This window comes from Eumetopias jubatus, unplaced genomic scaffold, assembly GCF_037043125.1.
Source record: "Eumetopias jubatus isolate StellerSeaLion01/CBP00866 unplaced genomic scaffold, mEumJub1_p1.0 scaffold_17, whole genome shotgun sequence".
Taxonomy (NCBI): domain Eukaryota; kingdom Metazoa; phylum Chordata; class Mammalia; order Carnivora; family Otariidae; genus Eumetopias; species Eumetopias jubatus.
The window spans coordinates 63931978-64076156 of NW_028274823.1; the positions used below are offsets into that span (position 1 = coordinate 63931978).

The 144179-nt window shown below is 39.0% G+C and overlaps 1 protein-coding gene and 1 pseudogene across 2 annotated transcripts; one reads left to right on the top strand and one right to left on the bottom strand.

Annotated features, from left to right (window-relative positions):
* Positions 1-9447: 9447 nt before the first annotated feature.
* REEP3 (receptor accessory protein 3) lies at positions 9448-114506 on the bottom strand. Of its 2 annotated transcripts, none has more exons than XM_028123981.2 (8): positions 114333-114506; positions 61723-61795; positions 37553-37629; positions 34649-34769; positions 34381-34494; positions 22031-22178; positions 13510-13664; positions 9448-12823 (listed from the first exon to the last, which is right to left on the bottom strand). In XM_028123981.2, the coding sequence occupies exons 1-8, from the start codon at positions 114362-114364 to the stop codon at positions 12767-12769; spliced, it is 777 nt and encodes a 258-aa protein (XP_027979782.1). In that variant the 5' UTR covers positions 114365-114506; the 3' UTR covers positions 9448-12766. The 2 variants fall into 2 exon arrangements, with proteins under 2 accessions (XP_027979782.1, XP_027979783.1); XM_028123982.2 differs by having other exon boundaries at positions 13519-13664; positions 114333-114504.
* On the top strand, positions 23139-23753 carry LOC114224737 (coiled-coil-helix-coiled-coil-helix domain-containing protein 2 pseudogene; annotated as a pseudogene).
* Positions 114507-144179: the final 29673 nt, after the last annotated feature.

A 144179-nucleotide genomic window follows, 5' to 3' on the forward strand; every position in this document is an offset into this window, starting at 1 on the left:
CAGGAATGGTTGATAGATTGGATGTGGAGTGTGAGGGAGAAGAATCTAGGGTGATGGGAAGAGGGAGGAGCTGCATTATTATGTGGAAAATATCTCAGGGAAGATGATGACAGAAAATTGTATGGGAGACATTTTGAGGTAAAATGGGATTAGAGCTGTGAACATAAGGGCTATTGTCCTCCTTTCTTGGGGGACTTTCTTGTTAACATGACAGGAGGCCCACAGAAGGGCACACTTTCCTCATCCAGTCAGAATCATGAATGCCCTCTGTTCCAGCCCATTCTGCCGGAAAGTCAGAGGAGTCATGGCCAAAGGAAGAAAATTCTATCTTTTTTGCAGGTGGTGGAAAAACTTACTAAAGGATGGATCTGTGTATATAGAATCTATGCTGTGGATATACTATAAATACATGTATTTGCTATGGATATACTATAAATACATATGTATGTACCTCCTATATTTAAAATAGATATACCAGGGGTGCCTGGCTGGCTCAGTTGGCAGAACATGCATGCCACTCTTGATCTCGGGGTTGTGAATTCAAGCTCCATGTTGGGTGTAGAGGTGACTTAAAAATAAAATCGTTTTTTTTAATAAAATCTTTAAACAAATAAAATAGATATACAAATGTATATGATATAAATATATCCATCGTATGCATAAAAATGTTTGCAATTACCTGTTTATAAGTACTTTACCTTGCTTTACATACTGACCTGAGTCCCTACATCACTCTCCCTCATCACCCAGTGACGAACATTCTCAAGCCCAAAGCCTCTCAAAATCCCTTCCTTCCCCCTGTGAGGGCCCTGGCATACACAGGAAATATCACCTGGACACAGTCACCTTTAGAAATTAAAGAATGTTAGTGCAGGAAGGAAAGGGAAATCTAACCCTTTTACTTTACAGTGGAGGAAACTGAGCCTGAAGAATTTAAGACTCAAATAAATTCCAACAGCTGCCTGTGTTCACAATAGCCTTGACTTTTTCACACTTATGCGTTATGTGAATCTAAAATATTTCTAAGACCCACATTTTCATTGGATATGGAGGGTGCCCTAATCAGATTCCAGATTAGCAAAGGGAGAAGAAGATGTGAAGAAAAGGAAAAGGAGGTAAAGAAAGCACACACTTACATCACCCTAGTGAAATTTTCTCAAAGAAGAGTGATCTTCTTGGGGCGCCTGCGTGGCTCAGTCGTTAAGCGTCTGCCTTCGGCTCAGGTCATTATTCCAGGGTCCTGCGATGGAGCCCCGCATCGGGCTCCCCGCTCCCCCTCTCCGCGGGAAGCCTGCTTCTCCCTCTCCCACTCCCCTGCTTGTGTTCCCTCTCTCACTGTCTGTCAAATAAATAAAATCTTTAAAAAAAAAAAGAGGGGGCGCCTGGGTGGCTCAGTCGTTGGGCGTCTGCCTTCGGCTCAGGTCATGATCCCAGGGTCCTGGAATCGAGCCCCGCATCGGGCTCCCCGCTCCGCGGGAGGCCTGCTTCTCCCTCTCCCACTCCCCCTGCTTGTGTTCCCTCTCTCACTGTGTCTCTCACTGTCGGATAAATAAAATCTTAAAAAAAAAAAAAGAGTTATCTTCTCTGGGAAGCGGTTTTAATGGGAAACCCAGAAATCAAATTCATGTTATAAAAAAGTCACATTATAAAGAAAGCTTATGGATCATTGCCATCATTTCATCTAATTTCCTCCTGGAGCTGTGACCAGAGGGTTGCAGGTTTTACTCGTTCAGCAGGGGTAAAGACTCATACTCTTAAAGGAGGCTACCTTTTCCAACTGCATTGCCCGCAACTTTTAGTGATGCACGGAGGCTGCTCTCATCGATAGCGATAATAATACTGAATTCTCCTTATGCATTGGGTTTTGTGTTAAGCATTTGATTGCACTATCTCATTAATCCTCAATCCTTACACCATCCCTGTGCAAATGTACAGTTACATTTTAGAAGGGGAGACTGAGGCAGCAGGCACTAAGAGGGAGAGTAACCTGCCACAGGCCACGGAGATAAGCAATGGAAAAGTTATTACTTGGATACCGTACTCTGAGCACCTAAAAGACTGTATTCTTTTGACTGTTCTCAATGAAGCCTGGCAATCTTCGGGAAGAGGTAACTCTCTAAATCTTGTCCGGTTTCAGCTGGTGACTAAAGTGGGACCAGAGCCCATGCATGCACTTTGCCCCTAACGGGAGAGAGTTGCCATACTTTGGAAGGCTGCGAATAGAGTTACTTATTTTGGTGGAGAATATGCGATGACTGGGCTGTCAGATGAAACAGGTTCAACATCTTTTAACATTTTCCTGTCGGTTGTGAGTTTAGTTTAGGGTATTTTTCTCCTGTTTCCCCAAATTGTCACAAAACATTTGCGCCATGACCTGGGGGCATTGTGACACCCTTATATGAAAATCTAAGGACAACTTAGATGAAGGAAAACTTTTAAGTAAGAACACGGTCTGCCTTCACCTTGGTTAAACAAATCGAATGGAAACGATCTGTTCAGATCTGAGCACCTTCGAAACAGCCCTGACTCCCTGGCAAACACCGTTGCTTAGACGTCAAAACTGCAGCGCGCATACAGACATTCGAAGGGCGCTCCTGCCCGCTCCACGCAGCACAGGCAGTCTGGAGGCTTGTGTAGCTCCCTCCTCCCCTGGTTGGGGACAGGGAGAAGGGAGAGGGTTAGAGGCGCACGGCTCGCCGGCTCGCCTCGTCTGGGATGACGCTCCTTGCGGTCCCGGGAGGGTGCAGGGAAGCGGGGGCGAGTTGCTGCTGAGGAGGAAACGCCTGCGTCTTCGCGCCAGAGCAGAGGGCGAGAAGGAGGGAGGAGGGAACCCCGCCCTCAGTGCCCGCCGGATCAGCGTGCCCCCCCCACACACCCCCGGGAAACGTGCCTATCTGCCCCTCCCCCATCACCACCTCTCGGGGCCTTGGGTTGTAAAATCCCACGCAGTGCGGCGGACTCGGGAGCCCCGCGGGCCCTTGACTCAACCCCAGCACTCCCAGCGCCCCAAACCCCGTCCCCCGCACGTCCCTAGCCTTCATCCACCCGTCTCAGCGCCCCTCCCCTTATCCCCCACTGTAGCTCCAGCACTCCCAACCGTCCCCTACCGCGGCCCCAGCACCCATCCCCCCCCTCAAAATCCCCAACAGCCCGGCCGGCCCTTCCCGCAACCCCGGGGGCATCCCCCGAGTCCGCACCCCTGCTGCTTCGGCGGGGTGGGGGCGGGGAGGAGTCGCAGCCGCGGAAGCCCGGCCCTTCGCGTTCTTGGACTTCCCGGCCCCTTGAACATCTGGGTGCGGGAGTTAGCGTTCCAGATGTCGCTCCTGGGCGGCCAGATGTGCGCGCTCCTTCGCCCCGGGCCGGGCGGCCTGCGAGTCTGGACGGATGCGTGGGAGGGGCTGGGAGTTTTCCCTCGGAGCTGACTTAGCCGGCGGAACCTCAGTCCCCTGGGCCGCCCGCCTTGGCCTCCAAGCCTTCCCCGATGCACTGCCAAACGGAACAAGTTTCCAACCCATCCCCGGTGCCTAGCAGCCCTCGGAGCTTCTCAAACCAGCAGGGGAAAATAGAGCAGCTTTTGAGGATTCCCCAAAGAACAGCCCTGTGTTTTGACCAAGCGGGCGCAGCTCTGGCCGTGGGACTCCAGGTGCGCAGCCAGCAGCCGCAGGTGTGGGAGCGAAGTTGCAGTAGGATTGCATCTGGGGCTTGCCCTAAAGCGCTCTCTGACCGGTTATGGATTCCGTTTTTTGAAGTTGGAGGTCGTCTTCCACCTGGTACAAGCAGTTCTGGACGGGAGAAAAGCCAAGTGAACCCTGTGACTCAAACCCCTTGGAATGTGCCTGGAATAATAATGGGGACTTGAAAGGTTTTTATGGCCGAGGTAGCTGGTGGAGCCGAGGTTCCTGCTCCCGCAGTTGGCGGCCGGCCGAGGGGGGCAGTATTGCATTTTGCAGGGCTGCTGCATCTGCTAACTGGACAAAAATAGAGCATCTGGTTTAAATCAACCAAAAAGCATTTCCATCAGCTTAACCCACCGTTTTATGGAACCGACAGAGCAGGACAAGCCAAGTATCTTCCCGGTGCTCTTTTAACACTCCACTAATAGCTAAACCCAATCACGTTTTTACCGCTGGTATTTCTACGTGTCCTAACGCACAATTGTCGTGCTTTTAATGTTGCAAATTAAACTTCCTTTTCTGAGGTTGTGTGTGGGCATGTGCTCAAGTATTTACATTTGCAAGTAACGTTCGGAATATGTTGCCTTTTATTTCTCTCTCTCTCAATTTATGTTGTTGATGGGTGAGGCCCTAGAATAGTAAAAAGTATCCCAGGCCAACATATGGGTTGTTTACACTACTAAATATATGGCCGCATTTCCCTCCCTTAACGCCCTACTCAGAATTCCAAAGGCAAGTTGGAACAAAAGGAAAATGTGTCTGAGCATAAAGAGAGAATTTGTGCCAAGAATTACAGTCACAGGGTAAATAACCTTGTTTTCTCCTTCATCAGTGGCCGCTACCAAATCCCGTTCTTGGAAGGGGGCCAACAGTCTGTCTGGTGGAGGGTGCTGCTAATTAGAGAGAGCCCATAAACCTCCCAGTCAAAGAGGGCATATGACCTTCCCTTCAAGTCTAAACAATAAAGCTGGCGAAGTGCAGCCTGCGCTTAGCGCTGGCTGCCCTGCGGATTCCCTAAATAGGAACAGGATGAAGGCCAGGCTTAAGAGGTTACCATAGCTCTGCTCTCACACTTTGAGGAATCGGTCACTCTACTTCCCAGTATAACTTGTTTCAATTACTCTCTACAATCTATTTAGAGGAGAGCAGCTTGCAGAGAGAGCTCATTGTCTAATCTAAATGAGGAAGCAATTATTACTTGCTGCAGTCTAATGGGCTTTGAGACTCTCGGGTCAAATATCAACCAGATCTCATGTAACTGTACTTTGCTCTTTGGAAGATATATCCTTTTAATGACAATTACTTATCCTTGCTTTTCTGAACCCCCTTTTTCCTATTGTTACAATATTAAGGGTTTTCCCCCTCCCTTCATGCTCCAGTGTCTCTTCTAATTTTAGAATGTAAGTTATGGTAAGGTAAAGACCACAACCTCTCCTATACATCGGTTAAATATTTTAAAAAATTATTTTTTTCTTTTTAAATAGAGCACCCAAGTCTTCCCTCCTTTGTCTCATTTACCTCCCGGGGAGCCCCCTGCAAGCTTTCCTTTTATACAACATGTTGTGAACTATAAATAATACAGTTCCACTTTCCTAGAACATATGGAAACTGTCCCCTGCTATATATTCTAACTGTACTTGCTTTCAACTTAAAAGATTGAATACAGTTCATCTCCTATGTAAAAAGGCATTTGGCCTTCTTTGTGTGTGTTTTATTGGTTCCAACCCAGTATGGAACAATGCATGAGAATTCTTGTGAACAGAGCACATAAAAGGGTTTACAAGGTGTGGTGTGAAGGGAGGAAGCCACAGAGCAAGTGCAGGTGGGAAAGGAGAGGAAGGAAGGAGGGAAAGCACTTCCTGACAGGATACTCCTCCCATTTAAGCTACATCCTCTCTTCAAATCTCTTCCTGTTTGTCTTAGCCAATAATTGATAGTAAATTGTCTTTATTTTTCCTCTCCATTTGAAAAGCATCCTTCTCTCCTTACTGAAGCCACGCTAAGAGTGAAATCTCTTAACATCAAATCACTCAAAAACTTCACTCCATTTAATCTTCTGAGAAATAATCTGAAATTTTTGGATAATACATACATGCTAAGAATCATTTCTATGTGAGCTGTTTAAATATTCTGTGATTGCCAAGATAACCGAGGGTAATGGAATTAACAAGAGTCTGAAGTCAGGAATATTGTGGTTGGGTCCTAGGCTTGTCAATAGTGAGTCCTGGAGGGCACTTGGGTGGCTTAGTCGGTTGAGCATCTGACTCTTGATTTCAGCTCAGGTCATGATCTCAGGGTTGTGAGATTGAGTCCTGCCTCGGGCTCCCCGCTCAGTGCACGGAGCCTGCTCGAGATTCTCCTGCTCCCGCTCCCCTGCTAACATGTGCTCTTTCTCCCTCTCTAAAAAAAATAAATAAAATCTTAAGAAACATATATATATATATAAAGTCCTGGTTTCTGTATCTGTAAAACAGGGTGATACCTCTTCCCAAAGTGTGAAAACAAACATATACAAACATTAGTTATCATGACTGACTACAAGAGGCATTATAAGCCATACAAAGTAGTTTTCCTCTTCCAAATAAACCCCATGCTGCAACACTCCCTTTCTTTTTTTTTTTAAAGATTTTATTTTATTTGAGAGAGAGAATGAGAGAGAGAGAGCATGAGAGGGGGGAAGGTCAGAGGGAGAAGCAGACTCCCTGCTGAGCAGGGAGCTCGATGCGGGACTCGATCCCAGGACTCCAGGATCATGACCTGAGCCGAAGGCAGTTACTTAACCAGCTGAGCCACCCAGGCACCCTGCAACACTCCCTTTCTTTGTAAGATGAACTCATCAAACCCAAGACTTGTAATTTTTACATTTAATTTTATATTTCAAGGTAAATATTTTCTTTTGGAACTTAATAAGAATACTGTGGTGGTTAATTTTATGTGTCAACTAAGTAGGCCATGGCATTCAGACATTTGGTCAATGGTTAGTCTAGATGTTACTGTGAAGGTATTTGTTTAGAGGAGATTAACATTTAGTTAATCAGTAGACTTTGAATAAAGTGTATTACCCTTCATAATGTGGGTGGCCCTCATCCACTTAGTTGAAGGCCTTAAGAGGGACTACCTTGGAACAGAAACATCAACTCTTCCCTGGGTCTGCATATTTGGGACTTGACAACCTCCACAACTGCATGAGCCAATTCCCTAAAGTAAGTCTCTCTCTCTCCCTCCCTATCTTTCTCTACACACGCGCGTGCGTGCGCACGTGCACACACAATCTATTGGTTCCATTTCTCTGGAGAACTCTAATACAGATAATACTGTTGATTCTTGCCACTACCATGATCTGTTGTTAACACTCAAACTAGAGTAACTTAAAAATTCTGAAGGGGAAAAAAAATCTCTGCCTATTATCCCCAATTCTTTCTCAACACTTTGAGATAGTGTCATGTCAAAACACATTATAATTCAGCCAGATACTCTAACCTGGCTCCATCAACTATTCTCACTCACTTTCTTCCCAAATTTAGCATTAAACAATGCTGGGAAGAGAAAAATTTCTCTCCCAAGGCTGATGTGCAAGACCATCTGCCCCTTTTCTTCTCCCTGCTGTCTTCACAACCTTCTCTTTTTGTATTTCCTGAAGACACCGGTTGAAAAGAGAAGAAGCTGTGACAGTTCTATGGGACTCAAGGTTGAGTCACCTTGAAACATTTGTAAGGCTACAAAAAATGTTGTAAGGTCTCAAGAACTTCTGCCTTAAATAAAGGTTATGCTCTGAGTATTCCAGGTGAAAGTTGGAGGGGAAGCGAGTTTAATAGTCAAATTCAGGATTTGGGCATACCTCATTTTATTGTGCTTCACTTAATATTGAGCTTTGCAGATACTACATTTTTTACAAATTAGTTGTGGTAATCCTGCATTGAGTAAGTGTATATGCACCATTTTTCCAACAGCATTTGCTCAACTTTGTGTTTTTGTGTTAGATTTTGGTGATTCTTGCGATATTTCAAACTCTTCCACCATTACTATATTTGTTATGGAGATCTGTGATCAGTGATTAATGACTAGCATTTTTAAGCAATGTTTTTTAATTAAAGCATGTACATTTTTTTTTTTAGACATAATGCTGTTGCACATTTAATGGACTACAGTAGAAGGTAAATATAGTCTAACACATTCATCTGCTTTGCTTTATTGCAATACTTGCTTCATTGCAGTGGTCTGGAACCTAACCGGCAATTTCTCCACAGTCTGCCTGTATGTTTTGGACAGAGTCAAAAGCGCTTAGGACTGTATTGGATGTAAGAAGTAAGGAAGAGAAGGAACCAAGGATGAAAACCCAAACAAATAAGCAAACAAAAAACCTGCTCTGAGACAGACCAAATAAATTATTCAATAACCTAGAAGAAATCCCAGCATAAATCCACCTCAAATAATCCATTTTTTTTTTTAAAAAGCAAGAATTATTGCTTTTTGTTATGCTATCCCACTTGGATCCAGGCATTGTTGCTCTATACAGCAGGCACTCAAGGAGTACTTCTACGTGAAAATAATTGATGCTACTCTGATTTGCACACAATGCCAAAATACCGTATTTTCTTTCCCTTTTGCCTTTAATCTGGGTTTGCCAGATGAACTAAGGCTAAGCTTGGCGATTTTCCTGCTTCTGCCCAGCAGTCTTTTAGTATCCTACACACATAGACAGTTATCAATCTTGTGCTTTAAAATTTCAGTTCAGGGTGCCTGGGTGGCTCAGTTGGTTAAGCGACTGCCTTGGGCTCAGGTCATGATCCTGGAGTCCCAGGATCGAGTCCCGCATTGGCTCCCTGCTCAGCAGGGAGTCTGCCTCTCCCTCTGACCTCCTTCCCTCTCATGCTCTCTACCATTCTCTAATAAATAAATAAAAAATCTTAAAAAAAATAAAATTTCAGTTCAAAGCATTATCTTATAAAAAGCAATTTAAAAAACACTACCAAAACCAGACCCTAAGGAGAGTGTTTCAAGGCTAGAATACTGATGGAGAGGTAAAAGGGAGGGAATGTTTTCCATGGAACAATGGATCGGTCTATGACAAGATTTTTGTTCCATGAATCTATTTCTTAAGAACGGTGAACCACTTAAAGGGAGAATAAAACACTGGGGAAAATGCTGCAATTCATATATCCATTGTGTGCTTTTGAATTTTTATTTAGGTTTCTAACTTCTTTGGATCATCACAAGGATATACCTCCTAATAAAGATGAAAACATAACTCCATTTGGAAATACTTTTAACACATTATATAGCATAATGAAGTAACACAAAAAAACTTTTTTAAACATAGGATTTCTCTCTAAAACTTAAATGTGAGGCAGACAGACGTCTGACTTTAAAACAGATGGGACCCCAGAACATTCCCAGGATACATAAAACTGAATTCTGTGTTATATTTTATGTCTGAGACAGCTAACCAATACAAATTGATGGCTAGGGTTTCTGTACTAATTTTTTTTGTATCTTCCCATTCCAACATCCAAATTTGACAATTCAGTGTTTCTTTTGTAATTCTATGACCATTCCAGAATGTATATGATTTTTTAATAATTTGCTCTGTGATTTGGAATCTTAAGTGTGTGGATATGTTATCTATTATGTAATATGTACATAATACTATATACATACTCCATAATAAATAATATAAATTTATAGAACCCAACATAGGTACTCTGACCTCTGACACACAAAAATACAAGTTGTCACTAATAAAATGAGTTTATTTTATATTAAAGTTTTCAAAAAACACATTTGTAAAATTACCCCCATACTAGGCCTCAAGAGAGCCTTTACAAAGAGTTTAAAAAATTACAAAACAGCTTTCTCTGAACTATGAAAGTACACAGATTTAAGAGGTGTTAGAGGAGAAAATGTTAATTCATGGTCAATTTTTAAAAAGTTAATATACAACAAATCTGTAGGATACTACTAGAAGATTAAATCTTTAACCATTTAGAGGAAAAAGCTGTATTTTTCTTTTGGAAAGTTTTACTCTTAAATGATGTTTACTAAGAAATATACACTGCATACCACAGTAACAATGATCTCAAAATTGCCTAATTGCTTTGCAAATGAATCGGCCTATAGGAACACGTAGGAAACTGCTTGTCGATACATATTAACTCTTTAATTTTCCTGATAAAAGAAAACCGAAATAAAAATTTAGTCCATTCCAATTAAACATACAAATTACTCATATTTAATAGGAAATAGCATTGGATTATTTTTAACACAAAAGTTCAAGTATTACAGAAGCTCAAACTGTTATTTCAAAAAAGGAAACGAAAGAAGACATATTTATCTAACCAGTGTTTTACAGAAATTTGGAATATTTACATATTTTATAACACTGTAGGAATCTTTGGTGGTGACATATGGATTCAATTCCCTGAAAACACGTTAATAATTTTGTTCCATCAATCTGTGTAGTCAAGTATTTATAATCAGTAATGCTGGCAGTTACCATTTTCTAGCCAAATCCACATACATAGAGTGAACTGTGTGGAGGGAATCTTGTGCGGGACCTATGTGGGTTTACATAATTAACTACTTAGCAATAAGAGTTACTTCTGGTTCGTTTTTTTATCCCAGAAAAAACATGGTAAACTAAAGAATAGATCAACTGTCACTTCCAAACAAACTCGGGAAACAGTTAATATTAATGCACAAGCTGAATGAATATATAATAAAACAAAATACCGGCTACAATTTCTGCATAAACTTTAACAGCTACCATTATATCGCCTTAAATAGGCTTGTGCAGCATCTGATGCCCCTTCACCAAATGGTGGCGTTGGGAAAACAAGGCACTGTGGTCGAGAGAGAAATTTACCTCTTTTAAAAGCAGTGGACTCAAAAGCAGAGAAACAAAAACTGACCTGTTCCACCTTAAAAGAGACAAAGATTTATAAGCTTATCACACAAAGTTCCAAGGAAAGGGCATGCTAAAACACACACAAGAGAAAAGCAGCAAAATGTCAGAAATGTAAGGAAAGGAGAGAAAGGAATGATGGAACAGCAAAGTGACATCCACTGCGTATAAGGATATAACAGTAGAAACAGATCAGAGGAAGCACCGTGTGCGTGTGGAGAGATGCAATGAAAAAGAAGGACATGCATTACCCCTTTGCGACCTGTGGTGTCTTATTTGTGGAGAGGGATAGATAATGCCTCCAATTTAGAACAGTATTTATGAATTTACTATAATTAAGGAATAGGTTTAATACTCAGATCAGACTTAGAAAAGATAAAATGGAGCAGAACAGCCTGCACAGGTAATGTTTTTAGATAGAGTCACATGACTTTGCCAGGCTACTTGAGATGACACTGCCTTTGGGCAGGAAAGACACATACGGTGTAGCATTTGTATTAATAAGTCTGGTACGAGGCAATATAAATAAAACTCCCTTCCAAGCATTTATAATCAGAATCCCTAGGAATTTTGAACACAAAAGAGTTTTTCTTGAAACTCAAAGGCTACAAATTAGTCAACGTAAAGTAGATGAAGATATTCATAGAATTAAACTTTTGGAGTTTATTTGATGTTATGTATTAAGAATGTGAGATAGTCCAGAAAATGTTTTGAGACTTGTATCAAGAGCAATGTATTAATTAAACTAAGGTACTCTTAAATAAACATTCTGTTCTCTGCCAACACTCTGAGGAGGTCCTGAATATACATTGCCAGCTGGTTTCGTTTCTTAAAAAGGTAGAGAAGTCAAAGATCTCACAAATCTCGCTCACTGCTTTTTCTTTTTGACAAACAGAACAGTCAAAGTAAATTATCTGAATTAACTGTACAAATTTGACTACGGATCATTAAAACCACCACCAGAAATAGAGACTTCAGAATGCATAGTTATCAATGCCACCTAAAAAAGCCTCCGTGTTCCGTAATTCAAAATATCTTGGATTAAAAAAATATTTTTCTAATATCTATTCTAGTAGCTTCTAGTACATAAGATTAACATCTGTATTTTGCATTGGGACCTATCTTCAGGGGACGAACTCAGCCAGAAGACGGGAAATTTAAATGATTCTAGTCAATATAGATTTATAAATCAGCAGCACATATCAGTGCTAGGCTTGTGAATGGACCAACTGTTGGGTAACTTCATGACCCTGTTTCACAAAAACTGCTCTTTTTAAATGCTGAAAACGTAACCAGTGTTAACAGAACATGCTAAGTTCAACTATGATGTATGGAAAACTGGTTGATGTTCAAAACAGCTTCTCATCCACAGAGGAGAGAGTTAAAAATAGTTAAAGTTGAACAATGAGCTGTATTTTCATATTATTAGAATCTAATGAATTTAACAAATGAAACCCACAGGAAAAGAGATGACGAAATTCAAGGCATAAATGTGACATGTCGGGATGTGACAAATTAACAATAAAGATAGTGTTAATAAAACTTAAATGTACAGTCGCAAATAAGTAAACAATTTTCAAGTGTGCAAAACTAGTCAGGAATAAAAAGTGCTACGTGGAGACCTGGCTTTGAAATACTTGTTTCGAAAACCTTCAGTTGATGGTGGAAAAACCAGAAAGTATTAAAAAAGTAAAAATTTAAAGAATATATAAAACATGCTGTATCTTACATTATGCCCCTGTCCTATCACTGCTGGATCAGAGGCCTATTTAATTACTATCCTCATGTGATAGACAGAATATAAACGGAGGTAAACACAAATACAATAGCGCAAAGGCTGATGTATCTTAAACTGTAAAGACTCTTTTCAAGTATACTGTGGGTTTGTGTTTCATCTTAATATCCCAGGCACTCAATGTTGTTGAGCAATTTGAAAACAGATAACACAATTTTCTATTATTTCTGAGATATATATACATATACATAAATAAGCTTTGTATAACTACCTTTAGTAGTCAGGACATGGAAGTAATGGTGAAAGAAATAAAAGCTATTTAAATTGATGAAAATAAGCCCTATCACCGCCACAATTTAAAGTATTATTTTAATGTGTAAATCCTGAATGAATAATGTTAGCAAAAAAGTCAACATATTAGTGTAATTTGTCTTGGGATTCTTGAAGTGCAGATGACTAAAAATACACCTGTGGTCTCTTCTTCACTTTGTATTTTAGTGATCCGTATCGTACCTGAAGAGAGAAATGTGTCATTACTACAAATCAGATGATTACTTTTGGACTTAGATAGAACTGAATAGTTCATAATCATAGTAATAATTTTTTGACTTTTCTAATATAAAGAATCAGTTATCCTAGAAATGTGCTTCCAAACTCAGAAGACATCGCTGCTGACGTACTCAAAAACGGAGCTGGCACTGTGTTGGATATATGCTGCAAGTCATTATCACTAATAAATAAAAACATTAACTGTTGTTAGTTCTGCTCTGCCTGGTATGCCAATGGTGCCCAATGATCGGAGGCCAGAGGCAGACTGGATTCCTCCACTGCTTTCTGGACACAAAGACAATATATTATTATGGATAAACTTCTATTTAATCCTCATACAGGGTTGGTTCAAAGCAGAACTACGTAGTTATTTTTGTTAGTTGCTCTCTTTGCTTACGTGTAGGGCTGACACTGGGTGCTCGTGACTACCGTATGACTTGCTCTAGGAGAATACCATTTTCTACTCACAGGGGAAGCAGGGATTTACCATTTTGTAAATGTCCAGAGATCCTAATGTATCCAATCTGAATAAAGAATTTTAAATGTAACTGCTGATCTCCCCCTCTGTTCTTCCCTTATGGATCATTAGTATCCTGAGTGATAATGCAGCAAGGAAAGGAAGAGGAATCATCAGGAAGACAACTCTGTACCTGACTAACCTCTCTGCGGCCTTTCACGGTTTTCACAGATTTCATGCTTTGCGATCTTCGAAGCCCTTTGTGTGTTAACATCTCATCATCTGAATACGGCCCCTCCGCTTCTTCATCAGTTTTCTCATCTCCGTCTTTCAGTGGAATTCCATAACCTAAACGAGTCATCAAAACCAGCATGTTTTGGTGAAAGGACAGTGCTCCGTCTGAGTGCACTTCTCTGCATGGTTTGCATTCGCCTCCTCACTCCTCTCCCTTCCTCATCTGGAATGTGCTCCCTGCCCTTTGTCATCAATCTCTGCCCCGCACACTATTCTAGATGAAGCTCATCATTCATTGCTTCCAGGAAGTTGCCCCGGACCACTCCTATTTTTACTATGCGTTTTTCAGAATAATTCAAAATAACTTATTTTTGAGTAGGTAACATCTTGTTCGAAACTCAAAGAATATAAGCAGGTATATATTGAGACAGATCTCTTCATGAACTCTAAACAATCTAAGCAATTTTGTGTTTTATTGTGTTTGTCATTTGTGCCTTTGACTTTAATGAGAAATGAAGGGTTTCTGCCCACCATGCGTCAAAACTTTTGTCGAGATTGGGAACGGGAGGGTGAAATTAAGGAGTCAAATAATACCCGAAGGGGCTGGCACTTTGGATGAGATAAGTTCACCGGGGGCAGGTGATGGAGATGTTAAGCCAACACTGTTGCAGCTGCTGAGATACAGCCCAGCTGGACGGCCTGCAGTAATTAGAAACACCACGGGCTGCGATGACAGATGTTAGTCAAAGGAAAGAGCCAGCCTCAGGAAGGCAGCACGAGACCATGTGGGTGTGCTAACAGGCTGCTCTGTGTAGCTCCAGAAGACTTAACATTGGCCAATCTGCAAACATCCAGGTAGTCAGGCTGGTTACTGTCAGGGAGTCTGACAGCATTCCAACGCCGGGATTCACAGATGAGAACACTCCCATACCTAAAGCCGTGGTTCTCAAGCTTGGTAGAGTTTATTAGTAAAGACTGATTAGCACACATTAAGAGTCACCTACTGAACTTGCTAATACAAAGACTGCTGGGCCGAGGGTGGAGCTGAGAATCTACATCTCTAACAAGTCCCTAGGTGATGCTGATGCCCTGGTGCAGGGCCTGCATTTTTGAGAGCCCCCATCTGGATGGAGCAACACAGGGGCCCAAGTCTATAGCAAACCAGAGTGCTAGAAAGATAAGCAGTCAGTTATAAAGACGAGGGTGAGGTTAGGTCACACGGCCCCATTAGGTTTCAAATTTTCCTTTCATAAGGATAAGGAGCATAAATATCTAAATCCTCAGGTGAGGAAAAAAGGAGTTTTCCCACGTTCAGGAGAGGGCAAGGGATGGACTCCTTGCACGTGAAGAAAGACATACTGACTAAATGTTTATTAATCTGCTCTCCCAGGCCATGAATAACTTGAGGCTCACGAAACAAACCATGAAGAGTTATTAATAAGCTTCTCGGTCTCATAATAAGATACACACCTTTAATTATATATTACGCAAGTACAATTTTATGCTGCCAGACTTCCAGGCTAAAAATTGGAAGCCTTTGGGAGTAGAATCTGTCATAACTTAGGCCATGATGCTTTGTTCTCCTGCCTCAGTCCAAGGAATTGTGTTCTAGGTAGGAGAGAGCCCCTGCCGGGACCTAGGGCAGGGGGGAGCGGCACTGTTTGCTGCAAGAAGGCGAGCGTGGCCCAGAGAGGGGCTGGGTCAGTGGTCCTGGCAGGAAGCTCCTGATACAGTATTAAGTGGAAAAAAAATGTACATACAGAAACAGAGGAAAAACGACAATGAAACCATAAGACCTCTTGAAAGTGGGCTTTTAGGTGATTTTAAATTTATTTTTTTAAAAAATTTGCCCAGTTTTATTAGTTAAAAATTGTATTATTTTTATAATTGGGGAAAATAAGCCAGAAAAAAATTGTTTTTAGGTTGTCACTTCTAGATTTTTCTCTATCGCTGTTGCTTCCACAATATTCCCGACCCCAATAAAACTAAGGTAAAACACAGAAGGAGGACTCAAGGAAAGAGTCAGAAAGGAAGCAACTGTGACCAGAAAGTTGTCTAAGGTCAAAGATGAAGCATAAGACTACAGGTCAACAAACATGGCCTTGCTATTTTAATCGCCCCTCACTTTATGAATATGATTAGGAATTGGAAATTCATTCAAAAGAGGATTATATATATATTTTATTCTTTGTTTCCTAATTTCAGGTAATAAATCTTTTTAGCTTTCTAATTATGGTTTCAGAGAAAGTGATGGATTGATTCATTATTCTACAAATATTCGAAAGATTCTATGTGTTTGGCAGTGTGCTAAATTATGGGGGATACAATGATGAAAAAGACACAACTGTCATTTTTTTACATAAAGAAACTTACAGTCCAATAGGAGAACCAGACTTGAATGGGCATTACTGCAACAGATGCTATAAATCGAAGATAAGGATGAGGTACTATGGGAGCCCCCAGTGAGAGAATTAACTCAGCCTGGGGGTGGGGGAAAGTAGGCTGTGAGAGAGGACTTCTTGTAGGAGGTGGTGGCTAACCTCTGAAGGCTCATGATTCTCTATAGCTAGCACATGATGCAGTGGGAGAACAAGGCAGGGGAGCTAATACACCACATGCTACTGAGGTTGAACTCCATCAGAGAGCAATGTGGGGGGCCACTGAAGCATTTCAAGCAGAAGGGTGACATGATTACATGTGGGGTCTTTCAAAGATTCTTTTTGGATCTTTTTTGGAATGCACTTTGGGGAATGAATCAAGTGGATGAAGGCTGGAAGCAGGGAGGTTAACTGCAGTATGGCAGGTCAGAAATGATGGGGTCCAGGGAGCAAAGACAGAGACAGTAGCCAAATCGGGGATCTATTAGAAGATGAAACTGACAAGTTTAACTTAGCAATTTATTCAACCAAACTGTGCATCAAAAAGAGAGGAGTCAAGTCAAATACCTTCACTAAAACATGCATCTTCTATTCCACTTCAGAACCGGGAAATGAGTACCTATGAACATTCTGCTGTGAGTGGTGGAAATGTTAAACCAAGTTGTCCAAGGACTCAGAAGTGTTGGGGGCAGGAAGGAGAGCCGAGACGACGAGGGAAGCCCAGATTTCGGTGCCATCCCGGAGCAGGCCCTCGGCGAGTGGGCTGAGGGCTCCACGGGACTGCCAGTCCCGGGCAAAGTGCAGCCGCTGCCGCCATTCAAAGTGGTGCTCAGGTCGACTGCTTTACATCACTGATCTACACTGGACAGAGCCCTCGCACGCAGATTCCCGAGGAGCAGTGACTGGGGACCCAAGGCTGAGGAGCCTGTATGACCCTGGGCGCTCGCTCCACTTTAGGAAACGGACCCGGGATTCACACAGCTCCTCCATCTTAGAGTTGGTATAGTTTAAGTTTCCCCCCTTATAGTGATAATAAAAGCCAACATTAATCCAGTACTTAGCAACCCACCGCTTTAAGCGGTTTCTACATATGAATCTAAGTGTGAAACCACAGGAAGTTTGACCTGGAAGAAGGCCTGGACCTATGTTAGGATAGGGGAGGACTCGACCACCTATGAGCCGTGAGACCCAGAGTGAGTCTTGCCTCTCTGCAGGCCTGTTTTCTCGTACGGTAAGGGGGTGAGACAGATGAGAGGATGAATGCCAACTCTGACCCAGTCGAGCTGTGCGGGCCATTATGTTGAGGGGGCCTGTGAGCCAGGGTGGGAAAGTGCCACAGTCCTTCAGCAATGGCTGCCACCGTGGGCACGCGAGCAGGCAGCAGGCAGGACACCCGTTCGCCATCTTTGACTAAAGCATCGCTAAGGTTGCTACCTTCTCAAATTATTGGAATTCCTAGCTCCAGCCCAACCGTACCACGAAGTGTAGCCTTTTTATAAACGAAAAAGAGAACCTTGGATACCTCGTTTCTGTCACTGATTATGTAGTTAGCCCCTGATAGGTATTTTAATCTCCTTATGCCTGTTTAATCATCTAAAAAATTAGGGATGCCTGGGTGGCTCAGTCATTAAGCGTCTGCCTTCGGCTCAAGTCATGATCTCAAGGTCCTGGAATCAAGCCTCACATCGGGCTCCCTGCTCCGCGGGAAGCCTGCTTCTCCCTTTCCCTCTGCCTGCCACTCCCCCTGCTTGTGCTGTCAAATAAATAAATAAAATCTTAAAAAAAAATAAAAATGAAATACTTAAACTGTGTAGTCATCTTAAAGATTGAATAAATATGTAAAGCACCTAAAGCAAAACAAAAAATATATGCTTTATTTCTTTACTGGTATTGAAACAGAATATTGGGCCACTTTTAACTGATATGGGAGCAGCAGTATCTTTGCAGAAAAAATATTCCCACTTATCACAATGTGGTGTTCTTTCAAGGAATGTGAACATCATGTTCAAGGCGCCTATTTTCTTATAAAGAAGGATTTGGAGGGAGCTCTTTTTGCCATAGTGACAACATGCAGACTTAAATATTTCATCAGAGTAGGACTTCTCTTGACTACTTAACCTCAAACCACTCAGAGCAGGCCATGATGAGTTTTCAAAATGGATTCAAATTTCCAGATATTTGAGTTTGCTTGTGGGAACAAGCAGAGCATCTGAGGTAAATGTATTGATCACATGAAGCAGTAAACAGTTTGCAATGTGGATGCAATTACCACACTGAAATACTTACTATTTTTTCTTGAGGAATTCTGGAAGTAAATGAAATAAAAAATAATTCATGACATAAAAAAATGAGTGCCTTATTTTTCAGAAAGAAGAGTAGTGTTCTGATTTTGAAAATAGGTTGATTAAAAAAAAATCACTGAAGTCCCATACTCAGAACTGAACACTGTTGATAATTTAGCAATACCCTTCCAGACTCTTCCCTATGTATACACATTTGAAAATTCAAATGTATTAATGCATTTCATCTATTTATTGTGTCTATACACAGCATAACACACATTGTTTTGTTATTGTTTATTTCCCCATGATGTGGATATGTTTTCATGTCAGCAAGTATGGACTGACAGTATGAATTTTCACGGTTAATAAACCACGCTTCTGCTTAACCATTTTTCTTAGGCATTTGGTTTGTCCCAGAATTTTGTTACTATAAACAATGAGATGAACGTTCTTGTACATACATCTTTGAACACTTGTCTGATTATTTCTCTATGACATAGTCCTAGAAGTTTTTTGCTGAGTTAAAGGAAATAAATTTTGATAATTATTGCCAGATTATCATAAAAAAGGATTATTCCACTTAAATCTCTTAAAAAGTGAGTGTGTGTTTCCCAACATGCTTGCTGTGGTGATTTTAGAACATGTCCACAAATTCTGACACTTTTCTCCTCCTCCCTTGTATCTTTTTTTTTACATTTTTTTTTACATCCAACATGGGGCTTGAACTCACGATCCCGAGATCAAGAGCTGCATGCTCCACCAACTGAGCCAGCCAGGCGCCCCTCCTCTTCCCTTAAATCTCGAGGTTGTGTGTAGGTACCTGTCTTAATAAACTACCCTAAGGCAGAAGTGATACTGTCTGATTCCTGCCACTTCTCTTGGAAGACTGGCTCTGGGACCTTTTAGCTTCCAGGTAAGAAGCCCCAAAGCTCTGAGACAGCACATAGAGAGACGCAGGGAAGGAGAGGCCAGAGAGGCCCCGCCTCTTTGAGCCATCCTCTGTGTGACTCTTCACAGCTAACATACCGGCCATGTGAGTGAAGAAGCCTTTGACATTATGACTCCAGCCCTAGGTGCTGTCTCCCTGTGGCTGCATTAAGACCCTGAGCAGCAACTGCCTGCCTGAGCCCAGTCGCCCCCAGATTCAGGAGCAAAATAAAATGACTGTGACTTTTTTTAAGGCCACTGTTTGTAGTTCGTTATACAGAAATAGAGTACTAGAATAGTTACCAACACAGAACAGTGCTAATTAAAAAAATCCTTTTGCCAATCTGGTGAGCAAAAATTACTATGATTACCATTTTAATTTACTGTTTCTTTGTGAGGCTGAGTGTCTTTTTCATGTATTAATTGGTCAGCTGTATTCTTTGGTAGATTTAACAATAATTGGCTTGTAAGAATTCTTTGTATGGTTAAAATCTGAGCCCTTTGCCTGTTATCAGATGAGAATATTTCTCCTAGTTTGTTTTCTTACGGCATGGAATATTTTCCCCTTATATGTTATACATTTTTTTTATATAGAAAAATCTCTCAAGGTTTTCCTTTATGTCTTCTAGTTTTGATGTCATGCTTAAGAAGTCCGGCATATCCTAAGGGTATATAGTCAGGAATGTCCCACTGTATTATGGTTCAGTGTCTTACATGTACATCTTAACCTTTTAGGTATTTTGATGAAGGGCTTGAGACAGAGGTGTAACTTCATTCCCTACCCCATCTTCTAAGTCTAGCAATTATTCTGATACCCTTATTTATCTGCCTTTCTCCCACCGACCTGAAGGGCATCATCCTCATTCGATAAACTTCCATGTATATCTGGACTTGTGTTTACATAGACCATCTATAATTATCTTCTCTTCAACTATTCCTGTCCTGGAACCTTACTACTTTTCAAAAATATTTTTGGGCGCCTGGGTGGCTCAGTTGGTTAAGTGACTGCCTTCAGCTCAGGTCATGATCCTGGAGTCCCGGGATCGAGTCCCACATCGGGCCCCCTGCTCAGCAGGGAGTCTGCTTCTCCCTCTGACCCTCCCCCCTCTCGTGCTCTCTCTCTCATTCTCTCTCTCAAATAAATAAATAAAATCTTAAAAAAAAATATTTTTGAGAGAGAATGTTTTTGTTAAATTTCTTCCTTAGGGAAGAAAAGCTCAGAATATATACCATTCTGTAGGAAACTTGGAACTTGGGCAAAGTAATGCATATTAAAATTTTAATTTCATAACTTGAACAAGTCCCTTTTTTTGTACTGCTACTACTTACTTCATAGCTCTCTAATCTTCAGTTATTTTAATTTTCATGGCTTAAAATTTAACAGAAGAACTAAATAGCACCTTACTATCTTAAAATAGTCACATCATTTTAAGTTTAATAGATGAATATCATAAAGATAGCTATGGATTTTCATATTTATAATCATCTTTTCATTTAAATATCAGAATACCATTCTTAGCCAATTCTAAAGTATAATTACTAATAAACCGCTGGTAAAGGACTCAGATAACTGGTCCAAATTCAGCAAAATATATACAGCAGACCCCATAATCAAAATCAGTATACCTAATTTTTAAACGTATATTAAGAAAATGCCTATATTGGAAACTACTTTTACACCGTTAATGTATTGAGGATAATGGTTCAAAGTTCAGTGGTTCTCATTCTTAAAGATATTACTACCTTAATCAATGGCCAATGCTTAATTACTACCTCTTATGTAGCAGCCACCCACTTTGTAAAGTTATTCATTCTAGAGAGAACTCAGAAGAAAGTTCATTATTTTTTCTATACAGGAAGGAACTATTATTTTACTTCTCAAATTGGTTTCAATATAAAGGACGATTTTTAACCTCCCTCAAAAGAAAACTACTTAAAAAAAAAATCGAATAGCCTTGTATCTTATGGACTTACCAATATATTAATAAGAAATGTTGTGAAGATCTTAATTTTTAGCTGAGCCTTGAACTAAAACTTTCTTACATGTGATAAAATGACTAAGGAGCCATGACTTTTTATTTATGTGTATATATGTATTTTTTAAGATTTTATTTATTTATTTGAGAGACAGATAGTGACAGAGATAGTGAGAGAGTGCACAAGCCGGGAGGAGAGGGAGAATCAGGCTCCTACTGAGCAGGGAGCCCAACGTGGGGCTTGATCCCAGGACCCTGGGATCATGACGTGAGTTGAAGGCAGACGCTTAACCGACTGAGCCACCCAGGCGGCCCTATGTATATTTCTAAGATCAGATAATTTGTTGAAGTTTTAGAACATATCACCTCTGCCACGCTCCTAATTTGCATTAGAAATACCTACAAGTTAGTTCTTGAATGAGAATATGTTATTCCAACATATTTCCTATTGCAGTAATCCTATTTACAAACGGAGTCATCCTTTGTCACCCACTTCAAACATTTTATCTTGAGTCAATATCCTTATTTGTTCATGGCATTTACAGTAAAGAGTGTTTAAAAAAAAAATAGTAAAGAGTGACTCCTTAGATGTCACTACACAGTTTGAGTTGAAAGAGGACTAATCACTTGTGCCAATGGTGGGGAGGTGGGCATGGCCACACCGAAGGCTTCTAAAAACTCATGATGGCACAAGAGGCTACTGTTACTTTCTTAGTTAGATGATCTCTAGTCAACAAAAGGCAAGCATTAACTTTAGAGAAAACTGAGAGAAACACAACTCCAGTTAAGTGTAAATTCACAAACATCAGTGTAAATCGTGTCTACTCAGATTCAGAGTTACCATGTATTATTTTAGTACCCACCTGGACTCAAAATTCCAACTGTGAAAGAAAAATATATCAAACAAATAAGCACACCTGCTGATTCACCGGAGACTGATTTACTTTTCTTTTTTGTTTCTTGTAGAGGTTGGAATGGTCTTTGTCCCACAGGCTCATCGCCTTGGATAGCTGTTAGATCATGCATACTAAAACTTCGTAAACGTTCGGTTATTGCTCCTTGGCTCTATTTAACAGAGAAGTGAAAGATCCGAGAAAAAAAAAAGACTTTAAAATATTTCATATGCTTACATTTAAATTTCTCCCAACATTTTATCATGTGGCTGACTGATTTTCTTATGAAATTTTCAGAAAAGTTGGAAGAATAGCACAGTGAACAGCCCTAGATTGTTTATAGTTTGCTTTATTTTATCACACATCTACCATCTAACCATCCATCAACCCACTTTTAAAATGCATTTCAAAGTAAGTTCTAGACATCAGTACATTGCACTCCCAACATTTCAGCTTTGTAATTTGTTTTAAATGTAAAAAAAAAAAAAAATGTATGACGAGTGTACCCTCTGAGTAGACAGCATCCGTGTTTTGTTCTCTCCTAAAACTGGCACTTTGGGGCTTACGATTTAGACGTTTTTAATTTAAAAATTTTTTAAAGATTTTATTTATTTATTTATTTGACAGAGAGAGAGAGAGAGAGAGAGAGAGCACAAGCAGGGGGAGAAGCAGGCTCCCCATAGAGCAGGGGGAGCCCGATGTGGAACTCGATCCCAGGACCCCAGGATCATGACCTGAACTGAAGGCAGTTACTTAATTGAGCAACCATGTGCCCGATTTAGAAGTTTTTAAGGTAAAAGACATACTGTTTTAATTTTTTTTAGATTTTATTTATTTTATTTGAGAGAGAGAGAGAGAGAAAGAGCATGTGTGGGGGCGGAGGGGCAGAAAGAGAGGGAGGGGGAAGGAATCTCAAGCAGACTCCCTGCTGAGCACAGAGCCAGATGCAGGGCTCAATCTCACAAGCCTAAGATCATGACCTGAGCCGAAACCAAGAACTGGTAGCTTAATGGACTGAACCACCCAGGCACCCCAAGGACATACTGTTTTAAGATAAGCTAAGTCGGCAGAAGGCGCTGGGGTCTCGGCCGAACCTCGGATTTCTAGACCCTGAGCTGCTCTGCAAGTCACCATGCTGCGTGGAAGTCGGAGCCGCACCTCCCAGATGGCCCCTCCGGCCAGCCGGGCACCTCAGATGAGAGCGGCACCTAGACCAGCGCCAGCAGCTCAGCCTCCGGCAGCGGCTCCACCAGCTGCTGTTGGCTCACCTGCTGCTGTGCCCTGGCAGCCAGGGCTCATGGCCCAGATGGCAACCACTGCAGCTGGCGTGGCTGTGGACTCTGCTGTCGGGCACACGATAGGTCATGCCATCACTGGGGGCTTCAGTGGAGGAGGCAATGCTGAGCCTTCAAGGCCTGACATCACTTACCAGGAGCCTCAGGGAACCCAGCCAGCATACCAGGAGCAGCAGTAGTTTGGCCCATGCCACTATGAGAAGAAACAGTTTCTGGAGTGTGCCCAGAACCAGGGTGACCTGAAGCTTTGTGAAGGTTTCAGCGAGGTGCTGAAACGGTGCAGATTTGCAAATGGATTAGCCTAATCAAGAAGTTCAAATTGAAGATAAGGAAAATCATCTCTCATAACCAAGTTAATTTAGCATAAAAATATAATTGATGGTGAATGGTGAATATATAAAGTGTAAAACCACCAGTTAAGCTTCTCCTTCACCATTAAATACAGCTTTCTTCAGAATTGGAATAAAAAAGGTGGTTCTTACTGTAAAAAAAAAAAAAATAAAGATAAGCTAAGTCAGGAGTGGTAATGACTCTACTTAGTACAAGGTACCAAAAAAAAAAAAAAAAAAGCCAAAGAATCACAAAATGATATTTAGTTAATGAATTCACTATCTGGCAAGGCATATCTACTACTATGCAATTTTGACTTTAAGTCTTTTTATTTATTTATTTTAAATATTTTATTTATTTGAGAGAGAGAGAACGAGCAGGGGAAAGGGTAGAGGAAAAGGGAGAAGCAGATTCCTGCTGACTGCGGGCCCAATGCAGGACAATCCTAGGAGATCATGACCTGAGCAGAAGTCAGATGCTTAACTGACTGAGCCACCCAGGCACCCCTGACTTTAAGTCATTTTATTTATTTATTTATTTATTTATTTATTTGTTTATTTGAGAGAGTGAGAATGAGAGAGAGAGAGAGAGAGAGAGAGAGTACACGAGAGGGGGGAGGGTTAGGGGGAGAAGCAGGCTCCCCGCTGAGCGGGGAGCCCGATGCGGGACTCGATCCTGGCACTCCAGGATCATGACCTGAGCCGAAGGCAGTCGCTTAACCAACTGAGCCACCCAGGCGCCCCGACTTTAAGTCATTTTAAAGCCTTAACAATATGACAGACACTGGGCGCATGTGGGTATTTAAATTTAAATTAACTAAAATTAACAAAAATTAACAATTTAGTTCTTCAATTGCACATTTCAATGCTCAATAGCCACATGTAGTGAGTGGCTACGGTACTGGATAGCACAGATAGAGAACATTTCCAACACTGCAGAAAATTCAATAATTTTCATCACTGCCCAGCTCCAAAAAGGACATTTCTGAACTTTATAGACCTAACTACATTTCTTTCCCAAATATAAAGGAAAAAATAATTTCTAAATTTACCGACTTAAAAAATTTGCATAGCATACAGATGACTCATTTCTTCTGTTTTAAAAATATTCTTCTAAAGGTTTTTTTACTCTTATTATTTCTTCTCACATGTGTGAATTTATGATTGCCTCTAGTTAGAATTGTACTATAGAAACTCATCCCTAATGGTGCAGATCTCAATTTCTAGATTTCAAAACCTGAGGCACTATAAACATTTGGACATTACTGTATTTTACGCTGAAAAAAGATCTTGATTCAGCTACTCTGAGTTAGTGATATCATATTATGTTAAAACCAAATGCCATTTTTATTTTTTTTTAAAGATTTTATTTATTTGACAGAGAGACATACAGCGAGAGAGGGAACACAAGCTGGGGGAGTGGGAGAGGGAGAAGCAGGCTCCCCGCCGAGCAAGGAGCCAGATGCAGGGTGCAATCCCAGGACCCGGGGACCATGACCTGAGCCAAAGGCAGACACTTAATGATTGAGCCACCCAGGCGCCCCAAAACCAAATGCCATTTCTATACCCCACTTAGGCTCTGTATTTCTACATTTTTTTAAATCGTGAGAAGAAACTGTTAAAGGGTCTATATTCTTAATAAAAATAATTGGGTTCCACATGTCTTTAAACATTTTTTATTTTTTTTTAAAGATTTTATTTATTTATTTGACAAAGAGAGACACAGCGAAAGAGGGAACACAAGCAGGGGGAGTGGGAGAGGGAGAAGCAGGCTTCCCGCCTGGCAGGGAGCCTGATGTGGGGCTCGATCCCAGGACCCCGAGATCATGACCTGAGCCGGAGGCAGATGCTTAACGACTGAGCCACCCAGGCACCCCTGTCTTTAAACATTCTTGTCATGGTTTAATCCATTATACTTTCTTCCTTTTAATCAGATACCATTTAAAAGATATAGGGGAGAGAAGACATCAGAGATGCACTAGAAGGAAGTGACCAGCGCACATCTGAAACAGACCCTTTGTTTTCTCAGAACGGTCATTCTCTTTATCCCACCTTTGTATTTCTGTGCCCTCTCCCAGTAATTCTTGACTTCTTACCTACTGCCAAACAGAAGACAACTGGCATACACATCTGTGATGCCCGCTACAAGACTCAGGTGCAATTTCCAAGGTGGGCTGTGACTGCCAAACCCTCCCACTCAAGAAGGAACATCTCAGAATGCAAATAAGTCAAACTGCCACTGAATCAATCTAGCACTGTATCATCTACAAACTTTGGTATCTTTAATGAGTACGATCCACAAATTACTTAGAGCATACCTCACAAATGAACTCACACATTCTTGTCAGTTCTACTGTTGTGCTGTGTATACCCTGTCTACAGAGAAGGCATTTCAGAAACTAAAGGAGAGTGACTAATTTTAGGCTTCTTCCATTCTCCTAGTTTACTGACTGGTATGGCCCTGATAGTGAGCATATAATAAGTAAACTAAATGTTCTTTTGATGCCTCTTCTTTTTCATTGCTCTTGACTGCTCGAAAGTTCTCCATAGACACTGGACTGCAGAAGCAGAGGCTGGGCAGGGAACTGCAGGTGTGATCATGGGTTCACACAGGTAGACCACACCATCCACCAGGGATTTGCTTCAGGTTGATTAAAGGTGAGCATTGACCAACCCTAAGGTATCTGGATTTTAACAGAGCTCTTGAATAACCAACCCTATAGCCCCAAGTATTATCAATATCCTCAAGGCTTCAAGGAAGGCCAAGTACCATAGGGAAAAGCAAAAGGGGGCTGTGTACACTCTTTGAGGACTCCCAACACTTCAACAGCCATTACTACCTCAAAAAAATGGGTTTTCCACTGTATATTTTCTTATGGGTCCAGAATAGAATGAATGTGGGAAGAGGGAGAATTAATACAGTATTGAGAACTTCAAAAACATTACATAAATTCTAAGTCTGTAACCACTTTAAAGTGACCAATGTGACCACTTTAAAGAAGTGTAATTATAAAATAATCACATTTAAAGGCAGACATATTCCCTCCAATTTTTATATCTTCAGCACAAAAAGCCCATTAACAAAGAAATTATGTTTAAAATAAAATGTTAAGTGGAAACCCCCCGCCGCCGACCTCAGAATTCTAAATCATATCCACAATATGGTTGTAAGTATGTAATATGGTTTAAGCAGACAGGGAGAATATGCAAAAATGAAAACAGTATGATGTTGAGGCAGATGGGATGGGTGATTTTATTCTTTTTCTCAACAATTTTTTCAATATTACAAAATTAGAATTACAGATAGATGGTATAGTGAAGTTTTTGTTTTTTTAGATTTGAATACTGTTTATTATAAACTGGATGAGATCCTGATTTCCTTTCATTTCTTCCAATGCCTGGCTACAACTCTCCAAGTGAACATTTTCTATTTTTACAGTGAAGTTTTAATTGTAATGTGTGCACTGTAAGAATTTCTGATCTGTTTCCTGCTCATTTCTCCTGTATCCAATTCCCTACTCCCATAATCAAAAGAAACACTGTTTCTCTATTTTGAGGGCACAAGTAGGGCATTATAGTCACTTGTCAGTAACAATGCTAAAATGTATTGAGGTTTTGTTTAAATTAATAATGCTTTATTTATTTTCTTCTATTTGGTTTATATACTACGAAGCCAAAAGTATAAGAAAAACGCAGAAAGGTTCTAGTTCGAAGAGGAAAAGATATGTGGAAACAGCACTTTTGGTCATTAGTCAATAAGGAGGAAGGGAGTTCCCATCTACAAGGTAAGTCAATATTCCAGATTTTAGATTCCATTCTCTACAGAATTGTAGGCACACTGGTTATGTTAAAATTGATCCTAAAAATCAAAGAGAAAATAACAGAAAGATTATGATAAGAACACAAAAATCAAAGTAATTAAAAACTATTTTGTAGAATATTTTACATTAAAACTGATCCTCACTAGCAGGAGTTTCCTAAACCCTTCAGGTGACTCAGTTCTTAGGGTTTGAATTTGGATAGGCCCAGACATCCATTTAAAATGGGAACACTTGGGGTGCCTGGGTGGCTCAGTCATTAAGCATCTGCCTTCGGCTCAGGTCATGATCCCAGGGTCCTGGGATCGAGCCCCGCATTGGGCTCCCTGCTCGGCAGGAAGCCTGCTTCTCCCTCTCCCACTCCCCCTGCTTGTGTTCCCTCTCTCGCTGTGTCTCTTTCTGTCAAATAAATAAATAAAATCTTTAAGAAAAAAACAAAAAAATAAAATGGGAACACTTGTAGGAGCTGACTGGGTTGGGCCCTTGGGTTCAGATCTAACACATTCATGCTCTGGGAAAGATTCTTCAGCTGAGAAAAGGGAGCTTGTATGTATGACTAATTCTAACTCTGTTACTCTCAAAGAATTCTGCCTTTGTTTAAATACTTAATTTCCTGGGTAAACGCTACGTTAAAATTATTATATTTTGTGTTAAATAAGGGGAATTTACCATGCCTATCAGCATTTTAGGATAAAACGTTCAACTGGGGCTCCTGGGTGGCTCAGTCAGTTAAGTGTCTGCCTTTGGCTCAGGTCATGATCTCTGGGTCCTGGAACTGAGCCCCAGGCTGGGCTCCATGCTCAGCGGGGAGTCTGCTTCTCCCTCTCCTCCCCTGCTTGTTCTCTCTCTCTCGCTCTTTCTCTCAAATAAATGTATAAAATCTTTAAAAACAAAAAGCTTTCAACCTATTCTCTTCATATTTTTAATTAAGAGTTTAAAAAACAGGGGTGTCTAGGTGGCTCAGTCCGTTAAGCCTCCAACTGTTGATTTTGGCTCAGGTCATGATCTCTCAGTGGGGAGTCTACTTGAGAAATCCCCCTCTCCTGGAACGCTCTTTCTTTCTCTCAAATAAAAATAAATAAATCTTAAAAAAAAAGGAACTTAAAAACATAATCAGCAGTCTTTGTAATCTTACAACCAATCTCCTACAGAAAAATTTTTACTATACTGTTCAATAATGAATAGCCATTAAGCTCTATTTCTTGTTGATCTTTGACATATTACATTAAAATGCAGAAAAGGTTAGTTCCAAGATTTTAGGGAAATCTCCTTTTCCCCTAAGGACATTTGAGAATTAATCTGATTAAGCCTAGAATGGAACTGACTGCATTTGTACTAAGTGAATAATATATTTTAGTGGTTTTAAGATTAAAGCAATATATATTTATCAAAGGACATTTGTAAACAGAGGAAAATATGAAGGAGAAAATAAAATCATTTGTAGCCCACCACACCAACACTGTCTATACATATTCATAGATCCTTTTAGCTTTTTCTGACTCATACTTTTTAGATGAAGCTTTCTCAGTCTCAGCATTATTGCTGTTTTGGGCTGGGTCATTGTGGATCGTAGGATGTTACACAGCATTCCTGACTTCTAGCCCCTAGACACAAATAGCAACGCCCCTTGTTGTCAGCTGTGATGACCCAAAATGTCTCCAGATGTTGCCAAATGTTGCCTTGGGGGCAAAAATCCCCTCCCAGTGAGGACCAACCACTGTTTCAGAGCTATAGGAGGTTTTAGAAATCAGGTGCTTACATCAATTTCTTTGATTTATAGGTGAGAAAATTAATACTTACAGATATCAATGCAGATGGTCTGCCCAAAAATCTCATGACTAATGAGGGCAGAATCGGGCTAGAAAATGCAGGTAACTAGACTATTAGTAAATTAAATATTCATTATAACAGTCTGCTTCCTTAGATTGTAGGGAAAATAGTATGACCCTTCTTTCCATTGTCTGGACAAACGCATGATACAAAGCAGCTGAATATCCTCAAATCCTTTCACAAACAGAAAGCTATTAAAGCAGACAGCAAGATGTCAGGATTTTGACCTAGTCATCGTCATTTATAGTCTATTGGATTTTAGCAATTTTACCTGTAAGGCTCTAATTTCTGTGATAATTGATTTTTTTTTTTAAACAGTATCTGCTTTCATCAAGAAAAGGCTGCCAGAGAAAATTCAGAGATGGTTAATATGACTAACAGTACTTTTCTTCCTCTGTCCTTTATCTGTGTTGCTCATCTGTAAAAAGCCACCTGCATTTCTCATGTGAAAGCTATGGAATGTTGAACATCCTCAGCAAAATCCTTGAAGGTCCTTCCTATGTTTATGCTTTGCTCAGCCAAAATAAACTTGTACACTGACCTTGCAAACAGATGCGTGGTAATGAGGTCACAGAACTGAGTAACATTTTCAGAAAATTGCTTTATGGGTGTAATAAATGTTCTGATTAGATTCCTATTTTCATCTTTAACATGCTCAGGTGGTTCAACCTGGGAATCCTAGTCAGGGGTATTACTGATCTTTAAAGGTCACAACCAAGAGTCCAGTCATTTTTAGCCTGAAAGATATTTTTAACAAACTATAGGTTGTAAAAATCTTTAATTCTCAAGCTTTACTACTGGCTTTCTTGAAGTTTCTCCTTAAAGTTGACCTATTTCCTCTATCAGTTTCAATTTACTCATTAGTGTAAGTGTCTGGTTCAGTGATTTCTTCCATCATAGTGCCTTTCTTTGACATCTCCAGAGATGAAACTAATTTCACTTACATGAAAGTAGGCACAGTACAACTTGAGGCAAATAGTGTTAACATAATGCTATGTTCAGCATATTTAATGACTATTTCTAATGAATAAAATCCAGGATGGCCAAAGCCAACATACACTGTGTTCATGCTGAGGATGGCAAGGGCTACCTCACACACACTGATCTTGATAACAAAAGGACCGCCACATCACTAACGAAAAGGGAAAGTTCCAAAATGAATTCAAATTATGGGACATGTGTCGGATTTGCAGTGGTAACTTAGATGATTCCTATGTTCTCTATTTCCTGCCTTTGAAGTGGGGAGGTGGTTTTATGATGCTAAATATACGGATAAAAACAAACAATGAATCACAAAGAAGAAATGCTTTTACAGCCTTTCTGAAGGAAAGCATTTCTATGAGCTAATGCTTATTTTAATAATGGGAGGGCAGGGGGAAAGCTCTTAGCAACCCAAGACAAGATACAATTTTCAGTTAATGAAAACAGACACTTAGCTAGAGAGCAGCCTGTGAGAGTAGGGACTGTGTCTGTCCTGCCCACGGCTGCATGCCCGGCACCTGCCATATAGTAGGCATTAAACAAACCGATGTTGAACAAAAACACAGGATGCTAAACGCTGATCACAGCAAAGGAGAAAATAAAAATAAAAGAGAGGAGAATGAGGATAAGATAATATAGTGGGGATTTCTGAGTCCCCACAAAGAGGGTTTGGAAGTAGTAACCGTATGTCCAAGTAAAAAATACCCCATGAAATGGTCATGGTATGTAGGAAGGTGTCTCACAGAGTAGCAGGACTAGAAATGACATTTTAAGTGTTAAAGTGAGGAGGAGGCTCAGTCATTAAGTATCTGCCTTCGGCTCAGGTCATGATCCCGGGGTCCTGGGATCGAGCCCCATGTTGGGCTCCCTGCTCAGCGGGAAGCCTGCTTCTCCCTCTCCCTCTCCCACTCCCCCTGCTTGTGTTTCCTCTCTCGCTGTCTCTCTGTCAAAAAAATAAAATCTTAAAAAAAAAAAAAGCGAGGAGGAAAAACAGGATTTGTATGCTTTTCTGTTTCCCAGAACAATGTTCTAAAATGTCCATATTTTCTAAGCAATGTTTCAAGCTGAAATTTAATTTTTAGTTTTTATGCCATAGAATCATATTGAATGATGCTTTTAAATATGTAAAATTCAGAAAGCATCCTCTTGGGGGGTATAAGACCTGTACCAGTTGACCCCTGAACAACGTGGGGGTTAGGGCATCAACTCACCAGGCAGTAACAATCTGTGTCTAAGTTTTGACTCCCTTGAGATTTAACTAATATGCCTACTGGTGACTGGAAGCTGCACTGATAACACTTGATTAACATGTACTTTGTATGTCATATGTACTGTATGCTGTCCTCTTATAATAAAGTAAGCTAAAGAAAATGTTACTGAGAAAATCTTAGGGAAGAGAAAATAACATATATCCAGTACTGTACTGTATTTATTGAAAGAAAATCGGTATCTAATTGGATCCAACAAGTTGAAACTCTTGATTGTTCAAGGGTCAACTGCACTTCATTTGTGAAGTCAAATAAAGTTAAATTTTATAACAAAAGAAAGCAATAAGCTTTCTTGTTCTCCTGTCCACCCTCCTGCAGGCACCATTAAACCCTCTACTTTCCTGTCTGGCAGGTGAGGATTTTCTCTCTTTCAACTCCTTCTTTCCTTCCCCCACTTTCCTGATAGAGCAAAATCACAGTTGTTCAATCTACAGTCTGTATTCTCAGGATTATGATGTACATGCTGTTTGCTGCTGGGCCAAGTCATGCTCCATTATTATATTTCCTTTCTTATATAACTTTATTTTCCAGAGCTAACAATTACCCCATTTTTAAAGTATTCATTTGATTAGTTGTCCTTTGCCTTCTGTCTCAACATTGCCTCCAGCACATTTTTCATGGTGTGTAGTGTGTCTTCTGACTGGTCAGAGCATGTACTGACTAGTTTAAGTATCATCCCTGCGTCAGATTAAACCTATTAGATAGTCTCCTCCCTGTGCTTTTCCCTGAGATCCCTGTCCTGGCACCCTGCGCCCATCACATCCCATTTTGGCCTGGTGCACTCTGGACTTGCACGTTTGCACGTTCATCCTGGGAAGAAGTCCTGTCACCTTCCTTCTGTGTTGGACCCCCTGTCTCCTAGATCCTGTGGGTTTCCTTTTTCATGGACTAGTCCCTAATTTGGCAGAGCACATCTACCCTGAAAAAGAACACAGAGGAGGTCAATTTTGTGACTTTGTATGCCTCAAAAAAAAAAAAAAAGATTTACTCTAAACTCACACATGACTGACAGCTTGACTCTTTAAAGAATCTGAGGGTGAAAATGATTATGTTTTCATGGATGGTATTATTCTTTGGTCTTCAAGCTTCCATTGTCACTATTTAGAAATTTAATTGCCATTCTGATTCTTGATCATCTGAATGTGACGTACTTTTTATCTTTGGAATCCTTAAAATTTTTTTCCTTCTTTCTCGTGTTTTGGAATATTCCAATGATCTTGCTCACAGTCGGTCTTTTTTTTTTCATTCATTGTGCTGGGTACTTAGTGGGCCTTTTCAATCTAGAGACTCATGTCCTTCAGTTTTGGGAAATATAATTGTATTATTTCTTTGATAACTGCCATCTGTGGTCTCTTGTAGAATTCCTACTTGTTGAATATTAGATCTCTTGGATGCTCTTTTATAGTACATGTGGAAATCAGGCATGTATTTTCATTAAGCAAGAAATAAAAAGCAAATCAACTTTTTTAAAAATGGAAAACAGTCCTTCAATAAGATGAAAATTTTACTATTTAGTATTTGTTTATATCTATACTAATAAAAGAAAAAGCCTTTCAAAGCCAAGTAACAGGCAAACTATACTTCACTACAGTGCTGATAGTTAATAATCATTAATAATACAGTTGTTTTACATGGCTAGGGCTGCACAGTTAGTAAGTTTCCACTTAATTCTTAATGCAACACTTCTGGGTATATAATTTGAATATAATTTTGATTTTTAATTTTGTTGATCATATTAACTGTACTTGAGCCAAAGATCACTCTGAAAAATTAAGGATCATTCTGGAAATCCCATTTAACATTTGACATCCCTTCACCATTACTATTATATAGAATCACCACTTAATTAGAATATTTATTCCCATGGCATTGGTATTTTGGTTCAAGATAACCAAGCTGAAAAAGCTTAACTCAAAAGCTGAAATGCTATTTAATCTCAATTTAACTTAATAGCAACAAACTCAAACTTTCACTTAAGAGAGAGAGGGAGAGACATGTATATTAATGTTCATTGAAGTCCTACTATATTTTGGCAACCACTGTGCTTTTGTATATCCTCTCACATACAGGAATATTCTCCCATGTTATACAAGAAGCAACTGGGGAACACAGAGGTTAAGTAAATCACCAACAGTTATTTAGAAAGTCACACTCAGCATTTTCTGGATCTGAAGCCTGTTTTCTTTCCATATACTACACACCAAAATCAATTATGCTACGGTATTTAAAATAAACCACATTAAGTACTACATGCAAAGAAATCCAAAAGCCATAATGTGAGTTTTCACAGAAGGCATACACTTCACTTGCAAAACACAACACATGACATTAGTAACTGGCTAAGTAAAATCTCAAGTTTTAAGAACAGAATTTTTTCATGCCTTATATGAATAATCAGTTACCTCAAATTGGTCGAAGTAGGGGTGCAGGAGTAAGCCAGAAATCCTACCAAGATATTGCCATCGAGAGAGAAAGAGAGAGAGAGGGAGAGAGAGAGAAACACCACAGACGGGGAAAGAAAGAATGGGTCATCTTTACTAAAGGTGATTTACTCAACCTTACTTTAAGGTTATAAAGTAGGAAAATTATGACAAAATGACATCTTCAGGTATGTCTTTCTATATTAACTAGCTCTCATTTTGTGATCAATTAAGACTTTCAAAATACTGAGTCGTTACAAAAAACATGCGTTAAAATGTTTTTTAAATTATCCCCTTGTTCTTTCCAGCATTACAAAAATAAGCCAAAAGCAAAATTCTGCCAAAATTTTATAATGATCCGGAATATAAAGCCACCTGACTTGTCCCTTGGCTTTAATGTGACACTGGGTAAAACACAGAACTGCACAGTTACCTTCACTGCTGCAGTGACTGCAGCAGTGGCTGCGAAAGCCAGCCCTTGCCGGCCGAAGCTGACCACGGTCTCGTAGCCCCGCTCCTTGGCTTGGACAATATAGTCATCAATCTCCTGGGGAGAGACAGACAGACTCACAGGTAGTGTCAAGAAACCAAAACGACGACCTTCCCCCATGAAATGATAGTTTCACTCGTTTTATAGCGCAAACCATGTGATGATGTACATTTCTAACAAGCGATTTATAGAAATAATTTATATATCTTACCCTTTCCTTGGAAGAAAGAAGTGGATGAAGGAATTTTCTATATATTAAACTTGCTCCTTTGGTATAGGGAGAGAGCAGCCACACGACAAAGGCAATCTTAAGCTCATAGTACAGGGGGAACCTAACAAGAACAAATTTGAAAAAACTGCGGGTGAAACTAAAGTACAATGAGGAAATCTCATACACATGTCTGTGTGCACACACACACTGGCATGCATGCACGCATGCACACAAGCTTTTTAAGAAAGTTCAATCACCCGAGTTTTCACATGTAAGAGTGAGTGATTAACAAAAGAACTATGTTTGAATTGACTTAATTTCATTCACTACAGATGAGTTCTAAGCAAAGAGGAACCTGATTCCTACAGAGATTCAGCAACTTCTAGTACAAGATTCTTCTGTCGAAGAGACCACAGGCAAGCTGCCAACGGACGGTAGCCGTCCGGAGAGAACATTAATAGCACGTACCCAGGGAGGTGAGGGGCACCCCCGACCCTTCCGCATGTCAGTACCTGACATCTCTCCAGGCACCAGGACTCAGCTTTACATGCTCCAAGGGCACAAAGTTACCCCATGAACACATCTCCTCTTTCTCAGAAGCCCCCCAAGAACTTCCCTTCCAATCTCATTTGGCCGGAAATGCGATGCTGGGCAGACAATGATTCACTTGTAAGGGGAATGGAATTCCCATGTGGTAGACTGGGAATGAGCGTTATCCACCCACGCACACCCCTTTCCATGTGACTCTGCAGTGCTCTCTCTCCCTGTAGGCTGAGTACACTTCCTTGAGCAATGACTGCGGGTGTAGACATGTGACTTGCTTTGGCCAACATCACGTGAGTCTGACATACCCCATGCACGTAGAAGCTTTAAATGCCCCTTGACTTCCTCACCCCGACACCCCCAACCTCTTGCTTTAAATTTTTACTTTCTGCCATGAGAACAGCTGCTTCTTCAGTCTTGGTCCTGAAATGAGAAGACACTTAAAACTGAGCTGAGCCCGGCAAAGCTGCAGCCAACCTTTCCCCTTAAATAACCTGAGCAAGAAATATGTGTTTATTTTTCTAACTCACTGTGGTTAAAAGGGTTGTCTATTGCCACAGCAAAAGTGAACTAATATACAGTAGGGGACTAGCATTCTTGAGCCAGGAATTATTAAGATACGTGATATGTGAACAAATCTGGGCTCTCCTGATGAGGCAGAGGGGTACAGGGCGATAAGGAATGACTGCTGTGGAGTCAACAAAGGGTCTTTGCCTGGTGCAATTACAGAGGAGTTTCTGGACTTCCACTGTTCCTGGTAAACTTTTTCTACATTATTTGTTTTTTAATAATGTATATATGCTACATCTGTGATCAGGAAAAAATGAGGTCTTTAAAAAGAGAACCTTGAGGGCGCCTGGGTGGCTCAGTTGTTAAGCGTCTGCCTTCGGCTCGGGTCATGATCCCGGGATCCTGGGATCGAGTTTCACATCGGGCTCCCTGCTCTGCGGGAGGCCTGCTTCTCCCTCTCCTACTCCCCCTGCTTGTGTTCCTGCTCTTGCTATGTCTCTCTCTGTCAAATAAATAAAAAAAAAAAGAGAGAACCTTGAAACTTAAAAGAGACCTAGCATAGTTTGAAATATGTACTGACCCGTAAAACCAAATAAAAAACCCTTCCCCAAAACTCTACACCAAACACTTAACAGGAAAATGAATGAGCTTTGGGATACAGCAAGGACAAGTTTTGTTTCAAATCAGAAGAGAAAGATGGGTGCAGACACAGAAGTTCATAAATGAGGGCAAGTGTTAAGAACATTTAAGTCTGATGACTTCTCTATTTTTTCTAGCAATCCAACATGACTTAATGTACTGTGAGAGTATGATGAGAAGAGCAAAGCCAGAAAGACAGTTTAAAGAGAGAACAGCAAGTGTCTGAAACAGATGCAGGAGGGCATGGAGGCAGCAAGTAAAGGGAATGGGGAGGTTCAAATTGATACCTATATGAGCAACTGACTGATGTTCTGGGGGGCTGCCTTTGGGAGCCCAGGTAAAGAAGCAAAGTATTAAGTTTAAAGATTTTATTTATTTTATTTTTTTAAAGATTTTATTTATTTATTTGAGAGAGAGAGAGAGAGAATGAGAGAGAGAACACAAGAGGTCAGAGGGAGAAGCAGACTCCCTGCTGAGCAGGGAGCCCGATGTGGGGCTCGATCCTGGGACTCCAGGATCATGACCTGAGCCGAAGGCAGTAGATTAACCAACTGAGCCACCCAGGTGCCCCAAGCTTAAAGATTTTAAAAGAAGGACTTCTCCAAGTGATGGTAAGGTCTAGATGGAAATGCACCAGTGAAATATGGCACAAGGAGATTCAAGTTGTTCCATTTGGTATTACTTCTTGGTAAAATGTTAAATCCTTGAGGATATAAACATGTTTTAATTTTGTCTCAGCTATTTGGAACAGAGCAGCCAAGGAGCTGGTGGTGAGTGGGCGTCCACGTGGATGCTGACGTCATCTGGTCTGAATGTTTGTAGTTGAGAGTTTTAAGGATGGGGAGGGAGTGCTAGAACCAGATGCTGTGGGCTTCAGAGGGGGAGTCATTTAGGAAGTGATAAAGAAAAATAGCCTGAAGTCATCGTGTGGAAAAAGGATAATGACTACCAAGTTTTTCTATTCCAAGATACTGGGACCTGTGTGGGAGGAAGGCAGGGAGCGACACCCGGGGAGAAGAATGAGCTGCCTTTATCTGAGTGGGACCTGTAAGGAAAGTAATGTTCTTACAGGGAAACCAGATGAAGAAAATGAAACACTGGAAATTAGGTAACTTGATCAAATTCACTTGGTTACCAGCAAGAGCAGGGTAAGAACTCGGGGCACCTGATAAGGAGTCTATAGTCTGGCCCTTTCTCAGTGCTAGAACTTACCAAGCGACTGTTTGATCTGTTACTGTTTCAATCACAGTATAGAGAGCAAAAACAATCCAGTACATCATCCATCGGACCTGGAAATAATAAAAATGCTTATGAAATAACAGACTAACATTATTTGCAACTCTGAATAATTACATATATATTTTTAGATATACAGCATGCTGGATCAAATGCAGAAGGTGATGGTTTAATTCTCAACAGGTTTATGTCTGCGTTCCTCCCATCACTACATCAACAGTCTTGGGATATAAGACGAGAATCTAAGAATAACAAATCTCTATCCTGACACAATATAATGTAGGAATCTGAATGAAAGAATCAGAACAATAGGATATATTTTTCTTAAGTGGAGGAAAGTTCTTTAAAAGATCTTATTCTTACCTACATGCTTCTTTATGATGACGATTAGCTATTAATTATGTAATAATGCATAATGATATGATCGCATTTAATCTTTATTAGTCTTTTAAATTTTGCATTCCTTAATTCTCAGTATATAGAAACTGTTCAGGAACCAAAGAACAACCCTGTGTATGTTATATCCGTAAGGCTGGTGCCCCAGTTTGAAAGTCGGTTAGTGTATTCTTTCCCCCTGAAGCTCCTTGTACACCTGTAACCTCTCACACATCATTTCCTTCTTCTATCAACACCACAGTGGTCACTGCAATTGAGTGAATGTTTGTGTACTCCCCCTCAAATTTGTATGTTGAAATCCTAACCCCAAATGTGTACTAGGAAGTGGGGCCTTTGGGAGGTGATGAGGTCACGAGGGTGGAGCTTTTAACTCATAAATGGGGTTAGTGTTCTTCTAAAAGGGCCTCCAAAGAGATCTCTCATCCCTTCCACCATATGGGAGCACAGAGAAAATAGCCATCTATGAACCAAGAAGTGGGTCTCACCAGACACCAGACTTGCCTTCATCTTGGACTTCTAGCCTCCAGAACAATGAGAAATAAATTTCTGTTGTTTATAAGCCACCCAGTCTACGGTACTTTTGTTACAGAAGTCTGAATGGACTGAGACAGTTCAGGACATTTTTACCTCTTGCCTGGAATATAGCATCCTAACTGGTCCCTGAGACTCCCCTGTCTCTTTGTATCAATTCTTTTCATAGAAAGCTGCCAGATTTTTTCTTGAACTCATTTCCCCAACTATACCTTTCTACTCACCTGAGCACGTAGACTCTCTTCATCACAGGTTGGGATTTTCATTAAGGATTAAAATCTCTGACCTTGCTCAATATTATAATAATGGTTAATATACAAACTATGCCAACTATAGGTTAGGGATTGTACCAAGTGCATCACCTATTAAATCATTTACTCTCCACAACAATACTACAAGGAAAGAAACATAATTATTTCTACTATAGATAAGGAAATAGTGACAGAGAGGTAAAATGACTTGCTCAAGGTCACATAGCCAGAATTTGTAATCCAGGCTGCCTGACCCTGGATTTGGTGCTATTAATCAATTATACTATGTAGAGACAGAATGTGTGAGGATTTGCTAAATGTGAGATCCAAGAATAACTGCTACTTCGCTTGTTCTCATCCCAATAAGACAAAAAAAAAAAATTAGGTCTCTATAAATAGCTAGAAAATTGACCTATTTAGTTTTAATATAGAAGCTTGTTTGGGTATTCCATAGACAATAGAAACTATAATTTAAGTGGCTTTTATGGTTTTCTCTTTACATGGACAATTCATTTCAAAATAGCCATGAATAACTTTTGAAGCAATGTATCATGAAATAGCAATACCACCAATTTACTGTAATTTATAGACTCCTGAAAGCTTAAAAAAGTTTGCCCAAAGCAAGTAATAGGGTATATTATCTATATGTGAAATACAAGGCAACTGATTTACAATGATCATCTCAAATTAAAAAAGAACAAAACAGCCCAAATGTACTCTTTAGTAAGTTTTTTTTTTTTTTAAACTTTTCATGAGTTCTCTTAAATAGCTCACTGCTGCCAATTCCAAACTTTTGTCCAAATTTGGGGATTTTCTTCTAGGGCTCACATCCTATGTATATTCCCCCCTCCCTTTTTAAGGAAAGTGATACTCTTACATGAGTTGATTCACCCAGACCTTCCCGATCCAAACATGAACTCAGCACTTTTCCCTCTCAACTGTATTCAGAGGGTTAGCTTTCACCCCGATTGACTAAAAGCCTCCCGCTCCCAGAAAAGAAATGAAGAAAAAAAGACTACAAATAGAATAATGAGCTTTTCCACAGCTAGAAGGGATCTTAGAGGTGATCACATTTTTGAAAACTATACAACCCTTTACGGAGAAAACTGAGAGACAATCACAAGACAAAAGCGCTCCCACTGGGCCTCCCATTCCACCCACGGAGGGACTCTGGAGGAGACGCCAAGAAACCCGAGTGCTCCCTGGCAGAGCTTGAAAACAAATAATACGGTAAACCTCTTGCTATCTTGAGGGCCAAAATAAATTAAGGTGCACAAGGCCAGTGAGCTAAGAGATGGCCGGAGGAGGCAGTCTTCCCTGATGCGAAGGACACAGCTTCTCAATGAACAAGGGGTGGCCTTCAGACCCCTCTTGTCAGCCCTCATCCCTCTCCTTGTTCTCAACACAGGGATTTCAGGGAGACTATCATCTTTCCCAGGAAAGCGGAGGTTTAAGTTCGGTTGTCTGTCTCATAAAAGTTTAGGAAACTTTCAGAAAGGTAAAATTATTCAAGTCAGTGCTTGTTACTTTTCATTATTTCACTATTTCCTACCACTGTTACGATTGTGAGTTTCCAAATGGATAACAACTTCACAAGTAGTAGTAATTTACTGGTTAGAGTAGAAGAGAGGTAATGGGGACTGTATACATAGTTACTGGTGATACCCTGATGACTAGTTCTCCAATGAATGAGAGCGGCTACAAGTCCCACAGATTTTAAGGGCTTATTCAGTTTCCAAATGAAGTTATTAAATTAATTTTAAACCCCACAAAATAAAAGTGCTTTAAAGAATGTGATATTTACCTCTTTATTTTTTTAAAAAGATTTTATTTATTTATTTGACAGAGAGAGGATGCGTGTTGCACACGCAGGGGGAGGGGCAAAGGGAAAAGCAGACTCCCTGCTGAGCAGGGATTCCCAGGACCCTGGGATCATGACCTGAGCCGAAGGCAGATGCTTAACCGACTGAGCCACCCAGGTGCCCCATGTTTATCTCTTTAAAAACCCCCGTATATTTATTTATTTATTTATTTATTTATTTATTTTTTTAAGTTTTTATTTATTTATTTGAGAGAGAGAGAATGAGAGAAAGCATGGGAGGGAAGAGGGTCAGAGGGAGAAGCAGACTCCCCGTCGAGCAGGGAGCCCGATGTGGGACTCGATCCCGGGACTCCAGGACCATGACCCGAGCCAAAGGCAGTCGCTTAACCAACTGAGCCACCCAGGCGCCCAAAACCCCCGTATATTTAGTTAGGTCGTGAGACTATTTAGTAATGTCAAAAATTTAAAAAGAAGAAAAAGAAGGCAGCTATGCCATTGTCATTTTAGTTAAAACACAACCAACTATCCAATTAAGAGGGTATTCCTGGACATTTTCCTTGGAGTATTATCAGCGATTTTATACAAGCAAAATTCCATGGTATAGGAATTTGTCACTAATGAATAAATTCCTTGATAATCTGCTCTTAAACTCAGGGATTTTTTTGGTTGTCCTTATCAGAAATATGGACCTTAAATTATAATAGGCAGGCAATAATACTTAAATGAATGTAATGAGTGTGTGTTATTCGTGGGAACAACCACAAAGAAAGTTAACCTTGAAAAGATATTGCTTTCTTTTTTCTATTAATGGATTTGGTTGGGATTTTATACCAAATGACTACTCAGCAAAGCTTTTATTAAAACTCCACCTCAAGGCCACACAGCCTATGTTTAAGGTTCCAAGGAAATAGCAAGAAAGAAGTCAAGGTCAAAAAGAAAAAAAAAAAAAGAAAAGAACAAGTCACAAAACAATAGAAGTATAATTAAACATGTGAAGATTAAAGATAAAATATTCTTTAGATCAAAAGAAAACATCAATAACAAAATGCAAAAATAAAACCAAAAATTGGTAGGAAAACAATCACACTGATGATCTTGAGAATGTATATAACCAAATATAATCACCTTTAAAATGTTATACAAATATAAGTTAGTAACTTAGCTGGTAACCTTAATAAATTACAACCACCTTTTAAGTTGCAGGGAAAAAAGGATACTGGTATCATCTTTATTTGTTAAAAATTTATGTTTTTAGTATACAGTGTCTTTCTAGTTCTTAAACAATTGGAATTGGTAAAATCAGGAAACCATTGTCTAGAAGTCTCCATGGGGAAAAACGAGTAATAAAGCTGTACCCAACTCTTTTTTTTATAACTTTTTTTTTTTAAATTTTATTTATTTATTTGACAGAGAGAGACACAGCGAGAGAAGGAACACAAGCAGGGGGAGTGGGAGAGGGAGAAGCAGGCTTCCCGCGGAGCAGGGAGCCTGATACGGGGCTCGATCCCAGGACCCTGGGATCATGACCTGAGCCGAAGGCAGACGCTTAACAACTGAGCCACCCAGGCATCCCTACCCAACTCTTCTTAAAAAGTCTCTCTTTGGTCCCAGGGAACGGAATTATCCAACAAAGTGAAACTTATTACCTACAAGCACTAAGATGGGCACACACACACCCTAGTTTTGATAAATTTTCCTATCAAACATAATTTAAACAATTCTTAAGGATTCAGGTGGCATCATTACATATAACACTAATACAACGGTAGCAAACCCTACTTACCTTATGTTACGAGAATAGAAACATGAATAGGATAGTTTCTGTCCTCAAGGATTTAACATTTCACTGGGGAAAATATGAGTGAAAAACTGTGATTTAAAAAAAAAAAAGTGTTCTGCTGTTTTTACTACATTAGATGTCCTAGGTTCCAGTGTGAGTCAAGAGCACAAGAATCCGAGGAAAGCTTAATAAAGGTACTATTTATAAAGTTGTGAGCAAGGTTCAGGAAACCCAATAAAAGGCTACTGGTGTACCCTGGAGCTAGCAACAATAGGAGCTGGCATTACCCCTAGATGTGAAGGAAGGAGGGAGGGCAGGGCAAAGTTTCCTGGAATCCAGAGAGCGCAGCTGTAGGGGAGAGCTGTAGCCGCAGGTAGACAGTCACAGTCAACCCACAGTGGCAGGGGAGGAAGGGAGGATGCTGGGAGGACAATCCTCTGACCTCAGGCTCATCCTGCCTTCTGATCTTCTGCAGAAGCCGCTTCTGGGCCAAACCCAAAGGGAAGCCAGAGCTGAAGCAGTCTGTATGAATCAGCCTGCTGGGCCATAAGCAAGGGGAAATTCCGCTGCAGGGCGAATGAAAGGTCCCAGCACTACCTCGCCTGCCATCTCTTTGATCCACCCAGAATGGAAGTCTTTTCTCACCACTTCCACAGATCCCTCCCCAGCCCAGATGACCACCATCTCCCATCTGCATGATCCCCACAGCATCCTAACCAATCACTCTGCTCTCCTGGGTCTTTTCTGTATACAGCAGTCCGAGGTTCTCCTTAAAACAGAAGCCAAATCACATCATTCCTCTGCTCAAACCTCTCTTAGGGCTCCCATCAGTATTCTTACCATGGCCTAGAAGACTCTGTGGATGTGGCACCTGCTTCCTCTCTGGCCTCATCTGCTCCTCCTTGTTGTCCTGGGCCCTTTTACTGGCCCTTGTGTGCGCAGATATACTCCTGCCTCAGGGCCTCAGTACATGCTTTTCATGTTTTTTTTTTTGCCTGAAATGCTCTTCCCGCAGTTATCCATGTGGATCACTTTCTCACTTGCTTCGAGTCTCTACCCAAATATTTACCTGAGAGGTCTTTTAAAATATCAGTGTCCTCCTAGCTCCCTTATCCTGACTCATTTTTCTCTTTAGAAACCTATCACATATCACTGACACATATAGCAAATGTTTACTTTTTTTTTGCCTTTCCCTACTAGAATGTAAACTCCAAGAGGAGAAAGACTTTTATTTTGCTCACTGCTGAATTTTTCCCTGTGCCTAGCATCGAAAGAGCTCCATAAATACATATTGATCAGTTGCTGAATGAATATGGGCTGTGCACAGCTCAGCATGCTCCGTTCTTTAAGGACTGCAAAAGGTTAGACACTCAAGAGGAGATACAGCAGGACGGGTGAGCATCAACTAGCCCTTTAGGAGATCTGGTTTTAAAAGAAAAAAAAAAGAGGAAGAATAAAAAAATAGCACAAAGCAAAAAGAAAGCATGTTTACATTCTCAAGGATTGAAAATTTTACCAGCAAGATAAGAAGATTCAAATGAAGAGAAAGCAGGGATACTTAATGGAACAAGATCCCACATGAGAAAGACAAGAATTAGATTAGGAAGAAGAGCAGGCTCGAGAAAGCAGGAGAGAGGCATGCTCCTCTGGGATGGAAGGAAAGAAAAGACCAGCTGTGTTGGGAAGAGGATCAGAGCCAGGGACCTCTATCTTTACTCTAGAGGAGGAGAGCAGGTGACCCCTTCAGGCTGGGTGTGACTGTAAAGGAGGGTGGGTTGGAGGACAGTGGTAAAGGTTTGGACAAGCTGTTCATCTGGATGGGAAAAGCAGCAGCCTTGGGTAGAGATGTTCTAGATTATGAGACGAAGGATGGCCTCAGCTGCTCTGGAGGTGAGATCCAGGAGGCTGCCAGTGGTCTAGGTTAAGGACAGTGAAACGAGAGATGGGAGGTGACAGCTTGCTGTCCATCAAGAGGCCTAACAGCAGAACAGCCCGGGCTGGTGTCTCTCAGCGCCCCCTTTGCAGGTAGGTGGGGCCATGCATCCAGTTCTCCCCAGCAGAATGTGAAGTGAGGCTTTTGAGAAGTGGGTGTATCTCCCCCACAGGCTCTTCCCCCCTTCTTGTGGCCTGGGAGGGCAGGGAGCAGGGCAACGTTGGAAGCCATGTGTTGAAGGTAGGTAGAGTCCCAGTTCTTGAAGGATGGCATGAGGAGAATTTGTTGCCAAAATGAACGCTTAACCTGGGCTGTTCTATGAGAGAGAGATACATTTCTATATTCCTTCAGCCTTGCATTTTTGTTACACATTATAATTATAGTAGCTTAGCCTACCCTAACATGAAAGGTTACGCTAAAGCAAGGCTGTAGTAACCAAGGTTCCAGAATGAGGGAAGCATGAGTCCCAATGCCATCGGCTGCCATGTGTGACGCAGTTAATGCCCTGGTTGGTGGTGAAGGTGATACCACCACAGCGATCTGGAAATGGAGAAGAGGACTACCATGCTAAGAAATTCTGGTTGAGACACTTTCAGGGGACTCTCAGGAGGATCTGGAGGACAGGAAGTAGTGATGTTCTCATGCAGCAGATCGGGGAAGGGCTAGAGAAATACTATTTTAAACTACTTTTGTGATCCCTTGGCAAGTGTGGTTCTGTCTGTGAATTTGTTCATTATCATCTGCCCTGTTCGTCTGTATGGCTTCAGCGGCAATCCCCTTCTATTTTCATTAGGTCAATAAATCAGATAAATTAGCTGGTTAGAAATATGTATAAAGTTTTAAAGTGGGTATATTCTGAGTGGGAGACAAAAATATCCAAAGTATAAAGTGCATAAAAGTCAGTGGGATTACTCCTTGAAAAATGTTGTTTGATGCTCACTTTGCTTTGTTTTGTTTCCCAAGAGTATACCTGATGTTTCCTATGGTGTGGAACAAAAGACATTCGCAAAGATATTTACTAAAAGAATTAATGAACTGGGCTAACTTATATACAAGATTGTAATTTCCATTCTTCCTAATTATTTGGTAATAAACCTCTTTTGAAAGTGGTCACAATGAACTGGCAGTCATATTTAAATCTTGGAACGCAGGGCGCCTGGGTGGCTCAGTTAGTTAAGCGTCTGCTTTCAGCTCAGGTCATGATCTCAGGGTCCTGGGATCGAGCCCCGCATTGGGCTCCCTGCTCAGTGGGGAGTCTGCTTCTCTGTCTCCCTCTCTTCCTGCTTGTGTTCCCTCTCTCACTGTGTCTCTCTCTCTCTCTGTCAAATAAGTAAATAAAATCTTTAAAAGAATAAATAAATCTTGGAACGCTTTATGTACTTTTTTGTGACTAGAGAAATGTGAATATTTTAATTTAAAATACAATATTTATAAGTAAAAGTTTCTTCAAATGGAATCTTAGAATCATTTAAATATCAAAATGAACTTATATTCCAAGAAAATAGACTCTTATAATTAGGCAAGTTCTTTTGGAGATTATAGAATCATCTGTGATATAAAACCACAGTATCTAAAATTACATTCTAGTTTATATAGTGCGTGGATCAGATTAGCTTATTTAACAAGCCAGCACCTGCTTTATTATTACTCAAAATCCATAAGGCTTTTACAAAGCCTTAGCATTTCAGAAACCCAGACAGTCATGTGATGGTGTTCATAACTTTACTCTCTCAAAGGAATTAGAGGATATTTTAAGCCTGAGTGAATACTGTAAAATGAATATACCCATAGGCTAAATTTACTATCAAAAGACCATGCTCCATTTAATAGGTATGCATTTATCTACCCTTGATTGCAAAAGTAGGTCTCAGTTCATGATCTTTTTTTTTTTTAAGGTATTTTTTATTTATTTATTTGACAGAGAGACAGAGAGCACAGGCAGGCAGAGGGGCAGGCAGAGAGAGGGAAAGGGAGAAGCAGGCTCTCTGCTGAGCAGGGAGCCCGATGCAGGGCTCGATCCCAGGACCCTGGGATCATGACCCGAGCCGAAGGCAGTTGCTTAACCGACTGAGCCACCCAGGCGCCCCCAGTTCATGATCTTTTAACATTTTTTTAAGAAAACAAGTTTTTATGATTTATACCCATAGACAATGAAATTGACTGAAATCCCCAAACGAATAAAGCAAACAAAAAGTGAACAGCAACTGTGAAATAATCCTTCTGATTTCCATCACAGAAATTGAGAGCAATGCACAGGCCCCGAATATATAGGGGAATATCATGTTTTCGTGGAAGGAGGCATGTTGCTACAGATTTATGAGTCATGGTAACAGCAGTAATGGCATATTAATTAAAAAATATTGGGGTAGCTGGGTGGCTCAGTTAGTTGAGCGTCTGGATCTTTTTTTTTTTTTTTTAAAGATTTTTACTTATTTGAGAGAGAGAGAGAGAGAGAGCACGAGAGGGGTGAAGGGCAGAGGGAGAAGCAGACTCCCTGCTGAGCGAGGAGCCTGACGCAGGGCTTGATCCCAGGACTCCAGGATCATGACCTGAGCCAAAGGCAGACGCTTAACCAACTGAGCCACCCACGTGCCCTGAGCGTCTGGATCTTGATCCCAGCTCAGGTCTTGATGTCAGGGTCACGAGTTCAAGCCCTGTGTTGTGCTCCACACTGGGTGTGGAGCCTATTAAAAGAAAAAAAAATTTCTTTTTCTTTAAATTGTATCTTTATATAACTTATTCTCTCTATGCTAGGACCAGTGTGATATTATAACAACAGTGGTATTAACAGTATTATATATGTTAGAATATTGATATAAGTGCATAATTACACTTGCATGATGAAAAGAAAAATTATGTGGTATATTAATTCAAAAGATATTACTCAGGGCCTTTTAGAAACAAAGCCCTTTCACGTGAAACAGGCATAAACCTGATGTTGAGGTGTTCCTACCACCAAGAAGCTTTCATGGGAGGGATTAGTAAAAGAAGACATAAAAGGATAAGAATTGGTGATAACCAGCATAATGTTTGCTCCACCATGTAACTACTAATATTTTATTATGTATTTTATTATAATATTATATTATATATTCATTTGCCTTGTATGAATTAAATTTCTTCACTTCCAAAGGAAAGCCTTCCCTAATTAACTCCTCCCCCTCTAAAGGTCATGTATAATCTTTGTGCACCATCCTTTTTCTTTGTAGCATATCTAAGAAATGGTTTATATAATATCTACCCCTGCTGCTTAGAGTATAATAACCAATGGGGACAGAAACCATCGTGTTCACCATCATGTTGCCAGCACCTAGCACCCTGGGTCTGGTAAAGCAAGAACAGAGGAAGACTTTTGCTTAATAGTTTCTTTCTTTCCTTTTTTTTTTCTTTTAAAAGATTTTATTTATTTGACAGAGAAAGAGAGCACAAGCGGGGGGGAGTGGGAGAGGGAGAAGCAGGCTCTGCGCTGAGCAGGGAGCCTGATGCGGGGCTCCATCCCAGGATTCTGGGATCATGACCTGAGCCGAAGGCAGATGCCCAACGACTGAGCCACCCAGGCGCCCCTGCTTAATAGTTTTTTAATTCTGGGGTTTCAGTCATTAAGCGGCTGCCTTCGGCTCAGGCCATGATCCCAGGGTCCTGGGATCAAGGCCCACATTGGGCTCCCTGCTCGGTCGGGAGCCTGCCTCTGACCCTCTCCCTGCTACCCCCATCCTCCCATGCCACTCGTGGTCACTCTCTCTCTCTGTCTCAAATAAATAAATAAATCAATAAATAAAATCTTTAAAAAATTAGTTTCTTAATTCTAAGGTCTGGATTGATGCAAGACTCAAACAAGTAACTCTGGACTGCAAACAGAAGTTTGTAACATACAAAATAGTCTATGTTGTCAAAGTTGTTTTCAGACTTATCAGAGATTAAACAATTTCCCAACATTTTTTAATTTCAGATTCTTTGAATCATAAAGCAATTAATGCTGGTCTTTAAGAAAAAATGAAAAATTACATATGCCTAATGATTTCAATTATAACCACACTAAGTAAATCCAGATCATAAAATGCTAAAATATGCTTCATAGGAAAAAAAAAATCTTTGCTGAGTCTGAAAAGAAATAAACATTGCTGAATTTCAGACCACCCAAAGAGAACTTTATTTTCTGACCATTATTATTCACTCAAGTCCATTCACCCAAAACATTCATTCTACACCACATTTCAGAGACAACAGAGAGACCTTCTAATATAGAATTCTTTAGAAATAGTATAGAGTTGAAAAGATTTCTCCCGTTTCATTAACATTATGCAATAATTTGGTTACTTCATAATGATTTTTCCCCACTAAAAACAAAAAGGAACAAAATGTGAGAAATCAATAGAAAAACTCCCTCTTTTATCCAACCCAGATGGCTCAGTTATGGGATTTTTCCCACAGCTGTGCCAAGTAGAAGCATGCTTGAAAATAAGCTAGTTGAAGTTCAATCCAAAGTGAATAGAGACCATGGCTGAATAGAGTTCTTTTTTTTAAAAAAGGGGCATGTGTTTGGGATGAATACATGAGGCTAGAATTGATTTGGGCTTCCTCAACTTCTTCCCCCACTGCCCCATTTAAGACTATCTTAACTTTGTACAGCTCCCCCAGACTCAGATGTCTGGGGGTTATACTTTCAGATGGTGAAGCTGCTGCCACACGGTTTACCTGCAGATCCCAGGCATCACTGCCAAAGACCTCACGGATTAATTAGCCTGTAGGTTTGAAGGACTGTAACTAGAAATGGAAGCCTCTGTCACCTTACTTCCTTGGTCTTCCCCAGTGATTGTGAATCACAGAAGCCCCAGGTATCTCAACCCTGACCTCAGCAGTTTGAAGAACTTGAGAGAAGGCAAAAGTGCAAAAATGTTTAAAAACTAGGTGATAATTAATTTAAAAGGAGTGTTGGAAAGAAGATGTAAAAAGCAGGATCTGCTTATGGGAACTGTTCCCGGGAGCAGAATTTAGGAAGGAACGACCTCTTAGTCCAAAATAACTCTCTCCATCTTTACTGGCTGAGAATTCACAGTTCACTTCTATTTATACTGTTTAAAGCACTATTGATTTATTTGGGATAATAAATATTTGTGAGAAAGACAGTTCCCTTATAATAGAACCACACAGAATTTCTCGGGAGGGGTCCAGGGAGAGGGAGAGAATCTCAAGCAGACACCTGGCTGAGTGAGGAGTCCAATTCGGGGCTCAATCCTACCACCCCGAGATCGTGACCTGAGCCGAAACCAAGAGTCAGACGCTCAACCAACAGAGCCACCCAGGTACCCCTGAAATGCTCTACTTTTAACACTAAATTGTCACTCTACCTAAAAATAAATAAATAAATAAAAATTAATCACTCTACCTTCTTCTTTCCCTAAGTGTTCCCAAAGTCTTGGCCCATTATGTTTCCCACGTGAAGTATTCCAAGGACTGGCACCATTCCTTAGGCACTGAGGTACCACCATTCCATCTGTCTTCACACAGACAATCCCATCTTGCTATTTCCACAAGCGAGCTAACCTAGCTACTGCAGGATATGCTCCTTTCTCCAGGTGACAGGCAAGACTACGATGGACATAGAACATGAAAAATTTCATTCTTAAGGTAAGATATACTCATATACAACTCGTAGTTTTATATTCTAGGCTCAGCAGCATACTTTGAACATACAGTAATCACTCAAACAGTAAGAATCAGCCTTTATACCACATGGGAGAACACAGTGTTCTTGAGAAGCAGACTGGTAGGAAAAAACCCCAGAAAGAATAAATCTCTGTCATGACTGAAAATGAACCTGGGATATCAAATTACTTCCCTTCAAAAGCATGTGCAATCAACCTCACCTAGAGAACTGAAGTTCACATTTGGGTGAGTGGAGAGGGACGTGTGGCAGGTCACAGGATCCTTGGGGGTAAGAAAGGGCTGGCTGAGTGCCAGGGTGCAGGACAGCCTGAAGGCCCTGGGCAAACACAGTCAGAGGAACAGAGAGGCAGGAGTAAGGTGAAGAAAGGTGCACGATTCTGACGGGAAATTTCACTGACGGAGGAAATGCTGTGTATAGCCAGTCCTACAACACAGGACCTAAGAGAAAGTCAAACTCAATACCCTTACCTCATAATTCTGTCATATAATTCTGTTAAAGTATTATTTTTCTACAAGACCTTCCAAGTTGTTAATTAGTCCATTTCCATACAAGTGTTTCTAAAACAAACTATTTGTTATTTGATGTCCATCTGCATACCTGAACTTACATTAAAAAAGTACAATGTGGTAAAAACTATTACTTTTTACAATAACATAAGATACCTCTTAATTATTTTCACCTTGGCTGTACATAAAAATTACTTGGGGATTAAAAAAAACATACTTAGGGGCACCGGGGTGGCTTAGTCAGTTCAGTGTCTGACTCTTGATCTCAGCTCAGGTCTTGATCCCAGCCAGGGTCATGAGTTCAAGCCCTGCACTGGGTTCCACACTGGGCATGGAGCCTACTTAAAACAATAATAATAAAAGGATATAACATAATAAAACAAGTGTTGATCTTCATTTAAAAGAGGCCTATTGGAAACCTTTGAAAATTAAAACAATATTTAAAAATAAAACTATTCAAACTCCATTGACTTTCGTGACTTTTCAAGATCTTTTGAAGATTTTCTTCCCCATTTTACTTACAGAATTTGGAACTGTGGTTTTAAAAAAAAGGAATCAGTCTGTATTTAATCTGATAGCCAAGACACACCTGTCAGAATGGATAATAACAACACACGAAACAACAGGTGTTGGTGAGGATGTGGAGAAAGAGAGACCCTCTTGCACTGTTGGTGGGAATACAAACTGGTGCAGCCACTGTGGAAGGCAGTAGGGAGGCTCCTCAAAAAGTTAAAAATATTACTACACTATAATCCAGCAACTGCACTACTAGGTATTTACTCAAAGAATACAAAAACACTAAATCCAAGGGATACACATGCATCCCAATGTTTATAGCAGCATTATCTACAATAGCCCAATTATGGAAACAGTCCAATTGTTCATCGATTGATGAATGGATAAAGATGTGGTATATATACAAAATGGAATATTAACCATCAAAAAGAATGACATCTTGCCATTTGCAATGACATGGATGGAGCTAGAGAGTATTGTGCTAATTGAAATAGTCAAAGACAAATACCATATGATTTCACTCATATGTAGAATTTATTTATTTATTTATTTTTAAAAGATTTATTTATTTATTTGACAGAGAGAGACATAGCGAGAGAGGGAACACAAGCAGGGGGAGTGGGAGAGGGAGAAGCAGGCTTCCCGGTGAGCAGGGAGCCCAATCCGGGGCTCGATCCCAGGGTCAGACCTGAGCCGAAGGCAGACGTTTAACGACTGAGCCACCCAGGCGCCCCGTATGTGGAATTTAAGAAGCAAAACAAACGAGCAAAGGGGGAAAAGAAAAGAAAGAGAGAGAGGCAGTGGTTAAGCGTCTGCCTTCGGCTCAGGTCATGATCCCAAGGTCCTGGGATGGAGCCCTGCGTCAGGCTACTTGCTCTGCAGGAAACCTGCTTTTCTTCCTCCCACTCCCCCTGCTTCTTCCTCTCCCACTCCCCCTGCTTGTGTTCCCTCTCTCACTGTCTCTCTCTGTCAAATAAATAAATAAAATCTTAAAAGAAACAAGAGAGAGGCAAACCAAGAAACAGACTCCGAAGTATAGAGAACAAACTGAGGGTTGCTGGAGGGGAGGTGGGTGGGGGGATGGGTGAAATAGGTGATGGGGATTTAGTAGTGCACTTGTGCTGAGCACGGGTGTTGTATGGAAGTGTTGAATCACTATATTGTACACCTGAAATGAATATTACACTGCATATTAACTGGAATTTAAATAAAAAGTTAAAAGAAAAGATGCCTATTGGAAACCTTTGTAAGTTAATACAGTACTTTAAAATAAAACTACTCAACTCAATCTATTTTTGTGACTTTTCAAGACCTTTTGAAGACTGTTTTCTCATTTTACCTACAGAGTTTGGATCTGTGGTTTAGAAAAAAGAATCAGGGGCGCCTGGGTGGCTCAGTTGGTTGGGCGACTGCCTTCGGCTCAGGTCGTGATCCCGGAGTCCTGGGATCGAGTCCCGCATCGGGCTCCCTGCTCAGCAGGGAGTCTGCTTCTCCCTCTGACCCTCTTCCCTCTGGTGCTCTCTCTCATTCTCTCTCTCTCTCTCAAATAAATAAATAAAATCTTTAAAAAAATAAATAAAAATAAAAAAAGAATCAGTCTATATTCTGATAGCCAAGAGATAGACAAAATTTCATGTATTTGTATAATTCAATATATTTTTGTAATTTTCACAAGAATTTCATCTTTCTACATTTGTATTATATTTCTGAAGTAACATCTCTCATAAGCTTTTATTTTTATTTTTTAAAGATTTATTTATTTCTTTATTTGAGAGAGAGAGAGAGACAGTGAGCGAGCTGTTTCCCCACAGTGAGGGTAGTGGCAATCAAGTGTTTTGGTTGGTGTAGCCTTTCTGATTTTCAGCTGTTCTATCACTGGGGATTGGGGTGGAGGTGGCTAGGCCTCCCTCCAATTTACTACTTAACAGCATTTCCTTTAATGGAAACAACCGTTTCTGTCCCTGTTTTTAAAAAAATCTATTTCCATTGGCACTACAATTGGTCAAATTCTTCTTAGATATTAGCAAAAGCCCAAGTGAGCCTATTAGGTTTAAATGTTACTGTGAGAATTTTTTTTTCTTTGTGTGTGTTTTCCAAAGCATTTGCATCAGAAGCTAGAAAAGGACAAGATAGCTGTGGTTGGCTAGCTATATCTTAGTGTGAAAACTGTAGGAATGCTTTTGTTGACTTCATAAAGGTCAAGGGGTACTGTAATTCACATTCTAAAATTTTAGAAGGAATTGTGCTAGACATTCATTACCACACACCCCGATTATATAACCTTATTTAAATTTAACACTTGTTTTCTAAAGTGGATTCATTGTAATGGTCATGAGATGATCATGAAGAAACTGGTTTTAGAAAACATAAGGAAGAGTGTAAGTCACTTAATTATAACAGCATCAATTACTTCAGGAGTGAAATTACATACTGATATGTATTTAACATATAATAAGTAAACCTGGCATATCAAAGTTAGGTTTATAAAAGAATATTCATCACCTACCTTAAGGTAAATGTAAGTAGATTTATTTCATTAAAGGATAATGAACTGTCCCAAGTGATTTTATTTAACTGTCCTAAGTGAAATTTGTGATTTTTATTTATCAGTACTTGACTGACAAACCAAATAACTCAAGACAAGATGGATACATATGTATTCATTGTATGTCAGTTAAAATTAACTTTTAAAAGATTGTCAAAGATCTAAAAACTGGTATCTATTACTACTTTTAACCTATCTTCTATGAGAACACATTTTAAAAACCACCGTTAATGACAAAATAAGTCTTATTTGATATCACAGTATATTTCAGCCAGAAGTAGTCCACTCACAAAGTCAATCTGGGAATCTGGGTAAAGATGATAAACTGAATATATACATTTAATTGCATCCTTACCACAAATCTCATTAAAACAACAGTAAAAGTGATGTTTTAAAAAGATATTAAGTCCAGAAGAATATAGAAGAGGAGACAGTGTCGAAATTTTTGGAGGTAGGAAGGAAGTGGATGAGTAGCAACTGACTTAGGGGGCCTGAAAAAACTGAATATTAACCTGACAGTGGGAAAAACTGAGAAGCAATCCAATTTGACACCACAGAGCTCCAGAAAGGCTCAAGAATTGGTGACACAATTCTTGGCCACTAGGGCAAAAGACAGGAAGAATGGCTGTTAAGTCTGCCTAAGGAGCAGGCAGGCCCCCAGATGCCCTCCCAATCTAGTGGTTTGGTGATGTGCCTCCTTCCTCTGAGAAGAACCTTGCGGCTGATTCTCTGGGAAGAGTGAGTCAGAGGAGCTCTGGATTTGTAAATCTCTGGCACAGGTGAGTAGGAATTAAGTTACAGTTTATAAATACTGAGAGCCCCCAACCCTTATTCTCTCACTGGCATGCTAGCAACCAAGAACCTTTCAGAATGGAAGAATCTTCTCTGAAGAGTCTGACTTGCATGAAAGAAAATACCTAAAGTTACAGACATTTTGATAATTTTCCAAGGAAACAGTTGTTATGGTTTGAACTGTGTCTCCCTCAGATATGTTCAAGTCTGTTATTGACTGAATTGTGATCTCCCCAAATCATATATTGAAGCCATAAGCCCCAAGGTGACTGTATTTGGAGGCAGGGCCTTTATGGAGGTAATTAGGATTAAATGAGGTCATAAGGGGGCCCTAATTTGATAGAACTCGTGTCCTTATAAGAAAGAGACACAAGAGCTTTCTTCACACTTGCACATAGAAAAGGCCACGTGAGGACACAGGGAGAAGGTGGCTGTCTACAAGCCAGGAGGAGGCATCACCAAAAACCAATCATGCTGGCACCTTAATCTTGGACTTTCAGCCTCCACAACTGTGAGGAAATCAATTTGTGTTGTTTAAGCTCCTCCGTGTGTGGTATTTTGTGATGGTAGCCTGATCTGACTAATACAAAGTTCTAACCCCCAGGACCTCAGAATGTGACATCATATGGAGTCAGGGACACTGCAGGTGTCATTAGTTAAGATGAGGTCATACTGGGGTATGGTGGGTCCTGAATCTCATGTGCCTGGCTCCTTGTAAGGAGCAGAGAAGTGACTCAGACACAGAGACATGGGGGAGATGACCAGGTGAGTGCAGGGGCAGAGTGTGAAGTGCTGCAGCTGGAAGGTAAGGAGCACCAAGGACTGGCAACCACCAGACGCTGGAAACAGGCAAGAAAGGATTCTCCTCAACAAGTTTCAGAGGGAACATGGCCCTGTCCACATCTCAATTATGTCCTTCTCACCTCCAGAACCATGAGACATAAATTTCTGTTTTTTTGTTTTAAGCCATTCAGTTTGTGGTATGTCCTCTCAGGAGCTCTGGGAACAGATACAGTTGCCTCATCAGATCAGCCTACACTGAAGAGGACATTCAAGCCTCTTCACAGGCACAGGGCCTCCAGCCAGCTTGTGATTATCATACTCCAACATGAGTGGTGGACCAAGGACTATGCAATATTTGAGAAAATCAAACACGAGAGACAGGCTGAAACAAACGGAATTCAATGGAGAGACTATGCAGAAAGAACACATCTAAAATACCATCATTCATAGACTCAGGCAAAAGGGAAGCTATTTTAAACAACGTAAGAATAGGACACTAGAAGAAAAGGAACATTCACTGAATGAAAAGCGCTCTTAGAAATTCAACACACAAGAGCAGGAATTAAAAGATTAACTAGAGGGTTAGAAGATGAAATTGAGAAATCCATCATAAAACAGAGCAAAAAGAAAAAGTGACAGGAAAGAAGAAAAAAGATCAGAAAATTGCCTCTCACACAGCCTTCTTGGGAAGGATATATTTCATTTAAATGAGGAAGTAAAATAAAAAGGAGGAAAACAGGAGATTAAGAAATCTGAGGACCTAAAACAAGAGCCAGTCTGGAATATCTGATGGATGATAACGCACTGAGAAGAAATCTACGCAACTGTGGAGAGTTCGGGTCTAAATGCGCAGTAATAGAGAATACCACATAAGTGAAACATCAAACAAACAAAAAACAAGACAATGAAGAACACCAGGGAAAATAAACTACTGTGCAGGAAAAAAAAATGATAATGGTAGGATACTGTAGAGACCAAATGCAAATAGTGTTTTTATAGCGAAAAATACATGTTAGGTACTGACTTAAATGCTTTATGTTCATTAACTCATAGAACTCTCACAACCACCTGAGGACGTACTACAATAGTTTTCATTCTACAGATAAGAAAACTGAGGCACAGAAAGGTCAAATAGCTTGTATGACAACACAGCTAGTAATAGGGCTGGGATGATAACCCAGCAGCCTGGTTCTAGGTGTTCTTTATCTCTTGAGTCTACTGCTTCTTTCTAACTTGGCCTAAATAATGCAAATATTTAATACTGATCCAACCCAAATTACACTGTAATGACCTTGGGAGGCTATCACGGACAGGGAAATATGCATGTGTATAGTGACAATGGATAGCTACTATTAATAGAAAGAAGTCAACCGATAATGTCCATCTGAAAAATTAAGAAATAGCAATATAAGTCTGTTACTTAGATATGGAAATAAATACTAAATGATTCAGATAAAAGAGCTGAAAGTAGTGGCGTCAAGAGAGAAGTAGGGATGGCGAAGGTGGGAAACTGTTCTTTTTCATAATAAAAGCTTTACAAAACTGATTTTAAAATTATAAATAAGTACAGCTTTGATAAAAATAAAACCTAAATTAAAAGTAGATCAGAATGGTAAATAAACAGATAAGCATGTGGCCTGACAAAACTGATTTTCAAAAAATTCCACCTTAATCAGAGGGTTAATCTTTACACTTCCCAAATGAAAACCCTTGAATCAAATGACTATTTTTAATCCAAAATATGAAAAGACGGGGCACCTCGGTGGCCCAGTTGGTTAAGCCTCTCCCTTCGACTCAGGTCATGATCTCAGGATCCTCACTGCTCAGCTGGGAGTCTGCTTCTCCCTCTCCCTGTTCATGCTGTCTCTCTCTCTCAAATACATAAATAAAATCTTTAAACACAAATATGAAAAGATGTCTGGGGAACACTTCTTGACAATAAAAAAGATGTATACTTCCTTTACTGTATTTTTTCCTCTTTTATATCCACCCTAAAACTAGCAGACAACTTCAGCTTTTACCAATTGAAAAGAACTATTAAGCTAGTATGTGGTGTATTTGTTCATTTTCATATCACCCAAGTATTCAGGAAAAATTAGGTCACTTTCAAAACCAAGTCAATAGGGTTTTAGAGAGCTATTTCTAAGCCTTTAAAAGAGTAATCTCCCAGAGTTTTAACTGTTCTTTGTTCCTGCCCACAGTAAATCTCGGGACCAAATGTCTGATTTTGATTTTTTAAGTGCTGTCAGCCAATCTTTTCATTGCCACATTCTCCAACATTCTTAGAATAAGAACACGGTTTCCTAGAAAAGCTACAGCAATTACACACGACTTGGAAGTAAACACTCTATTTTCAAGTCACGAGATGGTATAAGCCTAAAAAAATTTGCAAAACCATACTAATTCTTCAGTAAGTTTACATTTCAATTACTGCAAGGCTGAAAGACTTTAAGTAGGCCATATCAGCCACACTATACAGGAAATTATATCCTAGGAAAGCTCTGTTTTAAAAATAGGCAAAGGAAGAAAGGAAGGTTGCCAAAATACACAGCACTTTCCATTTGTTTTGATTTGAGCACAGCATCTGTTTTATCAGGTGCAATCTACTATTTGCAGGCTTAAGGGGAATGGTAGTAGTTAGGGTGGAAAGAAGTAAATTAATCTAAAATGTTTGCTTTCTGAAAACAATTTTGAAGTAGATACCAGTGGAATTTAGGTAATAACCAAATTCCACAAAGAAACTGAGCTTTGGGTAAGTCAGACTGGACTGACTACTCCTTAACCCAGCAGAATCAAAGCTGAGAAACTAGACCAATCCACTTAAGAAATGTACACTCTTCAACTCTTCTTCCTTTTCTTATTCTTTTTTTTTTAAGATTTTATTTATTCATTTGAGAGAAAGAGAGCACGAGGCAGAGGGAGAGGCAGACTCCCTGCTCTGGGGAGGGAGCCCAGCATGGGGCTGGATCCCAGGACTTGGGAGATCATGATCTGAGCCAAAGCAGACGCTCAGCCATCTGAGCCACCCAGTCACCCCTTTCCTTATTCTGAATATTCCTTTAGTCATTCATTCAAAAAATTCCGAGTACCTACTCTATATACTATGTACTGTTCTGGGTAGGGCAACATAGTTAACAAAACAACAAAACTCTAAGGAGCTGTTTCCGGTGAGGAGGACAAACACACATACAAACAATATCAGGTAATATAAAAGGCTATTAAAAATATAACAGGGAAATCTGAAGAAGATTAACTTTGCTAAGAAACTACCATATGCAAAACAAAGCGAATGTGGATGGGATCATGATATATGAAAACTTGAGAAGAGAGTTCTAGTAAAACTGTTATGATCAGAGTTAGGTTCAGATTAAGTTTAGGTGAGGCTCAGCAAGAAAATAATATTTGAACATTTTGTCAAAAGTAAATTTAGACTGGAAATACTTAAAGAACTGCCAACGTTTTCAAAACCTTCTAACTTCATCTTTAACCATTTTGATCGTAGTTGATTTAGATGCTTATGAGTCCTGTCCTGGTACTGACTGGTTAAGCGGCCTCAGTGCCCTTCTTAAAAAATATCCTTATTTTTGTGGCCCTGGAAGGTCTACTTTGGACGCACATCTACTGGCAGGTTGTGGAAACCGTTCCTATTTCTTTGTGAAGCTAGAATCCTCACCTACTTTTGTAAAGGTAGCATGGTAGCAGAGAAAGAATAAAACATTATAAACAAGATATCCAGTCTGGTACCATTCCTGCCTTAATGATCCATGTGACCCTGGACGAGTTGATTTACTTCTCTGAGACTGTAATACTGAAATATTTTCCCTGCCTACTTTATTTATTGGTTTAGAGTTGTAGTGAGGACCAGTGAGATATTATGGTACATGAAATAATGTCTCCCTCCCCCAAAGATGTCTATGTCCTAATTCCTAAAACCTAAGAATATGTTAGGTTACATGGTAAAGGAGAAATCAGGTTGCAGATGGAATTCCACTTGCCAACCGGGTGACCCTAAGATGGGGAGAGGATCCTGGTTTACTCAGGTGGACCCAGTGTAATCACAAGCATCCTTGTAAGCAGAATAAGGAGGCAGAAGAAAGAACCAGAGGGATGGAAACATGAGAAGTCTCAGCTCAACGTTTCTGGCTTTGAAGAGGATGAATAGAACCATAAGCCAAGGATGCACGCAGCCTGTAGAAGCTAGAAAAGTTAAGGGAACAGATTTTTCCTTCGAGCCTCCAGAAAGAGTAGAGCCCTTTAGATCCATGTCAGATTTCTGATCTCCAGGACTGCAAGAGAATACCTCTGGGTTGGTTTAAGCCAGTAAGTACGTGGCAATTTGTTACAGTAGCAATTAGAAACAATAATATATAAAAGTATTTTGAAATTGGTAAGAAATCATATAAATGCAAATGTTCTAATGTGATATCTCAGCTTGGTCTCTCTAGCAGCCTTGACGGCAGATAACATGGTCACCAGGTCTTCCGGGCTGTATCATATTTCCTTGTTAAAAGGTAAATGCCCTGCCTTTTCTTTTCTGATGCCTGACCATTTTTGCTTTTAGGTTTTATTTCATTTGTGGAGAGATGATCACCATGTAACTATCAAACCAACTGCCTTTCTACCTCCCTAGTTTCTCTTCAACTACTTATTCTGATGTTCCCAAGAGGATGATAAGTGAACTTTTCAGTCATAATATTATAGCAAAATTATGTACAGATAATTCCTACTCCATTAATGAGTTATTCACTAAAAACTTCAAGGCAATATGTGAAGTATATATCTAAGTACACACATGTATGCATACATATGTATATATAGTGACATATACCAAGTTTTATAGTTTTTCCATCAGTTTCAATGTTACTGGATTCTCTTCCACAGGTTATCTTCAATTTATGAAGCAGAATTAAAATTTCAGGGTTAGACCATTCTTATTAATCCCAAACTTAGAGACAAATACAGTAATAAAAATTTGAGTATTAAGGGATTAAAACACACAAACCCATGTTTTTAAGTCTCTAAAAATTAACACTAACAAAGTTAAACCGATGCACTATAAGAAATAGATAAATACTTTAGAATGGTCAGTCCCTAAATAACACTATCTTTTTTGCTCTTTTACCATTAACTTACACATGACAGGCCTATTTCTTTTTTTCAAATTATTATACCTTCATATTTCTTACTGTTACTCCCTTTTTATTTTAGGGCATGGTATTTGTGTGCCCACTGGTAATATCTTCGTATTACTAGAGCTTCTTATATAAACTTCATTTTCAATTTGTACTTAATTTTTTTCCAATAAAATCACCCAGATTTAGAGGCAAGATAGGAGAATACCACAAATACATACACAAAGACACAGAGGCATACCAGTTATTGCATATCCTGTTTATAATGCTTTATAGGGGAAATAGGTACAAAGTTGAGAAACTTCCCCCTGTATATTTCAACTGTAGTTAATTAGATACAGAAAAAAAGATCTCCTTTAATAACAGTATGACAAATATTCCAAATAAGAAGAAATGTATCAGCTAGTACCGTTGACACTTGAACAACACAGGTTTGAACTGTGCAGGTCCACTTACATGTAAATTCTTCTTTGAAAAATATAGTACAGTCCTATAAATGCATTTTTTCTTTTTTTTTTTTTAAGATTTTATTTATTTATTTGACAGAGAGAGAGAGCAGGAACGCAAGCAGGGGGAGTGGGAGAGGGAGAAGCAGGTTTCCCGCGGAGCAAAGAGCCCGATGTGGGGCTGGATCCCAGGACCCCAGGATCATGACCCGAGACGAAGGCAGACGCTTAACGACTGAGCCACCCAGGTGCCCTAAATGTATTTTTTCTGCCCTATGATTTTTCTTAACATCTTTTCTCTAGCTTACTTTTTTTTTTTAAAGAGCAGGAGAGTGAGAATCCTAAGCAGGCTCCACGACCCAGCGATCATGACCTGAGATGAAATCAAGACTCTGATACCAAACCAACTGAGTCACCCAGGTGTCCCTCTCTAGATTACTTCTAATGGAGTATTTAACATACATGTGTTAATTGACTGTTACCTTATGGGTAAGGCTTCTGGTCAACAGTAGGCAATTAATAGCTAAGTTTTGGGGGAGTTAAAAATTATATGCAGACTTTCCACTGCGGGGAACCCCTGTGTTATTCAAGTTTCAGTTGTAGAGGCTGATTTACGAAGAAAAAAGACCGCAATTGTCAATAGTAATGAGGTATCTGTATATTTAAATCAATTAAAAAGCTATGAAAAAAGGAAAAAGGTTTGGGGTGAGAATTATGTTCTCAGTCTACCTATAAATTCACAGGCTAAAAAACAGACGCCCCCCCCCCCAACTTCTTAAACTGGAACTTAGACAAAATGAGTAAGAGATCCAATTACCCATTTGGAAATCATACACTTACTCAAATGCCAACTGACAGTGAACTTTTTTTTTGAAATTCCACTTTGGAATTGTACTCAAAATTAGCTTATGAAGTTAGTCTTTTTATTTACATAACATTTTTAATCAAAAACATTATCCCAGCTATTTCTAAAATAATGATTTTCTAGTCTTATATATCACAGATACATTAAGCTAGAATTAATCACTCACAAAACTATACTTACATATTCCTTCACGTTTTTTGTCTTCACAGCTTTGTATGAATAATATGCAGGATAAAGCATTCCAAACACCAACCTAAAAGTAAAAGTATGAGAAAAATAATCAAATACAATAATGCTTTTAACTACTTATAAAAATTATACCTAATACAAAAGTAGAAACTACATGGGAAACATACAATGGTGTATATTTGTATGAATGCAAATTTGTGCACAGACTAAATCCACTCAGAAAGCAAAGTAAAAATACTTTTTTTTTTTTAAAGATTTTATTTATTTATTTGAGAGAGAGAGAGAATGAGAGATAGAAAGCACGAGAGGGAAGAGGGTCAGAGGGAGAAGCAGACTCCCCGCTGAGCAGGAAGCCCGATGTGGGACTCGATCCCAGGACTCCAGGATCATGACCTGAGCCGAAGGCAGTCGCTTAACCAACTGAGCCACCCAGGCGCCCAAAATACTTTTTTTTTTAACAAAGAGGATTTTAAAATTCTAGGTACAGTATCATGGGAAAAAATTTATATTTTAAAAATCATCATTTAAAAAAACTTTCTCATTGTACACCTGAAACTAATAACACCATTAATTATACTTGAATTTAAAAATAAAGCCTTTGTCATCACAAAAAATGGTCTATGGTTCCTTGAACATTTGGAAAATGTAGAAAATCACCAAAAATAAAAATTGTCCCAACCGTACCAGACAGAACTGCAGGCAACATTTTATTGTATGCAAATCCTACTTTTTGTCCACATGTAATATTCCCAAAACCTAAATATAACACGTGTGTACACACACATAACTTGTAATACAAAAGTGGTCCTTTACTCTATTTTGAGAAGTACTGGCTACTGATTATAATAATGGTGCTGTCAATACTTGATATATTACAACATGCACTGAAATAGCTCTCTTTAAACATTTATAAAATGCCTAAATCATTAACAAGATTTAATTTAATGCCATCTGTTAAGATTTTTTTGCCAAATCACAGATCCAACAGGTATGTACAATCACATATACCATGAAAGGACAGACCCAGAACTGGAACAACACCTATACATGGCTTACAGTTGGCATTTTCAGGTAATACATCACGGAGTTTTTTGCCCTCAAATATTCTACAGTATGTATTTTTAATACCTTCATTACATTCCACATTGAGATTCCCTTAGTTTATTTAAATAATCCCATATAATAGGTTTTTTGTTGACTTCCAGGTTTTTTCGATTGCACAGAACATAAAAACAGTTCTCTGTCCATTGATACTCACTTCCTGGTTAGGATGTTGCTGCTTCAAAGAATACATACATTTTTACCTATCATCAAAATGCTCTCCAGAGAAGCAGTTCCACTTTACATTCCTATACATGGCTGATCGCTGGCATCATTATTTAAAAAACAAAGTTTGCCAGCTAAATAGGGGAAAAATAATCTCACTGATGTTTTAATATACATTCCTGAATACCAGTAAACATGATTTTCTTTTCAAGTGTTTACTGGCTTTTTGATGCATATGGTGTATGATATCCTGTTGTCTACTTTTCTGATCTATTTAAAAAAATCTTTTGGAATAGTTTTAATTTTACAGAAATGTTGGGAATACACTATAGTTACCATAAACCCTATATGTGTCCCCTCTTATCTACATATTGCATTAGTATGGTACATTTGTCACAATTCACAAACCAATATTGATATATTATTAACTGAAGTCCATATTCTATTCAGATTGCTTTAGTTTTTACCTACCATCCTTTTTCTGACCCAAGATCCCATCTGGGATAGCACATTGTATTTACCTATCCTGCCTCCTTAGGTCCTCCTGGTTTAAAAAAAAAAAAAAAAATTCTCAGACTTTCCTTGGGAAATGACTTTGACAAGTTTTGAGTATTGGTGAATACCGGAGGAGATTCCTTTACTGGAATTTGTCTGGTGTTTTTCTCGTGATTAAACTGAGGTATGAATTTTTGAAGAGGTAAAGTACCATTTTATCCTATTATATCAAGGACACACTATCAACATGATTTATCACTGTTGATGTTAACCCTGACCAGCAGGCTGAGGTAGTGGTCAGACTTCACTGTGAGGTGACTCCCTACCCCAGCCCTGTCCACACTGTATTCTTGGGAAGGAAGCTGCTATGCACAGGCCATACTTGAACCAGGGAATTATGTTCCACCTTCTTGAGTGGAGTATCAGTGCAAATTATCTGAAATTTTTCTGCACGGGAGATTTATCTATTCTCCACTTATTTATTCAATGATTTATTTATATCAATAAGGACTCCTATGTTTATTTTACACTTTGGGTTTTAATACAGTAGTACTTCATTTTGCTGCTCAAGGCTTTGAACACTGAGATCTTTCAGTTTGCTCCCATGTCCCTCTGACAGACCTTATAATTGTGTGTGTTTTTTTTTTTTAAACAATACTTTCTGGCATTATATAATGCTCCAGACTCATCCAATGTATATCCTGCCTCGTTCCTAGAATCAGTCATTTCTCCAAGGAGTCTTGGTTCCTTTCACTGGAGGGTGGTATTTAAGACCAAGTTCTGGGTACTACACATGCTGGTACTGGAGTGTTGTAGATTCTAGGTCCTTCTTTGTCTATTTTGCATATTAAGCAATTTTTGTCTAGGTTCTTGTTATCTTTTGATATTGTTTATAAGTTGTTTTGATGTTGTTTGATACTGTTTTGGTATTATTTACATATTGCTAAAAATACATGTTGAACTATGTTTGTTGGGCTGTCATTAAATAAATACCACAGAGGGGTGGCTGGGTGGCTAGGGTCTGTGATTGAGCCTCGAATCAGGTTCCCTGCTCAGCAGAAAGCCTGCTTCTCCCTCTCTTCCTCTGCTGCTCCCGTTTGTGTATTCTCTCTGTCAAGTAAATAAATAAAATATCTTTTAAAGTTTTTTTTAATAAAGATTTTATTTATTTATTTGACAGAGAGAGAGTACAAGCAGGGGGAATGGCAGGGAGAGGGAGAAGCAGGCTCCTGCTGAGCAGAGAGCCCGACGTGAGGCTTGATCCCAGAACCCTGGGATCATGACCTGAGGGGAGGCAGATGCTCAACCGACAAAACCAGGGGCCCCTATAAATAAAATCTGGAAAAAAAAAAAATACCACAGATTGGATGGCTTAAGCAGTAGATATTTTCTCATAGTTCTGGAAGCTAGAAGGCCAAGAGCAAGGTGTTGGTGGGTTTGGTTTCTTTTGAGGCCTTTCTCCTTGGACTGCAATGGTCACCTTCTCACTGCGTCCTCACATGGTCATCTCTTGGTCTGTTGTAACCTCCTCTTAGAACACCAGTCACATTGGATTAAGACACCTCAAAGACCTCATTTTAACTTAATCGCTTTCTTTAATCTTTTAACTCCAAATACAGTTACATTCTGAGGGACTGGGGGTTAGGACTTCATATGAATTTGGGGGACACAATTCAGCCCATAACACCTATATTTATGAAGTTTTATATTAAATAGGTGTTTGTATTTAATATTAAATAAGCTTTTTCTTACACTGAGAATGGATATCTACATTTCTATATTCTTTGTTCATTTATAGTTTATTTTTTGGTAGGGGAGGGATAGTAAATACCTGTTGACTTTGTTATTCCTCACAAAAATGAACCCTGAGTTTGGGGCTGTTGTCACCAGCTCAAAGGAATACCAAGTCTTCTGCCGGGGATTTATCTTCACCACTGGAAGCCACATTATTAACAATCTCTGCCTTAGTTAACAACACTACCCTGTGAAGGCTACTTTAGAAGAAGCCAATCCACAGACTCTGGATACAGGATTTTTAGCCTAGCCACAGAACCCAGGGCTTTAGGATTTAACACATGGCAACCCCTAAAAGGCACAGGGGTCATCCAGCCTAGTGAGTTCTGAGAAAGCAACAACCAAAACACAATTTCCAGGTCTGCAGTGTTCATCCCCACTGCTGACACAAGGTACAAATCCCACAGATAGCCATAATAGTTCTAGTTTACATATTTGAGTTAATTTCAGTCCACTTAGTATTTCCCTTTAGAATTTGGATACAATCGATTATCTTCCATAGTCCCATGTCCTCTTGTACCACTGGATTTAAATTCAACATGAGACTCTTCATTTTTGTCACTGTATGATCTTTTGACTCCCCCTTCCTCTGCTATACTATCTACCCAATCTCTAACCCAGTCCTGTTGGTTTTTCCTTGGTGAGAGTTCAAGAATCTATCTTCCTATTTTATTTTCAAACCCACGGCCAGTGATACATTTAGGCTCATGCCATCTCCTCTGACTTAACGGTGTCATTTCCTAACACAAGCCTCTGGCTCCAAAGTCAGATCAATCTTCCTAATATACCTGCTGCGCTGCCTTGCTTAAAGACTTCAGTAGCTGGCCTCCTTACCACCTTGTTGACCAGCCCCTGTGGTGGCTCATCAGAACATAATTTGAAAACTTCTTCCTTATATAAGCCATCTGTTCCAACATGGTTTCCTCAATATGCCTTTTTTTTCCTTCAAGATCTACCACTTCTCCATAGACTTCTAATTGTTTTGAATTTTAGAATTTGTCGGATTAATCATTTTGCCTTTAGTATATTCTAGATTATATTTTTTTAATGTAACTGATTTCCAAAACATAATTTTCTCACATATAGTAAGGATTTGGTACTAGTTGATACTATGCTTGTAGGGGCGGTGCTTTGCTTTGTTTTTTAACCTCTGTATAGAATAGAATCAGTCAAATGAATAAACACAATATCCCTTAACACCTAACTCTTTTAAGAGTAGAAAACAGTAATGCATTTCATTTGGAACATGGGAAAGATTAAATGTCTTAATAAACAGTAAGACAATTTTTAAGGACCAACACTATTATAATTTATTACTGCTCTAATGTGAATATTACTGAGTAATTTATTACTAACATCTGCAATATTTTCTAGGTTTTTTTTTTTTTCTGGTTTATTTTCTTTAATATTGAGTCTTACTCTGGATGTTTGCAACCTGGGAGGTCGGGCATAAAGCCAAAGCATGAGCACAGTGTATAAAATCAAGTAGTTTATTTTAAAAGGCCACCTACAAGATAAACTCATGGTTTGTAAAGAAAGTGTTTGCTACAAATAAAATTCACCTATAAATTTGAATACTGTTTCAGTTACAGAGGCAGGAAGAAATAGATACTCATTTCCTCTTAATCTTTTTTCTGCCTAAAGAGTGAAAACTTTGCCAAAATACTCACAATACCGTTCCCTCCCACTAAGGTCAAGTTTTCTATATGTACACTGGCTATACTGAGAAATTTATACTACTTTAAAAAGAAATTTAAAAAAAATAAATAAAAAGAAATTTTATGCAAACGTATAGTAGAGATGGCCCTTGTATCATATTTTATATATGAGAAATACTTGAAATGGCTATTTTCTGGACAGATGTTCAGACATAAATCTATCCTTCACCAAAACTGTCTTAGAGAAGAGTGTTGTTCAAAGATGAGTCTCAGAAGCACCTAGTATGAGTGCTTTTAGTACTAGAAGTAATAAAGTTCTTAATGCATAAAAATTATCAGTATTTCATTAAAAATTGATGAAAGCTTTTCCTAATTAAGATTCTAAACACAGCTTACTCCAGACTTTTTAGAAGATGTAAAAGAGTAAAAAAAAAAAAATGACAAAATCAGTAGCAATTCCATTACTGAATGAACTATCTTTCTTGTTAAATGCTATTCCATACATTTATATATATTATCATTTTTATGAAATGTTCTCAAGTCTGACCTGCCATTCTCTTAAATGCTTTAAAAACCTTAAAGCACCAATAAAAGTTTAATAACAAAACTGACCAAGGGGTAATTTACATCTAAACAAGTTACAAAACACTAATTCTAAGGATTTAAACTTTTATTATAGCTATTCTTTTAAAAAATTATGAAATATTAAAGTCTACAGTATAGAAACAGAAGAGTATTAATATAATCCCCCTATATCTATCACCCAGTTTTAAGAATTACTAACATTGATCCTTAACATTCTGGCATTACTTTTCCAGTTTTTTCTATAATATCTTTAAAAAACACTATTTTAAAACATAATTAACACATTTAAAGACAATTATTTTAGGAACAATATCTTATAACAGAATTAAAATATAATTAAAACATAATTAACTGACATCTTAGAGCATATAGATTTTCCTGCCGCTTCACTAAATGGGATTACGAGCATTTCCTTTCTTTCTTTTTTTTATAAAGGGCAGGTATGCGCCTCCACCTCTACCTCAAACCCCACTGCCAGTATTTTTTTCTTTAAATTTTTTATTGTTATGTTAATCACCATACATTACACCATTAGTTTTTGATGCAGTGTTCCATGATACATTGTGCATAACACCCAGTGCTCCACGCAGATTGTGCCCTCTTCAATACCCACCACCAGGCTAACTCATCCCCCCACACCCCTTACCTCTAGAACCCTCAGTTTGTTTTTCAGAGTACATCGTCTCTTATGGTTCATCTGCCCCTCTGATTTACTCCCCTTCATTCTTCCCCTCCTGCTATCTTCTTCTTCTTTTTTTTTTCCTTAACATGTATTGCATTATTTGTTTCAGAGGTACAGATCTGTGATTCAACAGTCTTGCACAATTCACAGCGCTCACCATAGCACATACCCTCCCCAATGTCTATCACCCAGCCACCCCATCCCTCCCACCCCCCCCACCACTCCAGCAACCCCCAGTTTGTTTCCTGAGATTAAGAATTCCTCATATCAGTGAGGTCATATGATACACGTCTTTCCCTGATTGACTTATTTCACTCAGCATAACACCCTCCAGTTCCATCCACGTGGTTGCAAATGGCAAGATCTCATTCCTTTTGATGGCTGCATAATATTCCATTGTGTATATATACCACTTCTTCTTTATCCATTCATCTGTCAATGGACATCTTGGCTCTTTCCACAGTTTGGCTATTGTGGACATTGCTGCTATAAACATTGGGGTGCACATACCCCTTCGGATCCCTACATTTGTATATTTGTGGTAAATACCCAGTAGTGCAATTGCTGGATCGTATGGTAGTTCTATTTTCAACTTCTTGAGGAACCTCCATACTGTTTTCCAGAGTGGTTGCACCAGCTTGCATTCCCACCAACAGTGTAGGAGGGTTCCCCTTTCTCCGCAACCCCGCCAAAATCTGTCGTTTCCTGACTTGTTAATTTTAGCCATTCTGACTGGTGTGAGGTGGTATCTCATTGAGGTTTTGATTTGGATTTCCCTGATACCGAGCAATGTTGAGCACTTTTTCATGTGTCTGTTGGCCATTTGGATGTCTTTGGAAAAATGTCTGTTCATGTCTTCTGTTCATTCCTTGATTGGATTATTTGTTCTTTGGGTGTTGAGTTTGGTTAAGTTTTTTATAGATTTTGGATACCAGCCCTTTATCTGATATGTCATTTGCAAATATTTTCTCCCATTCTGTCGGTTGTCTTTCGGTTTTGTGGACTGTTTCTTTTGCTGTGCAAAATCTTTTTATCTTGATGAAATCCCAATAGTTCATTTTTGCCCTTGCTTCCCTTGCCTTTGGCGATGTTTCTAGGAAGAAGTTGCTGTGGCTGAGGTAGAAGAGGTTGCTGCCTGTGTTCTCCTTTAGGATTTTGATGGACTCCTGTCTCACGTTTAGGTCTTTCAACCATTTGGAGTCTATTTTTGTGTGTGGTGTAAGGAAATGGTCGTTTCATTCTTCTGCATGTGGCTGTCCAATTTTCCCAACACCATTTGTTGAAGAGACTGTCTTTTTTCCATTGGACATTATTTCCTGCTTTGTCAAAGATGAGTTGACCATAGAGTTGAGGGTCCATTTCTGGGCTCTTGATTCTGTTCCCTTGATTTATGTGTCTGTTTTTGTGCCAGTACCATACTGTCTTGATGATGACAGCTTTGTAATAGAGCTGGAAGTCTGGAATTGTGATGCCGCCAGCTGTGCTTTCCTTTTTCAACATTCCTCTGGCTATTCGGGGTCTCTTCTGGTTCCATAAAATTTTAGGATTATTTGTTCCATTTCTTTGAAAACAGTGGATGCTATTTTGATGGGGATTGCATTGAATGTGTAGATTGCTCTAGGTAGCATTGACATCTTCACAATGTTTGTTCTTCCAATCCATGAACATGGAACGTTTTTCCATTTCTTTGTTGTCTTTCTCAATTTCTTTCATGAGTATTTTATAGTTTTCTGAGTACAGATCCTTTGCCTCTTTGGTTAGATTTATTCCTAGGTATCTTATGGTTTTGGGTGCAATTGTAAATGGGATCGACTCCTTAATTTCTCTGTCTTCTGTCTTGTTGGTGTATAGGAATGCCACTGGTTTCTGTGCATTGATTTTATATCCTGCCACTTTACTGAATTCCTGAATGAGCTCTAGCAGTTTGGGGGTGGAGTTTTTTGGGTTTTCCACATAAAGTATCATATCATCTGCAAAGAGTGAGAGTTTGACTTCCTCCTTGCCGATTTGGATGCCTTTGATTTCTTTTTGTTGTCTGATTGCTGTGGCTAGGACTTCTAATACTATGTTGAATAACAGTGGTGATAGTGGACATCCCTGCCGCGTTCCTGACCTTAGGGGGAAAGCTCTCAGCTTTTCCCCATTGAGAATGATATTTGCTGTAGGTTTTTCATAGATGGCTTTTATGATATTGAGGTATGTACCCTCTATCCCTATACTCTGAAGAGTTTTGATCAAGAAAGGATGCTGTACTTTGTCAAATGCTTTTTCTGCATCTATTGAGAGGATCATATGATTCTTGTTCTTTCTTCTTTTAATATATTGTATCATGTTGATTGATTTGCGGATGCTGAACCAACCATGCAGCCCAGGGACAAATCCCACCTGGTCATGGTGAATAATCCTTTTAATGTATTGTTGGATCCTATTGGCTAGTATTTTGGTGAGAATTTTTGCATCCATGTTCATCAAGGATATTGGTCTGTAATTCTCCTTTTTGATGGGGTGTTTGGTTTGGGGATCAAGGTAATGGTGGCCTCATAAAATGAGTTTGGAAGTTTTCTTTCCATTTCTATTTTTTGGAACAGTTTCAGGAGAATAGGTATTAATTCTTCTTTAAATGTTTGGTAGAATTCCCCTGGGAAGCCATCTGGCCCTGTGCTTTTGTTTGTTGGGAGATTTTTGATGACTGCTTCAATTTCCTTAGTGGTTATAGGTCTGTTCAGGTTTTCTATGTCTTCCTGGTTCAATTTTGGTAGTTGATACATCTCTAGGAATGCATCCATTTCTTCCAGGTTATCTAATTTGCTGGCATAGTTGCTCATCATATGTTCTTATAATTGTTTGTATTTCTTTGGTGTTGGTTGTGATCTCTCCTCTTTCATTCATGATTTTGTTGATTCGGGGCATTTCTCTTTTCTTTTTGATAAGTCTGGCCAGGGGTTTATCAATCTTGTTAATTCTTTCAAAGAACCAGCTCCTAGTTTCGTTGATCTGTTCTACTGTTCTTTTGGTTTCTATTTCATTGATTTTTGCTCTGATCTTTATTATTTCTCTTCTCCTGCTGGGTTTAGGCTTTATTTGCTGTTTTTTCTCTAGCTCCTTTAGGTGTAGGGTTAGGTTGTGTCTTTGAGACCTTTCTTGTTTCTTAAGAAAGGCTTGTATTGCTATATACTTTCCTCTTAGGACTGCCTTTGCTGCATCCCAAAGATTTTGAACAGTTGTGTTTTCATTTTCATTGTTTTCCATGAATTTTTTAAAATTCTTCTTTAATTTTCTGGTTGACCCATTCATTCCTTAGTAGGACGCTCTTTAGCCTCCATGTATTTGAGTTCTTTCTGACTTTCCTCTTGTGATTGAGTTCTAGTTTCAAAGCATTGTGGTCTGAAAATATGCAGGGAATAATCCCAATCTTTTGGTACCGGTTGAGACCTGATTTGTGACCTAGGATGTGATCTATTCTGGAGAATGTTCCATGGGTACTAGAGAAGAATGTGTATTCCGTTGCTTTGGGATGGAATGTTCTGAATATGTCTGTGAAGTCCATTTGGTCCAGTGTGTCATTTAAAGTCTTTATGTCCTTGTTGATCTTTTGCTTAGATGATCTCTCCATTTCAGTCAGGGGGGGTGTTAAAGTCCCCCAGTATTATTGTATTGTTGTCAATGTGTTTCTTCGGTTTTGGTATTAATTGCCTTATATAATTGGCTGCTCCCATGTTAGGGGCATAAATATTTACAATTGTTAGATCTTCTTGTTGGATAGAGCCTTTAAGTAGGATACAGTGTCCTTCCTCATCTCTTATTACAGTCTGTTTTAAAATCTAATTTGTCTGATATAAGGATTGCCACTGCAGCTTTCTTTTGGGGTCCATTAGTATGGTAAATGGTTTTCCACCCCCTCACTTTCAATCTGGGGGCGTCTTTGGGTCTAAAATGAGTCTCTTGCAGACAGCATATCGATGAGTCTTGCTTTTTAATCCAATCTGATAGCCTGTGTCTTTTGATTGGGGCATTTAGCCCATTTACATTCAGAGTAACTACTGAAAGATACAAATTTAGTGCCACTGAATTGCCTGTAAGGTGACTGTTACTGTATATTGTCTGTGTTCCTTTCTGGTCTATGCTGCTTTTAGGCTCTCTCTTTGCTTAGAGCACCCCTTTCAATATTTCTTGGAGGGCTCGTTTCGTGTTTGCAAATTCCTTTAGTTTTTGTTTGTCCTGGAAGCTTTTTATCTCTTCTTCTATTTTCAATGACAGCCTAGCTGGCTGGTAGTATTCTTGGGTGCATATTTTTCTCGTTTAGTGCTCTGAAGATATCATGCCAGTCTTTTCTGGCCTGCCAGGTCTCTGTGGATAGGTCTGTTGCCAATCTAATGTTTCTACCAGTATAGGTTACATACCTCTTCTCCTGAGCTGCTTTCAAGATTTTGTCCGTGTCTCTGAGACTCCTAAGTTTTACTATTAGATGTTGGGGTGTTGACCTATTTTTATTGATTTTGAGAGGGGTTCTCTGTGCCTCCTGGATTTTGATGCCTGTTTCCTTCCCCACATTAGGGAAGTTCTCTATAATTTGCTCCAATATACCTTCTGCCCCTCTCTTTCTTCTTTTTCTGGGAATCCCATGTATTCTAAGGTTGTTTCATCTTATCGTATCGCTTATCTCTTGAGTTCTGCTCTCATGATCCAGTAGTTGTTTATCTCTCTTTTTCTCAGCTTCTTTATTTTCCATCATTTGGTCTTCTATATCACTAATTCTCTCTTCTGCCTCATTTATCCTAGCAGTTAGTGACCCCATTTTTGATTGCACCTCATTAATAGCCTTTTTGATTTCGACTTGGTTAGATTTTAGTTCTTTTATTTCTCCAGGAAGTGTTTCTCTAATAACTTCCATGCTTTTTTCAAGCCCAGCTAGTATCTTTAAAGTCATGATTCTGAACTCTAGGTCCGACATTGTACTAATGTCCATATTGAGTAGGTCCCTGGGAGACGGTACTACCTCTTGTTCTTTTTGTTGAGGTGATTTTTTTCGTCTTGTCATTTTGTCCAGAGGAGAATAGATGAATGAGAGAACAAAATGCTAACAGGTTAACAACGTCCCCAGAAAATATACTCTAAAGAAATCAGAAAAGACCAGAATCCAGGGGAAAAGAAAGGGAAAGAATGAAAAGAGAAACAAAAAGAAAAAGATAAAAACATACAAAAACAGAACAAAGAAAAACAATATGATCAAATATGATCAGGCTAGTGCATAGATCAGTGCCACACACTAGATTTTGGGTGTATTTTGGTCTGTTAGAAGAAAGTGCCTCCTAAAATTTTAAAGAATGACTTATATATGTACAAAATAAGGGTTGCTATGATGAAGGGATGGAATATGACTGTAAAGATGAAAAGTATAAAAAATTTTAAAAAAGGGATTGATAAGGTACTTGAAAAATAAAGAAGAGGATAAAAAAAGAAAGAATGAAAAAAAAAAGGGGAGAGAATGTGATCAGGCCGGAGACTAGAACAAAGCCATACACTAGAGATTTAGGATATATTTTGATATGTTAGAAGAAACTGTATCTCACAATTTTAAAGAGAGAACTTATATATATATATATATATATGCCAAAAATAAGGGTAACTACTATGAAGGGATAGAATATGACTCTCAAAATGAAGAATAAAAATATATATATTTTTAAAAGGAATTGATAAGATGTTGGTTGAAAAAGGGAAAAAGAAAGATTAAAAAAAAACAGTTAAAAAAATTAACTTCGAAAGACTAATGAATCATGGTAAAAAAGCCATGAATTCTATGTGCAGTATTTCCTTAGAGATGGAGTTCTCCCGTTCTCATTGATTGGTAAACTTGGTCTCGGCTGGCTGTTCTTGCTGATCTTCTGGGGGAGGGGCCTGTTGCCGTGGTTCCCAAGTGTCTTTGCCAGAGGCGGAATTGGCCCGCCCTTGTCAGTCCCGGCTAAGTAATCCGCCCAGGTTTGCTCTCGGGAGCTTTTGTTCCCTGCAAGCTTTCCATACAGCTTTGGAGGACGAGAGTGAAAATGGTGGCCTCCCAATCTCCGCCCCGGATGAGCCGAGAACTTGGGGCCCCGCTCCTTAGTGCGTCCCCAGAGAAAAGCAATCACTGCCATCTCCCCGATCTCTGGCCGCACTCCGTGCTCACCCGGCCTGTGACCGAGCGTTTCGATCTCTGGCACCCGACCCCGTGTGGAGTCTCCAAACCCAGCAGATCCCTGCTGTGCGCTCCTGCGCCGCTCCTTCCGGGGGAGGAAGGGGAGTCCCCCCGGATCTGCTGCTTGTAGGGTCACTGCTGGAGGAGCAGTGGCCTGACTGTGCCACGGATCATGGTTTATGGCAACCCCAAGCTTAGATCCCGCACCTTGGCTCCGTCTCTGCAGCTGGCTTCCCTGCTCCGATACCTGGGAGCTCTGCCGCACTCAGGTATCCCCAGTGTTTATGTGACCCTGAGGGTCTTGGGACGACACTGTCCCGTGAGGGTTCCACCCCCTGCGTAGCCACTGGAACGATGTCTCTCAGCGGAGGCGACTTCTAAAAGTTCTGATTTTGTGCTCCTCGGCTCTATCACTTGCCAGAAGCGGCTGACGGAGGCCCCATCCCCCGCCGCCTATCCTCCTGAATATCGCCTCGGATTCACTTCTCCGCACATCCTACCTTCCAGAAAGTGGTCGCTTTTCTGTTCAGAGAGTTGTTGCTATTCTTTTCTTCGATCTCTTGTTGAGTTCGTAGGTGTTCAGAATGGTTTGATCCGTATTCAGCTGAATTCCTGAGACCAGACGAAATCCAGGTTTCCTACTCCTCCACCATCTTGCTCCACCCCCATGAGCATTTTCTTACATCTTTGCAAATCCTTAAGGGATGTCATTTAAAAACTGCAGGGTATAATATTCCCTCATATGGATGAAAATCATTCAAATCCTTTCCTGTGTTTACTATTTTAATAAATGCTATGATGAACAATCTTTGTATGATTACTGATAAGAGCAATTTTTGACATTTATATGAGGCAGGATATTAAGCACTTTCCATATATTGCTGTACTTAATTCTCACAATGATACCCAGATATAGGTACTATTTTCATACCTATTTTACAGATGTGAAGACTGAGGCTGACAGAAGTTAAACTAATGTCATACACCTTGTAAGTTTATTGTCTGGATTCAAAGCATGCACCCTTATTCCAAAATCCACATTTAAAAATCAGTGTTTGTTTTCTAATGACATCCTACAAATGGAATTAACTAAGTCAAAGGGTTTAAAATTTCAAGGGTTTTGTTATATATTACCAAACTGTTCTTCAGAAGAGTGGCATCAATTTATTTTCTTACAGGGAAATACTCATTTAAGGACTATTTTTAATAGGATTAGAAAAATCAAACAGATAGTAGGCATGACTACACAGATGAACTGTGTTTCTAAGATATGGAGTAGAACAATCATGCAGTGTATCATTACTAAAAAAAAGAAATTCCCAAAACATTATAGCTAATGATATTAACATTTCTGAACTATTTTAATTTCCCTTAAGACTGTCTTTAGATAATAAATTCCCTCTTTAATAAGAGAATTTAAATTGTAGTTTGTTAAAAGTAAACCCAACAAATAGCTGATTGCCGATAATTTAAAGTATATAATACTAATGGGTAAGACAATGCTCCTATAGGAATTACTTGGCAAATTTTCCTTATCCCACTGCTTTTAAGAATCATACTCCCAAACAAATAAAAAATAGTAATGATAGTGTTCTATTAGACTAAAGAACTAAAAACAACTCAATGAAACTAGAGATGAACTAAAATGGGATACCAAATATTAAGATAACAAAATAAACTACAGAATCAAAAATCAAAATGATGAAAGAGAAATGCACCAGGCTGTTAGGATCACTCAGTGACAGTTAACATAGATATTGTATACACTCTCAAAGAGCAGTACAAAATACAACACTCCAGGCCCTTATCAAAGACTATGGGGGTGAATGGCTGGCTCAGTCAGGACAGCGTGGCACTCTTGATCTCAGGGTTCAAGCTCCACGTTGGATGTAGAGATTACTTAAAAACACAATCTTAAAAAAAAAAAGACTATAAACCCCATTTGTCTGTAATCCACTGTACATTAGAAACTGACTGAGACCAGTGAAATTTACATAAGACAGTCTGATCTAAGGATGGCAAAAATGCAGAAGTTTCTCTCCTGTTCTCCATTCCTGTGACCCAGACAGCTAGTCATTCACTATACTCCCTTCTGCTGACACTGGCCTCAGAATCCTCTTCAACACAGCACCATAAACTCACTCACACCAACAAAGGACAGGAGCTGAGTAGGCTTATTTGTCATGGTTTGTCATCCTTATTCTAAATCTTTATTCCTTTAGGTGGTGTCATTTCAAATTTGAATCAAGCTTGATCACCTGTTTATATTTTACAAAAAATAGGAGGATAACAGTTTAGACTGTTATACCCATCTCCTTTAGGGGAAAAGTCATTTCAACTGAGATGCTTTTTAATATCACATTCTTATTTTTTCTTGAAGTACAGGAACCAGCCATATGAACCCCACGGCTATAAATACTAGAGGAATAGTGTTCAGGGCATTGTCTATTAGTATCCCTATATATGAATTTTCATGTATGAGATTTACTTTGGAACTCAGTACAATGCAATGTTTAGCATTCTTTGAGAAAATGATGACCTTCCTTCCCTCTGATAAAAATATTATTCCCTCTCTCTCCCCACCCCACACTGATTGCCAGGAAGCTCAGAAGCAAAATCTGTTTTTCAACTTTATCAATTATGGTGAACTTTAAGACTGGCATATTTGTATTTACAAATTCTGACTTTCTACTTTGCAATTTTCTTTCTAGCAGTAACTCTTATTTTTCTTTACATTTTAACATATATATTTGGCAAAAGATTTCTCAAATCATTTCAAAGAATGGAACAGCATATAAATTAATAGTTAGAATATAGTAATCACTGCTCTTAAGCACATAAGCAGCTTGAAGGTGCCAGAGAACCAAGAAAAACATTTTTACTTTAGGTAGCTAGTAGCTGAGAACCACTGGCGGTTCCTCAACTTAGACACACATCAAAATCACCTGTACAGCTGCTTAACACTGTTTTTTTGTTGTTGCTCATAAATTTAACATAGGTAATTAATTTAAAGAACATAAGAATGCAAATGCAAAGTAAAAGTCTTCCTCAATTTTGAAACACTCTAGTTCCCCAAAGATAAGCAAGGAAATAGTTTCTTGGGTATTCTGTGGTAAAATAATTTGAATATATAAAACATTAAAAGCCAACAGTAAATACTCAAACACCTCATTTTCTAGTTATCTTACTACATTTTATATGGTCTTGGAAGTTATTTGCATCTACTGTGTGTATATGGTAGAAATGCTCTTTGTGGCGGGTCGCTCTTCTCAGCACATTCAGTGACCTCACATTGGTAGCTTGAAATTGGCCATTACTGTGGGGAGAATTTACATCAGGGAATTAGCAAATGATAGGAATCAGTCCTCTTTCCCCCAGTAGTTAAGCATTAGCAGCACACCAGCGCTTATGTGTTTCAGCCAAAGGAAACTAGAGTATCTATCAGAAAAACCATGAAACACCGTATGTACAGGGAATTCACAGAATTTGCTGGAACAAAAAAAGGCAGGTTATTATGGCAACCAAGTTTATAAAGGGCTTCATGCGAGATAGAGAAAAAGGGCAAACGTTTTCTGCCCTTTATCACAATTCACTTTAATTCTGTTTGAGTATTAGGTCTCTAATCTTAACAAAGACTCTCGTGAATTCAAAATAGGATCAGAATCTTAAAGGATAAGGTATCCTAGAAACCGTCTATCTTACAACAATGCCTTCTTAGGAACTTCAAATAAAACAGATGTGAATAAAAGGCAAATGTAATCAAGCTTTCCTTAGAGAACTAAATTTCATTGATCGTGGAATCCTCTGAGGAATCCTCAAGCCCTTCTCAACTACTTGTTTTGGCGAGGGAGAAAGAGATGGAGAGAGCATGTTCATGGAGTGGGGCAGGTGTGCAGTGCGAGAGGGAGGGAGAGAATCTTAAGCAGGCTCCACACTCAGCCCGGAGCCCCATGCGGGGCTCGATCCCAGGACCCCAAGATCATGACCTGAGCCAAAAACCAAGAGTTGGACTCTTACCCGACTGAGTCACCCAGGCACCCCTCCTTCCGAATTATTTGAAAAGCATCCTCTACAAATGGTTTAGCTCCCAAATGTGTCTATGTATAAGAACCAATTGGGAATGAGAATCTTTGGAAGTGGGGGTCCAAGAAATGTGAAAATAACAATAGGTTATCTTGAGTTTTACCCAAAATCTATCCTTGCTCAGACACCAAAATATGAGATTGTAAGGGAAAAGAGAGTTACAATACACTAAAATTTAATAACTAATAAATATTAAAATATTTAAGTTTAATCTTTGAAAATAATGAATTTATGCCTGTTTAAGGCCAAATGATTGCAACTAGTGCAAGGCCCAATAATAACACACTGTACCTGCGTATATTCTTCCTACTTGAGTCATTATGCCGCTGATTAAGCTGCCCTTGTGGAGCTGAATTTTGTGCATGATCACTGCCAAAATAATACATAACTTCCGTCCTCCACAAATTTCGAGAAAGATCTGTTGCTAAGAATTTCTGCTAGTAGAGAATTCCCATTCCGTAAAACAACAGTGAAGTGGCCATCAGGTAACGACAGTCTTGAAAATTATGAAAATTACATACAGAAACAAAAAAGTCAAACCCATGAGAAAACCCGAAATCCTGAATTCTGTAACCAATGACACAAGTTTAAAACTGCCAAGGAGAGCTAAAGACAGTAAAAATTCCTTTGAAAGACCTTATGCATGTTTTAATTATAGTCATCAAGCACTAGGAAGCTTGGAATTTTCATGTTGTCAGAGCCGAACTTCTAATTTTACTGCAGAGCTTCTCATTTCTACTCTAAAAGGAGAGCTAAAGATAACACTGGGGAAAGAAATCGGTCCACAGCAAATCAGACTTGTACTTCATCCTCTCACTCTCTCCCCTAGCCACCCCCATCCCCCACCACTAGGGCCTACTACGTGCTAGACCCAAAAAGAAAGAAAAATGTTGAAAAAGTATGCTGAACTCAACAGAGTACATTACAGAACCAGGGGCTGGAAACCCTGAAGTTCCACAGAATGTGGGCACCATCATCTGTTAGTTATGTGAACCAATCTCCAGCATTCCCCAGTTTACCTGGTGTCACTACAAATCAACTCCTAGATGATAAACAGAAGGCTCAGAGACATTAAGGAACTTCTGAATTAAGCATCCAGCAAGCGTCAAAACCAAAACATAACAAGCACAAAACTTCTAATTTTAAGAGTTGTGCTCTTCCCTTTGTTGAAGAATAGTTGAAGTCAATATTCAGAGGTAACCTAAGTTACCAATTAAGGTCCCCTTAATTGGGACCTGCCAATACACTACTGTCGTGTGTAAAAAGATGTATGAGACCCATTTTTTGATTGTGCACAAAGTCTACATGGAGGAATACTACCATCTTTAGTCAACATTTACATGCTCTCCAATTCCTATGAAACTGGTTAGGTGCCTATACTAGATGGGGTTAAGAGTTACTCTTGACCATCTGACCAACCCCAGACTCCTGAGTTAACTCTGAACTAGGAGGAACTGCTTTCTTCATTTAGCCCCTTCAGCACAGGATATGTTGAAACCCAAACGTAGCATTAACTCCGGGACATTAAAGATAACAAGAGTTCAGTTGCAATCTAAGGTTTAAAAAAAGCTTCTGGGGAAGAAAAATAACCCACAAACCACTTTTGAAAATGCTGGGAAAATTTTCTCTTTTAAAACACATGCCTCTACACAAATAAATGAGTAAAGGAAAGCCATAAATCTGGACTCTGCCTTGGTCTGTGCAGTTCATTGGGTACCACATGACTATGAAGTGAACTTCCCTGAACTGAACGCAGATCTAAAAGTGCTGCCAAGTCCTCACATCAGACGCTTCCGTGTGGCTTGGGTTGCACGGCAGTCAACTCCAGTCACCTCACAGATGAACGTGTCAACTCTTCCAGGCTCCACCCACCCTGATGGGAATTTAATATTCTGCTTTAAAATCATCTTAATTCCTCTTCAGTGCACAAGACCAGGTATCACTGATGGCATACTATGCGCTAGGCACTGCATCTTCTAGCACTAAGGATACATCTGTCAACTCTCCATTGTTTTTTAATTAAAATTAAATTTGCAATGATTTGAAAATCAAAACATTCCACTTTTGTATTTCTTAAACCACTTCATTTCATTTGTTCAAATCTTTCTAGTACCTACAGTATCTCCAACTCAGTGATTTTATTCCCCCCTCATGCCTTACCCTAGAGCTAGAACAATCTCCCTCTTTTTAGGGGCACCCTACATGGTATGACTGCTCATTAATGAGGTTGAAAGGTTTGGTCTCCTTATTTTTTATAGCAAACAATTAATAGAAATTTTAATGTTCCAGTTATTTTTATAATTTAAACATAAAAGAATTAAAACTATTTTTTTATGTTCTCCTCTCTTGGGTGGTCAACTGATCAGAGAATGTCTAAGCCCTTTTTTTGTATAGGAAAATTAGAGGGGGAACTTTATACTATCTTGGGCAACTCACCAACAGAAAAAGAAAGCAAACGTGCCACAAGAACTACATCACCACCTAATTTAATCCTGACATCAGTAATCACAGCACAAAACCAGCATGCTGGCTGGTTGGTAGTACCAAGTCCTTGGCCTCTTTTGAAACATCAGACATTGTTTCACGAAAAGCAGTTTCGGATACTGCCATTTTTGAGAAATGGTATAGTCTCCACCAACTGTGACTTTGCTGATTTCCCGCCTTAAAAAAAACATACCCAAGTGATTAAACAAAGGGCAGTTGATCTAGTCATTCTAAAGAAAGAGGCGTTACAATTCCTCCTCATCAAGGGAATGCTGTACGTTAAGGAGACTAAAGAGAATTGACAAACGCAATGTGTCATCTTTGATTGGCTTCTGCATTAAGAACAACAGGGCAGCTACAGGAGGAATTATTAGGGCAACTTGAGCAATCTGAATATGAACTGTGCTTTAGGTGTTAATATCTCATCAATGTTATATTTTTTAGGTGATATTAGTCCTGTGGCTATATAAAAGAATGCCCTTGTTTAGGAGACCTAATAATTAGGACTGACTGTCACAATGTCTTCAACTTCCAAAAAAAAATTTTTTTTTAAAGATTTATTTATTTATTTATTTGACAGAGAGAGACACAGCGGGAGAGGGAACACAAGCAGGGGGAGTGGGAGAGGGAGAAGCAGGCTCCCCGCTTAGCAGAAAGCCCGATGTGGGGCTTGATCCCGGGACCCTGGGATCATGACCTGAGCTGAAGGCAGACGCTTAACGACTGAGCCACTCAGGTGCCCTAAAAATTTTTAATTTTAATATAGATTTAGATTTACAGAAAAATTGTGACGATAGTATAGATAGTTCCCATCTATCACACATGCAGTTTCCCCTATTAAAATCTTATATTAGAATGGAACATTTACACAATTGATGAACCATTAATAATACATTAGTATTAATTAAAGTCCATACTTCATTCAGATTTGCTTAGTTTCTACATCTATCTAGTCTAAGATACCATCTGGGATCCCACCCCATTTACCACATGACATTTAATCATCATGTCTCCCTAGGCTCCTGAGAAAGTTTCTCAAGCCTTTCTTATTTTTGATGACTTGATAGTTAGGCGTGCTGAAGTATTTTTTAGAATGACCCTCAATAGGGATTTTTCCTTTGTTTTTGTCAGAATTTGATTGGGGATAAGGGTTTTTGGTGGGTTTATCACAAACATGGTATGACATCTTCATCACATATCAAAATAGTCCAATTAGCATGACTTCATCACTTACGTCGTTAACCTTGATCACTTGATTGCAGCAGTGTTTGTCAGGAAAGTTACTAAACACCCCCCTGAAACCCTGCCCCACTTCCAATACCATATTTTTTGGAAGAAAATCACTATATACAACCTATGCTTATGGAGTGGCAAGTTATGTTCTACCACCCTGAGGGCAGAGTATCTACATACATTATTTAGAATTCTCCTGCATGGGAGATTTTTCTATTTCCCCCATTCATTTATACAATCATTATTTATATCAGTATGAACTCATGGGTATTTACTGTACACTTTGGGTTCTATTACAATAGTGTTTTATTTTGTTGCTCAAATTGTTCGAGATTTGGTCATTGGGATCTCTTTCAGTTGGCTCCTATGTCTCTTTGACATACACCACCATTGTTCTTATTTATCTTTTTTGAGCACTTCGTTACTTTCTGGCACTACAAGATGGTCCATGCTCATCTTGTATACTTTTTGTCCCATTCCTAAAATCAGCAGTTTTGCCAAGGAGCCCTGGTTCCTTTTATTGGAAATGTTTGTGAAACTAAGATCTGGATGGTGGGCATACTACTACTAGAGTATTCTTCTTCTTCTTCTTTTTTTTTTAAGATTTTATTAATTTGAGAGAGAGAGTGTGAGCACACAAGTGGGAGGAGGGGCAGAGGGAGAGGGAGAAGCAGACTCCTCGCTGAGCAGGGAGCCCACTGCAGAGCTCAATCCCAGGAACCTGAGATCATGACTTGAGCCAAAAGCAGACACTTGCCTGAGCCACCCAGGCGCCCCCTTACTAGAGTATTATTGATTCTAGGCCCTCGTTGTCTGTTTTATATCTTAACCAATATTTTTCTAGTATATTTTATTTATGAATTTTGCTAATATGAACATGTTTATTTGTGAACCTTTATATTAAATAAATTTGCATTTGTTTTTTTTTTTTTTTACCTTTTCTTATAGTGAGAGCAAGTAAACAGTTCTTTTTAGTTCATTTACAGTTTATTTAATTTCTCGTGGTGGGGGAATGGGCAATAAATCCCTGGTGACTTTGTTATCACTCACAAAGATGAACCCTGGGTTTGAGGCTGATGTCACCAGCTCAAAGGAATACCAAGTCTTCTGCCGGGGATTTATCTTCACCACTGGAAGCCACATTATTAACAATCTCGGCCTTACCTAACAACACTACCCTGTGAAGGCTATTTTAGCAGAAGCCAATCCACAGACTCTGGATACAGGATTTTTAGCCTAGCCACAGAACCCAGGGCTTTACGATTTAACACAAGGCAATTCTTAAAAGGCACAGGGGTCATCCAGCCTAGTGAGTTCTGAGAAAGCAACAAACCTTAAGAACTGAAGTGTCAACCAAAACAGTTTCCAGGTCTGCTGTGTTCATCCCCACTGCTGACACAAGGTACAAATCCTGCAGTCAGTCGTCATAGTGCTAGTTTACATATTCAAGTTAATTTCAGTCCACTTTGTATTTCCCTTTAGAATTTGGAAATAATATATTATCTTCCATATGCCTTACAACCCAGTACCACTGCATTTAAATTCAACACAAAGTTCTTTAAAAACAAAACAAAACAACACTTTTAAAATCCTTATTTTATTCCATAAATTATAATTATGATGATGATGTTCTTTTGTAAAGCTGAAGACCTTAAAAGACATTTTGTATTAAATTGCCATGAAAAAGTCTCTTTATATTATAGTTAGTCTGGAGTGGTTCAGCTCACTTGGTCTGTCCAGACTTGGTAGCAAGATAGTATTTTTCTTTTTTTTTAAATGCTTCTCTCCTTTTTTTTTAAAAAAAACTGAGGTGTAATTTATCTAAAACATAATAGTTTCAGATATACAACATAACAATTTGATACTTGCATATATTGCAAAATGATCACAGGAAGTCTAACACAATACATAGTTACAAATTTTTTTTCATGTGATGGGAACTTTTTAGATCTACACTCAACAACTTTCAAATATGCAATACAGTATTATTAACTATAGTCAGCATGCTGCACATTTATATCCTCATGACTATTTTATAACTGGAAAATTGTACCTTTTGACCCCTTTTACCCATTTCTTTCTTTCTTTTTTTAAGATTTGTTTATTTTAGAGAGAGAGAGAGAGAGAGAGCATGCACAAGAGCCCAAGCAGGAAGGACAGAGGGAGAAGGAGAGAGAATCTCAAGTGACTCTGTGCTTAGCAAAGAGCCCAACATGGGGCCTGATCTCATGACTGTGAGATCATGCCTGAGCTGAAACCAAGAGTTGGATGCTTAACTGTTGAGCCACCCAGGCGCTCCCCCTCCCTTACCTTTACCCATTTCTATCACAGATCTTTGACTCTTCCTTCCTTTCCATCCAATCTGTAACCCAGTGCTGTTGGTTTTTCCTTGGTGAGAGTCCAAGCATCCATCTTCATCATCTATTTTCAAACCAGTAGTGGTCAGTAATACCTTTAGGCTCATGCATTTCATCTGACTTACTGAGTAATTTCCTAACACAAGCCTCTGGCTCCAATATCAGATCAATCTTCCTAATATACCTGCTGCACTGCCTTGCTTAAAGACTTCAATAGCTGGCCTCCTTACCCCCTTGCCCACCAGCCTCTGAAGGGGCTCATCAGAACATAATTTGAAAACCACTGCCTTATATAAACCACATGTTCCAACATGGTTTCCTAAATATGCTTCATGTATTTCTGCTTCAGTCTGGGGAGTGTGTGCTTCCAGCCTGCATGCCTCCCTCCCTCATCTTTCCTCTTCTCCACATGGTCCTCCCTGTGCTTATCTGTCACCATCCATTCCAACAGGGAGAAACATTTAATGGTTTAATTCCAGTAAACATGCATAATGGTTTCAAAATTGTTAACCCGTACTTTCATGGGATACAACTTGACCAACTAGAGTACAGTGCCACTTACAGTTTTTTACTTTAGTTTTACAGCCTCCAATTATTTCCCAAGTTACTTAGATCAGCACCTTTCTCCTCCACTCCCTTCAACAAAGTTGTGTAATACATTTATATAGATTACTGTGTCACATTTAGCATCCCATCCCGATTCCTCAGTCTCCTAAAATATGTTAAAATTTGCATATATTAAGGTTTGCGTTGTAAAGTTGTATGAGTTTAGACAAATGTATAATGTCATGTACGTAACAGTTCTACTGCCCTATTAAAACCCTTGGGAGTCATCTATTTAACACACTCCCCCCAATGCCTGACAACCACTGCTGTCTAAAATCTCAACAGTTTTGCCTTTTCCAGAATGTCATACAAATGGAATCATATGGTATTTAGTCTTTTCAGACTTGCCTCTTTCACTCAGCAATATTCATTTAAGATTCATCCATGTCTTTGCATGGCCTGATAAGCTCATTTCTCTTTATACTTGTAGTGTTCTGTTGTACGGATATCCCAGTTTGTTCATCCATTCACCTAGCAAAGAACATCTTGATTGCTTCCAGCATTTGGTCTACTAAAAGCATTCTCCTATGAACATTCACATTTGGTTTTTGTGTGGACCTAAGTTTTCAATTCAGTTGGATAGATCTGTATGAGCATTATTGCTAGATTCTATGGTAAGATTATGTTCAGCTTTTTCATAGCCAAACTGTCTTCCAAAGTGGCTGTACCATTTTGTATTCTCACCAGAAATGGATGGGAGTTTTTGTTTTGCATCCTTGCCAGCAACTGGTGCTGTCAACCTTTATGATTTTAGATATTCTAATAGGTGTGTAGTAGTATCTCATTGTTTTAATTTCCATTTCCCTAATGACATATGGGATGTAGAGTGTGTCTTTTCACATGTGCATTTGCCATCTGTATATCTCCTTTTGGTGAGGTGTCTGTTCAGTTCTTTTGCCCATTTTTAATTTGGGTTATTTATTTCCTTGTTAAGTTTTAAGTGTTCCTCGCATACATTTTTCTCTCAGTCTGTGGTTTGTCTTTTTATTCTTTTAACAGTGTCCTTAGCAGAGCAGGTTTTAGTCCAATTTATTTTTTTCTTTCATGGACTATGCTTTTGGTGTTGTATCTAAAAATTCATCAAACCCAAGGGCACCTAGATTTTCTCTTATATTTTCTTTTGGAAGTTGTATAAAAGTTTTGCATTTTACTTTCAGGTCTGTGATCCATTTTTGAAGTCATTTTTGTGGAAGGCATAAGGTCTTTCTTTAGTTTTTTTTCTCCCACAAGGACATCTAATTGTTACATCACCATTTGTTGAAGCAACTTTTTAAATGTTCAGTAAAACCAAGAGTAACAAAAACCTGTTGCTATTGCAGAATTACAGTGAGAGAAGGGGAGGGGGTAAGGGAGGAAAAAGGAAGAAAGAAATAAAGCAACTATGACAAATTGTTAACAATCAGTGCTTCTAGGGGTCCCTGGATGGCTCAGTCTGTTAAGCAGAGGACTCTTGATTTCAGCTCAGGTCATGATCTCAGGGTCTTGGGATTGAGCCCTGAGGGTGGCTCCATACTCAGCGGGGAGTCTGCTTCAGATCCTCTCTCTCCCTTTCCCCCTGCTCACATGTGCACTCTCTCTCTCTCAAATAAATATTAAAAAACAAAACAAAACAAAAAACAAACCAGTAAGTGATTCTAGGTAAAGGATAAATGGTCATTCCTTATGCTCTTTCAAATTTTCTGTAGCTTTAAATTTTTCTATAAAAACAACGAAATCATTTTACAAAGAAGGTAGGGAACAATGAAATGCATTTTAGAAGTATTTTCATTAAGTTCTTTATTTCTCAAGGGGTTATGTTTCAGTTATATAAAAGACTGTAATTATGTACAAAACTGGATTACCTAAAACTGAATTTACAAACTCCATATTCCTAAAGAAAAACAGAAGAGGAACAGTAACAACTAAAGTCAAGAAGATTTAAAATATTTTATATTAAAAAGTTCCTACCATAACTGTGGATTTATCTGTTCTTGTAGTTTAGCCCATTTTTGCCTAAATACATTCTCTTGTAAATATGTAACCAGATTTATTATGCTGTCTGAAGTCTATCTTTTAATTAGAATTATTAGTTTATGTATGTTTATTGTAATTCTGATTTATGCTTAAATCTAACATCTTCTTCTGTACTATTTGTTCTATTTGTATTCTCTTTTTTCTTTCTATGGAAGGATTGAGACCTAATTCTCTAGTTCTTGGTTTCTAGCTTTAGGGTATTAGACTGCCTACACTGGGTGTTAGTTCTAGTCTCAACATGAACATGAGATTCTTATGTTCCCAATAGAACATGAGATTACTATTTTAAGCTCTTTTACCATAAGCATCAAATAATGTTAGGTACTCTCAAGTATAAGCAGTTTAGGTGATTAATTTACATAATTCATATCAGGTACAAGGAACTCCCATCTCTCAGCTATATCTTCTAGCCCCAGAAGTGCTTGATAGAGACTGATAGTGGCCTTGGTGGGCTTTTGGCCTGTGAGCAGTCTGTACTTCCTAGTCACCTCAGTGGTGGGTGGGTGGGTGTGTGTGGGTGTGTTTAAAAAGATTTTTAAAATTTATTTGAGAGACAGAGCACTCGGGGCAGGGTGGGCAGAGGGAGAGGGAGAAGAAGACTACCTGCTGAGCAGGGAGCCCAATGCAGGGCTCAATCCCAGGACCCTGAGATCATGACCTGAGCCAAAGGCAGACGCTGAACTGATTGAGCCACCCAGGGACCCCTCAGTGGTATACTTTGTTTTCTTTTAAATAACTCCAAAGGCATTTGTTTTGACTGTTAGAGGAGATCACCGTCAGACATTTCTAATTTCCAGCCATTATATAAAACAATACTTTTTTTTTTTAAAAGATTTTATTTATTTATTTGACAGAGAGAGACACAGCAAGAGAGGGAACACAAGCAGGGGGAGTAGAAGAGGGAGAAGCAGGCTTCCTACAGAGCAGGGAGCCCAATGCAGGGCTCGATCCCAGGACCCTGGGATCATGACCTGAGCCGAAGGCAGACGCTTAACGACTGAGCCACCCAGGCACCCCCAATACTATTTTCTTTACATAATATTGATAGGTTTTAAAGTTTTGATTGGTCATATTGCTAGCTAGTATTTTCATCTTATTTATAAGAATACTCATGAGTTTTAATAGCTTTCATCACTGGTACATTTAAAAACATGTCATAAAATATTTTATCTAGCCTTTTTTCATATTTTCAATATGGGGCCCATCATAGTTACATTTTTGTCCACCAGGCTGCTCAAAATGAAACTCTAAACTGCTGTTTAAATTTACAGAGGCTTTGCTCTGAAAAGATCAGAACAATCCATAAGGAGAAAGGAAATCAGTCTCTATCAAGCACGTCTGGGGCTGGAAGATCTAGCTAAGAGATGGGAGTTCCTTGTACCTGATGTGAATTATGTAAATTAATCACCTAAACTGCTTATACTTGAGAGTACCTAACATTATTTGATGCTTATGGTAAAAGAGCTTAAAATAGTAATCTCATGTTCAGGGGTAGACTTTTTTTTTTTTCTTGAAATGTACAACCAATTTTAGGCCAAATTTGAACAATTTAAATTTCTAGTCAATCTTAAAAATTTAATAGTATATATATATTAAAAAAAAACCACTTGGAAGCTCTAATTCTTTTCCCAAAGATATATAAGGATGACAGAAATGCGGTTCAGCATTACATAATGTTACCACCCACTCCAGAAACAGAAATGAGTGCCTAGCAACAGTAAAGGGTCATCTCAGGAGAGTGCGGATTGCTCATTGGAGCATTCTAAACACAGATGCTTTTCTATCCTTATCACTTCCAGTCCCCACTAATCACATGCTGGTTACCTTGGATCCCAGGGCCATCTCATGAAAACCTTCCTTCTGTGACCATCAATAACTGCCACTCAGGACAGCCTCTACCTTTAGGTTACATTCTTGAAAAAAAGACAAATTTCGAAACATTTTAAGAAAATATGCATTTTGTGTAGAGAATAGTCTCTACATTCTTCTTCCCCAGAGATAATTCCTTTAAGATAGGAAATGTTCGTTTTTCATGTTGGTGTTCTTCTTACCTGGCCCCTCATACTGAAGAGCAAGGCCAAAGCATCAATAAATAACAAAGGGTTTAGGCAGGAGTGCGCCTAGTATTGCTGATGCTCATGGTAGGAGAACTGTTCTTGAAACAGTAATCTCATGTTCAAGAATTGGTTTATATTTTCTCTAAATAGCTGTTTTAGTATAATTTGAACAGTCTCAATTCCTATTCAATCCTAAAGATTTAGTAATACAAATAAAGACCCAGGAAGCTCGATTTTTTTTCCCCCAAAGATATATGAGGAGGATGGAAATGTGGTTCAGCATTACATAATATTGCCACTACTTCAGAAAGACAAGTGAGGGCACCTTTATCTAGGTTTATTGGCTATTTGCATGTGTCCTCCTCCCCCATGGTGTGAAGTCCCTTGTCCATTTTCCTTCATATAGTCTGAATATGAGCCTTCATTATTTACAAGTATTTTCTCCCACTCTGCCCTTTATTTTCACTCTTAATCATGCCTTTTGATGAAAAGTGTTTTAGTCTAGTTTATCATTCTCAGTCTTTTCCTTTATGACTAATGCTTTCTGTGCCATTTGATTACTTTTCCTTATTTTCAAGTTGTAAGAATTATTTTTTTATATTATCTTCTAGAAACTTTGTTTTACTTTTTACCTGTATTGAAACTAGAAATTTTGTGTATGGTCTGAGTTTGGGGCTATGATTATATGGACATATGATATCCAATTGGCACAGGACCATTACTCAAAATAAAAACCTTTCCCCACCGCTCTATGGTGCCACCTTTGTCACAAAATACGCATCTACCTATGTATGGGACTCTTTCTAGATCCTATGTTCTTTCATTGGCTGATCTTTGCCACAACATTCCATTGTCTTAATTACTGTAGCTTTGGAATCTTGATACCTGATTAACTCATCCCACTATTAATATCTGATCATGTATGTCATCTCACAATTTTTGCTCTTTGCTCTTTTAGTTCAAGACTGTCTTGGCTACCCTTGGTCCTTTGCATTTCCATCTATGTTTTAGAGATAACTTGTCAATTTTCTTCACTTCTTTAGGTATATTCATTCCTTAAGTGAACTCAATTTCATCACTTTGAATATCCACAGCCAATCTGTCAAGCAATCCTTTGGGTTGTATCTTTAAATCTAGAATCTGATGACTGCTACCAACCTGGTCCCAGTAACCACCCATCTCTCATGGGTTTATTAACATAGTCTCCTAATGATCAAACTTCCATCCTTGCCCCTTTACAGTCTATTTACCATGGTAGAGAAATCTTTTAAAATAAGATCTGGGGGCGCCTAGGTGGTTCAGTTGGTTACTCATCTGCCTTCAGCTCAGGTCATGATCCCAGGGTCCTGGGATCAAGTCCTACATTGGGCTCCCTGCACAGCAGGGAGTCCGCTTCTCCCTCTCCTTCTGCCCCCACCTTTGTGTGCTCTCTCAAACACATAAATAAAATCTTTAAAATAAGATCTGATAATGTCACTCCTATGCTCATAACCCCCTCAATGGCTCCTTGCCTCCCTCAGAATAAATTCCAGTGTCCTTAACAATGGCCTACATCTCTTGCTGCAGTAGTGCTCTGCCCTGCCACACTGACCTTTTGCTGAGCACAACTCTAGCTTGGGGCTAGTACTGAGTCAACTCCCTGAGAAGCTCTTCCCCAGGATCAGAATGGCTCTTGTCCTCACCTCCTTCAAGTCTTTGCTAAAATAAATGTCAACTACTCACCAAGGCCTTCTCTAACTACCCTATTAAAAATTCCAAGTCACCCTGAGACTAAATGGAAACTATCCAAACAAGATGCTTTATCTTTTAACAGAAATATAACATGATAAAGTAGGTCCTTAATAAACGTAAGCAATTTTATTTTTTTTAAAGATTTTATTTACTTATTTGAGAGAGGGAGAATGAGCGAAAGAGAGAGAGCATGAGAGACGGGAGGGTCAGAGGGAGAAGCAGACTCCCTGCTGAGCAGGGAGCCCGATGCGGGACTTGATCCTGGGACTCCAGGATCATGACCTGAGCCGAAGGCAGTCACTTAACCAACTGAGCCATCCAGGAGCCCAAAACGTAAGCAATTTTAAAAGGAACGTTTTATTTTTTTTTCAAGTAGCCCTTTCAATCTTCCTTGTATTTGTTAAAAATAAGACAGTCATTGGGGTGTGTGGGTGGCAAAGTTGGCTGAGTGTCCCACTCTTGGTTTCAGCTCAGGTCTGATCTTGGGGTTCTGGGATTGAGTGTGGAGTCTGATTGGGTTTCTCTCCCTCCTGTTCTGCCCCTTCCCTCCTCATATAAATAAAATCTTAAAAAAAAAAAATAAAAGACAGTCATGGAGATTGACCTGACAATGATAACTACCACAAAACTGCAGAGGATAGTTCCTTCTGCTGGCCATTGATCCCATGGTTCTTTTGTTTCTTAGTTTGAAATTTTAATGTGTGGAGAAAGGTCTAGGTAAATCAAATGGTCTTGGCTTTAGTGGCATTTGACTAAACTCTAATGCATATAAGGAGAATTGGGACATTTTTTTCAAATTTTGAAGTATTATTTTTTTTCTAGAGCTGTTTTACCAAATGCTACTTTTAAGATTTACTATGTAATATTTGACCTATACTAGAGTATATATAATATATATACAAGTCTGAAGTCCAACAATGCATGTGAATCCAACCCCCAAATTAAAATGAGAGCATTGCCAGTAACATCCCATCTACCTCCGCACTACTTCCCTGTCTAAAGTGCTCTGACTGACCTTCTTAATTCAACACCCTGCAGGTGCTGCTGCTGTTGCTCAAGCTTACTGTTCCCTTCCCTCTCTCAACCTGTTCTTCCTCATGTTTACCATCTCACAAAATGGTGACACCGCCCACTCAAGTAATCCAAGCTAGACATCTGAAATTCCTTCCTCCTCGTTTTGTCAAATTCCACCCCCCACGTCTCTTGTATCTCTTGCCATGTCCCAAACACTTATCTCAGCCTTAATTCTGACCCACTTTATTTTTCCTGGGGACCACCTGTCCTCCTCACTTTCTCCAGGCTCCCTGTTAATATCATTACTTAAAATCTTTCACTGCTTTTCCTTGCAATAGTCCTCATCAGGCTATCCAAGTTTAGACCGAATTGCTGTAGTCTTCTCACTTCTCTCATGTCATCTTTGGCCAACTCTGTGCTCCAATGATATTGAACTACCTGCTTGCTGTCCCCCAAGACAGTCATGTTGTTTTGTTTCTATGCCTTGGCATACTTTTCCCCTCTGACTGGGGCCTCTTCTCAGGGAGGATCACTTTAAAGAGGGAACTGAAAGACTATTTCCTCCCAGAAGATGTCCTTGCCTCCTCTAGGGGAGGAACCCCCTCTCCCTGTTCTCACAGCATCTTGTGCATGCTCTATTTGGCGCCACTAGCAGTGCGACTTTTGGTAAATTATGAACTTTCCTGTGCCTGTTGGCTTTTCTGTAAGATAAAACAGTGACTACCTTGGGAGGATTAAATGAGATACGCCACAGGACAATGCCAGGCACATGGTACATAGTCCACAAATATCATTTGATTGTTCCACGATAGTACATTCACAGACTTTCCCTCCTGCTGTCTGTGTGTTTGGCATTCCTTTAGGACAAAAACTGCCATGTTTAGCTCTTCATCCCTAAGGCCTAGAACACTCTGATACGTGGTAGGTACTCAATAAATATTTGCAGAAAGAATACAAATAAAAAAACCTCTTTCCTTTACTGTACACAAAAAGGCAGAATGGAATCTTGTGTATGCACAGTCTAAAATACAAATATAGCCCAAGCTGAGGCCAGAAAATGAAAAAGTGACAAAAGAAACAGATACAGTGCAATTCAATCTGATGACCGTATCATTTTCTTTTATGGCTTAAAAAAAAAAATGCAATGGCCATTTCAGATTCAAAAATTATTATGCCTGGGTGGCTCAGTTGGTGAAGCATCTGACTTCAGCTCAAGTCATGATCTCAAGGTCCTGGGATCAGGCCCCCCAGTCTGGTTCCCAACTCAGCAGGGAGTCTGCTTGTCCCTCTCTCTGCTCTCTCTCTCAAATAAATAAATAAAATCTTAAAAAAAAATTATGACAGCAGTAGCATTTTTTTCCTGGTGGGTTAAGTATAATTATCACTTAAACATAATATATCAGCAATTTTAATGCTCAATTTGACACACACTATTAATCATAATTTATTAAACCATAAAGTCAAAAAAGCAGTGAGAGAAGTCTAATTTTCTTCAGTAGCAGAAGTCTTAATGTCAACATACATATACAAATACTCATATTTCCCAATGTCATTATATTCATTTGGATTGGTGGTTTTCCTCATTTCTGATTCATCCCTATTTTGTGGAGAACATTTATACTCAACTTGTTTAAAATGTATTTGCTTCATTAAAAAGAAAAACTCTTTTCACAGAATGTTTTTGTTATTGATTGATGGCCAAAGATTTAGTATGTAGGTATGTATGTATGTATCTATTTCCCTTATTATTATTATTTTTTTTAGTTTCCATAGCAGCACACTGAACTATACTTTAAATACCATGTAGCTTTCCTCAGGGAAGGGATATAAAAGAGAAGATGGGCAAATTCCAAAAATTTCTTTTTAAAACACATACACACACATATCAGCTACAGAGAAACAAGATTCAAAAAATGAATACTCCAAGTACTGTTTGGTAGAAACAGTATCATAAATCGTGCGCCCATATTTGTCACTCAGAAAAAAAAAAACACTTCTAGAAAATTATATTTTTTTTAAAGCTTTTTATTTATTTATTTGAAAGAGAGAGAATGAGAGATAGAGAGCATGAGAGGGAAGAGGGTCAGAGGGAGAAGCAGACTCCCTGCTGAGCAGGGAGCCCGATGCGGGACTCGATCCCGGGACTCCAGGATCACGACCTGAGCCGAAGGCAGTCGCTTAACCAACTGAGCCACCCAGGCGCCCTAGAAAATTATATTCTTTTCCACCCAAATGTTTAAACCTGTTAAATAAGGATGTTTCATAAGAGATTTCTTCTCTAACAATCAAAGCAACCTTCTTAGTAAGCGAAAAGTTAGCTACTATACTAGTATGAGTCATGATCACCTAAGAATTGACAAATTACCTATTTTCCTCTTCACTTGAATCAATTCTACTTTCTTATTGACCAAATAGAGGCAACTTAATCAAATCATCCTAAAATCAGTTTATGAAGAAGAGAAAAAGTATGGCTTGCCTACAGGGAAAAAAAAACCTGTCAGTTAAATACTTAAAGATGACACCTGTAAATTTTGTTATCCTACCACTAAATTGAAGACATTAGGTCTACTACTGCTAGGAAAAAACTCTAATGCACCAGAATCCTTCTAATACATGAAATAGCTTTACAAAAGAATTCTAAACAATAGCAACTGCCATGTGATCATAACATTAGAAAAGATTAAAGAAAGACAATTTCCCTTTTCAGGTGGAACAAAATCATGATAATGCTATTTTCTTAAGCCTTTAAGTTTTGGGGTGGTTTGTTATGCAGCAACAAATGACTGAAAGCAGCAAGGAACACCGGGGCCCTGGTGTAGTGAGCACAGACTCTTAAGGGCATGGAAGTCCGCGTGAATCAATATTGTTTAATGAATGGCTGTGGGGCACTGGTGGGCATAACGAAACACGGAGAAGGGTGGCATCAACGGCACAAGGCACAGAGCAAGAAGACTGTACAACTGCAGTAGTGACTGACTATACGGGTGGCACCCTATCCTCTTGAATGTAGCCAGAGAGACTACAACTGTTAAAGTGACCTTAAGGCTCACAAATTGGTGTTGAGAGAATATTAAAATGTAAAATAAAACTAAACTGGTCTATTTTTCTTCATCTTTCATTTCTTTGTAACTCTTTTTTTTTACATTTTTACAGAAGGGTTACAACTCTGTAATACTCATTAGTGCCTTGCTGTAATGCAAACGGACTCCTTTAAGGGGCAAGGACGAATAGTATATTTCTGTATAGGCCCATGTCAGTGTAAAAGACATTCACAAAGAAGTGCCTCAAAGCAACCTAAGTTAATCAAGAACAGAATTATCTCTGCTTTAGGGATGAAGTAAAGGCATTCTACTACAGTTGACCCTTGAACAAAATGGGTTTGAAATGGGTGAGTCCACTTACACTTACATGTGGCTTTTTTTTTCTTTTTTTTTTTAAAGATTTATTTATTTGAGAGAGCGAGAATGAGAGAGAGAGAGAGTACATGAGAGGGGGGAGGGTCAGAGGGAGAAGCAGACCCCTTGCCGAGCAGGGAGCCTGATGCGGTACTCGATCTCGGGACTCCAGGATCATGACCCGAGCCGAAGGCAGTCGCCTAACCAACTGAGCCACCCAGGTGCCCCATGTGGCTTTTTTTTTGATACAGTACTGTAAATGCATTTTCTTAATTTTTTCCTCTAGCTTACTTTATTTTAAGAATATAGTATATAATACAACATAAAAAATATGTGTTAATTGACTGTTATTGGTGAGGCTTCCAGTCAATAGTAGGCTATTAGTATTTAGGTGTAGGGGGAGTCAAATGTTACACACAGATTTTTGACTGTGCGGTAGTCAATGCCCCTAACCCCTGCATTGTTCATGGGTCAACTGTACTAAGGAGTGATGTCACTTGTAGTGACTCAAAGGGTAATGATGATGTGAGGTTGCATTTTACGAAACTCCAAAGTCTGTAAATTAGAAATGACATGAAAATATTGATATTTTTACCTTATACACAAAACCCGAAATGTGTATCCAAAGAATAATTACCATTTCATAGTCATTGTAAAGCTGGCTGAAGAAAGGAACTGAATATTGTTTTTATAGTGCTGGCAACAAGAAATATCTATCCTTTGTTGAGACCTCATTATTATGAAATCCTGCAGAACTTACACTTGATATAAAATGCTACCAGCTGAACTCTAAATAAACTAAGCACCCAGTGCTGTCCCCAGTCTAACTGGAGTTTCTTAACCTTTAAAAAATATTTTTTGTATAATAAATGTTAGTATAAAGGCCATTAATTTCTGGCAGGTGGCTGTACTTCTCTAGCTAACACATATTGCTATTTGGGTTTAAATGCTACCACTTAAAAGATTTCAGTCTTGGTTGGTATTAAAAGTTGAAATGAAATAAAGGCATTAATTTTTCTGTGGGAAACTGTATTAAAACTAGTCTCTGATTTAAAGAATAGGTTATATATTTTAAAGAGCAACATGCTTAAAGAATGTTTTTTAAATAAAAACATTCTCAAAAAAAATGATTCATAGTTTTAATAGAAACATCACCAAAAAGAACAAAGTAATCTAAAACTCACCCCCAGATTTATTCCTCAGAAATGATCAATAATAACATTTGATGATCCAAATATCTCCTCCAGTATTATTAGTGGAGAAAGAAGATTGATAGGGGTGCCTGGGTGGCTCAGTTGGTTAAGCAAATGCCTTCGGCTCAGGTCATGATCCTGGAGTCCCGGGATCGAGTCCTGCATCGGGCTCCCTGCTCAGCAGGAAGTCTGCTTCTCCCTCTGACCCTCCACCCTCTCATGCTCTCTCTATCTCATCCTCTCTCTCAAATAAATAAATAAAATCTTAAAAAAAAAGAACATAAAAAAGTCCATAAAATGGGATCTTATACATATCATTTAAAATAACAATTTTGCTTAATTTAAAAGATGATAAATAAAACTGAAGGAATAAGTAACATTTTATTTAAACAGCAGAAATGTCAGAGCCTCAAGTAATCCTCTGATTTTCAGAAAAGGATTAGGAAAGGCTGGTGCTTCAGCTCTACACAGCATCTGTCCTTCTCCTATGAATGATGAAGTTTGCCTTGAGCTTCCCCCATCTTCCTCTGGCCTCCAGATTTTCATTACCTATTATATTTTTAGCCAATTACAACACAATCTGATCTACAATATTAATACTATGGGTACTTTTAAAGGCATAGAATGATTTTGATGAATTTAAAAATAAACCTAAATCCCCACACCAACAAATTTTAAAGTGATCTTTTTAAGGCAGTCTAAATTATGTACTGCTGCAAATGTGCTATTTAGCCAATCTGACAAATGTGATATTTTGCTGTTGGCTAGACTTTGTTTCACATGCTAGCTGGGAATATGAAATGCATTTCCAAGGTGAATTTCATGAAGCACTACTGTAGAGAACGCTGTAATAAAATCCAGACATTCCATCCGCTACATTCCTTTCCTCTAATACTCCTGTAATTCAATCTAAAAAAGATGAAGCAAGTCTGTCTGGCTAGATCACTGCTTTAGACACCACTAATGTTGCTTATTGCTAAGCTTCAGATATTTTCTGGGTACTCAACTATCCTGAAATCACTGAAAACCAAACCAAGGAGATTTTACAATTTTTCTCTCCTTGTTTTAAAATGGTAACAATCCAACAACTCAATTCTGTGATGGTTTCCTGACACTACTATTTCTCAAAATCCTCACTAGGTTTTCTCTCTCATAATCTCTAGTGTGAAGATTTTCAAACCTGGTTGTACATTCTAATCACCTGGGGAGCTTTTAAAACTAAGAATGTCCAGGCCTAATTCCAGATCAATTAAATCATTGATTTAATCTTTGAGGATGAGGTCTGGGAAAGTTGTTTTAAAAAGCTTTTAAATACCATATAGTGCCTTGTGAGTTTTCTAAATGAAGAATCCAAGGCATCTCTATGTCAACAGATACTCTTAATTAAACCCGTGTTCAGAAACAGTGAAAATAATTTTATTAAAATTTTTAAGAGGTAAAAGTCATCATTCTATCAACTGTATTTCTCATGAATAGCATCTATTTTCAACATTTGTAAAGCTACAGAACTGCTTTTCTGGCTCAAAGCCGTATTTTTTTTTTTTTAAGATTTTATTTATTTATTTGACAGAGAGAGAGACAGCGAGGAACGGAACACAAGCAGGGGGAGTGGGAGAGGGAGCAGGCCTCCCGCTGAGCAGGGAGCCCGATATGGGGCTCGATCCCAGGACCCTAGGATCATGACCTGAGCCAAAGGCAGATGCTCAATGACTGAGCCACCCAGGCGCCCCCAAAGCTGTAATTTTAAAGTATCCCATCATACAAAACTTCTTTTTAAAGGGTAAATAAGGTTAGGAAATCTTGCCTGTTTATTGGGAAGTTTTAGGATTAGTTTGAGGGATTAAATGTTAGCAAAACATAAGACTGACTGACAAAACCTTAATAAAACAAGAATCTGGCAAAGAGTAAAAGGAATAAATGGTCACTGATTTCAGAGCTCATTTACAGGCTAACTTGTTTTTCTTGTTTGTTTTTTAGTTTATCCCAGCTTTCAAATCTTTTATTGTTTATATTAGGAGTTCATTTTATTTCATGAATTTCCAATCATGTTTCATAAGAAATGTTCCATAATAACCGACTTCATTTATCCCCCTAGTACATGCTTGGGTTTTGGGCAGTATTCCTGCACTTGTTACAGAAGCTGATTAATTCCTTTTCTGATTTCCTTCTTCTTAAACCATTCTCACAAAATCCTCCAGGATTCCTCACTCAAATTGGCTACAAGTCCTCACGCTAAAAAAAAAAAAAAAAGTGTTATTCAAACTAAGTTGGCCACCATGTTGGTATTTCTGGGAGACTGCAAGGGTAGTACAGAACTATGGGTAACTTTTAAAGTTAAAGCTAGTAAATTTATTTACTTTGCATTTCCAAACTAGAAATCTCTGCACACAAATCTGCAAATCTACTAGCTAATCATCTCTCAAACATGTTCCTGAGATGCTGCAAGGTTCTGAACGTCTAACTACCCAAGTGAACACAGCACATGGATGACAAGGGAGCGAGGGGAAAGCCTAACAGGCCAAATAAATCCTGGCCATCAGTGGGTGACAGATGTCTCAGCCAGATCACCCCCACAGCAATGCTGACCACATGGAAAATACAAAGCTCTCTATAATTTTCCATTTTCCTCCTTTTCTATAAATGAGGCTCCACACGTGTAAGAAATCAGAGCTACATGTTGGTATAAAATGTTACTATTAGACATTATTTCCCATTGATAGGTTCAGACCCATCCCAGATTCTAGGACTAACCTCATCTCCTTTGCAATAGTGGGGAATTGCTCTGAAACACATAAACTGAAAGTTAAATTAGCCATTAGGGAGTTTCAAGTAACGTAATATTTCTGATCAACTAAGCTCTTCAATGGACAAGCACCATCGTTAGGAATACAAAGCAGACCACAGAGTTAAGACTATTATTCTATGTTTCATCATTAACACTCTCTTAGGTCTGTTTTAGTCTGGAAGTAGCTATAGTGAAGGCACATGAATTTATACATTTTTCAGACACTGAGTTGCTTTTTATAGCAATATCCCACATATCAAATGGATAGACAAGAAAACTACTGTCATCTGAAAATAAGTGAGGGAAAAAAAAGAAAGCTCTTAAGTATTTATGTACCTACTTCTAGAACCTCAAAAATCCTTTGGATATGTAAGAAATTGGACATTCTTCATTGGACTCAAACCAGCTTTGAGAAAAAGGACTAGAGAGAGCCTGCCTGCCTGGTGATTTCATAGGGGTTCTGGCCTTCTGTTCACAAACTCTTCATGACAGGTGCAGCCCCTTCCCTCCCTCCATCTGGGGCCTGGCTAAGCACTAAAACTGGCCTCTACACCAGCAAGAAGCATATGGGCTGGGACAGGAGCAGCATCTCCTTTCTGATGGTATTGGCTCCCCGTTGTCTAAGCTTGTCCCTTTAATTACTGTATCTTTGTCCTGACTTACTGTGTCAAGCATTTCTTCTTTTAAGAATTATTTATTTATTTGAGAGAGAGAGAGAGAGAGAGAGAGAGAGAGTTGGGGAACGGGCAGAGGGAGAGAGAGAATCCTCAAGCGGACTCCCCACTGAGTAGAGAGCCCAACCTGGGTCTCAATCCCAGGACCAGACCCTGAAGATCATGACCTGAGCTGAAATCAAGAGCTGCCACTTAGCCAACTGAGCCACCCAGGCACCCCAATCATTTCTTAAATGTAATAGTTGATATGAAGAAAATATGACACATACTTCTAAGTTATGAAGCACAATGAAGTGAACCAGTCATCCAAAATCAAGGCAGAATATCACCATTATCATTGCTTCTGAGCTCTTTCCTCTGCTAGGGTATTCCCTCAGAGGTGACTCTGATCCTAAAATTTGTGTTTCTCATTCTCTTTTCTTTTCGGAAGAATAGATTTGCCATATATGTATATATCTCATATATTGTTCAGTCTTACCTTTGTCGGGGTCTTTATTTTTTTTTTAAGATTTCATTTATTTATTTGAGAGAATGAGAGAGAGAGAGCACGAGAGGGGGGAGGGTCAGAGGGAGAAGCAGACTCCCCGCTGAGCAGGGAGCCGGATGCAGACTCAATCCTGGGACTCCAGGATCATTACCTGAGCCAAAGGCAGTTGCTTAACCAACTGAGCCACCCAGGCGCCCTGTTGGGGTCTTTAAAATGGTAACCTACTACATGTAATCCCATCTGGCTTGTTTTTCTTAAACAAATAAACAAACAAAAACTCACTATAATTTCCCTAATGTCATCCATGTTGATACTTGTAAGTGGTATCTAATTCAGCTTTACTGCTGTGTAATATTCCATTATGTAAATATACCAACATTCAGTTACCCAGTCTCCTCTCGATGTAAACTACTATTCTTGGTAGATTCTCCCTTTAAGAACTTTCCTATGAATATCCTTGTAAATGTCTCCTACGGCAGGTAGAGGAACTGCTGGGTTGCAGGGTATATGAATGATGAACACTGTAAGTTTCCAGAGCTGTTACATCTTCCTCTCCTGCCATTCCCAAAAAATGTTGCTCTGCCCATCCTTGCCAACACTTGGCATTTTCAGACTTCTTAATTTTTGCAATGTAGAATGTGTGAAATGGAATTTCAATGTGGCCTTAATTTACATTTTCTTGAAAACTAATGAGTTTTGTGATTCTTTTTATATGTCTAGTTGCCATTGGTTTCATCTTCTAGGAGATGCCTTTTACTTTCGTCCCTTTTTTTTTTTTTTAGATTGCTAATTTTCGTATTGATTTTAAGGAATCCTTTACATCTTCTATTATACTTTGTCATATATGTTACAAAACTGTCTGCATGCTTCACCCTCTCTGGGCCACAATTCTAGGGCTGGCTTCCATTACACCTTCCTTTCCAGCCCCCAAACTACTGAGGAATTGAGAAAACAGCAATATGGGTTTCCAAATAGAGTTTTAAAACACATATCCTAAAAAAGGATATTTAAAATAATTGGGTATTTTTTCACAGAGATTAGCAAAGATAAAATTGTCAGGGATGGCACAGGTGGGAGAAACACACACTCAACTACCACTGTTGAGAATGTAAAGTGAATCTTGATCTTGTTAAGGGTGGTGATACATGAGTATACATATTTGACAAAACTCACTGAAATTACTGCATGCAAATTCTATTACACAGGTAGGTGGTATGGCATACTGGCTCAGGTCTGGTTCTACAGTTAGACTGCCACTTCACTCTGTCACTTAGTAAGTTACTTCGCTTCTCTAAAGCCTCGGGTTTCTCAATGGCAAAACGGGGATAATAGCAGTATCTGTATTATTAGGGCTGTTGTGAGATATAAATGAAATTGTGTGAAAGTGCTTAGAATAATGCCTGATAGACGTGTGTTAGGCTGCATTTATCAATCATTTAGTTTGTTGTAGGGTCTGAAAAGTTCTCTACCAAATCATAACCGTAATGACATTCTCCTACATTTTCTTCTAAAAGTTTAAATATTTTAGTTTTCACATTCAGGCAGGTAGTCCACTTGTAATTTATTTGAGTTTGCTGTGAAATAAGGATGTAATTTCATTCTTTTTTTCTGAGAGATAACCAAATTTATTGTTACCCATCCTTTCCCAATGATTTTGAATACTACTCTGTCACATCAGATTTCCACACGTGCTAGGTTAGTTTCTGGATTCTTGATTATGTTCCCTAAAGTTTATCGTCAATCACTGCACCAATTCTACATTGTCTCAATTCCTACAACATTATAATCAATCTTGATATATAATAGGACAAGTCTTCCTTCCTTGTTCTTTACAGCTGTCTTGTTGATTGCTGGGGTTTTGCTCTCTCCTGTGAACCTTAGATAATTAGGTTCCATGAAAACAGAAACAATAAAAATCCTGTTGGAATCCCACTGAATTTATAGATTTAGTTTGGAAGAACCGATAATCATTAGCTAATACTGATCCACTAACATGGGCTATCCATTTAGATCTTCTTTTAACTTTCATGTTTTACAACTTTCTTTATAGTTTTGTCCCCAATGTTACAGACTCTATTAACAGGAGAATGCAATCTGGGTACATTTACTGTCATTACTGACATATTTGAACCCATTTCCTGCATCTTTTTTTGGTCCATATGTCCTCTATCCCCTGTCCTCTTTATTTTGGCCTTCTATAACCCAACAGCCTCCTTTCTCCCCCTCTGTTGGTTTGGAAACTATAGATAAATAACCTTTTAAATTGTTGTCTCTCTGCATGTGACTAAGGCCATACCGTTGTCTCCTTGCCTTTATTGAGAGTGAAAGGAAAAAAAAGAACTAGAGAAAAAGGTGAAAGAAACATAAAGGGGAGAACAAGAGACAGGGAAGGCATACTTTGAAGTGGGGAGTGGAACTGAACACTTGAAGGAATGGGGCTGTGTGATTTCCTTCCTCTTTTACATTTCTTAGTCATTCCAGGTAACCAAGGTCTGTTTTTATTGTAACTATTACTGTTAAAATGGCTTACCACTTTTGTTTTTCTGATTAGTTTTAGGTGAGCTATTTTAGTTAAAGCACTACAAAAACTTGTCACTAGCAAAAATTTAAGGTAATGGGGTATAGATCGACTGGAAGACGGTACATTTTCTTTCTTAAACTTAGGAGACCATTTGAAACAAAGCAGTGTTTTCATCATGTTTCACCACATAAAATAACACAAGACTTAAAAATTTAAAAATTCCTAAAAAGTATTTAATCATGATAAGAAAGCATAAACTATGTGTGTGTGGGGGGGGGGAGTTTATCTCCATTTCGTATTTCTATCATTTACTTGGCAAGGAAAAGACCAGATATCCTTTCAGAATATTTTTACACAAAGCTTTCAGGCCACTTTTCTCACATAATTTTATTTAATGCTTTAATGTTTTCACGTTCTTTAGGATTTACACACTTCTAAGGCTCTTTTATATGGATCTAGGGGTGTATCTTTAAAGTGTACTTTTCCCTATCCATTAATGATCCATTAAACACCTTAAAACCACCATCATTTCTATTTGCAAGATTAACTTAGGTATATAAAGTGAAAATTGAAAGGACTTAATTTAAGAAAACCAGAAATAAAAACTAAGGTTGATGAAAATTAATGATTTAGGGGTGCCTGGGTGGCTCAGTCGTTAAGTGTCTGCCTTCGGCTCAGGTCATGATCCCAGAGTCCTGGGATGGAGCCCCACATCGGGCTCCCTGCTCAGCGGGAAGCCTGCTTCTCCCTCTCCCACTCCCCCCTGCTTGTGTTCCCTCTCTGGCTGTGTCTCTCTCTGTCAAATAAATAAATAAAATCATTCATAAATGAATAAATTAAAAAAAGAAAATGATTTAAAAAATGCAAATAAACAAATATTGAACAAACAACAATTAGGTTTGTTCAGCAATACTGAGATTAGTTGGTGTCTCCAAAAGAAAACAAAAACCAGAGGCACAAAGCAGCAAAGAACTGATCATGGCAATTACGACCTCCATTAGACAAATATCACCAAGTTCTCTTCTGTTCTCATATCTGCACTTTCTTTAAATCCACAATCAAGAATGCCTACTGCCCACTGTTTGTGTGGGCCTCTGGAAGCTTAAACACAGAAAAGAAGTCAGTTTACTTACTTTACAGTTTTGGTGAAAGTGTATTCTAAATTTTGGGACTCCTAAAGATTGGTGATTAAAGTTTGATGATGAAAAAGTGTCACATTAGCAGAATCTTTAGCATATAATTTATTCAGTGTTGTATACATTCATGCTATTTTTTAATGCCAAAGAACACCATTTATTAATCATTGGTGATATTCACATAATAGAAGGGTAATGTATTCACTTATTTAAAAATCCAAGTTTTTTTTACACCTTAGATTTTTATTTTATTAAACTTTCTGAGTATAGTTGACACACGATGTTACATTAGTTTCAGGTGTACAAGATGGTGATTCCTCTACAGCTTATGCTATGCTCACCACAAGTGTAGCCACCATCTGTCACCATACAACCCCATTACAATACCATTGACTATATTCCCTGTGCTGGGCCTTTTATTCCTATGACTTATTCACTCCATAACTGGAAGCCTGTCTCCCACTCTCCTTTACCCATTTTGCCCATCCCCCCACCTCCCTTCCTTTGGTCAACCTGTTTGTTCCTTGTAAATACCTAAGCAGTTTTATTAAATACAAAATACTTCACAGCTTCTCACAGAAAAGTAATTTATCTATGGCTCTCCATAGGAAGCATACAAGTAATATAGGCAAGATCTTCAGTGAGGGTTCTACTCTTCTTTTCCTGCCCCCAGTGATAGAGAACACACTGCTCTCATGAGGCTGTCAGTGTCAATGGTGAACAACTCTGGGTATTAGAAAGCTTTCCCCTAGGGCGCCTGGGTGGCTCAGTTGGTTAAGCGACTGCCTTCGGCTCAGGTCATGATCCTGGAGTCCCGGGATCGAGTCCCACATCAGGCTCTCTGCTCAGCAGAGAGTCTGCTTCTCCTCACCCTCCTCCCTCTCATGCTCTCTGTCTCTCATTCTCTCTCTCAAATAAATAAATAAAATCTTTAAAAAAAAAAAAGAAAGCTTTCCCCTATATACTAAAATAAAACTGTCTTCCCTATAAATAGCATCCATCTATTGCCCTAACCTTATATCCACAGTAAGGGAAAAATCACTACTCTCTCCCATGTGACAACTCTTAAATTAAGACAGTTATTTTGTTAAACATTAATTTTTCTCCTTTTCTAATCTAATCCCTAAAACTTCCCTGGCATTCTAGTTTTTCTCAGGATATGTAAAAGAGATTTTTTAAAAACATTTATTTATTTTTTTTAAAGATTTTATTTATTTATTTGAGAAAGAATGAGAGAGAGAACACAAGAGGGGGGAGGGTCAGAGGGAGAAGCAGACTCCCCACCAAGCAGGGAGCCTGATGTGGGACTCGATCTTGGGACTCCAGGATCATGACCTGAGCCAAAGGCAGTCACTTAACCAACTGAGACACCCAGGCACCCCAAAGAGATTGTTATAAGCTGAACTGTGCCCCTCCAAAGAAGATATGAAGAAGCCCTAATCCCCACTACCTCAGAATATTACCTGATTTGGTAATCACGTTAAAATGAGGTACGTAGTGTGGGCCCTCACCCAAAGAGACTTATGTTCCTTATAAAAAGGGGAAATCTGCACACAGAGACCTTCACAAAAATGAGGGCAGAGATCGGGATGATGATCTATCAGCCAAGGAATGATAAAGACTGCCAGCAAAAAACCAGAAGCTGAGAGAGTTTTGGAACAGATTCTGCCTCACAGCCCTCAGAAGGAACCAAGGAACCTATCGATACCCTTGCCTTGACTTGTAGCTTCCAGAACTGTGAGACAATAGATTTCCGTTAATCGGGCCACCCGGTTTCCAGTATTTTGTTATAACAGCCCCAGCAACCTAATACATTTCTCAGAAATGTGACATGATAAAAAGTTAAGGAAATTTTCCACAGCAGAATGCTTGGTTTTGTTTATGGGTAAGAATAATTCTTTCCTAAAATAGACTTACCATTACTTGGAAACATAAATGCTCTCAGCAGTAATATATTTGAATACTTCCTGAAATTATGTTTTGAACTACTGGTTAGTACAAACCGATTATGTTTAGTTTTTTCCTATGACTTTTGCTTTCATGATTTCTCCAGTATCTCTGCTTTTGCAGAGCTGATAAAACTGTTAACAGTAAGAACAGCAAATACTGGTAACCCTTGGCTCTTTGTTCAAATCCTAATATTTGAACAACGTATTAGACCAAGAAAACTATAACCTGTAAACTACACTTTATTTACAAATTTAGAAAATAAGGAATATAAGAGTTGATGGGCAGAATATATGATTATATAAATTATTTTCAAAGTATACTGTATCAGCGATTTCCATCAATTTTGGGAACTTCTCTGTAAATACTGAAATAGAAATTAATTTTGAAATACTAAAAAAATTAAGATCAGCAACAATATTTCATATAGAAAATTCTTTTCCTTTTTCTTTTTTTAATTTATTTATTTGACACAGAGAGACACAGTGAGAGAGGGAACACAAGCAGGGGGGAGTGGGAGAGGGAGAAGCAGGCTTCCTGTTGAGCAGGGAGCCCAGATGTGGGGCTTGATCCCAGGACCCTGGGATCATGACCTGAGCCGAAGGCAGATGCTTAATGACTGAGCCACCCAGGTGCCACTCATTTAGAAAATTCTTAAGCAAGAGATATCCTGAGATGCTTATGAATTCCCGAATATCATTATAGCCTGTAATTTCTCCCACAAAGTACACTGAAGCAGCAAACAAAGCCATTTTCAAATGGAAATGCTGAGCAGACTGTGCCTTGTAAGGGATCACTCCAGTTAAACTTTCTGTAATGATGGAAATGTTTTACTTCTGTGCTGTCCAGTAAGCTTGAATGCCTACTGAGCAGTGAAACGTGGCTAGTGTGACTGAGGAACTTAATGTTTAACTACCTAAATAGCCACAAGGGTCTAGTGGCTACCATATACGTTTTTTAAGATTTTATTTTTTATTTTATTCATTTGAGAGAGAGAGAAAGAGAGACAGAGAGGATGAGCAGGAGGAGGGGCAGGGGGAGAGGAGAAGCCAACACCCCGCTGAGCAGGGAGCTCCAAGAGGCGTGGGGCTCCATCCCAGGACCCTGAGACCATGAACTGAGCCAAAGCCAGAGGCTTAACCAACGGAGCCACCCAGGTGCCTGTTGCCACCATACTGAACAGCACAGCTTCTAGGTTCATTCCCGTCCATACATATTTTTCTTCTCTTTTCATTTAACACAGTAGTTCTCAGCCAGTGGCAATTCTGCCCACTAGGTAACATATGGCACTATCTGGAGACATTTTTGGCTGTCATAACTGGGAGGTGCCAATGGCATCTAGTGGGGAGAGGCCAGGGATGCTGTTAAACATCCTACAGTGAATAGGACAGACATCCCCACGAAGTGATTATCCAGTCCAAAATGTCAAAAGTGCTAGATTAAGAAGCCTAGACATATTTAAATGATCTTCAAATGAAATTAAAAATACTCTGCATATCAATATGAATGGCTGTATGATTCTAACATTAGCTAGTCTGCTCTTAAAATCTTTTGCCACTGTTCAATATTTCCATCTCAACTGCTGTTTTCTCTGTCCACAGTCTCTTAGCAAGTACACTACATCAGTCATAGTGGCTTCTGTAAATTTCACATGCCTGAAGCTGGTAAATTTACTTCAGTAATAGGGATAAGTATGCATAAACCCTTAACTGTTTTGTAAACATGAAGACATTTATAACACAATAATTTTTACTTTTAGCCTTTCATTTAACTTCAGAAATACATGAAAGGGCTAGTTTAGTGCAAAGGCATAATTGATGAATAAAGAGCTCATGTTCTGCTAACAAAGACTCAGCAGTAATCTTTTTCCACTCAACAAAACAGTAATATATTTAAGACATTTAAATTACCTATTATGCCATTATTATTGTAAGACACTCTTTATTTGAACATTATAATCTATACCAAAAGCGGAGAAGAGAAAAATCTCCATTCTTAAACGGTTCAAAAATCCAATGGAAGAAGAAATAGTTAATATAGCCACAGTCACAAAAAATGAACAAAAGCAAATTGTTTCTGACATGAAGGCTAATAAAGGAATCTTGTTGGAAGTTCTGGCCTATGCAATGAAAACAAGACCCAATAGTTTAGAATGTGTTTTCTGTCTTAACGAAGGAAACAGAAAAGATGACCTCTTCCAGGGCGTTCATGACAAATTCTATTTTTAAGGTTTTAACATGTTCAATTTCCTTGAAAATTTTGCTCCTATTTACCTTATTTCTCATTGCCTAACTGCAACTTCTGTAAGTATCCTATTCTTAGATACAACTCCTAAATATTTCAGTTTTTCACATGATAAATCTCATCAAAATTGGAAAATAAAATCTACCTTAACCTAATTAAAAGATGATAAATTTAGCCATCACTGAGATTTTACAACCATTTAGAAGTATGTAAAGCACATATCAGGAAAGAAAAATTTCACTTATAAATTGTGACTGCCCTCAAACTTCCACAAGGATTTAAAAATTACTCAAGATGTTTTTCATTAATCCTCCATGATCTTAACACACAAAAGGGAGAAACAGGATGCTATTACAATAATGCATTTAGGAGATGATGCTAGCTTGGACTAGAGTAACGTGAGTAAAGCTGGTGAAAACTGTGGGGATCCTGTGTATATTTTGAAGGTAGAGCCAACAAGATTTGCTGTAAGATTCAATGCAGGCAACGAGAGAAAAACTGGAATCAAGGATAATCCCAGGGTTTTTGGCCTGACCTGCTGGAAGGACTAAGTTGTCATTAACTGAGCTGGTTCAGGCTGCCAGGGGAGCCAGACTGGGAAGGAAATTCAGCAGCTCAGTTTTGGATATCTTAAGTTCTAGATGACTTTTGGATGTTTCCAAGTAAAGTAGGCACCTGAAAATATGTATGATTATGAGTTCAGCACAGAGGTCTGGGTTGGAGATGTGAATCATGAGAGTCCTCATAGAAAAGAGAAAAAAAATCTTGGAACTGAGCTCCTGGACCCGCCAACTTTAAGAAGCTCGGCATGTGGAGGAATGTGGCAAGGGAGACAGAGAGGGGTGTGGCCAAGGGAGTTATGAAGAATACACAAACAAGGTTTCTTGTAAACCAAGTGAGGAAAGCACTTCAAGGACAGAGTGAGCAACTGTACCAAAAGCTCCTGGTAAGTTAGATGAGGACCAAACAATTTGGTCACATGGAGGTCACCTCTGGACCTAGAAAATGGCAATTTCAGTGCAGTGGTTGGTGGCAAAGCCTACATGATGTGGGTTCGAGAGTGACTCAAAGGAGAGGAAGTGAAGAAAGTGTATATAGACTGTCCTTTTGAGGAGTTTTTACTTTAAAAGAGGGGGGGAAGAAATGGGGTAATAAGAAGAAAAGTAGGCTGAAAGAATTTTTTGTTAAATGGGAGAAATAACAGCATGTTTGCTGACAAACATCTAGGAGAGAGGGAAAACATGCTGGAAAGAAGGGGGAAAATTGCTGGAACATGGTTTTTAAGGTATGTAATTTAGACTTTAAAGACACCCATTAAATATAATTGAACAGGATCAATTTACTTCTGCCAGATAATAAAATTATGGCAAAACAAATATAAGTGTTATTAATGTAAAAAAGGGAAATACAGACATATGGAATTACAAAGGCGGTCTCCAAATTAATCGAATTCTATATGAGAAAGTAGTACTTATCAAATATCTAGAGTAATTAGTATTCTATATTTAGAAGTGAAAAAGAGATCACAACGTAAAAAAAAAGCTGAACTGTAAACTATAAATTCTCTTTACAACTAAAAAATAGTATCTAAAGAAAAGTGTAGGTTGAGAAATATTTAAATCAAATAAGACTTAAGGTTAATTAAGTAAGGAGCTCAGACAAACAAGTAAATTATCAAGTAACCAAGAGATAAATGGGTAAAGTACATACAGACTATTTGTACAACAGGAGATACAATAAATATCAGGACAAATATTAAATCTTGCTAATAGTAAAATGCAAAAGAAAACAATGAGATCTGTTACTAAATATAAAACACCCAAATCTGGCTACACTGTGAGACAGACAGTAATCATACATTGTTGGTGGCAATGTAAAATATTAACATCCTTTCGATAGCAATTTGGCAATTCATATCAATAGTCAGAAAAATATTCATAGTCTTTGACTCAAACACTCCCCTTGGATATTCAGCCTAAGAAAATACTTAAAGAAAAAAGTATATATAAATGATGTTCACTATAGCATTATAATTATATTAACATTAGTTATGATAATGAAATATTAAGAATGATCTAAAAACAAAATTAAAACAATGAATGGCTATGAAAATTATGAATTTTGTGCTGATTACAGAAGAGATAAAATATAATTTCAGAGAACACAGAAGATGCTTACAATATAGTGAGAATAATATAACACTTTTTTTTTTTCACTATACTCTAGTTACAACTATGTCACCTACAACGAGACAAAGAAAAATGTAAATTGAAAACAGTTTAAAAATTCAGTATGCTGGGACTGTAGGGGAATATGTTCTTCCTTGCTCTGATAACAAGTACTAATACTTACTGAATACTTACCATGTGTCCAATGCTGGACTATAAACATTTTGTATATGGACACCTTTAATCCTATGGGTAGGTTATAGCCAATAAATGGCAGAGCTGATATATGAATTCAGGCAGTCTTTTATCCTGATCTTAACCACATGATATATACCCAAATTAAGAAAAATTAGAAAAGTGGGATTTCTCTCATCCTGTTAAGAGTCATGTTTCAAAAGGTAAGGTATAGGTAATCACAAATGAAATATCACGTGGTAATCTCAGACTACTATCCCTTAATAATTGCTAACTAACTTTTCAATCTTGCCTGCTAAGTTAAAAATGACTTTAAACAGAATGGAAAAACAAAACAAAATAAAACCATTTCATACCATTACAGAATGCTAGAGCTGTACAGGAAAGTTTAGATTACCAGATCCCTTTACCTCTACAGAGAAAGAAACTGAGGTCTCTAATCAGTGAGGGGTTAACTCAAGGTCATTCAGGTGGTTAATATAACTAATGCTAGTTCTAAATTCCAGGTTTCTTGATGATAGCCCAATGGTATTTCTTTCTATACTATCTTATTCCCCTCCCCCATAAAAAAAAATCTATATCCATTATGTTTTAAGTGCAGAATAAATGCCTGGCAGCACATCTGGTGTGTTTTAGTTAAACTAATCTCTACAATAGTTTTAATAGTGGTTTAATATTATAACCACATTAAGAAGACGACGGTGAGGGGCGCCTGGGTGGCTCAGTAGTTAAGCGTCTGCCTTCGGCTCAGGTCATGGTCCCAGGGTCCTGGGATCCAGGCACATCGGGCTCCCTGCTCGGTGGGAAGCCTGCTTCTCCCTCTCCCACTCCCCCGCTGCTTGTGTTCCCTCTCTCGCTGTCTGTCTGTCAAATAAATAAATTCTTAAAAAAAAAAGATGGTGAAGCTCAGATGAGTGTAGCACATTGCCCAGCAGCATGCAGCTATTAACTGGCATCCAGATCTGATTCCAAAGCCAGTGTTCTTCCTCCAATATTTACCATAAGGTCTGGGGAGAAAGTGCTCCTGCACACAGGGAGCTCTGGTTATGGAAGTTCCTTGTGTTCTCTGCCCATGCCACCAAAGGTTCACATTGAGAGAACTGTCTGATCTTTTTTCAGGCTCAGGACTAGCTGGCTGTACCAGTGGGTTAAAAAGAATGTAAATAAATTCTATCTCCTGGCGTGACAAAAAGTTTCCAAGTGTGTGTTGATCCTGGGATTGGGCTTTTGTGTCCCTTTGGTACAATCAAGGGAGTGGAAAACATTTAGTGCTTAGAGACTAAGAAACTGAGGAGCATAGGGGCAAAATATAATGATGCTAATATTCTTGACAATTGTGCTTTCTAGTATCCTAATGGTTCAATGGCTCATGAAATACAATTCCATGACCTTTTTTCTCCCTCACGTTTTTGTTTCTTTTCTATTGCCTCACACTTCAAATTCCATAGATTCTAGCACTGCAGGATTTAATCTCCTCTCTCCAGACAGGAAGCCCCCTAAGTGGGCTCCCTGTCTTCAGTGTTTCTTGATTTACAACTATCTCACTCAGCAAGGGAGAGAATCTTCCAAAAGCAAAGCCACCACTACCTAACAAAATTTATCACTTTTTCCTTAAATTCCTTGAAAACAGCCCTACTCTACCTTTCCGGCTCTCTCTCTCCAGTTCTCAAGTTCCCTGTAACTAATCTGCGCTTTCCCTCCTCTGTGCTTTGGCTTACAATGATCCCTTTATCTGGAATCCTTTCCTCTTTCATCTTTGGCTGTCTAAATTCAGAAGGTCCTTTAAGGTCCATCTCAAATGTAATCTCCCTTGTTTCTTCTGATTCTCCAACCAGATATAATTCCCTCCTTATCTAACCCCTATAGTACTGGGTGTAACTCTTACAAGACTTGACATTGTCACCTGTATTGTAGGTATCAGTGTATCTGAACTGTTCCATTAACATCAACACTGTGTTACTAACTTTTGTGTTATAGGTAGCACCTAGAAAAGACTTTCATATTTACAGTCAACGATCAAAAACAATTTGAGTTGAGTCATGCAAACTACATCAAAGTACTTCACAATTTTCTGTTAAAAAAAGAAAATTGGTCAAAGGAAGCCAGAGCTAAAAAAAAAAAAAAATAGTACAGCTACTTAATGGGGCACTTCATTTTCTAGGTGCAGACACAACACTTGATATACATCTACTAGGTCAAGAAAGGTATGCCTGTATTATGTAAATGATACTCAAAGGCTTAAAAAGGCTAAAAAAAAAATCTGAAGACATCTATAGTATGCTTTTATTTCCTGACTTTTAGTTCTGTCCGGATGAACGCAGGAAGCTCTAAAGCTTTAAATCTAGAAACTGTAGGGAGGTAGGACAAACTTCATTAAAACAATCAAATATAAATTTAGAGGGCTATTGCAAATCAGGCTGAATAGCCAATCAGGTTGAACAGAGGTATTAAGTGACTGATTCACTCTCAAATAAACAAAAAAAACAAAACTCGCAGGAAATTTAGCTCCTTCTTCCCAGTGAAAAACAAAATTTGAAATTCTGGTAATGTTGTTTTTTCCACATTCTAAAGCTAATCGGAGAAACCTGCTGCCTCACAAAAACATTTCATAAAGGTACTGAGGTAATACTACTCCTACAGAGATCATGAATAATGAATCGACGTGCCCCTGGCTGTACCCACGTCATTGTTTACTTTGTAAATTTTTTTTTTTTTTTTGAAGAGCTGGGGGGTAAGGTGAGGAGGATGGGAGAAAATCAGTTTAAATTGTAGTCAAATACTTTTAGTGGAGTTGCGGTGTTTTTTTTTTCCTTATGGACCTGTAGCACTTGTTGATAAGAGCACAATGAAATTAACCGATAATTTGAATAAAGGCAACAGGCACCTGCAGCCTCTCAATCACTCAGCAAACATTTCAGACAAGATAGGGCCAAATTCTGTGATCTGGGCGAACAAGCGGGTGTCACCATTCCACAGGAGCGTCTTTCTAGGTAAACTGTAAATCTTGGGGCAACTGGGACCTCTCCCAGGGATCTGAGCTAGGAGCGGTCTCAGGTTTTTAGACAAATCTCTCCTCCTACCACACGTGACCGAATGGCATTCGGCCGCCTAGAGAGACACCGCACCGCACCAACCGCGGGATACAAAGGCTCAACGCTGCTGCCGCCGCCGCCGCCGCCGCCGCCGCATCCTTTGGAGGATCGCGGGGCCTCCCGCGCTCAGCATCTGCGGAGCTTGCGCAGGGCGCCGCCGCGAGGCGCGCCGCTCCCGGGCCCACAGGGCGGTGCCGCGCAGCGCGGGGAGTGGGAGCGGGGAGCGCGCGCCGCCTGCCTTGCGCGCCCGCCAGCCCAGCGCCTCCGGAGCAGGGCCGCCGCGCCGCACGCAGCCCGGCCGCGCCGCAACCGCCGCCGCCGGGCCTTCGTCCGCCGCAGGGAGCCCCGCAGCGACGTGGACCAGGGTGAGGAGGCCGAGGGCCCCCAGCCCCCGGGCAGGCCCGGGGCCGGGCCAGCCCATCCCAGCCCACCTCTGCCCAGGCCTGGGCCTTCCCCTCTCCTAGCCCCTGCCCCTCCCTACGCCTTCCCCGGGACTTGCGCGGGCGGTGGGGCGCCGTGAGCTGCACTTACACCACGGCTCTGGAGATCATCCAGGACACCATCTTCCCGGGGGCTTGGACCCCACCTCGGGGGCGGGTGGGCGCCGAGTGTGGCGGACCAGGCCGCCAACGGCAGGCCGCGTGCTCGCCGGCTCCTCGCGCTCCCAGGGGCCGCGCTGGCGCCCTCGGGAGCCGGACCGGGTGTATGCGCGCTGCGGCCCGAGCTGCGCGGCGGTCGGTCCCCCGCCCGTCCCCGCCCGCGGCCGAGCTGCCGCCGAGCCAGCCGGCCCCGCCCCTGCACTCCGCTGATAGGCGGTGGCGGCGGCGGGGCGCGTCGGCCGAGGCCGGGTCTGGGCGGCCGTGCTCCGGAGGCTGGGCGGTCTGGACCCCGGCCGGCGCCGGAAAGCCTCGTGGCCCCGGACCCCTGCGCTCGAACCTACACGTTCCTTTTCTTTACATCCCTGGGACGCCCACCTGGCGTGGAAGGGAAGAGGGGATGGCGGGAGGCTGAAGCAGGGGACTTGTGGGTAGGGGTTGTGATTGTATGTGTGAAAAAATAGCAGGAACTCTTGTGGCCGATATACTCCTCTGGATCAGGCCCTAGAATCTGGGGAGGCAAGATTTGGAGATGTGTGTAGCCATATCCGGTGTCTCCACCGTTCACGGAGGCCCAGCGCCCTGGGCATCCTCAAAGTACGGCATTTTAAGGGAAACGTCGGGAGGATTCTCGCACAGGCCTCGGTATATATTAGGAGTCTCGTGGTGTGTGGTGCAGTGCGGGGGGGGGGGCAGAGGAGGGTGGCTTTGGTTTTCATGTTCGCAGCAGTGGGTGTATTCATATCACTGTTCTGGGCCTTTCACAGCACCTTTGCAATCACGACATCTGCAGAGCCTGTTTTACGAACACACATCTGAGCCTGCCAAATATTCAAAGTAAAAACTGGGCCTGGGATTCCTGACCCGCTCTGCTATTTACAGTTTCCTTTTTTGGGGGAGGTTGGGTTACTGCTTACTCCATGCAGTTCTTGCTGATAGCATAATTTCAGGAGATAGGATTTAAAAACAGTTTTTTGGTGGCAGTACCAAATTGAGAAACTGATTTCAAATTTAGTCTTTTTTTTTTTCCCCAGTTCAGAGGACAGTAAAAGGTAATTCTAATATTCAGATGGTGCAAAAAATAAAGGACGAAATGTCGGCTTTAAGCCTTTAATTAAAGTCCTAGAAATTAGCTTATTTTGTGACCATGTAATTTATTCTTTTTGTTCCTCAGTTTCCCCATAGTAAAAAGGGACTAATAATACTGTAGCTTACCTCTTGCCTTCCAGAGTGACATGAGGCACTGCTAAATAACATGTTTAGGAAGTTCTCCAACTTGCTTGGAAGAAGATTGAGGGCGTATATAAGATTATCCTGAGTTCTTTTAAGTTCCCAGGTTCAATAAATTTAGTAATATTTTTATTACTTAAGAATTGAGCTCAGAAGTTAGGTTCTTTTTGTTATTTACTCATATTAAGAATATATGTTTTAGTTTCAGGGATCTCGTTAATGAAAATTTGTAATTGTTTGGAATCTTTTATTTTTGGCTAGTCAGCATTCTTTGGGGATCAGGTGTGTCACATAAGCACCAGTTTTCTGGAAAACTCTCTTGCCCAATAAAATTCAAACTCTTATGAATAGCATTTAAATCCATCCATGAATAGGTCCTGAGATGTTGTTACAGCCTGAGTTTTTACTGCCTTCCCAACCCTTTTGGACCCCTACCCTTTCCCTAGCTCTCTTCTCTGAAACAAGTTGTATCTATCTACATGCCCAGCACCTTTGCCCACACTTCCATTTTTTTCTTTAATGATTTACTCTCCATTCTCTACCTATCAGAATCTTTGTTTTTCAGAGTACTATGGCATGAGGATGTTCTTGAGTTTCCCCAGTGAAAATTATTCGTAATTTTTCCTAGGCTCCCATAATTTAGTTGAATTTCTATTTAATGTCTATTTCATTCTGCTTTATATTATGGCTATGTTTTACTGATGTCTAATTTACTGGATGGTAAAATGTTTGAGGACAGATACCGTATATTAGATATCTTTGTGTTTTCCAAGTCGGTAGAATAGGATAATTGCCCAAGGAAAGTTTGAAAAGTTTGTTAGTACAGACACTCTGTTAAGTATTGGAGCTTTATGAAATTTTAGCCATGTACTGTAGAAGTCTCTTAAAGATGTGTTTCTTGTGTTCTTAATATGGGGGTCATCATTCTGAATATTATTTCACTGCATTCACTGTAATATATGCCTTCAGGGGTTGCAGAGATATTAGGACTGTTGGCTGCTCTATAAAATGTCCCTAGGCTCCTGTGTGTTAAATTTCATTTTGTATGCTTATTTTGTCTTCAGACTCTTCCATATTCATATCACTTTTTGTTGTTCTCAATCTGGAACAGCCTCCTTCTTTATACATTTCAATATGCCATGTGCTGGAAACCACCTGCTCTGTGCTAAGCACATGTTGTTGAATCAACCTTTACAACCCAAAAAGCGTAGGTAGTGTTTATCCCCATTTGATATACTGGAAACTGAGGTTTTGAGCGCTCACTGCCAATGACCATATAGCTCATAGGTGACACAACTGGAACTAGTCCATGCTTCCTGAGCGTTCTTGACATTATACTGTGGTAGTCGAATTGTGACTAAGGAAGTGGGTCCAGATGGGGAGTGCCCTCTTGGAGGAAGTTGGGAGGTAAATTTTTTTGCTTGGTGGTGATTGGGGCTAATCAGTAGCATTTAATGGTGGGGACTAGGGATGTTATACTTTTGCAATGTAGGGGCTATCCTGAACAAAGAATGTTCCTGTGTCCTATATGGTTAGGAATATCCTGCCTGACATTTGTGTAACATTCATAATTATTGGAATCTAGAAACTCCATTTTACATATAAGCTAATGGTTTTAACTGAGACTGAACTTTACAGCGTCTATTTCCACATGCAAATGTGTGAAAGGAAGATTTGTTTTGTTCACAACTTGACCAAGAGTTGTTTTCAGTTTTGGAAAATTGCATTACAAACCATTTTGCTGTCATATTCATGTACTAATTACTTTTATATGTCTTCTAGTTCAGTTTTGTTTCAGGATTAACATTGAAATACTTATAAATTATTTTCATTTTCCTTTTACATTTATATTTAGGGTATATGGCTTTGTTTGAAGTTGTTTGTAAGGAAGATTGTTACTAATTTCATTTCAGGGTGATAATGCAGAAGTTGGAAAATATTTTATGGAGGGGAAACATTGAATTTGATAAGGTTGAGAATTGTTAGGCTAAATTCATCTGATGAGGAGTCTCTTATAGAAAGTTCCCAGATTTTAGGAGTAGGTGTTTCTAATCTCTGTGTTGGGCGGGATCTTGGATGGTAGAGATCTTCCTAGTAGGTGGCCATTGAAAAGTCCTTCATGATGTGAGGCAAGGTCCTAGAGACTTGGGAGCAAAGGAAATATATTACCTGTGGCCTAGAAGCTTTTAAAGTGTTGTCTCATTTGACATATTTGAGATCACTTGTAGAGAAAATAGAAAAATTATTTCTACTAAATATTTTTCTTTTTTTTTAACATACCACTAATATTCATTTGTTGTGCTGTGGAGTGCTTCCTTCATTGTATTATGTGAAGACACTTTTCTGTGGGTATTGAATTTAACATGGTGGGAAGCAGCATATTTAGGGCAAAGGACCTTCTATCAGACCTATTTCTGCTCTCGATAATGTGATGTTTGTCAAGTCAGTCTGTTTCCTTTCAAATAGGGTTGATAATGTTATCAAATGCAAGGAGTTTTAAAACTTAAAACTAATTAGAGACTCTTGAAAGAATTGCTTTTTCTTCTACATCTTCACTTAGTATTCTACATCTTCACTTAGATATGTAGATTGTGCATCTTGTACATGTTAAAGTTCATTTATTAGAAAAAAAAAGAGTAGGAAAGTACCTAGGAGAGCAGGTACTGAGAGCAGAATTACACGGTACAGAGGTAGTATCTAATTTGTGTAATTATTAATGAGTATGCCAGTGGTACTAAATACTAGGTCGCTTTCCCCTTCATACTGGAGGAGTATTTTCAAGTGCTTGAAAATATTTTTTATTTGGAGGCAGGCTAAAATTAAATGAGTCTACCGTAATAGTTATTTAGAAATTAGTGTGAGGGAGAGGATCCTAAAGAGAATGACTTAAAAGGTGAACCTGTTCTTTTTCCATCTCCTGCTAGATAAGTATTTCTTTTTATTTTAGCCAGTTCGCCATACCATACTATTATGGTGACTACAGAGGTCAAATTTGCCATCCGACATTGAAATAAAATTGTAAAGAAAAGTAATATTCAAAATACAATAATCAGATTGCAGGAGAATGGAAAGATTGGATTCTGAAGAAGATGAAAGCAAAATATGTCTGTGATGGCTCGATCTAGGGAACACTCATAGTAAGGAATTGACAATATCTGAAGTTTTTATACATTTGAAGTAGTAGCTTTACTTACGATAATTAAGGATTTATACAGAACTTTTTTTTCCCTTCAGGTCATTTGTTTGACCGTGTTAAATGGCAGAGAAACACGTATACACAAACACAAATATGGCAGAGAAAGTCATATTTGGGGAACTTTTGCTATTCATTTAAAATAGAATAGATTAAATCATAGTTCCCTGTTTTGAAATTGAGGTAGATCCATGATTTCAAGTATTGTTCAGGTGCATACAGGGCTTGTGGTGTAATTTGCAGAAAGCTGAAATATTTGATAATTCCACCAGGTATATTAAGCAGACCTTAAAAAATATTTTATTGATGTTTTTGAGTGGTAATTCAAAGCACATGGAATAAAATTCACAAGGGTAAACAATGAAGATAGTCTTTTACTGCCCATCTCCAGCTATCCAGTTTCCTTCACAGGCTGTGTCGCCAGTGTTTTGTTTTTGTTTTTGTTTTTTGCAAGAGCAAAGTCTAGAAACAGACTCAGTTATTATATATAGCCTAAGATAAAGGTGGAATTTTAGACAGTTGAAACATGATGGATTTTGTTGGTAAATGATTTTGTGACAGCCAGCCATTTAATAAAACCTGAAGAAAAAGTAATTCCTGATGGATAAGAAATGTAAATGTGGAAACTAAAAGTGCCGTAAAAATGCAAAAAGAATATATACGTGAAGGTAATATGATCTTGATAGTGGAAAGGCCTCTCAAAGCGTGTGATAAAATCAGAAACCAAAAAGGCAAATTTCATAGACTTGATTACATAAGAATTTAAAACTTTTCTGCTTCCAAAAACGATATAAATGGGATTTCAAAACGAATGATAAACTGGGAAAAAATATTTGTAAAACTAGACAAAGGGTTAATAATCTTACTATATAAAGTACAACACAGCAAAACAAATAAAAAAACATTAATTAAAAATATAATCTCAAAACTTGGAATCTCTGGTTTCCAGTCTAGTATGTAAAGAAGGACCTTAGGAGTTGCCACTCTATCCTAACAACGAGTAAAAAGCTGAACTAAAAAAATCAACTCTTAGATTCTTCAGGGAAATGAAGTCACAGGGTAAACTGCTGCTCTGAAAATTGGAGTGACAGGAAGATACAGGGAATCATAGCTTACTAAAGCAGAAACCTCTGCAACAACCAGGGCCCGGTAAGAAAACCTAAACTATAATTGATGAATCCAGAGGCTCAGTGTGAACAACTCAGTGTTAGAAACTGCAAGAGAATCTAGTCATGGGGGACATCCACACTTTGGTGAGTTTTACCTCCAGGAGTTCTACCAGGTCCTCACAGTTAATATTGGAGAAAAATACCCTGTGTTTTCTAGCAGGAGGAGGGGAAAAGGAACCATTTCAAAATAAACCAGAGTATTCTGCTTTTCTTAACAAGACAGGCTCTCAGGAGAAACTTTTACCAGAGCCTAACCTAAGGGAGGGCAAGTACCCAACATCAACCAGCTCTAGTCTTCCACCTGGGGTAAGGGAAAAACTCTTATTTGAGCTCATGTAGCCGTACATGTAGGGAAAGGGAAATACATAACCCCTGCTATCCTGCCTCAACTCTGGGGAGTTGGAAAGGTAGGGACTGAGAAGCATTGATGAAATTCACAGAGCTCACTGAAAAACTGACACCTAATCAATATTCGACTGGAAAATGCCTCCCCCAATCACCACCATACCGCTACATTGCTAAAGGCGTATTTACCACAGTTCCTTAACCTAGTGTATCATGTCTGCCTTTTCACCAAAAAATACAAGGCATACTAAAAGACAAAAAATACAGAGACTGAGCAATTATCAGAACTAGATTCAGATATGGAAGGAATGTTGGAATTACCAGACCAGGATTTTTTTTTTTAGAGATGACTAATAAGATAAAGATTTTAATGGAAAAAGTAGACAACATGCAAGAATAAATGGATAATGTAAGCAGAGAGGTGGAAATTCTAAGAAAGAATAAAAGAAATATTAGATTAAAAATACTTTAACAGAAACAAAGAATGTCCTTGATGGGCTCATTACTAGACTGGACACAGCTGAGGAAAGAATCTCTGAACTTAAGGATATGACAATAGAAAATTTCAAAATTGAACAGTAAAGAGGAAAAAAAATGAAAAAAGCAGACCAGAATATCCAAAAACTGGGACAACTATAAAAGGTATAGCATACATGTAATGTGAATATTAAGTGTAGAAAAAGGAAGAGAAGCAATATTTGAGGCAATTATGACTGAGAATTTCCTCAGATTAATGTCAGACACTAAATCCCGGAACCAAGAAGCTTAGAGAATACCAAGCAGGATAAATGTCAAAAAAAAAAAAAAAAAAAAGCCACAAAAAAACCCAAAACCCTACACCTAGGCATAATATATTTAAACTTCAGAAAATCAGTGGTAAAGAGAAAAAGAAGCCAGAGGAAAAATAACAACTTATCTATAGAAGAGCAAGGGTGAGGATCACATTCATTTGACTTTTTCAACTTTACAGAAACGATGCAAGCAAGAAGAGTTGAGTAAAATATTTGGAAGTATTGAGGAAAACGCCCCACCAACCTAGAGTTCTGTACCTTGTGAAATTATCTTCAAAAGTGAAGGAGAAATACTTTCTCAAACAGTAATCAAGGGAATCTGTTACTAGGAGACCTGCCTTGTATGAAATGTTAAAAGAAGTACTTCAGACAGAAGGAAAATGGTGCACCTCAGAAACTGATCTACATAAAGAAAGGAAGAGCTTTGGAGAAGAAATAAATGAAAATAAAGTAAAAACTTTTTTTAAAAAAATACTTAATCTGGGGCACCTGGGTGGCTCAGTTGGTTAAGCAGCTGCCTTTGGCTCAGGTCATGATCCCAGGGTCCTGGAATCGAGCTCCGCGTCAGGCTCCCTGCTCAGCGGGGAGCCTGCTTCTCCCTCTCCCTCTGCCTGCCTCTCTGCCTACTTGTGCTCTCTCTCTCTGTCAAATAAATAAAATCTCAAAAAAAAATAATCTGATAGTTTTCAGTTTGTTCAAAAATGATAGCAGCAATATATTCAGTTTGTGTGTGTGTGCTTAATGTATGCTTCTGTGTATAAGTGAGATGAATGAAAGCAATGATATAAGGAATGGGAGGGAAGAATTGGATTTGGATTACTTGTAAATATGTACAGGCCTACCCAGAAGATATTTTGGGTTTGGTTCCAGACTGCTGTAACAAGGCAAATATCACAATAAAGTGAGTCAAATGAATTTTTTCATTTCCTGGTGCATATAATAGTTGTATTTACACCATACTGTAGTCTATTAACTCCAATAGCATTATGCCTAAAAAAAGTACATACCTTAATTAAAAAAATACTTTATTGCTAAAAAATGTTACCATCTGAGCTTTCAGAGAGTTGTAATCACTGATCACCATAACAAATATGATAACAATGAAAATGTTTGAAATGTTGGGAGAATTAGCAAAATGTGACACAGAGATATGAAGTGAGCAAATACTGTTGGAAAAATGGTACCCATACACTTGCTCGACATAGGGTTGCTTTAATTTGTAGAAAACACAGTATCTGTGAAGTACAGTAAAGCAAAGCACAATATAACAGGGTTTGCCTGTATTGCAAATTCTGGAGCAACCACTAACATTAAAAAAAAGTATAATTGGTAAGAGAGGAAATGGAATCCTGTAAAATACTCAAAATCACAAAAGGCAGAAAAAGTGTGGAAGTCAAAAATGGGAACAAAAAACAAGGATGACAAGTAGAAAACAGTAAGAAATATGGTAGAAGTTAATCCATCTATAACAATTTCCTCTAAATACATCACTCAAAAGACAGATTTATCAGGGTGGATCAAAAACAAGACCCCAGTATACATGGTGTACAAGAAACTCACTTTAAAAACACACATAGAGGGGCACCTGCGTGGCTCAGTTGGTTAAGGGTCTGTGTTTGGCTCAGGTCATGATCCCAGGGTACTGGGATGGAGCCCCACATCGGGTTCCCTGCTCATCAGGGAGTCTGCTTCTCCCTCTCCTTCTGCCTGCTGCTCCCCCTGCTTGTGCTCTCTCTGTCAAATAAAATAAATAAAATCTTAAAAAAAACCACATATAGATTAAAAGTAAAGGGATAGAGGAAGATACACTGTGCTAACACTAATCAAAAGAAAGTGGGAATAGGTATATTAATTTCAGACAAAGCAGACTTGAGAGCGAAGATAGTTATTTGGAATAAAAAGGGGCATTACATGTGATAAAGTGGTCAGTACTCCAAGAAGGCCTAACAATCCTTAATGTGTATAAACCTATCAGAGTGTCAAAATATGTGAGGCAAAAACTGATAGACGAGCAAGTATAAATAGATGAATCCACTATTGTTGGAGACTTTTAACATTCCTCTGTCAGAATTGGACAGATTCAGCAGGCAGAAAATCAGTAAAGACATAGTTGAACCCAACGGAACTATCAGTATAACTGACATCTACTGACTACTTTATCCAATAGCAGCAAATTACACATTCTTCTCAAGCTCATATGAACATTCATCAAAATAGACATCATTCTGGGTCATAAAACATACCTTAACAAACTTAACAGATATCATACAGTATTGGTTCTCAGACCAGAATGAAATTAGACTAGAAATTAATAACATAAAGAGAGTTGTAAAGTTCCCATATATTTGGAGATTATAAAGCATATGTCTAAAAAACACATGGGTCAAGAAAGAAATCTCTGGAGATATTGAAAAATGTTTTGAATTAAATGAGAATGAAAATATAACTTAACAAAAGCAGTGCTTAGAAGGAAATTTATAGCATTGAATGCATATACTAGAATAGAAGAATGTTCTAAAATCAGCCATTTAAGCTTTCATTTTAGGAACCAGAAAAGGACAAATTAAATCTGAAGTAAGCAGAAGAATGAAACAGTAAGAATTAGAGCAGAAAACAGTTAAACTGTAAGTAGGAAATCAGAGAAAAGTAATAAACCCAAAAACTGGTTCTTTGAAAAGATCAATAAAATCAGTAAGTCTCTAGCCAGGCTAACTTAATGAAAAAGGAGGATACAAATTATTGATCAAAAAAAAAAAAAAACAAAAACAAATTATTGATCAGAGATGAGAGAGGACATCACTACAGATCCCACGGACAGTAAAAGGATAAGAAATTCTATGAACAACTCCATGCCCACAAATTTGATAACCTAGATGAAGTGGATCCATTCCTTGAAAGTTAGAATTTGCCAAAATTCACACAAGAAGAAATAGACAATCTGAATAGCCCTGTATCTGTTTTAAAAATTGAATCCATTAATAACCTTTCAAAACAAAGCACCAGGCCCAGATGGGTTCATTGGTGAATTCTACCAAGAATTTAAGGAAGAGGTTATACCACATCTCTACAGTCTCTCCCAAAAGATAGAAGGAGAGAGAATAATTTCTGTTCTGTGAACTCAGCATTTACCCTAATACCAAAACCAAAGACATTACAAGAAAACTACAGACCAATTATCTCTCATGAACATAGATGGAAAAAAACCCTCAAAATATCAGCCAATTGAATCCAACAATGTGTGGAAAGAATTATACGTTACAGCTAAGTGGAATTTATGCCAGGTATGCAAGGCTGATTCAGCAATTGAAAATCACTTAATATTATCCATTACATCAACAGGCTAAAGAAAAAAAATCACATGATTACAACAAAATCTAACACCCATTTGTGATTAAAAAAAACTCCGTAAAGTAGGTTTGGAGGGGGAACTTCCTCAACTTGATGAAGAACATTTACAAAAATCCTACAGCTAATATTATACTTAATGGTAAGAAACTAGAAACTCTTTACTAAGGTCAGGAATGAGGCAAGGATGTCCCTTCCCATGATTGCTTTTCAACCGCATTTGGAAGTCAGAGCTAATGCAGTAAGGCAAGCAAAGGGGAAAAAAATTATACTGATTGGGAGGAAGGGAGGGAGGAAATAAAACTTTTTGTTAGTGGTTTTATTTCTACATGATCATCTATGTAGAACATCTGAAAGAACTGACAAAATTACTGGATTAGAAATGGTTATAGTAAGGTTGTAGGATACAAAGTTAAGATTCAAAAGGTTACTGCTTTCCTGTATATATACCATCAGTGAACAAGTAGAATTTGAAATTGAAAGCTCAGTACCATTTACTTTAATGCCCTCTCCCCAGGTGAAATACTTAGGTATAAACCTAACAAATTATGTATGAGATCTCTAAGAGGAAAACTAAACTCTGAATGAAGTCAACTAAATGAGAGATATTCCATGTTCATGGTTAGGAAGACTCAATATTGTCAAGATGTCAGTTCTTCCCAACTTGATCTATAGATTCAGTACAATCCCAATCAAAATCCCAGCAGGTAATTTTGTGGATATTTGACAAACTGATTCTAAAGTTTATAGGCCAAGTCAAAAGACCCACAAATAGGCAACTAATTTTTAAAGGAGAAGGACCATCAGAGAACTGACACTCTCTGAATTCAAGATTCACTATAGGGGCGCCTGGGTGGCTCAGTCGTTAAGTGCCTGCCTTTGACTCAGGTCATGATCTCAGGGTCCTGGGATCGAGCCCCGCATCGGGCCCCCTGTTCTGCTGGGAGCCTGCTTCTCCCTCTCCCATTCCCCCTGCTTGTGTTCCCTCTCTTGCTGTTTCTCTCTGTCAAATAAAGAAATAAAATCTTAAAAAAAAAAGATTTACTGTAAAGCTACATTAAACCAACACATTGTGGTCTTGGCAAAAGCATACACAAGTAGATCAATGGAATAGAACAGAAAGCCCAGAAATAGACCCATATAATTATAGTTAACTGACCTTTGACACAAAGGAGCAAAGACAGTGCATTCGAGCAGATAGTCTTGTCAACAAATAGTGCTGGTACAATTTGACATCCACATGCAAAGAAATAACTATAGACATAGACCTTCACAAAAATTAAGTAAAAATGTATTATAGGCCTAATTGTAAATTGCAAACCTCAAAAACTCCTAGAAGATAACCTAGGAGACAACCTAGGTGACCTTGGGTATGGCGATGGTTTTCTTAGATACAAAACCAAAGGCATTATCCGTGAAAGAAATAATAAGTGGGAATTCATTAAAATAAAAATAAAGACTTGTGCTCTGTGAAAGACACTGTCAAGGGAATGAGAAGATATGTCATAGACTGGGAGAAAATATTTGCAAAAGATACATCTGGTAAAGGACCATTGTTCAAAATATACAAAGAACTCTTAAAACTCAAAAATAAAACAAAACCTGATTGAAAAATGGGCAAAATTAGTGAACAGACATAGAACCACATAAGATATACAGATGGCAAGTGAGCATATGAAAAGATGTTCAACATCACGTCAAGTCATTAAGGAATTGTAAATTAAAACAAGATGTTACTACATACTTATTAGAATGGCCAAAATCCAAAACATTAACAACACCAAATGCTGGCAAGGATGTGGAACAACAGGAGCTTTCATTCATGCTGGTGGGAATGCAGAATGGTGCAGCCACTTTGGAAGAAAGTTTGGCAGTTTCTTACAAAACTAGACATACTCTTACCATACGATCCAGCAGAGCCAGCACTCACACTCCTTGGTATTTACCCAAAGGAGCTGAAAACAGGTCCACACAAAACCTTGGACATGGATGTTTAGATCAGCTTTATTCATAGTTGCATAAACTTGGAAACAACCAACATGTTCTTCAGTAGGTGAATGGATAAATAAAGTTTGGTACCATTCAGGGTCAAAAAGAAATGAGCATCAAGTCATGAAAAGACATGGAGGAAACTTGAATGCATATTACTAAGTGAAAAAAGCAAAAGGCTATATACTGTATGGGTACAACTACATGACATCCTGGAAAGGGCAAGACTGTAGAGAGTAGAAAGATTGATGGTTGCCAGGGGTTAGGGGCAAAGGAGATGGATAGGTAGAGCACAGAGGAATTTTAGGGCCGTGAGACTATTCTGTAAGTTACTACACGTATAAATATGTCATATATTTGTCCAAACCTGTAGGTAATCTATGGATTTTGGGTGATAATGATATGTCAGTGTAGGTTTCATCAATTGTAACAAATGTACCACTCTGGTGGGGGATGTTAATAGTAGGGAAAGTTGTATGTTTGTGGGGACAGAAGGTATATAGGAACTCCTGTCCTTTCCCCTCATTTTATGTGAAGTTTATTAAAAGTGAAGTTTATTTTTTTATTTTTTTTAAATTTTAATTATTTATTTGACAGAGAGGGAGAGCACAAGCAGGGGGAGCGGCCCGCAGAGGGAGAGGGAGAAGCAGGCTTCCCGCTGAGCAGGGAGCCTGATGCAGGGCTCGATGCGGGGCTCGATCCCAGGACCCTGGGATCATGACCTGAGCCGAAGGCAGTCACTTAACTAACTGAGCCACCCAGGCGCCCCCAAAATTAAGTTTATTAATGAAAAAATAAATCTTGGTAGAAAAAATGTACAAAGTCTATCAACAGGCAATTTACAAAAGCAGTACAAATGGCCAGGACATACTGTAACCCTAACTAATCTAGAGATAGACATGGTCCAAGTTCAGGACTGGGTCCTGTTCAGGAAGCATAGTTCAACACTAAAAGTTATTAAAAAGGAATTCCATTTGTTCTCAAAGAGCATTATTGGGAATTTAAATCATACCAGATTAATAATTCTTACAGGATCTTTTCTCCCCTCCCCATTTCTTTTACGGCCCTGAATCTGCTTTTCACAGGTCTGGCTCTAAAAGTTTTTTTCTCAAATCCCAGGTAACAAGGCCACTTCCCCCTAATATTTTTTGTTTCCTTTATTATGTTGATCAACTTAGTATCAGCAAGTCATTCCTTTTTAGGAAGGGAAAAAATAAGTGGAGGGAGGAGGGCTGTGGACATTCACATGTAATACATTTTTCCATGTCACACTAAGGAAGTATTTTTGGTTTCACTGATTAAGGAAATCCAGATAAAAATTTTCTTATTGCCACATTAGCAAATATTAGAGTGTTATTGCTTACTGTTGGTGAGGGTGTGTGGTACTCCCAAGTCTCTATTGAAATTTTTGAGGGAGAAATTGCACATGTTTACTTTTTTAAAGATGCCAGGTCTTTATTATTGAGGTCCACTTCTAAGAACTCGTCCCAGGCCTTTTGGTTCTACCTGTGTTATGAGGCGGCCCATCAAGTATGTGTTTAAAAGCTATTTTCGTCTTCTCTGTTACATTCTCAAAAGTGATTTCGATATCCTGTATCTCAAAATTGTTTTTACAACCTATATTCAAATCACGTGTGATGCTTCTGAAAGGAACAGATTCTCAGTTTGTATCCCAGACCAACTAAATCAGAATCTCTGGGGCACCTGGGTGGCTCAGTTGGTTAAGTGACTGTCTTCGGCTCAGGTCATGATCCTGAAGTCCCGGGATCGAGTCCCACATCGGGCTCTCTGCTTAGCGGGGAGTCTGCTTCTCCCTCTGACCCTCTTCCCTCTCGTGCTATCTCTCATTCTCTCTCTCAAATAAATAAATAAAATCTTAAAAAAAAAAATCAATCTCTGGGTAGGGCCCAGGAGTCTTAAACAATCTCACAATAATTAGATATAAAATTAACTAAATGGTTATCATTTCAGAGCCATTCTTTCAGACTCTAAAGAACTGCTCTCAAGCTCCAGTCCCATCTAGCTTTAACCCTGGAAGGACTTGACCAGAATGCTTGTCCATCCCTAATTCTTTGAGTTTCTATTCTCCTTACCTTGAAGTTCCTTTATATCATTTACCATCCTCCTATTATTATTATTATTATTATTTTATTTTATTCTTGGTACTAAGAAAACATGTTACCCCTTGAGTGCAAGGAGCCCTTGACTCATTTTTATACCTCTTTCCAGACAGTCTGTGCTCTTCCTTCCTTCTCTCCGTCTCTACCACTTTACCTCCTTTATTTCATACTTTGTTTTTGAGATTATCCTGTTGTTATTTGTGACTGTAGTTCATGGATTTCCACTACTATGGAATATTTCATTACATGTATATACAACAATGTATTTTTCGTTCCATTTAAGGATATTTTGGATTTTGGAATTTTTTTTTTTTTTTTGCTGCAGCTGCTTATGTCAAGGTTTATCTAAGGTATGTGATGTGGAAAGCATCATACTTAAAAAATAGTAGACATTTTTATGATTATCATCCTTTTTACTAGGTTTTAAGCTTCTTGAAAGCAGGCATTGGGTCTTAGGCATCCCATCCAGCATTGCCAACCTTACATAATAAAATAGATAATAAATATTTGTTTCATTGAGTTAAATTTTGTGTTTTACTCTTCATGTAACCCCCTCTTGAAAACTTAGCTTTCTCAAGCTTCAGATCTCTCAAGAGAACTGTCAATAAGCTACTTAGGCATTTATGATACATGAAAATTGCATAAAAATATCTCAGTAACTTGATCAAAATAAATATACATTAGCAGGATAAATGTGGAGAATTCTTAGTTCTTGTTTGACAGTTTTAAATTGGTATATCCTTGAGAAGTCTTTTTAAAATATCATTACTTAGTTTCTTTTTCTGCAGATGGAAATAACCTCTAGTAAGTTATGTAATATTTAGGGTTTACAAGAAGCTTTCAGTTTAGAGATCTAGGGTAATATGAATAATATAATCAAAAATTCTAGCACAGAAAGGAAATCACTATATTTTTAAACATTAAGGAGTGTTTGGCTTTATGATATGTTTTTATCATAGGACTTGTGCTATAATAATAACAATAATAAAACCTATTGTTAATAGGGCCATATTGGTGCTACAGTACTATGTTGAAAAGATTCTTGAGAGACGTTCTCTCATGCTTTTTATTTACTGTCCTAGGCTTGGCCCAGTGGCTTTATAGTCCAGTTCACACCAAGCACTGTGCCAAGGAACCTGGGGTTTATGAACCAAGCTCTGTCTTGTTTAATAATTTAGACCTGGGCAAGTCAGTTGATTTTACTTGACTTCTGTTTCCTCATCTGCAAAATAAAGGTAGTACCTTAGATTGCTTGTCTTTGTAGGATTCTAGGGTAATACTTTAGGCTGCTTATCTTCACACAGTTCTTAAGAGAATTACTATAAGGAAATGCAGGAAATCTCTTTATAAAATGAACACTGAAATGGGGATAGTAGATACTATCTTTGGATTAGTAAAGGTCCAGCACAAATAGTATGGCCTTTTGCAGTGGGCTAACACTGAATTTGAGAGAAGCATACTGTTATGTATGGGAAAAAGAACGTATGTGTAGATAATGACCACAGCCCTGGGTAATGTGCCAGGCAAAAAACTTTTACTGATTTTGAAGAAATTCATAGGAAAGAGAGAGATTGCTCTGTTTGGGGGAAAGGAGTCAGATGCTTTCGAGGATGATACTTTGGTAGTCTTGTACCAGTAGAAGGGAGAGAACACAGGCAGGAAATCTTCGAAGTACAGTGTAAGGCTGACAACAAGTTGAAGTCCTGTATTCGAGAAGCAGATCCTGGAGAGTGTGTCCATCACTGCCATGCTATCCCATAATATGAGGAACCCTTACAAGGACATTAAGCAGGTTGAAGGATAGATTCGAGGAAATACTGAAGGCAGGGTGATCAGTCCCAAGGATGATATTATTAATCTGGGGGAAAAATGATCAGGGGCTTAACCAAGGGCTCTTAACCTGGGGTTTGCAAATTAGGTGATCTTGGATAGAAATCAAGAGGCCATGAACTTGGTGAAAAATTACATTTTTTCCCGACTAACCTTTTTCTGAAATTTAGCTTATCCTTCAGTTATGAGTGTAGGAAACAAACCACAGTAATATTAGTAGTATTTTTAACCTTTTGCCAATAGAAATCTCACATTTTTCTATCACATTAAAGTTGTTGTAAACATCTTGTATTATTGCTTAAACCACCTATCATTACTCTGAAATTGTGGTAGTTTGAGATCTGCTGTGAGGTCTTTATTTAATGAGTTGACAAAGAAGCATATATGGTGTTAATCACATTTTTTTACTATTTTGATAACTGTATTTCAATACAATTGGTTTATTTTGTAATTCCATCCTTTAAAATTTATTTTTAAACTAAAACATTGAGTCCAAGCTTCATCAGATTACTAGAGTGGTCTATGGCACAAAAAGGTTAAGAACCCTTGGTAAACTGAGGCAGTATCTCTTCGAGAATGTACTGGTACTTTGTCATTTTTGGCAAGTTTGAGTCACTTTTCTTTTCTAGAATAAAGTGGTCAAGTAAATGATCCATAATATCTCTTCCAACTCCAAAATTCCACTTTTAATTTCCTCCTTCAAGCCAACATCTTCCATAGCCTTCCCCAGCTCACTAAATTACATAGTTGGCTTTTCCCTTCATCAAGCCCAACATCTTCTCTAGCCTTGTCTTCCCCACCTCACTAAAAGATATCACTCTCCATCCAGGTCCTCAAGTCAAAAATATAGGAGTTATCCTTTCTTTTTTCTCACCTATTATACCCAACATACCATCAAGTCTTGTCAGTTGTACTTCCTAACTTTCTGAATTTGTTCCTTTCTATTTCTACCACCTCTCTCTGCTACACGATTGCAAGAATTGTAATGGAGCTCCCTATTTCTATTCTTGACCTGTAACAGTCTGTTGTCTGCATAGCAATGAGAGTGGTCTTTTTAGTCCACAGATGATAGGAATTTGTTAACTGCCTAAACCCCTTCCAGCGGCTTTCCTTGCACGTGGATTAAAATCCCTTTGTGAGCTGGCCCCCTGCTTGTCTTCCAGCTTCATCTCATGACACTCTCTTCCTGGCCTACTAAGCTTCAGCCATGCTGGCTTTTTTTTTCCTAGTCCTATAAACATGCCATCTTTGTCTTAGGGTCTTTGCATTTGCTGTTCCCTGCTCCGGAATGAGTAACTCTTTTCCCTAGATTGGTTTCTTAATGCTATTCAGATTCCAGGGTGCCTTCTTCATTTATCACCCCAATAACCTAGATCATCATTCCAGTTCTCTGCAGTACCACTCACTACTGCTGTTCTTATTTTCTGTATCTTCCTCTACTTAGAATGTGAAGTCTGTTAGAGCAGAAACATTGTCCTTTGTTTTTACTGTTTTATTCCCAGTACCTACAATAAATATGTACTGAAAAACTTTGGACTACATTAAGTTTTAGTGTAGTCCCAAATATTCATTCATTAAGTGCTATGAGACTATTCAAACTGTCAAGGTTTCAAAACTCAGAAGGCTAGGGATATTTTGAAGAATGAGAAAATGTGCCCAAAGCAACTAAAATGGGGAATAAGAAAGAGTTAAGTTATTGATGATTTGATAATGTCATCATATAGCAAATAAAAATAACTCCTAAAGATTCCAAGGAAATGAGTCATAAATTATTTTATTCAGGGAGCTGGTGTTAGGGAGGTTGTGAGGTTAGCTATGTAACATCCTTTAGGATTTTGAGTGGGTAACTAACCACAAAAGCACAGAAGTAATGATTTATACATTGGGTGTGGTAACTATACTTCTTGTCCATGGGCTGCCCAGCATTTTATGGAGCATACCCAACCCAAAATTAGCCATAATATAACAATCATTTTATTTATTTGTTTGATAGAGACATAGGGAACACAAGCAGGGGGAGTGGGAGAGGGAGAAACAGGCTTCCCACTGAGCAGGGAGCCCGATGCGGGGCTCGATCCCAGGACCCTGGGACCATGACCTGAGCTGAAGGCAGATACTTAATGACTGAGCCACCCAGGCGCCCCTATAACAATCATTTTAGAGTGTCATAGTAGAGTGTGGCTTGTAGCAGCTCAAGTGGAACTAACAAGGAAGAATAGGGAAAACAGAGCGCTGTGAGGCACAAACATGTGCACTGATGGAATTAGATACTTCTTAATCTGTCAAAATGATCCAGATCCCGGGGAGTGGGGTGGGCTGGGATGGAGACTCAGGGACCTGCATACACTGAGCAACCACCAGGAAGTTCAGTAGTTGAAGAAGCTGAACTAGGCAATCAAACAGAAGGTAAGTCAGTCTGCTAGTAGCCAGGAGAATCAGAGAAAAAAAGAAAAGGAAGGAACCAGGTAAATGAGAGAAAGAATTGCTCAGGATTCACAGTAAAGAATAAATGTTGAGTCAGTGTCAGCTGCCTTTAGTCAGCTCATCCTACTGAGAGCTAATCTCAGAGTTTCCTAGCCTGCTGGTGATAACAGAAAGCAGCTGCTGGATGATGAGTGTGAGATTTGGAGGGAGGGAGGGATCAGAGTGAGGGTGGAGCAGACATATTTCTGGGTTAGAAACATTTGTTTGGCAGAGAATCAGATGTTGCTAGATCCATCACAGATCATTGAGGTCATTTGGTCCATTGTCTCCCCAAGTTTTCACACAAAAGATCAAAATTGTTTTTCCACTGTGAATCCCATATTACAAAAATGTTTTTCCTTGAAGCCTTATTAATAATTTGCTTCCCCATTTTTTTTTTGCTTCCCCATTTTTAACCAAGGATTGTAATTAGAACAGCATATGCTACCCATACTGAATCGACATAAGTTCACCTACAGGCAAAAAACTCCCTACAATTTGTAGCTAACTTGTAGCTAAATGGTTGTTTCATTTAGATTTTTCAAATATTAAAAATGACTGGTGACCTTCAGATTGAAGGTTTTGGAACTTGGCCATTAAAGTCCTAAATTTATTTCTCATGTCCTTTGATTTCAAATCTTTGTCACTTAGAGCAGTGCTTTTTTGCATATGTTACTTTGAGACTTAATTTCTCCATCTGCAAAATGAGAATAACAATAATATCTACTTCAGGAAGTTATTTTGAGGATTAGTCACCTGAGATAATGTCTTTCATCACTGGCATATTGCCTGATACATGGTACGTACAACCTCAGTAATTACTAGCTTTTATTCTGTTTTTTTTATAATTGTAATTGCTATTTAGAGCTTTGCAGCTCAATGTCCTGGAATTGTGTTTGTGGGTTTTGGATTAAAAGTTTGATCTTTTTATCCCCAACAATTGATTCTCTCTCCTTTAACTCTGAGAAAAATGGAGTTGAGCAAAGAATTTATTATATTGGCAGTTATGGGTGGGTGGAGGGAGAATTGAGGAGCTGGCAGGTTTTTAAAGCCTCCATCCTATACAAAAAAAAAACCCAAACAGCTGTTCTCCATTCACTGAGCACAGGATGAGAGGAAACAGGCTTCAACTTCAATAATAAGTGGATTACTGAGATGACATAATGAGCTGCTGGTGATATTTTAGAGGTCACCTTATGTCAAAGTAAGAAGATAGATAAAATTTGCAAATTGACAAAATTTGTAAAAATGCCTCTGACCTTAAGTGTCTTTCATGCATTCCATTTTATTGCAACACATTTCATAATTGGAATCACTATGAAGATGACTGTACATAAATGAATAAAGTATACTTCATTGGTAGCCATTGGCATGTTGTTTTAACATAAGAGGAAAAGTATTTCCCTTTGAAGTTATAGTTCAGTCTTATTTACTAATTTTAGAAAAAGATTATCAAGTGGTGAATTTGGCTGGATTTTAAATACTAAAATGTAGTCTTTCCCCTCTCCTTTCCTCCTTCTCTCTTTCCCTTTTCCTCCTAGTGCCACCACTAGTTTGTTCTCATGGTGATTTTGCTGGAGATTGTATAAAAGAATAATCTGGCAGAAATAGTAGTACTGTTCTTTATAAAATAATTTTTTACCTTGAAAAGAATCTTAGATTTAGTACCTTCTGAGAGTAAGTATAGGGAGAAAGAGCTAGAAAAAGTGTGACACAGTTTTTTAACTTTATTTTTATTTTTTTAAAAAGATTTATTTATTTTAGAGGAGATGTGTGCATCTGTGCAGCATGCACAAGTCGGGGGAGGGATAGAGGGAGAGAAACTCTGAGGGGACTCCCAAAGCGGGGCTCGATCTCACGACCCATGAGATGACCTGAGCCGAAACCAAGAGTCTGATGCTCAACCAACTGAGCCATCCAGGCACCCCAGTTTTTAAACTTTAAAATAAAAGCACAATTAACATCAGTATCATTGGTTTTGTCTTTTTCAGTGAATCACTTCTTTGTCTTCTACAATGCCTTTGTGGGTAGTATAAAACTTAATGATACTGTACAATTAAATTTCATGCCCTTCTGATTTTTATAACTAAAATGTTATAAACTATTCATAACACCCTATAAGGTGGCATTGAAGTGAGCTGATAATATAGGCCCATGTGTTCTGATTAAGGTACAGTGTCCTGCAGGTCCAGGAGCCAAGAGCTGAATTCACACTCTGACCCTACCTCTTATTGACTGAGAATCTTGGGCAAGTTACTCAGTTTTTTTTAGTCTTTTCATCCTCATGCATAAAATGGAATTATAAAATCTATCTCATAGGAGTATATTGATTCATATGTGCTAGAATTCTAAACTACTATCCAGAGGGGAAAAGTGTTGTTTATTTTAAAAATACATTATATTGGGACGCCTGGGTGGCTCAGTCGTTAAGCGTCTGCCTTCGGCTTGGGTCGTGATCCCAGGGTCCTGGGATCAAGCCCCGCATCGGGCTCCCTGCTCAGGGGGGTCTGCTTCTCCCTCTCCCTCTGCCTGCTGTTCCCTCTGCTTGTGCTCTCTCTTTCTGTCAAATGAATAAATAAAATCTTAAAAAAAAAGCACATTATGTTAACTAGGTTGGTGGTTCTTTACCAAACCACCTTTGATAGTCAAATATTCATTTGTTGTGGACAATTCCAAATAACACATGAATTATATGCCTAGCCTTTATTATCCCTAGTTAAACCTAAAATATGACTAATTAAGGCTACTGTACTTAATAGGAATATGTTTAAATAGTCTAGGTACAAGAAAGACTACTAAATGTTAAGTAGTAAAGTTCATTGGGGTGATAGCATTATAATAGGTAAAAATGATTTGTAAATGTCGCAAAGCATTTTAAAATACAGGGTGCAGGGGCGCCTGGGTGGCTCAGTCGTTAAGGATCTGCCTTTGTCTCAGTTCGTGATCCCAGGGTCCTGGGATTGAGCCCTGCATCCATCGGGTTCCCTGCTCGGTGGGGAGCCTGCTTCTCCCTCTCCTTTGCTGCTTATCCTACTTGTGCACTCTTGTCTCTCTCCCTCTCTCTCTCTCTGTCAAATAAATGAAATCTTAAAAAAAAGAAAATACAGGGTGCAGAGTTTCACCTAAAACAAATGATTCTACTTAAGAATTGTTTTTTGAGGTATTTTAACATGTCTCCTTCAATCTCATATCATTTATTAATTTGCTTTTCAAACACTGTCATAAGCTATATTTCAGAAGTTTGAATTTATAAATTTTTAGGGAACAGGGCTTGAGGTACCCAAGGGCTTGAGATTTAACCCTGAATTTGTTTTTTTTGTTTTGTTTTTTGGGTTTTTTAAAAAAGATTTTATTTATTTGAGAGACAGTGTGAGTGTGTGTGGGTGGGGTGGGGGGCAGAGGGAGCGGGACAAGCCGACTCCCCGCTGAGCAGGGAGCCCGATGTGCGACTCAACCTCAGGACCCTGGGATCATGACCCAAGCTGAAGGCAGATGCCCAGCCAACTGAGCCACCCAGGCACCCCTGAATTTGTTTTTAATGGATTTGATTTTTCCATTTTTTTCTTAGTATTTGCATGTGTAGCCTGCCTTTCAGCCTTGGAAAGGGTACCCTTTAGTGTTTTCTGAATTGCTGTTTTTCTGTAATATATTAGCTATAGAGACTATTCTAAATTCAAGTCTTTTTCAATTAACATAAAGGCCAAACTTGACATTAGTACATAGGTGTTTAATCAGTTTTACCTATAGATTTTACACAAGTTTAGAAGTCCTGTTGTCTACTGGGGTGCCTGGGTGGTACAGTCAGTTGAGCCTGTGACTCTTGGTTTTGGCTCAGATCATGATCTCAGGGTCGTGGGATTGAGCCCACACTTGGGCTCTGCCAGTTGTGCACAGAGTCTGCTTAAGACTCTCTCTCCCTCTCCCTTGGCCCCTCCCCCTGCTGCTGCTGCTGCAGTGTATGCTTGTGACAGTTTTATCTTGGAAACCATTTAACTCCTATCTCTCTTTCCTTACGGTGTGCTTTCTAATCCCAATATTGACAATGTACTTTAAAGGTCATTAAGCAATGTAGCTTAATGATTAAGAGTGAGGATTTTAAAAGTGAGTGACACATGTGAATTCTGCCCTCATCACTCTGACTCTGTGATCTTCAGGCATGTACTTTCCCAGGCCTCTCTTAGGGTCCTTTCAGAATTAAATTAACTATTGTTTATAATGTGCTTATTATAGGGCCTGATGCAAATTTTTTTTATTGCCAAACTCAGTGACAACTTTATACCATTACTTGATTGTTTAGTCTCCTTGACTAGTTTGTAAACTTGTTAAGAAAAGGAAGAAGGTGTAGTTTCTTTGTGTATATGCCACTCTTCCTATTCTGGTGTATGTAAAGATATCTTTCCTCAGTTGAGCTATTTGTTTCAGCTGTTTGAGACCTGAAGGTCCAGGAGGTAGTAATTTTTATAGTTTTGTTTAGACACAGATTAGAATTTCTCATGCTAGGGAGCCTTGTGTGTAGGAGTGAGTCACTTATCTAGTGAGATGAGAACTTTACCTAGAGTATGTGGGGACTTTCTGCTCTTTTTCCCAACAGTGCATAAGCAAAATTAGGTGCCATCATTTTATGTCCAGATTTGGGGATTTGCAAATGTCTGGGAGATAACCTTTCTGTACCTTAAAGTCCACTGTACTCAGTACATATTTATTGGCTGATCTCTCTCCAAGGTGAAGAACACCTTTACTGCACCTTTGTACAGGACTGCTCAGAGTGATTGGTTGCTTTGAAATTTTTTTTTTAAAGATTTTATTTATTTATTTGACAGAGAGAGACACACACACACAGCGAGAGAGGGAACACAAGCAGGGGGAGCAGGAGAGGGAGAAACAGGCTTCTCGCTGAGCAGGGAGCCAGATGCGGGTCTCGAATCAGGACACTGGGATCATGACCCGAGCTGAAGGCAGACGCTTAACGACTGAGCCACCCAGGTGCCCTGGTTGCTTTGGAAATTTAACAGAGGTTTTGGGGTTACTTTTTTTTGTTTGTTTCCTGAAGGCTTTCGTTTTTTGAATCCATATCATCTGAAGGGTACATTTAGAATCAGTTTTTTTTTTTTTTAAGATTTTATTTATTTGACAGAGACACAGTGAGAGCAGGAACACAAGCAGGGGGAGTGGGAGAGGGAGAAGCAGGCTTCCTGCTGAGCAGGGAGCCCGATGTGGGACTCGATCCCAGGACCCTGGGATCATGACCTGAGCCAAAGGCAGACGCTTAACGACTGAGCCACCCAGGCACCCCCTATTTATAGACTTTTAAAAATGAGAACTTCGTTTAGGTATAATTCACATACCACGTAATTCACTCAAAGCATCAGTTCTATGGTTTTTAATGTATTCACAGAGCTGTGCAGCTATCCTCACAATTAGTTTTAAAACATCCAAATAAAAAAAAATCCAAATCATCCCCCAAAGAAACTCCATACATTTTAGCAGTCACTTCCCATTCATATAAATGGAATTATATAATATGTATGGTTCTTTTTAACTGGTTTCTTTCACTTAGCAAAGTGGTTTTAAAGTTCAGCCATTTGTAGCATGTATCAGTACTTTATTCATTTTTATTGCTTAATAAAATTCTGTTGTATAGATATATACAACCTTTTATTTAATCCATTTATCAATTGATGGACATTTGAATTGTTCCCACTTTTGGGTCATTATGAATAGTGCTGTTCATAACATACATCTACAAGTTTTTGTGTGAAAATATATTTTCATTTTTCTTGGGAGATAATTACTTTTATAAAGTAAAATGAACAAGTTCTAAAGGAAAAGAAGTTGTGTGCTACTTTTAGAAAAATGTTTTGAAGATATTTAAAAATTCTGTATACCTTTTATTCCCATGTATTAGTTAGCTTCTGCTAGGTTTGCTGCACTAACAAATAACTTCAAAATCTCAATAGTTTACAATAGTAAAGGTTTGTTTCTTATGTTACATGTTAGTTGCAGTTGTCTGGGGCTCTCTTCTACCTCCTGTCTTTTCATTCCAGAATTCAGGCTGAAGCAACAACCTGTATTTGGGATATGCTAATCTGGTGGGAACATGCATTAAAAGCCTTGGCTCAAAACTGGCATATGTCACATTTCTGCTCACATTATTTGGCTTAGAGAAATCCTGTGGCAAACCTAACAATTGGGAAGGGAAATACAGTCTCACTGTAGGTTAGTCACATGGCAACTCACAGGGCATTAGGTGGGGATATATAGCCTTCTCACATGGAAGGAAGCACAGATGATTGGGAGCAGAAATTCAGATTATCACACCTCAGAAGAAAATAATGAAACTAATGGAGGAAAGATGAGAGGAATGAAGGTGAAGCTGCTGAAACACCCTGTCTTTTGAATTCAAGCACTAAGGTCAGGAGATAGCGAAGTTTAACCAACAGTATCTAAAAGTGAGCCACAGACCCATGCAAGAGGATGAGGATGTCATGTGTGTTATATGTGATGTAATTTATGTAAGAGATGACTTATCAGAGAATAGAAAAAACTTACTTCTCTTTCTTCTTAAGACTTCTGGGAGCAGTTCTTTTACCAGTCCCCTTCCTCTCCTGACAGCTCATCATACAGAAGCTCATCCTCCTCTTCAGGCACTTCTTTGTTACCCTGTCACTTGTGAAACTGAACCAGAAAGAAAATTGAACGAAACCTATTTTCATTCTACCTACCCATGTTTTTCTGATACACCTTCCTGCTATAGGAGGCATCAAAAGAGTTTTTATTGATTGTCTTCTGGGTGTCCTGTACTTCTGACAGAGATTTCCTGACTTGAAAATTCTGAGATGGGGCTCACTGGAGTGAAAGTAGAGAGGGTCTCAAGTCCCTCCATAAATACATACTGTGCCTCCCAGCCCAACTATCTGTTATTACATAAGTTCTCAAAGTATGGTCCTGGGACCAACAGCATAAGCATCACGTGGGAAATTGCTAGAAATTCTTAGGCTCCATGGCTGTGGGCTAGCAGTCTGTGTCTTAACAAGTCATTTTGATACACACTGAAGTTTGAGAACCACTGTATTATTTTATGCTGTCTACTACCCACCCCCCTTTTTAAATCAGTTTGGCCCCTCAAGCCCTTCCCTCCGTGCTACCAGTATACTTCTCCTGTCCCAGGACTTGCACCATTTTTTTTTTTTTTGAGTTTTCATTATGGAAAATTTGGATATATAGAAAAGTAGAGAAAGTAAGGCATCCCCTTGTACTCAGTAAGTAATTTCAGCAATTATGAACACATGGTCAGGACTGATTTATCATAACTTTCACCAATGCCTATTTTGCCTGAGATGATTTTGAAGCAAATCACACCAATTGTTCTGTGAATATGTCAATAAATCTCTCTAGAAGGTAGGGCTGACCTTCCTTTCTTCCTTCTTCCTTCTCTCCATAACCAACATACCACTACCCTTCTCTTCCAAAAGAACCAAAACAAAATCAGAATCTCTTAATATCATTAATATCCAGTCTTCGTATTTCCCCAATTACATATTTTATCTTTTAAAAATGTAGTTTGTTGGCTTGAATTGAGATCAAAATGAGATCTGTACATTGTTCTGTCTCTTAACGTTTTTTAATCTCTAAATTTCTCCCCCCCATTCCCTTGTACTTTTTGTTGAAGAAATTAGGTTATTCATCTTGTAGCGTTTCCCTCAGTCTTGATTGTGTTGATTGCATACCCATGGTCAGTTAACACATTCCTCTGCCTTTGTGTTAGCTATAAATCGGTAGTTAGATTTAGAGGCTTAATCAAATTCAGGTTTGAGGTTTTTTGGCACAACTATCTCAAAAGTTGTATTGTGCCTTTCCATTAAGAGGCATTTGTATTGTGTCTTTCCATTAAGAGGTATTTAATATCTGTTAGCAGCCATAGATTGATTACATAGATCCATTCACTGGGTGTTGCAAAATGATATTCTTTTTAAAAATCATTTCTTTCTCATACTTTATAACTAAATATTTTTATTTTTTATTATTTTTAAGATTTTATTTATTTATTTGAGAGAGCGAGAATGAGAGAGAGAGAGAGAGAGAGAGCACATGAGAGGGGGTAGGGTCAGAGGGAGAAGCAGACTCCCTGCTGAGGAGGAAGTCCGATACGGGACTCGATCCTAGGACTCCAGGATCATGACGTGAGCTGAAGGCAGTCGTTTAACCAACTGAGCTACCCAGGCACCCCTAAATATTTTTTTTAAAATTTTATTTATTTGACAGAGAGAGAGAGACACAGCGAGAGGGAACACAAGCAGGGGGAGTGGGAGAGGGAGAAGCAGGCTCCCCGCGGGGTAGGGAGCCCGATGCAGGGCTTGATCCCAGGATCCCGGGATCATGACCTGAGCTGAAGGCAGACACTTAATGACTGAGCCACCCAGGTGCCCCTCACTAAATATTTTTAAATAGAGAAATTTTCCCTGGTCAATTATTTATTACCCTGAGGTAAAATTTCAAATGTGAAGGATAAATGCTTAAGTATTTCCCTTTATTTATCAATTTTCAAATGAATGAATTTGTTTCTTGGGATCCTCCAAAGATGATAAATGAATTAATTGTAGATTAATATTTAATGAAAATTTAGATTAATATTTTAAAATATTAATTCATGGATTTGAAGATATTTGCCATTTCAGCCCATTACTCTACTGATGCTCAAATTGGCCAAAGTTTCTTCAAGTTGGCTAGTATATCCTGTAGATACGATCCTAGTAGTCCTTGATTGACTTCTCATTTTTTGGTATATCCCAGGATCATCTTGTAAATGTGTTGACCCAGACCAGGAAACAGCCACTTGCTTAAAGAACGTTGGTACTTAGAGACCACAGTCTAGGTGCTAGGGGTGCTCATTGCTGTTTGGCTTTTCAGTGAACAGATTTAGGAAGTGAATCTTTTTTTTTTTAATGCATAGGCACTGTGCTTGATACTTGGACAAATAGATCTAAAACATCCTTGTCATTGTTAATAATAATTAAAACATGGTGTTATGAATGCTAAAATGTTTGGCTTTTGGTATGGAATCATATAGGAGGGTTGTTTCACGTAGAGGGAAAGCGGGGGTGGGGTGGGGGTGTGTGTGTCAAAGAAGGCTTCCTTAAGGTGATAGCACTTGATCTTAGCTTTGAGGAATAAAGTGAAGCAGAAATACTTCCAAAGGTTGTCTGTTTAGGTCATATATTTGATATGCCTTTGTCTTGCCACCAGTGACCTGACCAGGATGAAGTTCATTTTCGTTTGCTGGAAATTTGACACTTATCAGCATTCACTTTGTCTCCAGGTTTTCTCTGTCAGTAATAATATAGTAATACTGCAGGAAATATCACTGTGTGTATACTCTTGTGCATTTGTCATGTATTTGATAGGACAAAATTCTTAGAAGGGAAGTTAAAGAGTTGAAGATACACATTTTAACCTTTGTTACAGATACTGCCAAATCACCATCAGAAAAGGTTATAACAATTTACAGCTTTTACCAACAGTACACTAGTGCCTATTTCTTCACACATATGATAGTGGAATCTTTTTTTTTTTTTTTTTGAGAACAGGTAAAACCACAAAATTTTATTGTTAATCAACTATATGACATATGAAAATGTTGCATATCATTAATTAATTTAAAACAAATTTAAAATTAAATACCTACATTGTGCTTTCCAGTACATGAAAAGTTTTACCATATTCCACCTTATTATTAGTGGTATTACTTTTGGGCTCTAAATAACTACTTTTCTTTAAGATTGATAAATTACTTCATTCTTTGCAGATCCTCACGTGCTCTAGCTAATTCAGCTTCAGCAGACAGTGCCCTGGCTTCCATATGTTTCAACTTCTCAACAAGAGATGTGTTTTCACTGAGTCCATTGGGGTATGAGAATGGCACTGACACTGGTTCATAAAGATCTTCTACATCAAACTGAAGTTATAGGTCATCTTCTAATCCTGGCTTCAAATACTCTTCTTTCTCCCAAGGCACTGGGTTGTATATGGAATTCATATACTCAACTGTAGGATTCTTAAGTCTAAGTTATTAGTTTAATGTATCCATAAAATTCAAGTCCATGTTTATGGACCATGTTATCAATATTAAATTGATGCTCAGACTTACAGTGTGAAAACGTTTCTTCGGCAGATGTAAATAACCTATCACAGAACAGGCAGGGGCTCTGCTGCTTGTCATGGGGGAGCTCAGCATCGTCCTCATCCTCCCAGGCGGCCTCGTCACCGCTGTCTGACAGCTCTGGCAGGTCGTCCTCGTCCTCCACAGCGCCCCGGCAGCCCGCAGCGCCCAACGCTAACGAGCACATGGCTGTGTTGCCCCGGAATCTTGCGCGCCTGGGGGCGGGGACCCGGCTGGGCAGCGTGCGCGCAGCCGCCCGATAGTGGAATCTTAAAACTCAGTTTTTTTTCTCATTTATTATCGGTTGTTTTGATTCTTTCCCAGAATATCAAAGGAGGTTCATTTTGATATGTTTGCTTCTTTTCTTTTCTTTCTTTTTTTTTAGATTTATTTATTTATGTTAGGGAGAGAGAAGGAGCGAAAGTGAGCAGGGGGTGGGGGGGGAAGGGGAGAGGGAAAGAGAAAATCTCCAGCAGACTCTGCGCTGAGCAAGGAGCCTGATATGGGGCTCAGTCCCACAACCCCGAGATCATGACCTTAGCCAAAACTAAGAGTAGGTTGCTTTGCCAAATGAGCCACCCAGGCACTCGTTTGCTTCTTGAAATACAAAATTAATATATGATTTTTAATTTAAATATTTTTAGTACTTTGGGAACCTAGAAACTTATTTTATAATGGAGCTTTCTAATACTTTACTATGGATTAATAACTTTTCATGTTTTGTAAGTAACTCAAAGTCAGGATACCCAGAAATCATACACCCTTGTTTCCCACCAGCTGCAGGAAGAGAAGGCCTCCTGATTTCTCTCTCTCTCTTTTGTTTTTTTGTTTTGTTTTTTGAAATATCTGAAGGTTTGGGTTGGAAAGAAAACATTCTTTTTTATTTTTATTTTTTAATTTTTTTAAAGGTTTTATGTATTTAAGAGATAAAAAGTGAGCGAGCAAGAGAGAGCATGAGTGGGAGGAGGGGCAGAGGGAGAGGGAGAAGTAGACTCCCCACTGAGCAGGGAGCCCAACATGGGGCTGGATCCCAGGACTCCAGGATCATGACCTGAGCCGAAAGCAGACACTTAACCGATGAGCCATCCAGGTGTCCCAGAAAGAAAACATTCTTGGGGTGCCTGGGTGGCTCAGTCAGTTAAGCATCTGTC

Bases quoted from the DNA above. Each gene is read 5' to 3' on its own strand.
- REEP3 (XM_028123981.2), bottom strand. From the start codon at position 114,364: ATGGTGTCCTGGATGATCTCCAGAGCCGTGGT. The intron at 22,179-34,380 runs GTAACTGTGCAG...TCTGTTAAATAG, and splicing joins CAGTCACTGCAGCAGTGAAG to AGCCAAGGAGCAATAACCGA. The intron at 12,824-13,509 runs GTACAGAGTTGT...TTCTCTCTTCAG, and splicing joins GCCGCAGAGAGGTTAGTCAG to GTACGATACGGATCACTAAA.